The sequence below is a fragment of the Zootoca vivipara genome, chromosome 1 (genome assembly GCF_965207765.1).
Source record: "Zootoca vivipara chromosome 1, rZooViv2.hap1.1, whole genome shotgun sequence".
NCBI lineage: Eukaryota > Metazoa > Chordata > Lepidosauria > Squamata > Lacertidae > Zootoca > Zootoca vivipara.
The window spans coordinates 60180494-60283010 of NC_142582.1; the positions used below are offsets into that span (position 1 = coordinate 60180494).

General features: G+C 43.0%; 1 protein-coding gene across 1 annotated transcript; it reads left to right on the forward strand.

Moving 5' to 3' along the window:
• Positions 1 to 282: 282 nt before the first annotated feature.
• On the forward strand, positions 283 to 72174 carry MUC5AC (mucin 5AC, oligomeric mucus/gel-forming). Its single transcript, XM_060276363.2, has 49 exons — positions 283 to 441; positions 4283 to 4402; positions 7597 to 7665; positions 8290 to 8551; positions 8998 to 9112; positions 10746 to 10836; positions 11973 to 12082; positions 12303 to 12519; positions 13080 to 13205; positions 14842 to 14959; positions 15951 to 16089; positions 27956 to 28066; positions 28929 to 28998; positions 29329 to 29466; positions 30383 to 30547; positions 31543 to 31637; positions 32099 to 32225; positions 33749 to 34001; positions 34926 to 34978; positions 35368 to 35468; positions 36084 to 36235; positions 36351 to 36489; positions 36598 to 36711; positions 37271 to 37453; positions 38970 to 39209; positions 41033 to 41189; positions 42464 to 42592; positions 43903 to 44053; positions 45113 to 45159; positions 45680 to 45904; positions 47289 to 54467; positions 54687 to 54907; positions 56146 to 56317; positions 56465 to 56715; positions 57777 to 57960; positions 58414 to 58609; positions 59545 to 59723; positions 60291 to 60360; positions 60565 to 60662; positions 61850 to 61881; positions 62335 to 62512; positions 63487 to 63591; positions 64715 to 64755; positions 66008 to 66130; positions 66250 to 66345; positions 67728 to 67847; positions 69040 to 69091; positions 69962 to 70073; positions 70879 to 72174. Exons 1-49 carry the CDS (start codon positions 369 to 371, stop codon positions 71129 to 71131), a joined length of 13752 nt encoding a protein of 4583 aa, XP_060132346.2. The 5' UTR covers positions 283 to 368; the 3' UTR covers positions 71132 to 72174.
• The last annotated feature ends 30343 nt before the right edge of the window (positions 72175 to 102517 follow it).

Consider the following 102517-nt stretch of genomic DNA (forward strand, 5'->3'; position numbering starts at 1 on the left):
AGCATTCCAAAATTACATTTGCTTTACAGGTCTTCCAAAAATGTTTTAACAAAAATTAGCCCCAAGGGAAGGATGTTCTCCACTGCTTGTTCCTCATGAGTTCCTTCACAGGAAAAAAAAAGTCCCTTAAAATTAATACTCCTCCCCAGATGCAAATACACTTGGCCAGCCCCTGACAGAGTAAAAAAAAGCACATCTGTTTACCTATGCACCTGCTAAAAATCTCTGAAGCCCCACCTCTTAGGAAACTTGTGAAACAATCTGGGAACTGAGCCAAAGTCCACACTCCTGCTATATAAGAGTCATCAAAAGACAGGTGCCTCCTCAGAAGCCTGTCGTTCGGTACCTGTTGCCGAATCCCAGCCAAGATGGGGACAGGCAGGGGGGCAAGGATACCACTATGGATACCAATGCTAGTGATCGCCTTAACATGCCAAAAAGGTAGGAAACTTTAATGGAACTTCATTCCCTGGGCAACAGCTAGTGCCTCCTTTCTCCATGGTCCGAAGGACTTTACAGTGATTTTGTTTGCTTTGCCTCATTAAATCTAATCAGGACTTTAAACATATTTGCCCTGTATTTTCCTATCACCATTCTAATGACAATATGCTCAGGTTTTAGGGTAATAAAATTTACTGCCCCAGTGCCCCGAGGCAGTCTTTTGGTAGATCAATAGGCCATGATCAGTAAGTAGATCAGCCTCAATATAAAAGCCATTAAAAGTTGGTTTCATCTTTTATGCTCAGACACTGATTGATTGATTTTTGCTAGTACGAATGAGGTTTGTAAAATGTGATTGTCGAAAGGAGCAAACCTGGCAGGTTAATAAGGCAAAGAGAAAAACCATATGATCGCATAATTACGGTAAGCCTTTTGAAGTCAGTGGCAAAGCTCCAGTTTAAATTCAGTTATGTTTGAGATCAGCCATACAGAAAAGGGGCACCAGAATAGGAACTTTATGCCGGTTGAGCATTTTTCTCTGTCCTTCCATGGAATCAAAGTATTCTGAAATAAGGGACATATCTATTGTGATCCATGGAACTAAAATGCTCTGCGAAAATGAGACAATACTTTTAAGGGAAACACAGGTTTGAAAGCTTCTTTCCTTCTATCAGCATCTTTGATAGAGAACCATTTCAAGAGTCTTTCGAAAACCAGTTCCATTCACATTTTCTTTCTGAGCCTAGAGCAAAAATGGATGCAAACTCTAGGAGGTTCTGAAAATAGCACAATACATAGCTATTTGAAAACTAAACCAGCCAAGCCCAGAGCCAGTTATTTCCTCAGCAGTGCACCCACAGAGAGTGTTCTTGAGTTAATGACTTCTCTCTCTTCCCCTTCAATTGCAAATGTGTATTGAAACAGGATGGTTTCCACTTACAGCTACAATCTTCTATACGGGCATCAGTAAATACAGTGAATACTCCACCACATGACAGCTGGTATAGGCTACATGGAATGAACTACATCACTATCATTACAAATCCGCCTTATTCAAGATACCACCTCCTACCCATTTATACTGAAGAAATAGCATAGAATTCAGGACAGCTGTTTCAGGGAGAATTGCACATGATTTGTATGCAAGTAAGGGAAAGTTTGTTTAGGTTTCTTTTTTTTTTAAAAAAAAAAAGGTGGGTGGTCCAGAAGAGAAAGCTGCCCAAGGCTGATTCAACTGGTTCATGTTTTGGTATGCTTTTGCATACCGACAAGAAGCTACACTGTGGCAAAAAATTGTGCAAATAGGTTTTGGTGTTCAGTCAATTGTCAGTTTCCACACAGTTTTCAAAGGTCTAATAACCAATCCCACTCCCATCAAAGTCATCACCTGGTTTAGGGTGGCAATGGATGCAAAGCTCAGTTAAAATGTCAACTCAGGATGCTGCAGCAGTTGAAGGGCAAAATCCACCTCAGGGTTTTGTTATGAAAGGCATTGGAAATAAAATAGGCAATGCGTCATAATGGGTTTGATCCAGACTAAGTTAATCTGGCATGCTATGGTCCATGGGGTCACGAAGAGTCGGACACGACTAAACAACAACAAGTTAATCATGCCTTATTCTCTTTCAAATCAATGGGGTAAAGTTCCTCCAGACCAATTTAAGCCCCATTCAGTGGGTCTGCTCCACTAAGTCTCTTGATTCACACCAGTGTCTTTATATAAGTCTGTGGTGTACTTGCATTTGGAAGGACTTATCCACACTTATCTTGTCCCACCACTTTCCTCTGGGGAAACTCGCTCCTTACAACTGAATCACAGCAAATGTCAACTGGATTTTCCATGAATTGATGATTGCTCTGTTTCAGTGGGAAAGAGCAGGTTTTCCTAGGGAAAGCAGTCTGGCAAATGGAAAACTCAGGAGACTCATGCTTTCTAGGCATGAGACAAGGAGAAGTGTGGATGAACATGAATTCTGCACAGTTCTGGCAACCTTATCTCATTAACTGTGCAAGGTCAGTTCAAGGGATTAATGGGTTGGTGCAGCTTCCCACTCAGGAAATGTGAGCTCAGAATAGAAGGGGGCTTTTTTCTTCAAAAAAGAAAGGTAACTAAAGGGTAAATTCTAGAGGTTGACAAAAGCATGAATTGTGTTTAGAAAGTGGACACAGAAAGGCATTTTCTCCCTCTCTCATGCCAGAACAGGGAGTTACCCAACAACACTGATTAGCACTTGATTCAGGATAGATAAGGGAAAGTCCTTCATCACTTTACACACATTTATGGAATTTGATGCTGCAAGATGAAGGCATCTCTTAGGTTACTTTAAAAGAGGAGCAGAAAACCAGCCAGGGAGGGCAGGTTGTTAACCATAATAATTAAGTGGAACCTCCATGTTCATGCAGTACAAATCTGAATAGAGTATCAGTTGTGTGGAGTGAGGGAGAGAGTGGGAAAGGTCTGCTGCCTTGATACTCTGCTTCTACTGGAAGGGTCAGAGCTCAGTGGTAAGACACATGCTTTGTCCAGTGGAGCAAACTCTCTAACAACTCAAAGCATCTGAAGCTTTACAAATGGGAAAGCCACAGATAATCATAGAATCATCGACTTGTAGACTTGAAAGGGACTCTGGGGGTCATCTAGTCCAACCCCTTGCAAGGCAGAAATCTCAACTAAAGCATCCCTGCCAGATGGCCATCCGACCTCTGCTTAAAAACCTCCAATGAAGGAGAATCCACAACTTTTTGAGGGAGTCTGTTCCTCTGTTGAACAGCTCTTACCATCAGAAAGTTCTTACTGATGTTTAGCCAGAATCTCCTTTCTTGTAACTTGAAGCCATTGGTTTAGGTCCTACTTTCCAGAGCAGGAGAAAACAAGCTCGATCCATCTTCTATGTGAAAGCTCTTTAGATACTTGAAGAAGGCTATTATCCTTCCTCTTAGTCTGCTCATTCCCAAGCTAAACATACCCAATTCCTCACCAGGCTTGGTTTCTTGGCCCTTGCTAATCTTGGTTGCCCTCCTCTGCATAGCTTTCAGCTTGCCAATATCCTTCTGAAATTGTGGTGCCCAGAACTGGACACAGGACTCCAAGTGTGGTCTGACCAAGGCGGAACAGAGCAGTACTGTAACTTCCCTTGTTCAGGACACTATACTTGTGTTGATGCAGCCTAGAATAGCATTGGTCTTTTTCTTTTCTTTTTTTTACTGCTGCATCACACTGTTGACTCATGTTAAGCTTGTGGTCTACTAAGACCCCTAGATCCTTTTCACATGTACTACTGGCAAGCTAGGTGTCCCCCATCTTAAATTTGTGCAGCTGGTACTTCCTGCCTAAGTGTAGAACCTGACATTTGTCCCTATTGGAATTCATTTTGTTAGCATGAGATCAAATCTGTGGGTCTGCCTACTTGTATGTGAGCCTGCCTGTGTGCTGAGACACCCATGCACAATATGCCTCCATGGTCTGAAGCAAAGGACAGGTCTTTTAAAATATTGATGCTTAGACTTCAGAGTGCCCCTTCTATTCTTGGTTTCAGAAAGCATGCTAAAAACAACTTTGTTTAGCTGGGCTTTTGAAAGAGGAAGGGAATCAATGGCTTTAGGAGACTGGTTGATTATTTGAAAATTGTATTTTGAGCTGATGCCCGTTCCCCCACTAATGATGTTTTGTATGTAGTTTTGGTTGTTAGCTGTTAAGTTGATGGGCCTGGCAAAAATATTTTTTAATAAAGAAATTAATTAAAGTTTGGTCAAATCGTGTGCCTTTGCCATTTGCTGGTTAGCAGAATTGTTGCAGTCCATAATAATTCTCCCTTTCTCACTGTTTTAACTGTTACCACAGTCAACGCCCAGGGTGATCAATCCCAGTATGAAGACCAGCAATCCCAGTATGAAGACCAGCAGTATGATCAGCAGCAGTCAAATTACGACTATCCTTCTGTGCAGCCGACACATGATGACCGTAGGTGTTTCTAACTTCATTTGGACTCCAGGGCTAGCCAGACGTGCTTGCAATGCCAGTTGCCAAGCCATAATTATTTCCGCCTTTCCCATATCCTTGGTCTCTGCCTTAAATTCCTACATAGTTTTGCATCCCAGCCACTTAGTAGGCAGAGATGAGGCAAAACTGAAGCTAAATGTTTTCTGCTTTAGCAAAGTGAATGACTGCACACTCCTCTGAGTTGCACCTGTTCCTTTTCATTCTGAAAATGAAAACTGAGCTCCTCAAGCTATTAATTTGTTATCTTTGGGAACATGTGGAGTCTTAAGGCTTGATTCTTAGATAGTGTACAGTGGATAAAGTTTTCTTTATCTTGAGATTATGCTAATTTCCATCAGTCAAAGAGCAAGCAAACACCCTCATGCTAATCTAGAACTATGTTTGCATAGCATAGGTGTTTGCGCAGCACACAAATATATTGTGTGAGCATGGGTGTACACCCATGTGGTACACCCATGATAGTGGGACATTTAATACATCCCTTTGTGCTTAGAAGTTCTAAACTGCATCACTCCCAACTGGGACAGGTCCAGCATATCCGCGTAGTAATTTTATCATTTTGGAAATGCCTAAGAATGTTAGATTGTGTTTTTGAATAATTAGACAAAGCTGTTTGCATGGCTCACCGGCAAGAATACCTTCCTTTCTACAATAAATTGCACATTGTCCATTTTACGTAATATGCATAAAAACTGGCTCCCTTTTAACTAAAGTAAGAATGAAAGTTTGAACAGAACTGACAGGGAGAAGCCAAAGTTAAAGAGATTCAGAAAGGAACACAGCCCATGACCCAGCCAAAGTCAAACACTGTAAAGCCCCTTTGAATTCAATGGAAGAGTTAAATGTGCTGTTGAACACTGGCTTTCATCACATTGTGCAATTTACAATCAAATTTATCTGTTCTGAGAAATAGGTGATTATCTCTTGCTTTGCCTTAATCTAACATTAATTGGGTTTCACGCTCTACAAACTATGATGGGAAATAGCCAGCGAAGTCAGAGTAGACCCTCTGAAATTTATGGACTTAATTACTTACATCAATTGATTTCGATGAGTCCGCTCTGAGTATGACTAACTTTGAATATTGGCCAGTTAAATAGAATTAAAGAATTCTTAGGTAAATTTCTTTGACACAAGTTATGCAAAGGATAACCAAAGTGGTTTCTTTTTTTAAAAAAACCTATGGTATTCATTTCATAAATCCAATCATGGTAGGAGCTATAAAAGATCAAAACTATTCACATTTTGAATCATCCAAGATTCAAGAGTTAAGTTTTGTATTCCTTTTAAAGGCAGGCTAAGAGCTGCACTAATTAATGTTTTATAACTTTTCTGGATCTCATTATCTTTTATATATTTTTTCAAAAAACAACAACACAGAAAAGAGGGACTTTCTGGAGGAACTGTAGAAAGCTTTATGTTTCAAACTGTAGAAAGCTTTATGTTTCAAACTGTAGAAATTCTTCCATAAAAAAACTGCATATGACTGGCACCTCAGTCCCACCTAAACTACAAGTGTTGGTGAATCTTAGTGGGAAGGGAGGAAACGTGCTATTCCCTCCTCTCTTCTTGTATGTTGCAATAGCCCTTGTGTTGAACAGAATCTATACTTTTACTGCAAAGGGGCAAGCACTGGTGTAGGAATATCTGAAAGCAATTCCTGCATCATGGCTAGCCCATAATGAGATTTCAGAAATGACAAAAGAGGCTAAGGCAAGGAGAACCCACTGGATCTGGTCAATGGCCCATCTAGTCCAGCATCCTCTTCTCACAGTAGCCACCCAGATGCCTATGGGAAACCCTCAAATGCTGATATCCTTTCATCTCACACAAGGTTTAATGAACTGCTACTTCAGTGTAGCAACGCAGAACGGCTATAATTACACATACAGTTAAACCGTGGTTCGTTTAAACCATGGCTAGGTTAACAAACCACAACATATCATCTTATATAGACAAGTAAGCAAGCCACAGTTTATTTTCCCAAAGTATGTTTTGTTTCTACTCTTCTGCCTCTGTTACTTGGCAATTGTCTCAGGCAGGATGGCCAAATGAACCAAGGCAAAGCAGCAAGGCTTCTGGGTTTGGACAAAATGACAAACCTTTGTTAAAATAAGCCATGGCTGAAAAGTCAACAACAAACCATGGTGTGTCATAGTTTGTTACCAGAAACCAAACCATGCTTAATCTGTTTGACTACAGCTTTGAATATTCAAACAAACAACTCTGATTCAACATACGATGGCTTCATGTTACATGTAATCCAGACCAAGACCATGCTATTATAGATGCTGCTGTTTGTTATGCCTAGATACATTCAGTGCAAATCTCTTTGTATGCAAGTTCAGCAACAAGATATTCCATAAAACATAATCACATTTTGTTCCACTACCTCCATTTATATTGAGAGCCAAACACAGTGGAAAAAATTTAATCCCTCTCACGTTGCTCACAGTGTATGTGATGCCCTTTCACAAAGGAAAGGGAAAGCAATTAATTTTCAATGTGACTAGTTTTACCTGGAAGAGGCTAGTATCATATTCAGTTACCGTATGCTCCACATGAGAAGAGCCTCATTACATGAGTAAAGTTGGCACCATTTTGGTTGTTTTGACAAGTTGTATTTGGTGCCAATTCTGACTTAACACTTTTGACATTTTATTTCTGCAGAAAGTGGTAGGTAGTGTGACACCAATATTTCCTCATATCTTAGTTAAGAATTGTTAAGCAGAAATTTCATCCCTACTTATTTGAGAAGAAATCTCAGTAAACTCACTGGCAAATCACTTCCAGGTAAACTATGTACAGGATTGGGCTATCAGTATGACAAATCTCAGGATTTCATCACCAGCCACTTGGCCTCTACCTTAGAATCCTTTAATAGCTCACTAGAATTTGCATTTAAAAGCCACACTATCTAGAATAGGGGAAAAAAGGAGGGGAATTGAGAAGCATAGTTGAACTCTCATTGCCCCAGCCAGCAAGGCCAACAGCAAGAGATCGTGGAAGTTGTAGTTCAGAAGGTCTGGAGAGCGCCAGGCAGGGGGAAACTACATTAGAGCTTTATTCATCATATGGATTTGGAGATATATGACTCTCTATTATTTCATTATGGAAATGCTGGTACAAGCTGTAATCATATTTATTTCCATCAGCTTTTGTCACACCATCTCGTAGTCCTGTGACCATCATCCCATCCATGAGAACAACTCTGGCTGTGAAAGGTAAGTGGACCAAAAACAACATTCTTGTGTTTTAGACAATAATCTTCCACTCACTGGTTGAAATTCAACAAATGAGTCCCATCAGTGGCAGCCCTATGCAAGGACTTCCACTTGTGCAATGGGCCTCTACCCCTCTACTGTTCCCCATCTCCCCTGTGTCCTCTCCTCTACTCCACCTCCCCACCCCCAATCTGGGCACTCTCTCAGCTCGCCAGAGCCAATGGCGGTGGGGAGGTGGAGTAGAGGAGAGGGCAATTATTCCATATGACAAGCTGAAATGCTTTCCCTGATGGAACTATTCCTCCCACTGATTCAAGTTCTGTTCCATTCACTTCAAAGGCTCTTTAGCAGCTGTATTCCAGAAAGGAAGATTGCAAAACTGAACTTTAGTATCATACTGGTTAGAAATGGACTACAGAGAAACAAGGGAAAGGGAAACAACCCATGGGCTTCCCTTCAAGGTCAAACAACAGATCAAGAGCAAATAAAAGAATATAATGTGGCCGTATTTTATAGGAATGTAGATTTTGAAGATAAACTGAGGATGATTCCTGGATGAATGGATAGGTGGGTGGGTGAGCAAAGGATTTGGGTAGAACCTTACAGATTATTTTGAATCCACAGCTGGAAACTCTGCTCACAATGGGAGAGTGTGTAGCACATGGGGCAACTTCCATTTCAAGACCTTTGACGGGGACATCTACCATTTCCCTGGAACCTGCAACTACGTCTTTTCCTCCCACTGCAAATCTGATTATGAAGACTTCAACATCCAAATAAGGCGCTCTGTGGTTGAGAGTGCTGCCGTTATCAGCCATATCATCATAAAAATTGATGGAGCAGCCATTGAACTGACCTCACACTCCATTACTGTCAATGCAGAACAGTAAGTTCAGTTACTTTACTAATGACCTTATTAATGCTGTTGGGGGCAACAACACAGAGTGGCTGTGTGGTGCAGGAGCAAACAGCTATGGATAGTCCAAGGTGGGTTATAAATGCCACAGCTTTTATTGGTTGTAGCTTTAGTTCACAGGCTCCCGTGTGTCAGAGAGCAACGATCCTGTCATCAGGCACCTAAAGTGCTGGAGTAAGGCTGATTTATAAGTGAAAGTGTTAAGAGAAAAGTGTCTTTCCATGAGAATAGCCATGGTTAGACCTGGGCCACATCAGTCTTCAAGTTATATAAGAATGGGGTATTTCATATGCTTGAACCATGTATCTGTTTAAATTGAATGGATGCCATGTATGTTCTTAAAAAGATGAATTAGGTTTTTGTCAATGAGAGGTTTTCTATTTGCCACCTTCAGTTGCAATTTGCTTTATCTCCAGTGTCCAGCTGCCCTACAACCACTTGGGAATCTTGATGGAGACAGTCTCAGGTTACCTGAAAATTGTTTCGAAGCTAGGCCTGGTGATCATGTGGAACCAAGAGGGTGGCCTTCTGGTAAGAATACGAATGCTCAATATGCTGTTTTGTAACAAACAACCATGGCACTATTTATCTTGTGTTTGTTAGCAAGTAAGTGGTGATTTAAAGTATTTGCAGTTTAGATGTGATGCCATCCATTTCGTTTTGAAATTAGGGGAAAACAAACTTGTCTGTTTCTGGCATTGAAGATTACCTAATGCAAGATTACCTTCTTCTTAGTAAAGAGGGGGGAAACAAGAAGAAAGCTGTTGCTAAAAAAAAAATGTATCACTTTTCTCATCTAATCAGCATTCCTGAGTGCATATCTTTTGGAGAAAGGTCTTGAGCTCATAGCTGCCAAGTTATCCCTTTTTTACAGGGATTTTCCCTTATGCTGAATAGGCTTCCTCGCGAGAAAAGCGAAAACTTGGCAGCTATGCTTGAGCTACACAGTTTAGAAGATAAAAGCACAAGGACAATCCAGCACTTGTTGTTGCTGTTTAGTCGTTTAGTCGTGTCCGACTCTTCGTGACCCCATGGACCATAGCACGCCAGGCACTCCAGCACTTAAATTCAGACTATTTTAAAAGTGAAATGTAAAGATAGCTACAACTCTTGCGATTTTTTAAAAATGTTTTTTTTTTAGTTTACTCATGAGTGAGGTGGCACTGTGGTCTAAACCACTGGGCCTTGGGCTTGCCGATCAGAAGATTGGCGGTTCGAATCCCCGCAATGGAGTGAGCTCCCGTTGCTTGGTCCCAGCTTCTGCCAACCTAGCAGTTTGAAAGCACGTCAAAGTGCAAGTAGATAAATAGGTACCGCTCTGATGGGAAGGTAAATGGCGTTCTGTGTGCTGCTCTGGTTCACCAGAAGCAGCTTAGTCAGACTGGCTACATGACTTGGAAGCTGTCTGCAGACAAACACCGGCTCCCTCGGCCTATAGAGCGAGATGAGCACTGCAACCCCAGAGTCGTCCGTGACCAGACCTAACGGTAAGGGGTACCTTTACCTTTACTCATGAGTGACTTCATAAGTCATGCCTGATATTGTGAACCGGAATGATTATTCAACATATCCTTTTGCTCTCTTGAGCTCTTGGATCATTTCCTTGGTGGTCTGGTCATTATGTTTCATCATGTTGCTATCCTAATTCAATGGGTTGGATCAAAACTTGAAGAGGCACAGCTGCACTAACCAGACACTCCTACAGGCAGAAGTGATGGGTGTGCTTCCTTTTTTTCATCTCCCTCTTCTCTCTTCAGCCCCACATGCCCCCACTCAAATCTGTTCCAGGGGGTTGGGGAGCCTGTCAGTGCATAGCTGCCAAGTTTTCCCTTTTCTCGCGAGGAAGCCTATTCAGCATAAGGGAAAATCCCTTTAAAAAAGGGATAACTTGGCAGCTATGCCTGTCAGACCAACATGGAAGATGATGTGGTGCAGAAGGGTTCAAGGAAGAAGGGGGAACTGTTCTAAGAATAGAGAGTAATCAAAATCAGCCATTAGAAATTAGTTAAATCAGGTAGTTATGAGCTTGTAAATATTGGGTTCATCTACATCAGTAGTTCACCACTCTCATGCAAAACCTGCCATCCGCTCTCATTTTTATTCATCATATTCAGCATTCTGTGCTTTCACTATACTTATCTCTTGCTTTCCCCATTTGTTTTAGCTTGAACTGAATGAGAAATATGCTAATCAGACTTGTGGACTTTGTGGAGACTTCAATGGAATCTCAACTTTCAATGAATTTGTTTCTAACAGTAAGTATACAAAAACGCACACTGTTGTTATTGCTTCTGAAAGTTCATTTGTAAGACGGCAATTTTTATTTTGGCAAACACTTGTGAAGGGCTGTGTGGCATTTTGAAAGGACCAAGGCTCGTCTGCTGAAGTGATCTCTTGCAAAAATTGCAGTTTTTGTTTCCCCTGTCTTTTTTGTAGCTAATTGTGTAAATGGTCTATTACATCTTTAAAACATGAGTATTATTATTTTTTTACAATGTGGGAATGGGGCTCCCAACTTCAAATATACGAACATAGGAAACTGCCTTATACCATTGGCCCATCCATCTAGCTTAGCACTGTCTATGCTGGCTGGTGTCAGTTCTCTAAGGTTTCAGACATGGTTCTCTTCTAGTCCTACCAGGAGACACCAGAAATGGAACATGGGGCCTTCTCAATGCAAAACACTTGCTGTACCACTGAGCTATGGCCCTTTCCTGAGTTTGTGTCAAGCAAGGAGAGTAATGATGTAGCACAGAACATCCTCCTCCAACTTTCTGATCTGGCTATATCTTGTCTCCCTGACCTATGCCACTATGTGGTGCTAGTCTGGGATGCACGATCTTTCAAGGCAGACGTGGGTAGTATTCCTTCATGGAAGTTTGAAAGACGGCAGACCTACATTCTGTTTTTGGCCATATGCTCCTACCCATCTGTCCTAAAGGATAACAGCCCACCCAGCAGGGAGTTAATTCACTATGGATCTTGAGCAACTTCTGGTTTGATGTGGCCAGGAAGGCATCTTGGTTGGGATTGCCAACAAGATGAAGCAGACAGATGTGGGTGTTTTTACTTTTCCCTCAGTGACCTTAGTAGGAACTATAGCTGTTAGATTGATCACAACTTGTTAATGCATAGGTATGGGACAAAATCTGGGCTTTCTTGAGGTAGATGGGTAGGGGTGGGGATTTCCAGCAGTTGACCTGGCCATCATCTCATGGGCTCAAGCTCTTGCTTCTGCATCCATCTGCCAAACGTATGTGGCATAAAGCAAATAAAGTTGTGGCCTGTGCCAACTTGGACCGGTAGGGTTGGCTCTACCCTTTCTACTCCTGCTCTAATTACAATTTTAGGATGACCATTTTGAAAATGATGCTATTCATACTTATTGCAGACATCAAACTGAATCCTGTGCAGTTTGGAAACATGCAGAAGATGGACGGACCCACTGAAGAATGCCAAGATCCTTCCCCTTCAGCTGCAAGCAATTGCAGCCAGGAGTTTGTAAGGATTCTTTTTGTTATACCTTCTTTTTAAGGGAGATCTGATATTTTCTTTCCCTTTGCTTTGTCTTCAGGGAATGCAGAAGAAACTGAGACAATGAACTTTTGGAAATAAATGCTAACTTACAAATACCATTGGTTAAAATCAGTAGTAGTTCAAAAGCTAACTGGTACTTTATGAAGCCCATTGTTTACACACACTGTCTATTTCCTACTTCCAGAGTACTGTCTGCCAAACGGTATTGACTGGTGAAGCATTCATGAGCTGCAATGCACTGGTTGAAGTACAAGATTACATTGATGCTTGCATACAAGACCTGTGCAGTTGTGATAAGTCTGCCACTGATTACTGCATTTGCAACACCTTTGCTGAATACTCCCGGCAATGTGCCCATGCTGGTGGACTGCCAATGGAATGGAGGACAGAAGATCTGTGTGGTAAGTATCTGTGAAAGGCACTTCTGCCTCTCTGGGTCAGACTCATCAAATCATAATGTGGGAGGCACTGTTGTAGGCCATCTAGCCTAAATCTTTGCTTGATGCAAAAATCCAGTAATCCCAACAGATGGTTGCCCAGCCTCTGCTTAAAGACCTCTAGTGTGAGAGGGAACTCCCCAACCCCATGCAATGGCTTCCATTCTTGAATAGAACTTTCCATCAAAAAAGATTCTCCTCCTGTTCCACTGAAATCTATCCCCTGTAGCTTAAGCCCATTTGATTTGGTCCTGTCCTCTGGGGCAGCTGAAGACACACATTTTCCCTGTTTGGTGCGACAGTTCTTCATGTATTGGAAGTGTGCTTTCTTGTCCCTGCCCAGTATACATATACCCAGTTTCTTAATTTTCCCCTCAATGGGCTTGTTTTCTATACTCCTGCTTAACCCCCCCCCAAGAACATAAAACACCATTTGTTTAAAGCAATTTCACCTCAAGAAAACAACAAACACAAAAATTACATAGCAGGTCATCTAATGTTTCATAATTTATGTCTCCTTTCAGCCAAGTCATGCCCTTTCAATATGGTGCACCAGGAATGTGGGTCCCCCTGTTCTAATACTTGTACCAATCCCGAAAGATCCCAGCTCTGTGAAGATCATTGTACAGATGGCTGCTTTTGTCCCCCAGGTAAGTCACCAAACACATGCATTAGGCTGACAGCGGGGGCTCTGAGTATTAAGAAATAGCTTTCGATAGAAAACAGCTTCCTTAGTTACAGTTTTAAATGAGATAGTCATGATTGCTATCCTCTGCTATGAAAATTAAGGGTGGTTCTTAATTTCCCCCCACTTTTGGATTTATTTTCCTTCTGTGATCTTACTTTTTCTATATATCTATACAGTATAGAGTGCTTTTGTGGCTAGGCAAATTAAAAATTTGATATATGCACACTTCTTTGCATATTTTATTTTATTTTTTAAATGTTTTCAATTATTTTTAATACTTCTTGCTGGAAGGGTCATACACTCTTACAGAAAGGCAAAATAGAAATACATACAATCAAAAAGATCAGGGGTTTTCCGCCATATTTTTTTTTAAAAAAATGCATGTATTTATTTATTCAATGCTGAAGTGCTGGTGCTATTCTGAGTAACTTTCTGTTTCAGTGGGTGATGCTTAATTCTAGTATTAGCAGAAAGAGGGAAACTTTTCCTGTGAACTTTGCTAAGACTGAATGACTGGCAAGTTTTATGAGGGCAGGGTGTTCAGTTGGATGGCTCAACAAACTGATCCAGCATGGTAGCTTGTATGCTCTTAAAACAAAGCAAACCTGGTCAAGAACACACACTCACACACCATAGCTGTCAAGTTTTCCCTTTTCTCGCGAGGAATCCTATTCAGCATAAGGGAATTTCCCCTAAAATAAGGGAAAACTTGACAGCTATGACACACACACACACACACACACACACACACACAACTCCAGGTGTTTAAAGTGTGGGAATGTTGAGGGTGGCAGGAGAGGATATATTGATTATTAATATCCTTCCCAACTTGCGCTAGCAAGTTTATTCACTTAGCAGAGTGCATTCCCCTTCTTACGCAGCAGAAAACTGGTTGCAAACTCATGTGAGTTTCTTAAGACAATAAACAATTCAATTTGGGTAGCCCAGATTGAGATATGCTCTAATATTCCTGGCAAGACCATTTTTGAATCCCTCCTAAATGAATAAAGACACAACAGTCTTATTCATATGTAACAAAAAGTAGTTTTACTCACGATCAGGCAGAGCACAGCGTGATCCCTGAAGGCAGGCTTTAGGCTTAAAGTTACACACATGTACAGACAGGTTTACCCCGTAGGGGAGATAACATGGGGAACTGCTGTGGCAGCCAGCAGTAGTAGTCCAGGTGATGTAGGATGCAGACAGAACAAACGGGAAGGTTGAAAAGGGGAAGGTAGCAGTGTGGCTTGGCCTTTTACCAGGTCTGAAAAGGTCATGCCCACCTACTAGTCACATGCAAGGAAGGATGCTCCAGGCCAGGAGGAACAGGAAGTTTTGACTGGCTGGACCAAACATTCCCTTGCATGTGCACTCTAGCAAAACAAGGAATGTTGTACTTGACTGCTCCCAGTGCATTACATCCCACATAATGCAGCTCCCACAATGCCACTTTCTCGAGCTACTGGAAAATGGTAACATGGTAGATTGCCATCATGAATCTGGCATGACAATACCAAAGTCAGTGGAATGGTGTAATGTGCCTCACAGATCTTTAAAACAATGAAACTGATACCTAACCTAGCTCCTTATTCTTTTAGGCACTGTGTTTGATGACATAAGCAGCTCTGGTTGCATCGCTGTGAAGGACTGTCACTGTACTTACAATGGAGACACTTATTCTCCTGGAGCTTCTTTTGCATCCCAGTGCACTGCATGGTAAGACACCCACATCTGCTCGTTCCTATTGGCTAAAAAATAAATGTGATGGGAATAATGACTCAAGTGTAGAATGTTGTGGTATTAAAAAAAAAGAATCCCAGTATTGATGTTTACTACTTTAGTGTCAATTGTGTCAAATGCTAAAACACTGCAGCATGGAGCCACATGGATGCTCCCTTGGGTTCCATGACAGAAGAAAGGTAGACTATAAATGAAATGAAATGAATTCATAAAATAAGCTACAAAATACTGAAAAAACATCAGCTGACAGGCATCAGATTAATATGAGTGAATTAATATGGCTGAATGTCAAGTACAGGTATCCATATTCAAAGGATATCCTACTGTTTCTAGGATATATCTCCAGGTATATTTGACATCAAAATTCACAAAGAAGAGGAGATATTTGAGGATATTTTAGGAGCAGGTTAATGTAATTGTGAAGGAGGAGGAGGAGGAGGAGGAGAAATCCCATTTTTTAAAAACAAACAAACCATTGAATGCATTCATATTGTATATGAAGGAGATGCAGGTTTAAATAGGCTTTTGTTCAAATATGTGACATCAATCCATTTCTATTCCAAAATTAACCAAAGGGCCCCATTTCGGCAGTGTGTTTTGAAATATGAAGCCTTCAGGAATACAGGGGTTATGATTTCTTGTTTATTGTTTCAACGTCTTTCAAAAACGGTTATTAACATTGCTATAGCTCATCAAGGAACATTGGATTACCTACAGAAAAGTTGTTCATTAATAAAAGACCACACCCTACAGCAGCACTTAAAGAAATGGAAATAAGTGTATTAAAATAGCCTAGCTTTAATTATTGTACATTTCTTTTTTGCTTCTTCCTTTTTTTAAATAATTATTTTTATTAAGGATTTTCTTGGGTTACAAAGGTAGTGCAATGTCTCATTTTCTTTCTTCCTTCCATGTATCATTCCTTGTGTACATTGTCACCTGATGCACACCACTCTCTTCTTTTCAGTACATGTACCGGAGGCCAGTGGGCCTGTGTCAGCCTTGACTGCCCCGGAATGTGCTCTGTTGAAGGAGGCTCCCACATCTCCACATTTGATGAGAAACGCTATTCGGTCTTTGGGGACTGTAGCTATGTCTTAACTAAGGTAACCAAAAGGCAATATTAAACTTTTGGGGAGGTTTTGCATTGGAGAAATCCCCACATGCAGGGATCGAAATGGCTTGGTTAGAATGTCACAGGGGAAAGGTTTGATTTAATTAAGCAATTGACATCAACAGTAATTTTCTATACACAGGAAATACCAGCAAAGAGTCCAACATAAAATAAATACGTTGATGTCAGCAGGCTTTTGCAAAAGTCCCATAGGAAAGAACTGCAGTTGTCATGCTTCGTGGATTTCATATGCAACTGTTCAATTCAGCCTTCCCCAACCTGGATATTTTGGTCAACAGCCCCCTAATAATAATAAGAATAAGAATAAGAATTTATTATTTATACCCCGCCCATCTGGCTGGGTTTCCCCAGCCACTCTGGGTGGCTTCCAACAAAATATTAAAATACAATGGTCTGTTAAACAGCCTTCAGCACCAGCCAGCATGGCCCTGGTCAGGGATGATGAGATCCAAAAACATCTGGAGGGTACTAGGTTGGGGAAGACTAGTTTAATCCAAAAACATCTGGAGGGTACTAGGTTGGGGAAGACTAGTTTAATTCACTGCTGTTTAAGTATTGCAGTGTATTCCTCAGACTGGGAAACCAAGCACATAGAGTGGCTGGGGAGATGGAATGGGGCCTGGAAAATCCTGAGTCTGAGTCCCTATTGGATTTCATGTGTATGCTATATCTGAATGACACAGCTGCATTGACAAGGCTCATCTCACACAAGGCCAATTGAGTCTAAGCTAGTTGGACCTAGTTCCCATTAAACTAATGGGACTTGAGTTTAGCATGACTTAATTTCAATGGGGCTAAAGTATGACTAATTTAGTTTACATCCAGCCCAGAAGCTTTCACTTCAGATCAGCACCTCTCCTCAGATTACCTCCTGTATGAAGCCCTAAGCCAGGGATGGGGATCTTGTGGCCTCCAGTCAGTCAGAGATGATGGGAGTTGTAGTTCAGCAGCATCTGGAGGTGTTGGTGTTGGTCCAGCAAAACTTTGGGAGCTCTTTTACCCCATGAGCCCTCTTGCCCATTAAGATAATAGAGAGGATGCCCTATTCTTGTGCTAGCTCCTTACAAGGAAACATCAATGGGAGCAAGGGACAGACCCTTTACAGCATTGGCTCCTGTTCTGTGAAACACCCTTCTAAGAGAAATGCCAATTATTTGATCTTCCTTGCCTTTCAAATACAAGGTAAAGTATGTTTGTTTAGGCAAGCTCTTAATCTTCCATAGGAGCTCAGTATGATATTTGACTTGTTAAATTATCACGTTTTAGTCTTATTTATATCATATTTTGTTTTTGTTTTTTTAAAAAATGTTAGGATTATATTGTTTTAATTGTGGGACGTTGCCCCATATTGACAATGAAGGGCAGGCTATCATTATTTTTTTTTTTTTAATTTATTTTTATTTAAGGTTTTCTCAGTTTACAAAGACATGGGCAGTGTCTCTCATAGCATTTTTACAGATCAGTTTCAATTGTTGAGACATTGGGGAGGAAAAGGGGGAGAGCGGTAGATAAGGGGAGGGGGTGGGGGTAGTGTGACAATGTTTCTAGTTTACTTAAAGTGTGTTGGGGGGGTTGTCAGCATCGGTTGTGCAGGTTCTTTGTTGTGCATTTGTTTTCCTTTGATGGTGAGAGTTGTTGGGGTTGGCCTAGGATATAGTTTTCTTTTGTGGTTGGCTGTGGTGGTCTGTTTTATGTGAGTAGGGTGGGCGGGTCAGGTTAGCCATATTGATTTGTATGCTGTTGGTGGATTTCTGTCGTTGTCTTGTTGCGCTGTGTATGTGATAAAGGGGAACCATACTGGGGTGAAGCCGTCTTCTTCTATTTGACCCCGTGTCAATTTCAACTTATTGGTTAATTTTTCTAATAGGGCTGTTTCCCATACCGTCTGGTACCATTGGTCCATGTTTACTCCTGCCAGGTCTTTCCAGTGTCTGGTTATGGTGTTTCTGGTAGCTGAGAGTAAGTGGGTTATGAGTTCTTTGTGATGTAGGTGGGCATTGTTGTCCTGGAAGATGTTTAGCAAGGCCAGTTCTGGGGTAAGTTCTAATGTTTGTTGGGTTATTTTACCTATTTCTCTTACGGTTGTTCTCCAGAATTGTTGGGCTTTGGGGCATTCCCACCACATGTGGAAATATGTGCCTGTTGATGTGCATCCTCTCCAGCATTTTGATGAGGTTCCTGGGCGTATTAGTGCTAGTTTTCGTGGTGTTAGGTGCCACCTGTAGATGGTTTTCAGAGTGAGTTCTTTCCTTTTTGCTGATATGGATTTAAATGGGGGTTTAGACCACATCCTGGTCCATTGAGTGGGGTTGATTTCATAGCCTATATCTTCTTCCCATTGTTTTTTTATTGCGTCTGGGGAGTTTGTGGAATTTTGGAGGAGTATTTTATATATTGCAGATACCATCCCTTTGCCGTGACCCTTTGTCGTTAGAAGGAGGTTTTCAAAAGGTGTCAGGGGTCTTGTTGCTGCTAATTTTATTGCTGGCTTGTTTAAGAGGGCATGTAATTGGTGTTGTGCTAGCCAGGGTATTTGGGTGTCTTCTAGTTTATCCTGTATTTCTCGTGTTGTCAGAGGTATGTTATTTTTATAGAAGTCTGTTAGGCGATATAGGCCTTTGGTTTGCCAAGTTTTAGTTTGGATGTTTTGTGCTGCCTGGTGGAATAATGGATGGTAGACCAGGGGGAGTAGTGGGGATGTGGTTGGGGTTAGTTTGTCCGTTTCTGTTTTCCATGCTTTGAACATGGTTTGTGTGTACCTATTAAGTGTTGTGGGGATCCTTCTTAGTTTGTTTGGGAGGAATGGGTATGCTGTGGTGCTGATATTTTCAATTGTGTCTCTCTCTAAGTGTATCCATTGTTTTGTCTCATCTTCCAGTATATACGGGATTATATGTCGTATTTGATTGGCCCTGTAATATGTTTCTACTAGTGTATTTCAGCCCGTTCAATAACGGGCTCTAGAACATCCTGGGGTTCGGAGAAGCGCTTGCGCAGCGCTTCTCCGAACCCTGGGACCTGTCATTGCTGTCGGCGGCAAGGGGACAGGAACGGAGGAGGAGAAAGCGCTGCTTTCTCCTCCTCCGTTCCTCTCCCGCAGCCGCCGACAGCAAGGACACCTCCCAGGGTTCGCAGAAGCGCTTGCACAGCGCTTCTCCGAACCCTTGGACCTGTCATTGTTGTCGGCGGCAGGGGGACAGGAACGGAGGAGGAGAAAGCGCTGCTTTCTCCTCCTCCGTTCCTCTCCCGCAGCCGCCGACAGGAAGCAGAACTCCCAGGGTTCGGAGAAGCGCTTGCGCAGCGCTTCTTCGAACCCTGGGACCTGTCCTTGCTGTCAGCGGCAGGGGGACAGGAACGAAGGAGGAGAAAGCGCTGCTTTCTCCTCCTCCGTTCCTCTCCTGCAGCCACCGACAGGAAGCAGACATCCCAGAGTTCGGAGAAGCGCTTGCACAGCGCTTCTCTGAACCCTGGGACCTGTCCTTGCTATCGGCGGCAGGGGGACAGGAACGAAGGAGGAGAAAGCGCTGCTTTCTCCTCCTCCGTTCCTCTCCCGCAGCCGCCGACAGGAAGCAGACATCCCATGGTTCGGAGAAGCGCTTGCGCAGCGCTTCTCCGAACCCTGGGACCCGTCCTTGCTGTCGGCGGCAGGGGGACAGGAACGGAGGAGGAGAAAGCGCTGCTTTCTCCTCCTCCGTTCCTCTCCCGCAGCCGCCGACAGGAAGCAGAACTCCCAGGGTTCGGAGAAGCGCTTGCGCAGCGCTTCTTCGAACCCTGGGACCTGTCCTTGCTGTCAGCGGCAGGGGGACAGGAACGAAGGAGGAGAAAGCGCTGCTTTCTCCTCCTCCGTTCCTCTCCTGCAGCCACCGACAGGAAGCAGACATCCCAGAGTTCGGAGAAGCGCTTGCACAGCGCTTCTCTGAACCCTGGGACCTGTCCTTGCTATCGGCGGCAGGGGGACAGGAACGAAGGAGGAGAAAGCGCTGCTTTCTCCTCCTCCGTTCCTCTCCCGCAGCCGCCGACAGGAAGCAGACATCCCATGGTTCGGAGAAGCGCTTGCGCAGCGCTTCTCCGAACCCTGGGACCCGTCCTTGCTGTCGGCGGCAGGGGGACAGGAACGGAGGAGGAGAAAGCGCTGCTTTCTCCTTCTCCGTTCCTCTCCCGCAGCCGCCGACAGGAAGCAGACATCCCAGGGTTCGGAGAAGCGCTTGCGCAGCGCTTCTCCGAACCCTGGGACCCGTCCTTGCTGTCGGCGGCAGGGGGACAGGAACGGAGGAGGAGAAAGCGCTGCTTTCTCCTTCTCCGTTCCTCTCCCGCAGCCGCCGACAGGAAGCAGACATCCCAGGGTTCGGAGAAGCGCTTGCGCAGCGCTTCTCCGAACCCTGGGACCCGTCCTTGCTGTCGGCGGCAGGGGGACAGGAACGGAGGAGGAGAAAGCGGCGCTTTCTCCTCCTTCCTTCCTCTCCCCCAGCCGCCGACAGGAAGGACGCGCGCACTCTCCCCCCCCCGCCTCCTCCAACCGCCGCTCCTCACGGCCAGGGAGGGTTGTGAGGAGGCCTTCGCCGGCCTCCACCCCGGCGGGAGCGGCGGTTGGAGGAGGCAGAGTGGGGGGAGAGTGCGCGCGCGCGCAGTCTCTGCTGTCCAATCCCTGTATCCCTGGGGCACATGCGCAGTGACCCAGGGACACACGGGACATCTGGACGCAGGGACAACATGGACATTATTATATAGGATGTTAGGGATTCCCCATCCTCCTTGTGAGGTGGGGAGGTGCAGGTATTTGGTGCTTATTCTTGGTTTTTTATGTGAGAAGATGAAGGAGTGCAGTTTTCTCTGCCATCTGCGGAGTTGAATTGGGGGGATCCAGACTGGGAGGGTTTGGAATAAGTAGGTTAATTTTGGGAGAGTGATCATTTTGATCATTGCCATTTTATCTGAGAGGGTGAAATTCATGTTGTCCCATCTCTTCAGGTCTTTGTTTATTTGTCGCCACAAGGGTTTATAGTTGTGTAGGTATAATTTGTTGAGATTTTTGGTTATTTGTACCCCTAGGTATCTGAACTTGGTGTGGCAGAGTTTTATTTTGGTGATATTAGTGAGTTCTTTCTGGGTGTGGGGAGGAGTGTTGAAGCACATGGCTTCTGATTTTGCAAAGTTTACTCGCAGGCCTGACACCGTTGCAAATGTGTTGAGTTCTCTGGTTAGGGAGATTGCTGTGTTTAAGGGGTCTGATGTTGTGACCATTAGGTCATCTGCAAAGAGCCCTATTTTATATGTTCTGCCTTTTATTTCAACTCCTTTGATGTCTGTGGTTGCACGGATTCGGATTGCTAGCGGTTCTAGGGCCAGTATAAATAGGAAGGGGGATAGTGGGCATCCTTGTTTTGTGCCCCTTTGGATTTTTATGCTGTTGGAGTCTATGTTGTTGATTCTGCATTTTGCTGAGGCTTGGGAGTATATTTGTTTGAGGACTTGTAGAAAGTTTGGGCCAAATTTCATGCTAGTTAATACTGCTAACAGGTATTTCCATTCTAGGCAATCAAAGGCCTTGAGGATGTCTAGAGACATAATTGTCAGTGGGGTTTTGGTTGCCTTGCTGTGTTCGATTAGGTTCAGCAGTTTCCTGATGGGGTCTGTGATATTGCGACCAGGGACGAAGCCAGTCTGATCTGGGGCTACTAAATTGCATAAGAAGTTTTTTAAGCGGTTGGCCAGGATTGATGTGAATATCTTGTAGTCTTGGTTTATTAATGAGATTGGGCGATATGATTCGACTTTGAGATTGTCCTTCAGGGGTTTTGGGATGGAGACTATTTTGGAGTGGGTCCAGGTTTGGGGGATGGGCCCCCCTTTCATGATGTCGTTAAATAGGCGAGTCATGTGTGGCATTAGGGGTTCTTTGAATTTCTTATAGAATTCTGCTGTGAAGCCGTCTGGGCCTGGGGCTTTGTGTGGTTTCAGGTTTTTTAGGACCATGTCTATTTCCTCTGGGGTGATGGGCCTGTCCATGTATTCCTGTTCTTCATCTGTTAAGGTAGGCATGGTCAGTCCTCCTATAAATTCTTTTATTCCCTTCTCAGGTGGGTTGTGGGATGTGTATAGACTAGAGTAAAATTCTGCAAATTCTGAAGTTATTTCTTTGGGGGAGAATGTTGTGTTGCCGTCTTTTTTGGTGATGCAGTGTATTCTTGTTTTGAGTGTTCTTTTCCTACATCTATTCGCTAATAGTCTGGAGTTCTTCCCCCCATATTCATAGAAGCGTTGTTTAGAATATAGAATGTTGATCATTGTTTTATTAATTTCTAGGGAATCTATTTCTCTTCTCTTTTGTTCTATAAGTTTAAGAAGTTTTTTGGATCCTGTTTGTTTGTAGCGTGATGAGAGGGTTGTAATTTCTTGTTCCAGTTTACTAATCTTTGTGGTGGTTTGTTTTTTAAGGAGTGTTTTCTCTTTTATGCAAGCTCCTCTGGTGACTGCTTTCATTGCGTCCCATAGGAGGGGGGTTGTTATGTTGTCTACATCATTTTCTTTGAAGTAATTTTGGAGGGTTTTTGTGAGACTTTCTCTAATTTGTTTGTTTGTGGTTAGGATGGGGTTAAAGGACCATGATGGGGTATTAAGTGTTCTCTCTCCTATTTTAATAGTAACTTCTACTGGGGCATGATCTGTGATTTTAATGTTGCCTATGTTTGATGATTCTACCCAAGGGATTAGACTCTGTGTGAGCAGAATGCTGTCCAATCTGGACGTTGTGCCATGCCGTCCAGATTGGAATGTGTGGGTAGTGTCTCCCGGGTTTTGTTCACTCCAAATGTCGTAGAGACCCCTGTCTTTTAGCAGTTTTATTAACTTGTAAGAGTCCCTAGTTATTGGGGGTTTTCCACGAAGGAAAGTTGCCCATGGGGTTGTAGATTGGATGTTTTTTAGGGATATGCCTTTCATATTTAGGTTGAGGTCGCCTCCTAGGATTGCTTCCCCTTCCATGAAGGAGAGAAGTTTGTTCAGTGTCTTCTGGAAGAATTCTAGTTGTTTTGAATTTGGGGCATATATAGATCCGATTGTCAGTTTAATTTTGCCATCTAGTGTTCCTTTGATGAAAATGAATCTGCCCTTTTTGTCCTTCAGGACTGTTGTGGCTTTGAAGTTTAGGTCTTTATTGAGTATTACAGCTACTCCGCGGGCCTTTCCTGAGCCTTGTGCCACCCATTGTTGACTGAAGCGGGGGTCGCTCAGAAGTTTGTTCCCTTTGGGGGGGTTGTGTACTTCTTGTAGGAAGGTGATGTGTGGTTTCATGGTGTTTATGTGTGAGGTAATGCGTTTTCTTTTAATGGGGTTTCCCAACCCCCTCACATTTAGTGTAATCGCTTTTAAGCTAGCCATCACGTCTATTTGTTGTGTAAGGCGATTCCTTGCCAACCCGTCCAGGTTGTCCTGTGTCTCTCACTATGTGTTGTTTACTGAACCATTGGGGTTCCGCTGACCTAGGGTGTGGTGGGTAGGGGGCTAGTGGGGTTAGAGTTAGATTTGGGTTAGAGAGTAGGGAGTAAGTTGTATAGAGTTTCCTATGTGTAGTCTTATAGGTGTTCATTTGGGGTATTTTGGGCCGTCTGGCCCTTGGCCGGTTGGCCCTGGGTCTCAGCTGATGTGGAGGGCCGTGTTCAGAGACAGGCCTTCCCCCTTGTCGTTTACAATGGGGGGTGTTCAGCGAGACAATGTAAAGCGTCCTTGCGATATGGATGTCGGGTTTAAGGTTTGGGAACAATGTTGCCAGTATTAATAGCAACATCATTTTTGTGTTGGGGTGTAGGTGTGAGTGTTGGTGCGCTCTCTGGTGCCACCATTGTGCTAATTAGGTAATATCTTTTAGCCTGATCGTAGGTTGGGGTGTGTGGGTTGCATTTGTTATTTTTCCTTAGAGTGGATTCGGGGGGGGGGGTGTTGAGGGTGTGTGTTGTGAGTTGTCGGATTAAGGGGGATGTGGGATGTGGTTGTTTGGACTGGTGTTGGAGTGGCGGTTTCTGTGGGGATGTGGGGCGGGGGGGGGAATGTTGCTGGTGTTAGTTTTGTTCATAGCCTAGGGGGGGAGGGGGGAGGGAGGGGGAGTCACCAGTCCTTCAGCTTGCGATGTTTTCCGGCTGCTTCATTTTGCTGTGGTTGTTGTTGCAGTAAGGTCGTTCCTCTGTGCTGTGTTGGTTTCGTCGGTCTTGGTCAGGCTTCTTGTGTCGTATGGTCGGCCGGAAGGTTTCGTGTGTGAGGGTGTTGTCTGGTTGTATTGGCGTGCTTTGTGTTTCTCTTGATTCTTTGCCTTTTTCTTCTTGTTGTTCTGGACTTTCGTCCAGCCATTTGCTGTTGTTTCGTTGTCTTGGTCTTGGCTGTCGCTTGGTGGGTCATCTTGAAGCCATTCCGGTGGGATGCTGAGTCCGAGGTCCTTCAGTAATTGCTTGGCTTCCGTTTTGTTGGTAGCTGTGTATTGTTTTGCGTTTTTTGTTGCAATGAGGCGGAAGGGGAAGCCCCATCGGTAGTTGATCCCTGTTTCTTGGAGACGTCGGGTGCATGGGCGTAAGATTTTCCTCCGGTTTAGGGTATCTTGGGACAGATCTTGTAAGGCCAGTATGTGGTTGTTTTTGTATTGAAGGTTGGTCGAATTTCTAAGGTAGTTCCAAATTTCTTCTTTCTTTTTGTAGCGTGCGAAGCACACGATGATGTCCCTTGGGGGGTCGTCGGATTTTGGCATGGGTCTTAGAGCTCTGTGTGCCCTCTCCAGGTCATCTATCTCAATTTTCAGGTTTGGCACTGTGTCTTTTAGCCAGTTTACTATTAGGTTCGCTGGGCTTTTCTCTTCCGCTTTTTCCGGAAAGTTGCGAAAGCGGATGTTGCAGCGTCTATTCCGATCTTCAAGGTCCGCTTGTTTGATTTTCAGTTCTTCGTTTTCTGTTTCCAGTTCGTTCAGTTTCTTTTTTATATGTGTGTTTTCCTCCTGGTGTTGCTCTATTGTCCTTTTTTGTGTTTGGTTCTCGTTCTCCAGAGCTACCAGTTTGGATGTTAGTTCATTGATTTGTGCCTGTAGGGGGGCCACTGTGTCCTCCAGTTGTTTTGTGAACTGTTTTGTTAATTCTTTCGTTATTCTCTCTATTAGTCTTGTTTCCATATCCCTCTGATCTTTTTTTGTCATCGGGTGGTCGTCTTCTTGGAGAGGCGTTGCGTTCTCAGCTCTGTTTGCCATTTTCCTGGCTGGTGTTATCCTGGTTTCCCTGGGGTTTTCGGTTTGCGGTCTGCTTGGTGACTTCTTGGAGTAGGGTTTGTTGTGATTGGGAGTCGTGGTGTTAGATTGTTGGATTGATCAGGCGTTGATTGGTGGCTATTCAGAGCGTTTGAATTAGGCGGTCATTTGTGTGTCACCTGGGTTGTGTTTTGCAGGCTTCTCTGGAGTTCTCGCGTTCTCCTCAGTGGTGCACCCTCGTGTGTTCGGGGGGGGGGGGTGTTGGGGTCCAGTTGGGGGTGGAAAGTGGGGTTGTGGAGCCACAACAGGTAATTAAAGGGTTTGAGCTTGGCAGGGTTGTTTTCAGGTAGATTTAGGCAGAACTGTATAGTGTCAGAGGGAGGGAAAGAGGATGGAGAGGGGGTTTAGGAGGAGGGGAAAAGAAGGGGGGAGAGGGGGAGGGATAGGAGATTGGAAAGTAAATGGGGGTTGGAGGGAAGTGGGGGAGTGGGGGGAAGGAAGGAGTGAAAGGACGGTAGAGAGAGGGGGAGAAGGGGAGGAAGGAAGGAAGGAAGGAAGGAAAGTAGTAGCAGTGATGGTATATTGTATTGGTGCTTTTAGGTTCAGTGTGGGGTAAGGGTTTGCTGGGAGATTGTTGGTGAAAGTGGGTGGGGGGTATAGGTATGTAGTTGTTGGGGATCAGTGGGGAGGGAGCGGGGAACAGGCACACTTAGATTGAGGTATAAAGTGGGGGCTGGGGCCGGGGTGGAGAGCAGTGTATTTGAAAGTGTGAGGGATGGGGGTATTAGCAATAAATCAAAGTTGGGATGACTGCAGTAGCAGAGGTCCCCTTCTAAACTGAGAGGTGTTGGGGTTAGGTATGGGGTGGATTTAAGAAATAAAATAAAATGAAGTGGTCAAGCAGGCGTGGGGGGAGCAGGAAGTGGGGTGGGTAGGGTGATGAGGGGGAGATGCGTAAAGGGAGATGCGTAAAAAGGGGGGATTGGGTATTAGTAACTAAGGGGGGTTCTGTATGTAGAGGGTGGGAGTGGGATGTTATAGGTGGTGTAAAGATGCTGGTGTGGGGGGGGAGGAGAGTAAGGTGGGTTTAAAAAGTAAAATGGAGATAAAAATATAAGTGATACACACACACACACACACACACACACACACACACACACAAGACAGATCCAAAAAGGAGGTATAAAAAGCAAAATTATTTGGAGGAGGTGGCTGCAATGGCAGCGCCTCCCTTAAAAAGGGAATGTTCAAAAAAAAAAAAGGGGGGGGAAGGAAGAGAAAAGGAAGGGGGGAAATGGGGGGAGGCCTTTTCTGTTTTTATTTTGTTTCCCAAATTAGAAGGACTGGAGAGTGCTGGGGGGGGGGGCTAATGATAACAATAGAGATTGAGAAATGAGGGTAATATAAAAATTGAAAAGATAAAAAAGGTAGTTGGTGAGAATGGGAGAGGCAATACAAAACAAAAACAAGGACAAACAATGAGCAGAGATCTCCTTAGGAGTCCTATCTCACGCTGCCTCTCTCTGGGTCTCGCCCGTTAAGAGCAGCAATTAATATATGTATATATGTGAAACAGCTACAACAACAAAAATAAGGTTAAAAAAAAAGGAATTTTTTTTTTTTATTTATTTAAAGAAAACTAGGGGGAAATAATAGTAATAATAGTAAAAAAATTGGAAGAAAAATATTTTTAAAAAAAAGAAAGAAAGAAAAGGGAAAAAATGAAAAAATGAAAAAATGAGTAGAAAAAAAAAATTCAAGAAGTTGCAAAAGCGATGTCTTTTCCGACAGGCCTCGTTGGTGGGGTGAGAGCTGGGCTTGGGCCTAGTTTTTGCCTCGTGTCTCCCCCACGGCCTTTGTCCTCCTACCTCGCCTCTTCTCCCTTGTTAGTGGCGGTGGCTCTTTGGCAGGGCTGCTAGTCCAGGTTGCGACGGTGTGAACGGCAGGACCGAGGCACCTCGCCTCAGCGGGTCCTTTCTCCTTCTTCTCCCTTCGTCCCGGTGGGGGAGAGGGCGGCTGCAGCCGCGGCCGCGGCGGTGCACGTGGGGACTCTCCTTCCCCTCCGGTATGTTCTTTCTCTCCCTCCTCCCTGTGTCCCGGGGGGGAGAGAGTGGCGGCGGTAGCGGCAGCGCGCTCAGGGGTTTTCCTTCTTCTCCGGAGCGTCGGCGCTCCGGGATGTAGGCTTCAGCGCGCTTGGGGGCTCTCCTTTTCCGCCGGAGCGTCGGCGCTCCGCGGTGTAGCTTTCTCTAAGCCCCCGAGCCACGGAGCTTTGCTCCGCTAGCGGCCGGGTGCCCTTGGTGCCGATCCGGCGCGGTCGCTGGGGGGGGGGCGTCGGCGGCCCTCCAGACGGTCCACCGGGACCGCCGGGTTCCTGTGCAGCAGCTGCTGCGGTCCTGGTGACCCTTCGCTGTCCGGGGGCTGCACCGGTGGCGCTGGCACGTTGGTCGTCCCTAGGAGCTCCGCGCCAGCGTGCCCGCAGCCATCTTGCCTCGCCGGAAGTCCATCAGGCTATCATTATTTTAAATAAACAACCCAACTACCGGTAGCTCAAAATGCGATAATGGTTATATAAAAAGCCAGGCATTGCATGCTGCCTACACTCTGTATTCTTCACTTCCAGCTCTGCGACAGTAATGCCTTCACTGTTCTGGGAGAAATTCGAAAGTGTGGCCTGACAGACACCGAGACCTGCCTGAAAGGCATCGCCATCAGCATAGATGGAGGACAGACAGTAAGTATGGAAAACAAGGCCCACTATATGCTTAAAAGGGAGATTACACACTGATTTATAGAGGCACGCCCCCAGTGAAACAGCAAATATGTTCATTCTTATGCAGAATATGTAGAACTGCTCAGTTTTATCTCCTAGTCTCAATTACTGCTCCTAACAATAAACCAGCTGATCTGCCCCAATCAGAATGTGAACTTCAGTACCCTTCTGTGGCCCTCATTTCCCCTCTAGGTTACAGTAAGTCCTTTCTTTACCGTCTAGATTTCCTTTCCTTTACAGTCTAGATTTCATAATATTGCAGGCCCACTGCCCCACAACCTCAAGCCCACCACCTTTCCTTTCATGCACATTTTCCTTCCCTTCCCGCTTCTTTGTTTCCAATGCCCCTTTCTTCAAGTGTCCTTCCCCATATCTATCCTTTTCTCTGGTTACTGTTTCTTGGCCTAGTGCCCTCAACTTACTTGCTTCCGGTTTCTCCCTCCCTCCCTTAGCTTCCTTATCTGCTTGTGATTCTTCCCATTCTCTAGACTGCCTCACAAAGCTACTCTGATCCATAGAGAGCTGTGCGAGGATTTAATCCCAGTCAATTGACAGTTGTCCCTTCCCCGATAAAAGCTATTCCAGACATTCTAGCAGCTCTGTTTCCTGAGCAGTTGGAGCATTCGTGAACAGTCCATTTCCAGTACAATCAGCTGGCTTCAGAGACTTCACTGCTACAGATGCAATACAATATGGATTTTGTTGGCAGTTTATGTGCATGAAAAGAGTAGGGAAACAGGGAAACAAGCGCATATTTCCTATGGTAAATATGATATTTTTAACCATACCTGTTCATCATTATCTTCACTTTCTCCTCTGCCAGGTAGTTGTGATCAAGTCCTCTGGGGTCGTGTATTTGAATATGATCCTTTCCCAGCTGCCTATCTCAGCATGTAAGTTCTCCTTTTAGAGATAACATATGACATTCATCATTCTTCACTCTCCTACTCTATTATTGTTCTCAACATGAGGGATACCTTCAGCAAGGCTCTTCTGATGTTCTTAGAATTTTAGACTTTTCTCTTATGCTAGAAGGCCATTTACTACGGAAAATGGTTAATATGCTTAGCATAAGCAGATATTACCTCATTGTTAAGTATGCAAAATGCAAATACCCTCATACCCTTGTAGCAAATGCCATAGCCATATGAATCATCAGTTGACACCCGATGAAATGTTTGATCCCATTAGTAAACTCATTACTGTATATTTCACTTCGACAGCCAATGTCACCATCTTCAGGCCTTCATCCTTCTTCATCGTGGTGGAAACAACATTTGGCCTCCAGTTACAGATCCAGATCGTGCCCATCATGCAATTATTTGTACGCTTGGACCCAGCCCACAAAGAGCAGACATGTGGTAAGTGAGCCGATTAATCATTAGTCTTAAGACATAGAGGAAATGTTCACTGAAATCACTGTGATACTGTATGAATGATTGCAAGGATTTAAAGTTGAATCTTGACAAGAAAGGGGGGGAACAGAGGGTGGGCAGGGGTGGGGGACTCCCTGGTCCTGAATGGAGCAACTGTGCCCCTGAAGGAGCAGGTGTGCAGCCTGGGAGTCATTTTGGACTCACAGCTGTCCATGGAGGCACAGGTCAATTCTGTGTCCAGGGCAGCTGTCTGCAGACTGTCTCGCCAGAGTGGTGCATGCTCTACTTATCTCCCGCTTGGACTACTGCAATGTGCTCTACATGGGACTAACTTTGAAGGTGACCCAGGAACTACAACTAATTCAGAATGTCGCAGCTAGACTGGTGGCTGGGAGTGGCTGCCGAGACTACATAACACCAGTCTTGAAAGACCTACATTGGCTCCCAGTACGTTTCCGAACACAATTCAAAGTGTTGGTGCTGACCTTTAAAGCCCTAAACGGCCTCGGCCCAGTATACCCCCATAGTTCAGCCCAGACACTGAAGTCCAGCTCTGAGGGCCTTCTGGCAATTCCCTCACTGTGAGAAGTGAGGTTGCAGGGAACCAGACAGAGGGCCTTCTCGGTAGTGGCGCCCACCCTCTGGAACGCCCTCCCATTAGATGTCAAGGCAATAAACAACTATCTGGCTTCTAGAAGACATCTGAAGGCAACCCTGTATTGGGAATTTTTTTAATGTCTAATGTTTTACCATTTTTTATGTGCTGTAAGCCACCCAGAGTGGCTGGGGAAACCCACCCAGATGGGTGGGGTATAAATAATAAAAATTATTTATTATTATTATTATTATTATTATTATTATTATTATTTATTTTATTAAAGTCCCTCTGGTTTTGTCCCAGGTCTCTGTGGAAACTTCAACAGTGTCCAAGCAGATGACTTCAAAGCTGCCAGTGGAGTAGTAGAAGGAACTTCAGCTGCTTTTGCCAACACGTGGAAAGCACAGGCCAATTGTCCTGACATCAAAAATATTTTCGAGAACCCATGTACTCTCAGCATAGAAAATGGTATGTGCACTGCAGAAAATATTTTGCAGCTTTTCTCCTAGGATACTCTTTAACCAACAGCCTAATTAGAAAGACCCTTTAGAATTATTATTTTTTTAAGCAGAAACTCACATTAACTCTAAAATATTAACTATTAGTGTATTCTAATATTTCTGTTGGAAGCCACCCAGAGTGGCTGGGGAAACCCAGCCAGATGGGCGGGGTATAAATAATAAATTATTGTTATTATTTATTAGATAGAAAATGCCCTTGTATAGGGCTGGTAAGGACATAAAGGTCATGTTGACTTTTTTAGCCTTTATATTCCACCCTTCCTTCAAGCAGCATCCTAATTCTTCTCCCTCCCATTTTATCCTCACAACAACCCTGTGAGGTGAGCGTGTCTGAGAGAATGTGACTGGTCTTTGGATACCTAGGGATCTTAACAGCTGGGTGGGTGAGCCCAACACACACTCTCTAAGTCATAGTTTGTTGCTCTATGCCACACTGGCTCTCAGATGACAGTGGCTCCCCATAAGAGAAAAAGGCTTTGTACAGCTGGAACAATCATTGCAGATCATTCCACATTATCCTGTTCATGGTGTATTAAGACCGCAGAGAAAAGTTGCATGACAGACAAAAGATGACGGGTTAAAGCAGATTATAGGTGACTTGAGCAAGCAAGCACAACTATACGATGCAGAAGCAAGGCAGAAAGATACAGTTAACAATGAGAGCAAGTTTTAATACAGTATTTTCTCTCATTTACCGACTGGAATAGGTCCTCAAACTCTGATAGCGATTCTTACATGCCTGGGTGGAGGATAGAGAGGGACGCATGAGTTTGAAGAAACTAGACTATTGTACAAAGGTGAAGTTTGTAGCTCTGCCCTGTCCACCACTGGCATAAGGTCCCTGAGAGGTTGCACAGAAGGGAATGTGTTCCTTGGGCTGAAACACATTGCCCACCTCTGCAGTAATATGTATAAAACCCCATTGCCCTCTGTCTTTTACAGAAAAATATGCTTCGCACTGGTGCGGCCTGCTGACGGACAGCAATGGACCCTTTCAGAAGTGCCACTCTACAGTAGAGCCTACTGCTTTCCACACGGTACTTTGTACATTCTCTTTCTTTGAGGTGCCAACGAGAATCTGAACGTAACTCCTCGGGGGGGGGGGGGTTAAACTCGTCAGAGTGGATAAACAATGTCAGGGCTTCAGTATACTCTCTGCCAAACTTTCTGTCATCAATGTATATTATCTGTCCCCATATCATGTAATCCTACACATTCATTTCTCGCTTCACTACTAAATATAAGCATCTTCTCATTCCATTCTGCGTGGTTGGCCACGTAGTTTGCCAACTTCTGAGACAGAGGTTAACATTTAAATAGCTGGTTCCCAGGAAACCCCCAGGTCCTCAGTAGTTTAAAGCAAGCAGTGTGAAACATAAAGACACATAAACCTGTTTTTTTAGATTAAATTCGTAGATGAGTTCTGCATGTGAAAGTTTAAGAGCAAATGTCCCTGGAGGGGGAAGTTAATATTAATGGCTATTCTCTGTGTCCCTAGACCTGTATGTTTGATACCTGCAACTGTGAAAGGAGTGAGGACTGTATGTGTGCTGCCCTTTCCTCCTATGTCAGAGCCTGTGCTGCAAAGGGAGTGCTGCTGAGCGGATGGAGAACCAGCGTCTGTAGTAAGTTATGAGGATTTTGTAAACCAAAAAGCAAGTTACCAGAGATTTTCAAGGTGTTTCGAATACAACTCAAATCCATGATTCACCCCAACATTTGTGGAATTTTTTTCAGAGTCGCTGAATTGTTTTGCAGGTTTTCTTAGTAGTAAGTCTCAATGAAATTAACAGAGCTTACTTTTAAGTATCCAACATGGTGCTGGGTGAATCTCGGTCAGCGCAAGATGGAAAGTTCTTCTCTTTTCTCCCCTCGCCTGGGCACCCCCTAAATGTGTTCTTGGAGTTCCTCCAACCCTCAAGAGCAGGTTTGGGGAGGGTGCAGGGTGCATAATACATAATGTAACAATGCATATTACAACTGATTCTTTTTTTAAAAGAAGAAGAAAGAAATCCAAATGTTTTTAAAGGGTAGTCTTGGCATTTTGGGTTTAAAAATATACTGAGGTTGTTTGCAACACCACTTCATTTTTGTGACTTTATTTTTAATGCATTTGCTTCAGCCACTGCATCTCTCAAATAAAATGAGCTGCTAGAGAGAAACATCTGCTCATCTGTAGATGTGTGTGTTTTTCTATAGAAATTCAACTGCTGCCTACTAGTAAGTGGCAAAGAAGGCAGTTTTTATGTTGGCTGCCATTTTGAATTTCCCCAACTCACATCAGAACAAAGCCGCCTGGTTCAATTTGCTCCCTCCCAAGCGAATTTTAACCACCACCCCCCAACAGCCTGAAGTATTGATGAATCAAAACAACTCATTTCAAGGAGGTGGCTTTTATGTGGACTGATCTTTGCCAGTTAGTAGCAGCTGTAGTTTCAAAATTATCCTGGACAAGAATTTGAAGCATCTATGCTTTGTTTGTGTGACAACCCCAAAGTGGTGCCAGTAGTTTCCTGAAAGTCTTGCTCTGGTGAGCAGGTGCAGATGAGGCTTACGGGAGCTGCAAAAGGTTCAGAAGGAAATAAAGTTATTGCTTGCCCTGGGGAGGCAAATCACAACCAAAAGAGCATTGCAATCTTATGTGAATAATGGAGCATGTGCTAATTTATCTCTCTAGTTACACCAAATAATTCTTGACAGCACTGGATAAGACATGTGGAGTAAAATACATATTTTTCGGAAAAGATAGAAAAACACACAAACTATGAAATGAGTAGTTTTCAAAGCTGTGATTTAAAGATGAATAGCTTGAGTCAAAGGCCAATAAATTACATGGATCAGTCACGTTTTGAACAGGCTCCTTTTCATAAACCCACACAAGAGAGTAACTTCCCTTCTGCGAGTTAAGTTTAATTCAAGGCACCCAAGCAATCGTTCATACAGTTGTTCATACAGTCTTTATGCACAAAGCAGCATACATCACTTTACACCATCACACCTGGATGGTGAGGCAGACATCCCAAGCTTCTCCCGCCTCTGGGACTAGAGCCCAGCATCCAGATATACAGATACACATCTAAGTAATTTATAGCCACAGTAGCCCTTAGATAACCTCTGGAACAACTTCTTTTCTTTTCCCTCTCTCAAGCCAAATACCAAATGTGTCCCAAAACCCTGGTTTACCGTTACAACATTAGTTCCTGCCAACCCACCTGCCGATCTCTGAGCGAGCCCGATGTCACCTGCAACATTAAGTTTACCTCCGTGGATGGATGCACCTGCGAAGAAGGGATGTATATGGATGAGAGTGGCAAATGTGTACCTCCTACCAGCTGCCCCTGCTACTACAAAGGGACTCCTCTACTGTCTGGAGAAGTTATCCATGAAAAAGGTGTCATATGGTAAGTGATGGTTTGAAATAAGCATTGTCATGAGGTGATGGGAATAGCCAACATTTCCTTCCATAGGACCCTGCTTCTAAGCTGCCCTTAATTATGATTTTTAAATTTTTTTGGAAGATTAAGTCAATTTAATTTTGTAATGTCTGGTGCTTAGATATTGGGTGCCTTTGTGACACATATCTAAATGCCCCAAAGTTTCTTATTTGTGTTAGAAAAACATAAGAGCCCAGCTGGATCAGACCAAAGGCCTGCCTAGTCCAACAACTTGTTCTCATAATGGCCAACCAGAAGCCTGTGCAAAGCTCACAAGCAACTTACGAATGCAATAGCAACCCTGCTCATGCTCATTAGCAACAGCTATTCAGAGGCAATAAAGACTTCATGACTAGTAGCTGTGGGTGGCTTTGTCCTCCATGAATTTGTCTAATCTTCTTGTAATGCCTTCCAAGTTGTGAACCATCACCATGTTATCTGGTAATTAATTCCATAGTTTAACTATTCTTTGTGCTTCCCTTTGTATAGGTCTGTCCTATACCTCCCACCATTAAACTATCACATCTGTTAAAAACGGGCTTTCTAGTAATGGGTGGTGGAGGGTGAGGAGAGAACTTGAGACTGGCAACAACACCACAGGTGCCCTGTGGATCTCTGAGGTCTGTCCACTCCTGATAAAAATGCCTCACCCCAGTCCAGATCCACCAAAGAGGAATTCTTAAAGCATTTTAACAGGCTATTTAAAGGGAAACCTTTTCCTTTTGGTCACAAGGTGACAATTCAGCATTCCACACTGTCACAGTGGCACACTGTGTCCCTCACACACACCATGAAGGATTTGTTGTTGCTGTCCTTTAACCAGGCAAGAGGAACTGCTCTTCGTAAAACTGGTTCAATTTTTAAATAATAAACATTCTTCATCTCTTGCAGCACTTGCACACAGGGAAAGCTTCAGTGCGTTGGAGAAGTGAAACCACAACCAGGTAAGCCAAATCACAGAAAAAGATGATAGTAGTTCCAGAGACCTTGTAAAATTGAAATATTCAATTGGATTTTGAGTCCTCTGCAAATTGGTTGAAAATATCCCATAGGTTCCCTCCAATGTACAGATGTGAGGAGTTGTTTTTCAACCTTGAGTGATGCAAGTTCCTATTATCTGCTAAGCACCATAGCCAAGATAGCCACCATCCTCTGTCTTAAAATTGGCAGTGGAAGTATAATGTTGGCATCATACAAAGAGTTTTATGTGTGTTTTTAAGTGAGGTGTTGATAATGATGTGCCCTGAACTAGTTTTCATGACATACACTCACTGTTATGGTGACTAATGTTTCATTTCAAACTGAGATTTCATCTAGCTCTCCTTTCTATCAGAATGTTTTGCTCCCATGGTCTACTTTGACTGCACCAATGCCACAGTAGGAGCCACTGGAGCTGAGTGTCAGAAGAGCTGTCAGACTCTTGACATGGAATGCGTAAGTGTGACTACATTGCAATCATGTCTTATCTAAGTTACCTGTTCAACTTATGCATTACATTGTTCCTATGATGATTGCAGTTATCACTTATTTCCTGAATTTATGAAACTGTCAGCGCCGCTCAGCATTCATCATGGTCTCCCGTTACAAAATAGGAGTCACGCTGATGGGTGATCAGAGTGATCAGAGCTAGCCTACAGAACCCATCAGAAGTTACTTCAGGGGTAGAGACAGGGAGGCGCAGGGCATGGGGTATGGTACGGTAAACCAGTTTAACCACCATGTTATGACTTGTGAATCACTCTTACACTCAACATTTTTTAAAATATCAAAGGTATCAATAATATATACCAAGTCACAATCTAGTGATTTCTAATCACATTCTCCCAAAGAGTTCAAGGAAAGTTCTCCACACCTAAACTCCTCTGAAAGAGTAAACTTGAAGCAGTTTTGCATAGCTTGCTAATTCATTGACTCTCTGTTGGCAACCCACCAGTGGAGACAGATACTGATTTGAATTCGTCTTCACTCTGTCTAGTATCTTAGTCACTTTTGTTTCTCACCTATTGATTTGTCAAGTAACATCTTTTGCTGCCTTATCTTCTGTTACAGTACAGCACACAGTGCATCTCTGGCTGCATGTGTCCCAAGGAGTTGGTGTCGGATGGCCAAGGTGGGTGTGTAGCTGCTGAAGAGTGCCCATGCATTCACAATGAAGCCACATACAAGCCAGGGGACAGCATCAAGGTGAAATGTAATACTTGGTACGTACAGCCTGTTATAAGCTGAACTAAAACTATTGAACTCTTCCATCTAAACAGGGGGGGGATCAAACAACCCCCCCCACTGTGAAATTTAACCATGTTTTTGTCTGTGCAGTACATGTAAGAACAGAAAGTGGGAGTGCTCCACTGAACCCTGCCTGGCAACATGCTCTGTTTATGGAGATGGTCATTACATCACTTTTGATGGCAAACGCTATAGCTTCAGTGGAGACTGTGAATACACACTGGTCCAGGTATAATACTTTTCTCCCCGAGCACTTGCTTTTTTGAAATGCAGAGTCTTTAGTCTTGATATATGACAAGCTGTGTTCATGAACACAATACAACCCTCTTCTCCACAGGATCATTGCGGTAAAAACAATTCAAATGCAGGGACTTTCAGAGTGATCACGGAGAACATCCCCTGTGGCACCACTGGGACAACCTGCTCAAAAGCCATTAAAGTCTTCATGGGGGTAAGTAGCTTCATACAAGATGCACATAAGATATGATTTGTGCACCTGGACAGAACTGGGTTATATTAAATCTACAAATGGGGAAATCATGGAGTGCAAAGTAACTAAATGGAAAGGTAGGTAGCCGTGTTGGTCTGACATAGTCGAAATTAAAAAATAAATAAAAACATTGTCCAGTAGCACCTTAGAGACCAACTAAGTTTGTTCTGGGTATAAGCTTTTGTGTGCATGCACACTTCTTCAGATACACTGAAACAGAAGTCACCAGACCCTTATATATAGTGGGAGGGTAGGGTGGTTTTTTTTAGAAGGGTAGTAGGAGATGGGTGATTGACTCGAGGGGTATGGTAACCCTGTTGATGACTGTTAATGACTGGAATTAGTCCTACAGGAAAAAGCAAGGGATAGTATGCAGATGACCAAAAATAGCTTTAGCATGTGTAATGAGACAAGAATCCAATATCTCTATTCAGACCAGGTCTCCCCATAGTTTTCCGTTGTAATTACTTCAAAGAGAAGTTGCTGAATTTACAACTCATTGTTGCTTTTCATCTTTCAGACCTATGAGCTGATACTTGCTGATGAAAAATTTGAAGTGGTACAGAGGCTTTCTGGTGGAGGTGAAGTGCCATTCAAGGTCCGCTACATGGGAATCTACATGGTGATTGACACCACAGCTGGACTGGTCCTGTTGTGGGACAAGAAAACCAGTATCTTCATCAAACTCAATGACGAATTTAAGGTATGCTGAGGATGCCAGATCAGATTATATAGGGGTGTGTGTGTAATGAAAGAGAAGTGCTACAACATTCTTCCAGGAAATTCTGTAAAGGACAAACATTAAAAGCTAATATTAGCATTTAAATATTCCAGTCAGTTTATTTATCTTGACCTCTTCATAGTCAGTTTAACATAGGTTCTTTGTCTGTATGAAGAACTATTGATAGTAATGAGAAACTGGTCACATTAAAAACAAAGTACAAGACAATGTAGTATCTTCATATTATGATGAAGTATGACTCCAGAAATTACCATTGATTATTATTTATGTGATCTCATGGTGGGCCTCCCACAGGCATCTGGATGGCCCTTGTGAGAAAAGAAGGCTAGACTATAGCAGCCATATCCAGCGTGGCTCTCTTTACATTCTAGCTATCATTTTTATCACAGAACTATTTATTCTTGCATGATCAATGCGCACAAGACTGGTTACAGGACAGTGATAGACAACATGGCGCCTGACATCATCCCTGGCCATTGCCCATGCTGCTTGGGGCTGATGGGAGTTGTAGTTCAACAACATCTTAAGGGCACCATGTTGGTTACCACTGTGATAGTATATAAAGGTGATATAATGTGATATAATGCAGCAAAATATATGCTGTGATTGTCAATATCCAAAATATGGTTAGTGTTGACATTCACATTTATATGTAAATGCTGGCCATCCCAAATTGGACAAGCAGAACATCCTGATAGTGATGGAAACTGCCCTTCCTCTGGTCATCAGATTGATCATTTGATACATAGGAAAGTGAGTGGTAATAATTCCCTTGTGCCTGTGTAGAGAGAACCTGTAGTGGCTGCATCTACTTTTGGTCCCATCCATCACTGCGATGCAGCCTTAGGAGGGTTGACCAAGGGTGAATGAATTAAACCCAAGGAGATTACTACCTCTGCTCTCAAGCACTCCCTAATGATGCAGAAACAAATCACTCAATTTTTTGGTTTTTTTATTTGTAATTATGGCAAGCAGTATCTGATTCCGTTCACTTTTCACAAAAGAACTACATATCATTATTTGTAAAAGAAACTTTTTGATTTTTTTAAAAATGTGATTGAGAGTGGGTGGGGAATCCAGCCATGCCATTTTTTCTGCTTAAATAAAAGCAACTGTTAGAGCAATCTGGTAGAAGCCTAAAATATAACTTTTAATATACTATATACGTTACGAGGCTATGCTCAAACAGGTGTGCTAATTCAGTGTACTGCATGTGTTTGATGTGTACATAGGGTCCCTGAGCACATGAAATTATCAGTTCATGTAATGGGGACAGTCAATCTATCCATGCATGTACACGCTGATCAGCTTCCTCTGCAGAAATTAACAAAAAAAGTCCTCGTGAATGGGAGAACCCACAAAGTATGACAGTCACTATAAATAACCAAAGTATCATTACATTTTGAAAATGCAGGGTCCCTAATCCCAGGAAAATAAATCTTCCACTCCTCATTAACTTGTGCTTGTCTCTCTGCAGGGTCAAGTTTGTGGCCTCTGTGGAAACTATGATGGCAATGACATAAATGACTTCACCACCAGGAGCCAGTCTGTTGTAGGAGACGTACTGGAGTTTGGTAACAGCTGGAAGGTGTCTCCCACTTGCCCAGATGCGCCAGGCAGCAGAGATCCTTGTTCTACAAACCCATATAGGAGCTCCTGGGCCCAGAAGCAATGTAGCATCATTAACAGCAAAGTGTTTGCTTCCTGCCACACTCAGGTATGGGCAAATGCATTTTTAAAATAATGTATAGGACACTTGAACAGCTCCAAGCTTAAGACTTGATGTGCCTGCACTTGGGACAGGCTGTACCAACCACTGCATACCTTACAAAAATATTGCAGGTAGATATTCCAGGGTTTTGAAGTTCTCAAGTCAATGGGTCTTGACTGGACTACAGCCAACTTTGTATCTACAGGTGATGCCTATAACAGCAAAAGATTAAGATACAGATGGTCCCTTTGTCATAGGAATGTGAAATGTTCACTTCACATGCCACCAAGAGTCATTCTAAATACATTGCCTTGCAAGGAGATCCACTACAATGCATGTAGCTAGGATGAATCTTGCTAGCATGTAAAGTGAATGTTCCCATCCATTCAGAAGGTCTTCTTTCTGGCTCCATTCACAGTGCTGAGGACATGGCAGCTATATAAGTTGCGCATGTTCTTCCATCAGTCTTGAGATGGATCAGCACAAGTAGTTTAGGAATCTTAATAACTGGTTACCTTTGCACACTCTGTTCTGTTCTGTGTGCCCCTGGACAGGATCCAGAATATCTCTTCTGCAAATGAAACAGAACTGAACAAACCCTTCTGTTTAAGGATGCATCTGAGATCCTGTGGAGGTTCCCACTGGAGGAAGAGGACATTGTTTTTGCCATTTCTCCTTACGATCCCCCAGGCCACAACCACACTGTTCCAGAATGGCCCCCCAGTCCTTCAACTTTTCAGGGGACATAAGGGCTACAGGGGAAAGTGGCAAAAATCACCTCCTTCCTCCCTTCATTCAGAGAAGTAGTCCATGAGCTCTGTTTATAGGATCTTATAGGACCCCACCCTGGTGGCGCTGTGGTTAAACCACTGAGCCTAGGGCTTGCTGATCAGAAGGTCGGCGGTTCGAATCCCTGTGACGGGGTGAGCTCCCGTTGCTTGGTCCCAGCTCCTGCCAACCTAGCAGTTCGAAAGCACGTCAAAATGCAAGTAGATAAATAGGAACCGCTACAGCGGGAAGGTAAACGGCGTTTCCATGTGCTGCTCTGGTTTGCCAGAAGCGGCTTTGTCATGCTGGCCACATGACCTGGAAGCTATACGCCGGCTCCCTCGGCCAATAATGCGAGATGAGTGCGCAACCCCAGAGTCGGTCACGACTGGACCTAATGGTCAGGGGTCCCTTTACCTTTACCTTTAGGACCCCACCCTATCTTATGACACTTCAATTATGGCTGTGATTTTTTTAATTTAAAAGCTCACTAAAAATAGGATAAATCCCCTTAATATATCTTTCATTACCATTAACTGGAGTTTAATAAGACCTCTCAAGACTAAAAACAATATTGAAGCCAACTACTTGTAGGCTATTAAGAACATTGACTGAAATTTCTCCATTTCTTCTAAATAATCATTGCTCTGGTGATTTTTTATATCATTGCAAGCATTTCAGCTAATAATTTGGATAAGAAAAAATTAAATGTGAGCCCCAGATTGGTTAGGCTCCCCAGCACAGTAAATGCCTGATATTAACACATTTAATAGATAATTAATATTTAGGGGGTTGCCAACCAATTTTACTTTTTCCTCAGTGGATGCATAAAAATACCCTTTGCTTCAATGACAAATTAATTCCTTGTAATTCTGTTGCTATAACAAAATGTGCAACTTGAAAATAAAAACAATGACTGGTGTCACAAATTTTCCATGCTGACTTTGTCGGAGAAACGAGAACTGTAATAGAATATAATCAGAAAATGCATCCTCCCTCTCTGACCATGGCCTGCTAAGACCGAACCACAAATCAAACCATGTGTATTCCTTCTCGAACAGGTTGAACCAACTAAATATTATGAAGCCTGCATCTCTGATGCCTGTGCTTGTGACACTGGGGGAGACTGTGAATGCTTCTGTACTGCTGTAGCTGCCTATGCTCAGGCGTGCAATGAAGCTGGCAGTTGCATTTCTTGGAGAACTCCATCCATCTGCCGTGAGTACTTCCCATTCCCTTTTAAAGTAATAACAAAAAGATAGATTAGTAAGAACAAGGAGTAGGCTAATGTTTCTATATTTGTAGCACCATATATGGTATGTGGTAGGACAGGAGGGGGTAGGTAGGTTGGAGCATTACTGAACGTTTACATATTTTTGTAATCCAATTTCTGCATTCATTTTGGATGTAGTGACACGATCACAACATGATTCCTGCTTGTCACATTCATATCATGAACATTTGTATTTATCTCAACTTTGCAAGAGCTAAATGTCTTCAGAATGTGCTAAATCTCAGCATAAAATAATAATAATCATCTCAGGGTTAAATCTTATATTCAGAGAGTTGTGTGATTGGTGTACCCTCGTGTCTCCATGCTGCTCTGGAACATAGGAAGCTGTCTAATACTGAGTCAGACCACTGGTTTATCTAGCTCAGTATTCTCTATATTTACTGGCAGCAGCTCCCTGGGGTTTGGGGAGAGATTCTTTGCCAGCTCTACCTGGAGATTCCAGGGATGGAACCAAGTAAGTCCCTTATTCCCTGAACCAAGGAAGCCGTGGGTTCCTCTCATCCTTAGGATCCCTGGCAAAACCCAACACTCAAAGTTAAGCTTCCCCTTCCTCTGACTAATGAACTGTAGTTCCCGCATGCAAAACTTGGCCCAGCCATCCAATCCCCTCCTTACTGTCTCCCAATCCATTGCTGCCTGTAACCATGAGGTCAAGGAAAATAGGAAGATTTTCCCTGGAACAAGTACCGCTGCTACTACTAGCTACCTGCCTTGTTATTCATTAAATTTATATACTGCCCTTCGTCCTAAGACCACAGGGTGGTTTACAGTACAAAAACACAGAATACATAACATAATAACAAACAAACAAAACCAGTAACATGTTTAGAAGACCATAGATCTTTTATATTTTGGCAGAGGAAGTGTAGCCATTCACCAGGCCCAGCATTCACCACCCAATCCTACCTGTTATCCACCCAGTCCAACACCTCTGATCCTACCTCCTACCAGGAGAAGATAAAGCAGGAGGGTAACTGGGTCTGTTCCTGACATCCCTGCTCACAAAATTCATTTGATGGTGTTCCTGACTGGTGAAGTGAATAATGACACTGGAAAAACAAACAACTAATATTGCTTAACAGATCACTGAACATAGAAATGAGAAAGGACTGGCATACAGTGCAAGGATAGGTATTGAGTGCTATGAAATTAATGCATTTTGCTTAACATTTAAAAAACACCTTTCCTCCTTTTGCAGCTCTGTTCTGTGATTACTATAATCCAAAAGAGGAATGTGAGTGGCACTACCAGCCTTGTGGCTCTCCTTGTATGAAGACTTGCAGAAACCCAAGTGGAAAATGCCTGCATGAGTTACAAGGCTTAGAAGGTACCCTACAGGAAACTAAAAGCTTCATTTTATATTAATTGTTATAAAAACTGTGGTTGCCCAAAATGAAATACTTGATGCTCTGTGAATATGGGAAGTTTGGTTTAGGGAAAGGGAAGTTACTGTTTTGTCCCAGTCCAGGGGACAGGATCTAGCCCAGTGGAGGCATGTGCTACACAGAAAATTCAAGGTCACATACTGCTGGTCCCTGTCTGGCATCCAGAAGCAAAGCCAGATCAAGCAGAGATTGGGTTTCAGCCGGGCAAGGTCAGATTCTGATGATCAGGGTCAGGCAAAGTAAAACATAGATCAGGTTCCACTGAGGTCATGCCAGCAAAGTAGAGAGTAGGTCCAGATAAACAGAGTCAAGTAAAGCAGAGGTTGGGGTCCAAAAAGGCAGATGAGCAAACAAACATAGTAGTAACACGCTAGTTAGCTCCAAGTGAAGTCTAGGCTGGAAGGTTGTTCCAGCATCCAACTATCCTGGACTGAGCCTTAAGTAGGATTGCTGCTTCGTTTGGGAAGCTAACCTCTTCCCTGATGCATAGAGCCCTTACAGTTAAAGAGGCCCACCCATTAGGAACCATTCACTTTGGAAGCTTGGGGGAGACCAAGGTTCAGTTATTGCCTCTCAGCTGGAGACCTGAGTCCAAGGAAGACAAGGCAACTTCTTCAAGGCGGAGAGGTGCAGGCATCATGTGCTCCTCTGATGCTAGAACACCCAAGGAGGTAGGAATGTCTAAAGCTGGTTCTGAAGTCAATCTTCCTTTTGGTCAAGAGATCCCCTCTGCATCCATGGCCTCTTCTCCTGAGCCCCAGCCTTGGTAAATGACAGTTGTTTGAGTTTTCTTTACCATAAACTTTACTGACAATCTGTGGAAGGATCATGGTATAAATGCAGAAGAATAACCTACCTCTGGACTCACAAAAAATTCCACTCACAGAATCCTCTGCTGGACCAAAGAGCTTCTGCCAGTGGGGATACACAGTTGGATTCAAGTCAGTGTGACTACTAGCCTGAGTTTATGGATCAACATATGGCTTAGAATTGTGAGATCAAGATATGGCAGGGATGGGCAGCCTGTGGCCCTCCAGATGTTGTTGAACTACAGTTCCCATCATTCCTGACCATTGGTCCTGCTGGTTGTGACTGATGGGAGCTTGAGTCCAACAATGTATGGAGGCCAAAGGTTCCTCATCCCTGGTTTATGGTGTGACAGCACCATACACAAAATCAGCTTAAAGGCTAACATTTGTACAGGGTATGGTAAAAGATTGTTTCTTAGAGCAAGTTCTCTTTCTTACCACAGGCTGCTATCCAAAGTGTCCAGCTGATAAGCCCTATTTTGATGAAGATGAGATGCAGTGTGTTGATCTTCCAGCATGCGGCTGCTTTGATGGCAAAGGAAACCACTATAAACCAGGAGAAAAAATGCCTTCACAAAAGAGCTGTGAATCATGGTAATGCTTGTCTTTCAAATGATGAGAATGAGAATGTGAATGTAAAATTGGTTAAAATTGTGGCAGAAGCATAGCATGCTCTGTTTCATACTGCAGAAACAGTATGACGAATAGTAGACGAATTTAATTCATTCTGTGAGTCAATTCGTTTTGCGGAAAATTCATCTAGTGAATCCCATAGGAATGCATTGAATTTTATTTATTTTTTGGCCATAGGAACGCATTAATTGAATTTCAATGCACTCCTATGGGAAACCGCGATTCGCTAGATGAATTTTTCATAAAACAAATTCGTCTTGCGAGGCAAACTCCGCTCGAAAAATCTCTTCGTTAAGCAAAAAATTCATCTTACAGGGCATTTGTCTAGCGAGGCACCACTGTAGTTAGTAAAAGCAGCCATGGAAAGGCAATTTATATGGGAACTGGGTCACTGGCAGAGAAGGACCTAATATTTTACCTCTGCACTGCAGCTTCAGATAAGATCACCCCCTAGAGCCAGGATTAGCCACACAAAACAATGGCTGCAGCATGAGGTGCAATGATTAGCCCCGCCTTCTAAACAACAGCCAATATACCAATTGTTGTGGGGAAGGGGGGTATCTGCTCTTACAAAAAGAAAATTAGAGTTAATCATTGGGTGTTCCCTGTGGAACCAAAAAGATAAATGATTCGATTTTAATTCCATTTACTTTGAAGTGCAGTCCATTTATTTCAATGGAACTTCCTTCCAACAGCAAGTAAGATGCAGTCTTTCGCACACTCACCCGGAAAACGGAAGCTCTACTGGATGTCATAGAATTTAGCTCTGAGAAAATGTGTAAAACCAATTAGAGTCAAAGCCTAAAATTGCTTTCTTAATCCAAAAGTAGTAATTTATTCAGAATTTCGCCTCTATAAACATTTTTTTATACTGGTTGTATATAATTAACCCCTGGAGGCACACTCCATTGTCTCTTGAGGCAGACGGATGCCAACAACTAATATAAGAAGGGCTGTTAGTGTCTTCTTTGCTTACTAAAGAAAATTAACTACCTTCAAATGTGTCTTGTTTCCTTTCAGCTATTGTTCAATGGCTGGCAAACCAGAGTGTCGATATGATGAACTTGGTATGTTGTTGTTGTTGTTGTTGTTGTTGTTGTTGTTGTTGTTGTTGTTGTTAATATCTCGCCCATCTGGCTGGGTTTACCCCACCACTCTGGGTGGCTTCCAACAAATAGCGAAATACATTAAAATATCACAGATTAAAAACTTCCCTAAACAGGGCTGCCTTTAGGTGTTTTCTAAATGTCAGGTAGTTGTTTAACTCCTTGACCTCCGATGGGAGGGCGTTCCACAGGGCAGGCGCCACTACCGAGAAGGCCCTCTGCCTGGTTCCCTGTAGCTTTGCTTCTCGCAGTGAGGGAACCGCCAGAAGGCCCTCGGCGCTGGATCTCAGTGTCCGGGCAAAACGATGGGGGTGGAGACGCTCCTTCAGGTATACAAGACTGAGGCCGTTTAGGGCTTTAAAGGTCAGCACCAGCACTGTGAATGTTCTCAGTGCTAAGTTTTATTATGAATTGTGAGTGATTTGGAACAGCCTTTTACATTTTAAGAAGTTTAATTCTGACAATTTCTTTTGAATGACAGAATGCCACTGCATCTATGAAGGGAAGATTAGCAAGCCGGGGGATGTCATCTACAACACAACAGATGGCATTGGAGGGTGCATCACTGCGACTTGCAGTAAGAACGGGACAATAGAGAGGAATATCTTCCCTTGCACAACAACACCCACCACTACCACTACCACTGCACCAACCACTACCGTCTTTAACTTTTCCAGTACCTCTTCACCAGCAACCACTACTGCAGGTAAAAACTCTGATGATAGTGCAATCGTATGGTTCACTCCCTCCCCACCCTCTTCAGTGAAACCCATCTCCAGCACATTGGAATTAGTAGGTTGTAGTAGAGTAGAAATTTCAAGAGCATTACCATGCAACATTGTCTGTGGATTTCTGTAGTTTCTTAACCACCTTTTGCATAGCTGTATGGTATACATTGCTATGGCGGAGACATAGTACTGCCTCCTGGAATGGTACTGCATGGGCGTTTTTTACCCTTAGCATTTTCTGAGCTGGTGGAAATGAATACCAGCCATTTCAATCAATCTAGGAAGAGATGGGTGTTTTATGGGAAGCCAGGATGAGAGGGCTATCTCTCCAGCTCCAGCAATGCAAAATATGACCTGTGCCTCTGTAGTTTAAATCTTTCAATGAAATGTATAAGTATGTTTTAGAAAACAATAAGCATTTTTTTACTGGTGTGAAGAAATACTCATAAGTAAATGTATATAGGATACTTTTAAGTAAGCCAATAAGCTGTGGTCCCTCCTGTGATGTGTTTCTAATCTCCCAAAGAGCTGAGGAGAAAAAGGAAGGTGCTTTGCTCCAGGTTCTCCATGACTAATTTCTGGGCAACTTGCAATACCCTGTTTATTCATAGTGCTTCCACCCATCTCATATGCACTTCATTCAGTTTTCCTCCCATATCAATCAGCTGCTACCCAGTTTCTTGATTCAGGTCTCTGACGAGCTCCAGTCCCAGCAGCCCATATCACTTTTCCTTCTCATTTCCTCACTCGAACATTTTGATTTTACATTGTGTTCTTACGAAAGGAAATAGTGATATTTAAAAGCCTGTGTTACTCAGCAACCAGTTCCAGAGGGGTCCAATGGATTGGTTCAGTCCAGATGGCTCGGATGAACTAAGTGAACTGATTTAGTTAAACCCTCAAAGGTTGCTTCCAGATCACCATAGCTGCCAAGTTATCCCTTTTTTACAGGGATTTTCCCTTATGCTGAATAGGCTTCCTCGCGAGAAAAGCGAAAACTTGGCAGCTATGCAGATCATTTGTTTCTTGAGCATCCATTCTGATTTGTTTGCCAGGGAGGTTAGATAACACAGATTTGAGCCAATGTTACCCACCCCTTTCCAGGGCATTTCCCAGTCTCATTGCAAGTAACCCAGTTTTAGAAGGGAGTAAGTTTGTTGCTCAAGAGCACCAAATCAGCTTCAGTTGCACCAAATGAATTTTCTGGTATGTGACTGATCCCACCTGGAAATGGTGGCAGTCTAGAAGAGCCCCAAGGAAACTTCCTTCTTACACATAGCTTCTACTATACACGCTTAACATTTAAAAGTCGAAAAATGATTAAAAATACTAATGTGTCATTTTATCTTTTTACCCCCACAGTGCCTGTAACAACATCCGTTTGTGTTCAGGAAGTATGCCACTGGTCACAGTGGTATGATGTGAGCCAGCCTGGCTCTGGAGATGATGATGGAGATTTCGATACTTTTGAAAAACTAAGAGCAGAAGGATATAAAGTCTGCAGAGCTCCAAGTGCCGTTGCCTGCAGAGCTGAGAAATTCCCCAATACTCCATTAAGTGAACTGGGCCAGAAAGTAGAATGCAGTAAAACAGTGGGGCTAATCTGTTACAACAAGGATCAGCATCCGATGAGCTGCCACAATTATCAAATCAAAATCCAATGTTGTAGCTTTGAACCATGTGGCATTACTGCATCGACACCCGGGACTACCCACACCACAACAACACCAACTACTCTTCCTGTAACAACTCCTACTGTAACAACACCTAATCTACCACCTACCACAACTGTAGTAACCAAAACAACTAGCATCCCAACTACAACCCCAGCAACCACAACAGAAAGGCCAACACCTTGTAAACCCACATGTAAATGGACTGAATGGTATGATGTGCACTTTCCCACTTTGGACAACAAAGGGGATTTTGAAACATATGACATCATTAAGGCTGCAGGAAAAGATATATGCCAAAAACCCGAACGTATAGAATGCAGGGCAGAGAAATTTCCACAGAAATCTATTGATGAAATTGGACAAACTGTTCAGTGCAATGTGACATTTGGCTTTGTTTGCAAAAATGAAGAACAGCCAGGAATTTTTCAGATGTGTTATAACTATCAGATCAAAGTATACTGCTGTTATACTGACTGCTTGACCACTACTCCAGAAACTACAACAGCAAGCACAAGTACTGTTCCAGTAACTACCACGGTTACTAGTACAACTCCAGAAACAACATCTACATCAATAGTGACAACTAAGCCAAAAACAACAACAGTTACAACCACACCTTCTACTACTAAATCTACAACCACAACTACTACAGCCCCAATGTCCACTACAATTCCAGAAACTACAACTGAAACAACACCTTCTACAACTAAAATTATAACCACACCCACAACAAAAGAAACAACACCTCCAACTGTGTCAACAACTACATCAACAACCTCACAAATTACAACAAAAGTGTCAACTACTTCTGAAGCAACAACCCTAACCACAACACCTCCAACTACAACACAGTCACCAACAACAGTAACAACTGTTCCAGAGACAACAAAAAGTTTAGAAACGACAACAATTTCAACAACAGCCCCTTCGACACCTGAACAATGCACTAAGGAAGTTTGTGAATGGTCACAGTGGTATGATATAAGTTACCCAGGATCCGCACCAGATGATGGAGATTTTGATACATTTAAGAATATAAGAGCCAAAGGATACAAAGTCTGTAAGGCACCAAAAAATGTTGAATGCAGAGCAGAAAGATATCCTGATACACCACTAAATGAATTAGAGCAAAAAGTTATTTGTAGTAAAACAGTAGGACTCATATGTTTGAACAAAGAACAACTTCCACCAATTTGCTATAATTATGAGATGAGAATTGAATGCTGTGAAAAAATAGTTGTACCATGTCCAACAACAAGACCACTAACAACTACAAAGCCTTTAACTACAACCTCACAAACAACTACCACCAGCAAAACAACCACAACAGCATCAACACCAATAACTACTACCAAAGCAAAGACTATTATTACACAAACTCAGACAACTACACATCCATCAAAAGCACCGCTACTAAATGGAACAACACCATTCACACCTAAACCGCTACAAACAACAAAAGTCACAACAAGGACAACACCATTAATTACTACAAAAACTGAAACACCGAAAACTAAGCCGACAACAGAAGTTACAACTACCAAGCCAGCAACAACTACAAAATTGCAAACCACCACGACACGGACAACGGAAACAACCAGCAGTGTCATCACGACAACAAAAGCAACCACCACACCTGAGGTAGTAAGTACGACTTTGCCTAGAATGACACCAGAAAGGACGACAATGGTGACAACCACCAGTCCTACCACCACCAGATCCATTCCCACCACCACCACTCCCAAACCAACCACTACAGCTCCAGAAACAACAACGACGACCACCACGACTCCGAAACCAACCACTACAGCTCCAGAAACAACAACCACCACCACTCCGAAACCAACCACTACAGCTCCAGAAACAACAACAACCACCACCACCACTCCGAAACCAACCACTACAGCTCCAGAAACAACAACCACCACCACTCCGAAACCAACCACTACAGCTCCAGAAACAACAACAACGACCACCACCACTCCGAAACCAACCACTACAGCTCCAGAAACAACAACGACCACCACCACTCCGAAACCAACCACTACAGCTCCAGAAACAACAACAACGACCACCACCACTCCGAAACCAACCACTACAGCTCCAGAAACAACAACAATGACCGCCACCACTCCGAAACCAACCACTACAGCTCCAGAAACAACAACGACCACCACCACCACTCCGAAACCAACCACTACAGCTCCAGAAACAACAACAATGACCACCACCACTCCGAAACCAACCACTACAGCTCCAGAAACAACAACAACGACCACCACCACTCCGAAAACAACCACTACAGCTCCAGAAACAACAACGACCACCACCACCACTCCGAAACCAACCACTACAGCTCCAGAAACAACAACAACGACCACCACCACTCCGAAACCAACCACTACAGCTCCAGAAACAACAACAACGACAACCACCACACCTCAGCCAGTAAGCACAACCACCTTGCCCACGACCCCTGTGCCAGTCACCACCACAGCTACGGAGATGACTACCACGACTCCAGAAACAACAACCTGTGGACCTATATGTCGGTGGAGCGAATGGTATGATGTTGACTATCCCACTTTCGGACCTAATGGAGGAGACATTGAGACATATAACAACATCCGGGATGCGGGTGGCAAGATCTGTGCCAAGCCATCAAACATCCAGTGCAGGGCTGAAAATCACCCTGACCTCAGCATTCACCAACTTGGTCAGGTAGTAGAGTGTAATGTTGACTATGGATTGGTTTGCAAGAATAATGAACAAATGGGGAAATTCAGGCAATGCTTGAATTATGAGATGCGGGTGTTGTGCTGTGAAGTAAACCCAAGTTGCCTGACTACAACCGTCCCAACCACCACTCCCAAAATAACTACTACAGCTCCAGAAACAACGACCACAACCACCACCACACCAGTAACAACTACAGCCCCCAAAACCACCACAACACAGCCAACAACAACAACAACAACCACTCCGAAACCAACCACTACAGCTCCAGAAATAACCACCACTACACCAGTAACAACTACAGCCCCCCAAACCACCACAACACAGCCAACAACAACAACAACAACCACCACACCTCGGCCAGTAAGCACAACCACCTTGCCCACGACCACTGTGCCAGTCACCACCACCACTACTGAGACAACTACCACCTCTCCAGAAACAACAACCTGTGGACCTATATGTCAGTGGACCGACTGGTTTGATCTTGACTATCCCACTTCCGGACCTAACGGGGGTGACATTGAGACATATAACAAGATCCGGGCTGCAGGAGGGAAGATCTGTGCCAAGCCATCAAACATCCAGTGCAGGGCTGAAAATCACCCAGACCTCAGCCTTGACCAGGTTGGTCAAGTTGTTGAGTGTAACATTGACTTTGGACTGGTGTGTGAGAATAAGCAGCAAATGGGAAAATCCAAGCAGTGCTTGAATTATGAGATGCGGGTGTTGTGCTGTGAAATAAACCCACGTTGCCCACCAACAACTATCCCAACCACCACCACTCCCAAACCAACCACTACAGCTCCAGAAACAACCACCACAACCACCACCACACCAGTAACAACTACAGCACCCAAAACCACCACCACCACCACCACACCTCGGCCAGTAAGCACAACCACCTTGCCCACGACCACTGTGCCAGTCACCACCACCACTACTGAGACAACTACCACCTCTCCAGAAACAACAACCTGTGGACCTATATGTCAGTGGACCGACTGGTTTGATCTTGACTATCCCACCTCCGGACCTAACGGGGGTGACATTGAGACATATAACAAGATCCGGGCTGCAGGAGGGAAGATCTGTGCCAAGCCATCAAACATCCAGTGCAGGGCTGAAAATCACCCAGACCTCAGCCTTGACCAGGTTGGTCAAGTTGTTGAGTGTAACGTTGACTCTGGACTGGTGTGCGAGAATAAGCAGCAAATGGGAAAATCCAAGCAGTGCTTGAATTATGAGATGCGGGTGTTGTGCTGTGAAATAAACCCACGTTGCCCACCAACAACTATCCCAACCACCACCACTCCCAAACCAACCACTACAGCTCCAGAAACAACCACCACAACCACCACCACACCAGTAACAACTACAGCAGCCCAAACCACCACAACACAGCCAACAACAACAACAACAACAACAACCACACCTCGGCCAGTAAGCACAACCACCTTGCCCACGACCACTGTGCCAGTCACCACCACCACTACGGAGACAACTACCACCTCTCCAGAAACAACAACCTGTGGACCTATATGTCAGTGGACCGACTGGTTTGATCTTGACCACCCCACTTCCGGACCTAACGGGGGTGACATTGAGACATATAACAAGATCCGGGCTGCAGGAGGGAAGATCTGTGCCAAGCCATCAAACATCCAGTGCAGGGCTGAAAATCACCCAGACCTCAGCCTTGACCAGGTTGGTCAAGTTGTTGAGTGTAACGTTGACTCTGGACTGGTGTGCGAGAATAAGCAGCAAATGGGAAAATCCAAGCAGTGCTTGAATTATGAGATGCGGGTGTTGTGCTGTGAAATAAACCCACGTTGCCCACCAACAACTCTCCCAACCACCACCACTCCCAAACCAACCACTACAGCTCCAGAAACAACCACCACAACCACCACCACACCAGTAACAACTACAGCAGCCCACACCACCACAACACAGCCAACAACAACAACAACCACCACCACACCTCGGCCAGTAAGCACAACCACCTTGCCCACGACCACTGTGCCAGTCACCACCACCACTACTGAGACAACTACCACCTCTACAGAAACAACAACCTGTGGACCTATATGTCAGTGGACCGACTGGTTTGATCTTGACTATCCCACCTCCGGACCTAACGGGGGTGACATTGAGACATATAACAAGATCCGGGCTGCAGGTGGGAAGATCTGTGCCAAGCCATCAAACATCCAGTGCAGGGCTGAAAATCACCCAGACCTCAGCCTTGACCAGGTTGGTCAAGTTGTTGAGTGTAACGTTGACTCTGGACTGGTGTGCGAGAATAAGCAGCAAATGGGAAAATTCAAGCAGTGCTTGAATTATGAGATGCGGGTGTTGTGCTGTGAAATAAACCCACGTTGCCCACCAACAACTATCCCAACCACCACCACTCCCAAACCAACCACTACAGCTCCAGAAACAACCACCACAACCACCACCACACCAGTAACAACTACAGCAGCCCAAACCACCACAACACAGCCAACAACAACAACAACCACACCTCGGCCAGTAAGCACAACCACCTTGCCCACGACCACTGTGCCAGTCACCACCACCACTACGGAGACAACTACCACCTCTCCAGAAACAACAACCTGTGGACCTATATGTCAGTGGACCGACTGGTTTGATGTTGACTATCCCACTTCCGGACCTAACGGGGGTGACATTGAGACATATAACAAGATCCGGGCTGCAGGAGGGAAGATCTGTGCCAAGCCATCAAACATCCAGTGCAGGGCTGAAAATCACCCAGACCTCAGCCTTGACCAGGTTGGTCAAGTTGTTGAGTGTAACGTTGACTCTGGACTGGTGTGCGAGAATAAGCAGCAAATGGGAAAATCCAAGCAGTGCTTGAATTATGAGATGCGGGTGTTGTGCTGTGAAATAAACCCACGTTGCCCACCAACAACTATCCCAACCACCACCACTCCCAAACCAACCACTACAGCTCCAGAAACAACCACCACAACCACCACCACACCAGTAACAACTACAGCAGCCCACACCACCACAACACAGCCAACAACAACAACAACAACAACCACCACACCTCGGCCAGTAAGCACAACCACCTTGCCCACGACCACTGTGCCAGTCACCACCACCACTACTGAGACAACTACCACCTCTCCAGAAACAACAACCTGTGGACCTATATGTCAGTGGACCGACTGGTTTGATCTTGACTATCCCACCTCCGGACCTAACGGGGGTGACATTGAGACATATAACAAGATCCGGGCTGCAGGAGGGAAGATCTGTGCCAAGCCATCAAACATCCAGTGCAGGGCTGAAAATCACCCAGACCTCAGCCTTGACCAGGTTGGTCAAGTTGTTGAGTGTAACGTTGACTCTGGACTGGTGTGCGAGAATAAGCAGCAAATGGGAAAATCCAAGCAGTGCTTGAATTATGAGATGCGGGTGTTGTGCTGTGAAATAAACCCACGTTGCCCACCAACAACTATCCCAACCACCACCACTCCCAAACCAACCACTACAGCTCCAGAAACAACCACCACAACCACCACCACACCAGTAACAACTACAGCACCCAAAACCACCACAACACAGCCAACCACCACCACCACCACACCTCGGCCAGTAAGCACAACCACCTTGCCCACAACCACTGTGCCAGTCACCACCACAACTACTGAGACGACTACCACCTCTCCAGAAACAACAACCTGTGGACCTATATGTCAGTGGACCAAGTGGTTTGATGTTGACTATCCCACTTCCGGACCTAACGGGGGTGACATTGAGACATATAACAAGATCCGGGCTGCAGGAGGGAAGATCTGTGCCAAGCCATCAAACATCCAGTGCAGGGCTGAAAATCACCCAGACCTCAGCCTTGACCAGGTTGGTCAAGTTGTTGAGTGTAACGTTGACTCTGGACTGGTGTGCGAGAATAAGCAGCAAATGGGAAAATTCAAGCAGTGCTTGAATTATGAGATGCGGGTGTTGTGCTGTGAAATAAACCCACGTTGCCCACCAACAACTATCCCAACCACCACCACTCCCAAACCAACCACTACAGTACCAATAACACCAACTGCCTGTTTCTGCAAGATTAATGAAACCATTTACAGACGTGGTAAGTAATCAATGTAGATTTCTATAGACATCGTTTTTTACTTAAAAAAATATAAAAATAATATTGCTCATGGATTCATTTGCATATTTTTGCCATATTTTTTGCTAAACCTTACTTTGCTTTAATGCAGCCCATTGTTCATTACTCTTTCATTATTTTGTGCTACTACGTTGTATGTAAGAAATATTTACAGTTTAACTCTTTGATTCCCTTTTGTAGGTGATACGATTTACAATAAAACAGACAGTGATGGTTGCCTTTTCACTGCCGTTTGTAGTAAAACATGTTCTGTTGAGAGATCCAAAGGGCCATGCAAACTAACAACACCAAAACCCACTCCGACAGTTGTTGTCACAACCCCCACCCCCACCACTACCATTGCCACTACCACTACCACAACTGAGCAACCTGGATGCCCAGATGCTAAACCACCCTTACAGGTACCAATCTCTTTTCATCTTGAGTTGAAATAATGTTTTTTTTCCCCCTTTGGAAGTCGATGCACAGTAAGCTTTAGCCTGAATGCCATGTAGGGGTGTAACTCCAGTTATCCACAAAGTTTTACCAGACCTGAGTGCTCCATCCTTGGGGGACGGGGGACGGGGACGGACGGATGTTTTCAAACTTTGTATCAAGTGAGCTCTCTTATCTTTGCAGTACAGGTGTGGGAATGGTGGTGGATTTTCTCCATTTATTGTATTGGAAGAATTTGCTTCTAGATCAGTTCTGCATGATTCCCCCACGTGTCATGACTTTGGGGGCTTTTAATATAATATTTGCTAAGGTGTTCCCACCCCCCATGATGAGGGTTTAGCACAGGGGTCCCCAAACGTACCTCACAGAGGGCCGGTCCCGCCAGCACCGATTGCGCTGCGGGCCGGAGCGCGCACCCATACGCGTGCACACACATGATTTCTGGTGCACTTCTGGGTCGCCTGAACACCAGAAATAGCTTGTGCGCATGGTCCTCCTTCAGCCCAGAAGTGCGCCGGAAATTATGCTTGCACATGCGCACAAGCTATTTCTGACGCTCCGGCAACCTGGAAGAGGGCAGCCCGCTGTGCCACGCCATGCCGGTGAGAGCGGGTGGCAGCAGTGGGCGGGAGGAGTTGCCGGGGGCCAAATAAATGACCCTCGCGGGCCGCATCTGGCCCACGGGCCTTAGTTTGGGGAACCCTGGTTTAGCATGTGTATTCAAAAGGTCCAAGCCAGAGGTGCTCTTGGGAAAAGTAGTACAGGGTGGTAATGGGTTGTCTAGGTTGCCCAGTGACTATCCAGGTATCTGTTACAGGTAGGTAGCCGTGTTGGTCTGACGCAGTCAAAACAAAATAAAAAAATTCTTCCAGTAGCACCTTAGAGACCAACTAAGTTTGTCATAGGTATGAGCTTCTACGCACTTCCAGACATGCGTAGAAGCAACTTCTGGCGCTGCGGCCATTTTGGAAAGCTTCTATGGTTAACCTCTAGTTGGTTGGTGAGCTGAAGAAAACTAGATACCGGGAGATTTCTGATTTCTTAAGTAGGTAGCAATCACTTGTACAATCCATGTACAGTATAAATGGTATAAATAAGCAGGAACCAAAGAAGAAATGCCTATCAGTTATATATAAAATGATACATAAACCTTAGCTGTGCCTAACTGTAAGTGTCAGCGGCAACAATGTCTTTCTCTTCACAGACTGGCGACAAATGGGTATCGAATTGCACCGTATCAACTTGTGAGGGAAACAATAAAATTTCTGTAAAGCAAGTGCAGTGTCCACCAGTGAGGAATATTGTTTGTGAAAATGGGTACCCACCAAACAAAGTCTTCAGTGAAGATGGCTGCTGTTATCACTATGAATGCGAATGTGAGTGAAAATAAATCTCTAAAGAAGCACTCATGACTCCGTTTTCATGGTGCAAACATTACCTCAAACATATTCTTGTTTAAGTCATTGTTTATGTGTTTCTTAAAGTCTAACTTAAGTCCTAATGCTCCCCCTCTAATTTACCAGGTGTTTGTAGTGGCTGGGGTGATCCTCACTATATCACATTTGATGGAATGTACTACACCTTCCTGGACAACTGCACATATGTGTTGGTGCAGCAGATTACACCTAAATACGACAACTTCAAGATTCTAATTGATAATTACTTCTGTGATGCTGAAGATGGACTTTCATGCCCTCAGTCTATCATTGTTTACTACAAAACTTCAGTGGTAGTGCTAACCCGCAAACTCTTTGATGGGGTGGAAGCTAACAAGGTAAATAAAAAAAAGTACACTACTTGAATTGCTTCTTTTAATGTATTATTTTATAGAAAATGCAACAGGACTGAAGGAGCTAGGTATATTTACTTTAGTGCAGGCATGGCCAAACTTGGCCCTCCAGATGTTTAGGGACTACAGCTTCCATCATCCCTAGTTAACAGGACCAGTGGTCAGGGATGATGGGAATTGTAGTCCCAAAACATCTCCCAAAAGTTTGGCCATGCTTGCTTTAATGAGTAAAGGGAAACCCAAGACAAAGCCCACTCAAGAGAACATGATTAGCTACGTCCAATAATTTTCAGTAGGAGTACTGTATAGCAGCCTTCACTCATCTGGTCCTGACTGAGGTTGATGGGGGTTATAGTCCCTGGGTTACATGATCACTGAGTCTTCAGATGATGAGCATGCATGGGTAAGCCTGTCCTATATTTCTACCCCCATCTGAGAAATCAGAAATTTACTGCAAGATCAGAAATGTAGATTTCTGAAGTTAAAACATTGCTGTCTCATTCTTATTAGAAAATACTATTGATCTTCAACAGAGTGAAATCTTGCCTAGATTAGCTATGGTCAACTGTAAAAAGGCTATGTGCAAGTCAACTCACTCACATTTGATTAGCTTAGGGACACAAGGAGACAGATAAAATGTGAACAACACATTTTGTGAACAAATCTGAACCGAGTGTCAGCTGTGAAAGGCAGCATTGTACATATTAAATAGCACAGCAAGACTGGGATCCAAAGTGATTTTCAGTCTCACAGTTCCTAACACAATCACACGGCTCATTTCCTTCTCAGACATTTAGGGGACCCTGTGCAGTGGTATTCCATGAGGCACAGGAGGCTATCACAAGAAGGGGAAATTGGCACACATCTTATGTGGATGCAGAAGTACTATTTGTGTAGATTCAATTCATGTACTTTAAGTTTACTTTTGTAGAGCAAGTGGAATATAAATTCTATAATAAATACTCTAATAACATATCTACAAAAGTAGATAAATTACTTTTTAAAAAAACCATAGCAAAGCAAAGAGATGTTAATCTCATTTACAGATCTACTTCGATGGTAAGATTGTCAACCCAGGCTTCCAGAAAGACGGCATTTATGTCTCCATGGTTGGTGTCAACATGGTAGTTGAGATTCCTGAACTTGAGGCTTACATCACCTTCAGCGGTTTGATCTTCTCAATAAAACTTCCATATAGCAAATTTGGCAACAACACCGAAGGACAGTGTGGTAAGGGAAAAAATGCTTTACTCCCATGAAAATCCGTGTTGTTCCATCAACCATTGGTTCACTCTTTGGAACCAATTAGCAATTTAAAGTAAAGTCAGAACCATGTTTTTCAATTCAGTTTCACTTTTGTTATTTTCAAAAAGCACCTTGGTTTCTCTATTTGACTGCTCCTCCTCCTCAAAATCTCGTTTATTTCCCCCCAAATCCTGGATGCCAGAAATCCTGGATACTGCTGAAAATTTTGAGAAGGAGAAAACTCAGAATGGAATAGCAAGACATTTGCTTCAAAAGAAAGGAGAATGTTTCTTCAACCAATAGCATGATTTAAATGTTATGTATTTCAGTGATTCTAGCATTGCACTGAATTCAAAGCACTGAATAGTTTGTTGCAAATATATAAAGCTCTCTACCTTCCATTCCATTCTGTTCTGATTCTGTTTTGTTTCCCCCCAGGTACCTGTACAAATGACAGAAAAGATGAATGTCGCTTACCAACTGGTGAGATAACCAGTTGTCCCTACATGGCTCCCCATTGGAAAGTCAATGATGAAAATAAGAGCTACTGCAATAACAAAACAGTACTTCCTATCACACCAACACCAGCAGTACCTTGCACACCTTCCTCTGTTTGCGATATAATTTTGAGCGAGTAAGTTGGAAGGTTGTTCTAATGTATGCCTTCCTGCTTAGATAATATAATAAAAGTATCCTATGGAAGGGGAAGGGGAAATAATGTTAAAGTCTGATGCACAACTTCCTCAGGGTCAGCTCTACTGAAGAGAGAGGGATGTAGTTCTGAGCCAACATGCTTGGGATTTCTCTGTACAAGAGCGCAGCTATACAAAAGGCCCTTTAGCTCAAGTTCTAGACAGCCCTACCTCTTACTATAAAGGTCTGTGGGGCGGAGTGTGTCTTAACACATCTAGCTTCACATTTCTCCATGCCTGCATATCAAACTTACAAATTCACTGAAAAAATCCATTTACAGTTATAATAGGGTTGCCATATTTCAAAAAGTAGAAATTTGGAAATAAATGTTGTTGACCCAATCCCGGCTATATCCGGGAAATTCCGGACGTATGGCAACCCTAAGTTATAATATTCTTGTTGCTGTTATTGGAAAGTTGGCTTGTGAAACTTTGTTATAAATGTGAAAGTTGGCTTGCGACAGCCCTTTTTTTTTAGGCTCTTGGGGGACCTTTGATTCAATCAACTAATTTGCTGTGCATTTAACGCAGACTTGTTTTGCACCATACCACATCTTTCTTCCAGAAAGCTACATTTCTGTTGTGAATATGGGTTATATTTTATTCTGGTGGAAATACAATTCTTACTATTCCCTTTTGTGTCATATTTTTCGGCTGTAATTGAAATTAGTGAAAGCTGAATTTCATGTGCGTGAAATTCTATACCATGATGAACATTCAGTCCTGAGAAACCTTTTTTAAAAATCCTGTTTTCCAGCTCTTCAAATCCCAGAAGTGAAAATAGTCATATTCAGAAATGTATGTTCATGTCAAGTGTTTATGATATCTTTTACAGGGTCTTCCCTGATTATCATATCTTTTTGATATTTTTTTACAGAGTCTTCTCTGATTGCCATCAAATTATACCTCCAAAGCCCTTCCACCAGGGTTGCGCCTTTGATTCTTGCCACATAGACAATACCACCATGCAGTGTTCAGGCTTAGAGATATATGCTTCACTCTGTGCCACTAAAGGTGTTTGCATTGACTGGAGAGCGAAGACTAATGGTTCATGCCGTAAGTACTGGAGTGTTAATCAATGCCACAGCTTCTTCACAAATTATACAGCCATGGGAGTCTTGTTCATTAAATAATTTGCAAAAGTCAATTTTATTTTTGTAAATAGATCCATCTTAGTAGATTGTAGTTTAATCACTAAAATACAGATGAGAGGACATTCTCAGCCTTTGAGAACCTCTTCATTTACTGAGGCTTTAGAAGGGGACATGTCCAAATGAGATCTAGACTCTGGGCCCTTCTGGTTCATTTAAGTATAGTGTTCTATCTTTATGATCACAGGAATTTGCCATCATGTTCACAGGAAGCATATTTAATAAAAACAATTATATGAATATAAGCAGAATATATGGCAACTAAACATGTTGAAATGTGGCTAGAAATTTTAGGGTGTTGGTTTCTGTTTGCTTCTTTTTAACAAAGAGGCTGCCCCATACAATTAACTACCAGTAAAAGGAGAGGAAAAGTGTGGGGAAGGTCATACTGAAGCTGCAGTAGCTGTAAATGTAAAGCGTATCAAAGTATGTCTTTATGTTCACCTTGGTTTATTTTTCTCACCATGTTTAGCATACAGCTGTCCTGAAGGCAAAGTATATGACCCATGTGGACCTATCAACCCACCCACATGTGATAATAGGTAAGGAAAGAACAGAATCTCTGTTTAGGTCTGTTTTACTCCAGTTGTTGGAGCCAGTGTTATGTAGTCAATAGCATGCTGGATTTGAACTCAGTTCAGAGCCAACACCCTCTTAACAGTGCTGATGATTCAAGGCACAGGCTGAATGTTTACATTGCAAAAGGTTGCTGTATGACCGTAACCCATGCTTTCTTTCTGCGGCAGGGTTAGTCATAATGGCACTGGCATAGTTGAAGGTTGCTTCTGTGCTCCTGGAACCAAGCTCTTCAACTCCTACAATGATATCTGTGTAGAAAAATGTGGTAAGTGTTTTTTATTTCAAGGACAGAAGAGGGTACCACACTGCAGCAACACTATATGGAGTGGAGGGTTCCTCAGCTGCAGTTCAGGCGAGCTTAATCTAGGTTGCCTCAGCAGGGAGACAGAAGCACCCTTAGAAACCCAAAAGAAAGTGATTTCCAGAAACACCAGGAGTAACTCAACAAGCAGTAATAATCACTCAAGAGAATGCTATGTGATCAGTGGTCACCTTGCACAAGTTTCAGAAGGAAATGGAGTTTAGATACAATGAGGAACTTTCATGTATCCTTCAAACATGACATCCACGGTAATAAGTTGCAATTCAGCAACTTCTCTTTCCAGTCTATTTCTGAATTGCAACTTATTACCAAACTTAAAACCATGGAGAGACCTGGTCTGAATAGAGACATTGGATTCTTATCTCAATATACATGATAAAGCTATTTTTAGCCATCTCACCCCTTGCTTTTTCTGTAAGACCAATTGCAGTCATTAACAGTCGTCAACAGGTTCACCACACCTATTAGCGAATCACCCCTTCCCACCACCCTTCTGAGTAATACCCCTCCCCACCCTCTCACTATATATAAGGGTCTGGTGACTTCTGTTTCAGTGTATCTGAAGAAGTGTGCATGCACACAAAAGCTCATACCAATGACAAACTTAGTTGGTCTCTAAGGTGCTACTGGAAGGATTCTTTTAATTTTGTTCCAACTTCCAGAGGGATAGTCATGTTAGTCTGTTGCAACAAAAATAGCCGAAGAATCTTGTAGCAGCTTAAATAATTATAAATAACGGGCAGGATTCAATGAACGAGCCATGCTAGCAGAAGCCTAGCACAAGGTCTTCCACCAACGCAGCAGGGCATTCCCTGTTTCTCCTCCCTCCATGCAACCCTGCACCTGGCTCTGAAGGAGTCAAGAAATGCTTGTGCTGACTTAACTAGCACTATGATGAATTCCTCCCACAGAGTTGTTTAGTCTTTAAGGCACCACAAGAACTTTTGTCGTTCTTTCTGGTACAGTTCTGTCTCGACAGCACCTCACAGTCCCAGCACCTTTTCACTGTCCTTTGACCCAGATAACAATGCCAGATTGCCCCGTGGCCTGTTTGCTCAGGTAGCTAAATTTGCTCCAGGACTCTTTAGGAACAGCAGTGCAAAAAATCTCTGTTATTACATTTCTTTCAGGTTGTACTGGACCAGACGGGATGCCCAAAGAGGTAACTAAAATATACATACTTCATAAAATGTGGATGGGTCACCTCAGAAGGTGTTGGGAGAAGAGGCCGATTCAGGGCAGCACAACTGGTTCGCCTGTGCTGGGTGCCAAGCCTAGGGGCGCTGCAACTCTGATGTAGTGAATTGAGCAGAACAGAAGGCGAGAGGTCTCACCCAGTAGAGAGTGCCTCTTTTAAGATGCATCTGCCGTCGTCATCCCCCCCCCAAGTGATTGTACAGTAATTATTGTGGCTTTAATCAGCTGATTTATTGGAGGCACCCTTTTTGTCAAAAATAATTGAGTAAGTAATTAAACTGATTACTCAGCTAAGTATTTACAGCCTTAATATATGTTGATGGCACTCTTTCTGACATGATCTCTGACAAGGCAAATTTAGGGATGATGAGTCTTATTTTCTTTTCAATACCTTTTATTTATTTTTAATTTTTTGCAGCCTGGAGCAAGATGGACCAGCAACTGCCAGGAGTGTACTTGTGAAAAATATACTCTTAAAGTGCAGTGTACACCAAAGATATGTGCAACACCTGTCCCAGAGCCCTGTGAATTTGAAGGCTTTGTGCCTGTCATTGTCACAACACCTGAAGATAAATGCTGTCCTCAAATGAAATGTGGTAAGTACAATCACTTGTCTGTTTGAAACAAAATATATCATGCTTCAATCCAGTGCTGCAGGAGCAGAAGACAGCTCACACAACCGATCTTCCCCTTCCCTTCCTCTCTACCTCCTGCATTCTCCTAAAAAGCCTTTTTCCGGGGCTGATGGTGGGGGATTGCTAAATACTATGGGCAATGTTATCTGGGGCTGAAGTGAGAGGGTGGAAATACCCAGAACCAGTAAGAGAAATCTTGTACCAATGTTAGTTTTCTCTGCCCATTTTTGGGTGATTCTTTCCTCCTACTGAAACTGCAAATGACACAATCTTATTTATACATACATACATACATACATACATACATACATACATACATACATACACCTGTCCTTTCCCCCGGTGAGTTTCAAGGTGACTATCCCACATATCCCATGCTGTCTAGTAGAAGAGGCTATCACTTCTCAGCCTCTTGGCTTAAGAGGCTTGTGTGGGTACGGGGGACTGAAGAGGGGGGAGGCAAAGGGAAAGGTCCATTATGCTTAATTTACTTCTGCTTCAGCAAAGTTGCTTCGGCAATGTTGGATGTAATCCATTGTGGATAGCTCAAAGCAACCACTTCCAAATGGGTACCTTTTTCACTTAGGGAAATTCCCATTAATTACACCACAGGAGGTCCTACAATTGGGCTGAAGCTCTGTGCTGCAAATCATGTGGCATAGTGGTTAATCTATCCATACTACAGGAGTGCTGGTGGGCAGAGTAGGGCAACCTGTGGCCCTCCAGCTGTTACTAGACTGCATCTCCATTGGTCACAGGGTCTGGCAGTTGGAGCCCGAAAACATCCTGTAGAGATTCACACCTCTTATTCAGACACCGAAGCAGATATTTTTCTGGACATAACTGGAGTGTTGAAAAATGCCCTGTATGTTCTTGTTATAATGAAAATATCCTGACTTTCTTTTATGGCTTTTAATTTTTTTTGTCTTATATAGTATGCAACACTAGTTACTGTCCTGAATCCATTGAGACCTGTCCAGTAGGATATGAATTAAAACAACAAAAGCTGCCAGGAGATTGCTGCATTAAAGCCACTTGTGGTAAGAACTGAAACATGACATTTCTCAGGAGTATTTGAAACTTATCTCCCTTCCCCCTTCCCTCTCTCTTCCTCTCTCTCTACAACTCCCCACCCTCCAGATGAGTCATATTCCATCCCTACCTCCCATACTACGAGCTGGCATTTCAGTGGTCATTTTGCCTCTTTGTTTTTATTTCCTGTTGCAAGAATCCTGGAATTGTTCTGAAGAAGCAGATGCTTAATTTGTTATAGATCTGGTCAATTAAGCTGCTGCTGGCAAGTCCCGGTTTTGTTGGGGCTTCTTTTGCAATGGGGCTATTTTATAAGATTTTCTTTTGGGAGAGGATATTTTGTGACATATACACATACATTTCTGCAAACCTGCATAAGGTAGGGTTTGCAGAACTTCAAGTTGAATCCTTACTGCTTGTGTACTTGATCCTGACATGGTTACTAGGAGAAGACATTAGGGTGGATCCATCCACTTCCTGTCCACATGTGTGTACCCATAAACCCATTCCATCCCATTTCCATGCTGATCTGCATTTTTCAGATGAAATCCCCATGAATGTTCAAATTTAAATGTCTGTTTACATTTACTAAACAAATTTTCTTCCAAACCATATATTATTTAGGATATATATATTTCTCTCAAAATATGTATTTAAATGTATATTTTGAAACATTCAAATTACTGAGAACTGCATTGTGGCTTTTAGTGAAGTTTGAAATCTGGTGGATAGTTAAGTTCTGATCTGTGCATTAGTCTGTGTGGTCCACATCAGGTTAGCTTGTATTGGACTTCCCAAAAGACTGAATTCCTCAAACAACTCTAAGGGAAGAACCCACTGCACTCTCATCAAGAAACCATTTGAATCACAGCTACATTGGTACTTCCTTGTTTGCCTTCAAAGGTTCTGGACACACTATGCATCCTGGTAACAGTAGTTTACCTCTCACAGAGCTACAATTCCCAGAATCCTTGACAAATTACCATTTCCAGGATTATTTGAGTCTGTGGCTGAGAATGTGTTTTACATGCATTTAAAATGCATACTCTGTAGCGTACACAGCAATATTCCATTCTTATCAATGAAAAGAAAAATTGGTGATTTATGCCATTGCACATTTCTGTTTTACAGTGAAAATACCGGGCTGTATTGACAACGACGTATTCTACAAAGTAAGTACATTTTATAATAATGAATGCTAGAAGCAATAATTTGTTTGTTTATTTGGTAAATGTATAAATCACTTGCTCACAAAAACAGTCCACATCTGAATCTATATAAAGCAAAACTAGATTACACAAACCAATAACAAAAGAAATATACATAAAGCATTATTTTAAAAATAAAATAAAATAATTTATTAAGAAAATGATCTGCACAGAAATGATTGATGCCATAGCACTGTGGGCCCCCTCAGTGTTTTGTTGTTATTGAGGGGGCCGGGCCCCCATATTGGTGGAGTTGGGCATGGAACAATGTCAGGATGTTGTGTGATGTTGTGCTCGCAATGTCGGGACATTGCATCTTTGCCCTCAACATGCTTCAGAAGATGGTGCCTCTGATTGAGGCGGATTAATAGTGAGTGTGTTTAGCCCTCCATGAAAAGCTTTTAGAAGTTGTCATGTTACTGGAAAAACCCTGCATATCTTCCTTTGATTCAAACTATGGATTATAAAATATCACAGTAGAAATACTTTAGCATCCAAGAGAATTCTCAGTGTATCCTGTAGTAAGGTGCAGTACTCTTTCCCTTTAAATAAGTTGCCTATCAGTTCAGATCAAAGGAAGGGAATAGAAACCCTACATGTCTTTTTCATCCCAGATTAACAATTCCAAATCCCTTCCACAACCCATAGATAAATATACCCCTTTCATGGAAACATTTATGCATCCTGGTGGAAAGAAAAAAAAACCTTGGTTCATAAGTTGAAAAGGGGCCTGCTGGTTGCTGGGGTTCTTTCAAAGCTAGATGAAGCAAGACAATCCACACATTTCCAAGCATTTTTAGGATTAAATGAGTTTGTATACTCAAGATTAAATGAAGAGGCTGCATCCAATTGGTGATCCTTCACTGACAGAAAGCTCTATGATCTAGTGGATGCTTCTGTCAGCAGAACAGAAAGAAAAGCAAATTACAGTGTTTACCCCTCCTACTTTGCCACGTTGCCCCCTCCCCCCCAGCCCCAAATCTGCTTCAGAGGGTTGGGGAACCCCACAGAACAACATGGCAAGTGGTGCAGGAAGTTATAGCGGGAGAGAGAATCACTGAATCACCTCCCCGCTCATGACACTGATGGAAGCCTATACTGGGTCAATGGGCTTTCAGTCACTGGAGGAAGGCCAGTTGCATACAGTTGTGATATTTCTGAATTATGAAAACAGTTTAGAATTATTCAGCACCATTTCTCCTCTGCCCTTCTTTAGCCTGGAGCAGTTGTTCCAAGAGGCGTCTGTGAAACATGCAGATGTTCTGTTGAGCAAGATCCAGAAAGCCAAATAAACACGGTGGAATGTGTGTCACAAGTATGTGACAAAAACTGCCCAGTGGTAAGTTAGTGTTACAAACTGTTTTTCTAAATTCCCAGCTTTTCAGGAATCTATCTGCAAACCTAGCTATTTCACCTCCTTGATCTTATGAATCTCTTTCCATATTTTCTCAAATACAGGCCCATGAATACAAGGAAATCCCTGGACAATGCTGTGGTAAATGCTCAGTGGTAGCATGTGTTGTGAAAGAGGGACCCAGTGTTCAGGTTATCAAGGTAGTTGATGTTTTATGAATACCCATACATGCAATCTCATGTTCTATCATACTTGTGTTTCTCATGCTTGGAATGGAAATTTACTAGAGGCCATGAATGATATTAACTGAAGCAATAATTAATAGTTCTGCATTTAAATGCCCATAGTTATATTTTCTTACCATTGCCTTTTTTCTGCTCCATTGAATATTTTGAGTATAAATCTTTAGTGTAAATCTTTTTTGCTTGTGAAACGAATTGTGCAGTATAAAAATAGAAAAAAGGGAGAAAAAAGAAGCATCAGATGGTTGGCCCATATAGCCTGGCAGGCCAATGTTGCGCTGACTCCCCGCATTTTGTTAAGGAGATACCGATGCCTTATTTTAATTTGTAGTGTAGTTTTTATAGTAGCTTTATTAATGAATATAGCCTAGTGTTGCCTAGTCTGATTAGCAAGGACTCTCCTGAGTCTTAGGCTTGCAACCTGGAGCCTTCTACTGCCTTCTACTGAGTGTGACCATTGGTCTGTCTAGCTCAGAATTGTCTAAATTCACTGGCTCTCCAGAATTTCTCTTCCTTTTTCGGTACCACTCAGCCTATGTTCTCTCCCAACCTTCTTAGGGGAAAAAAACGCAAAATTTCAGGCAGGGCTCTCCCTCAGCCCTGCTTGGAGATGCATGGGATTCAGTCTGTGGCCTTCTGTGTGCACAGCTGATGTTCTGCCATTGACCTACCGCCCTTCCCCATAAAGTATGGGAAACGTGGTCATCCACCACTTGAACCAATCCCACTCCAGAGAGAATGCTTGAAAGTAAGATGCCACATGTGACCAAGCTATGCCTTCAGACATTTGATCGCACAGTCTGTTTCTCTGGAGTCAGAATGCAGTCATGAGTATTTGGGGGCAGAATTCCGACTCCACGTGCCTGAGCTAAAGGTTTCATATATGGCCAAATCCTTGTGTCAGGGAGGCCAATTAAGTCGCATGTAGCAAAGTGATGCTGAACTGTTTCACAGTGCAGATTGTCATGAAGATAGGCATGGAGAGAGAAAAAATGTGTGTGTGCTTTATGTATATATGTGCATTTGAGACAACCAAAGACATCTGTGTAATGATGAATACACAATGATGAATACAAATGGCAAAAGCAGAGGGCATGTTTTGTTATAGTTTGATAAAGGTAGCTCAGTAGAGCTGAGTTCACCTAGCTGGGAATATGAAGGTTATATTCTTTCCCACATAGTTTTAATAAGGACCTTTCCTTATAGTAAATTTATAATGAATTTCCTTTGCTTTTTTACCCTATCTATATTGCCTTGGTGATACAATCAAAGCCCTTTGGAGGACATAAAAATCATGTGTCAGCTTCTAATAATATAATTATAACTCTGACTTTTTTCAGCCTGGGGAGATTTGGCATCATCCAGGAAACAACTGCACCACTTATGAATGTGAATTGGTTGAGGACCAGTATATTCTTGTCCCTACCAAAAGACCCTGCGCTCCACTTAACTGCCCACCTGTAAGTTTACCAATATAATCAAAAGTCTTTGTGTCTGTTAGATTAGCTACTCCATGAGATCAGGGTTTATCTAAGAAAAGCTGGATGAGGGTATGTTTTTTTTTAATGCATAAATCATATGGGTTTGTTTAGGTAGTTTGGAATTATTATGATAGACAAGGGTCCTAAACCAAGCCTAAATTAACAGAGTCAGACTTTGGCCCTTATCAAGTTCCTGGTCATATATCTCTTCGGTTCCCTACTTTATTTAATGCAATATGAGAAGTGTGATTCACTAGATACTGTAATGGCTTGATGAAATACTCATGTAGTTATATAATTGTTGTTTAGGGCTAATTTTGGTCCATGTCAGTTTCACATGTATTCTTTAATAAGTGTTTCATCCTGATTCTGCATCAAGTGGATTATTATTGGGGGGAGGGAATTTTTAAAAAAGTAGATTATTATGATTGTTGTTGTTGTCGTCATCATCATCATAATCATCATTATTAAACACATGCAAATATGCATTTTCCCCACAAAGGTATACAATATTTTATATACATTTTACTTTTATATGCATTTCATAAAAAATATTAAATTTCAATGATACAACAATACAACAAATATCACATAAAATCAAAACAAAAGGAACTTAGATGGTCTGAGGAGAGTAAATAAGATGAAGCAAAATATCAAGCAAGAGAGAATAGGAGCATTACTACACAGAATTGTATAATAGTTGGCAATGCTGTGTACAGTAAGAGATCTAAGATATAACTTCTAATAAACAGGTTATGAATTATTCATTGAGGGATTAATTTACCCCAAATGTGCACATAAACATTTTTGTACATATTCTAACCTGAAATATACATTTACATTGTTTTTTAAGTGCAGAAATGCATCACAATTCAGAAAACTGCAAAAAATGAATGCTATCTATGTTCTAATCTTTGCATTAGTGCTTAAAAATGCAGCCCAATAAAAATCTTCAAGCATCACAATTAGAGTGGTTAAAAGTAATAGATGGCATTAACTGTATTGTGGGAGACAATGTGCTTTGGAGTCTATGGGCCCAAATATTGTTTACCTGCCTTTGTTCAGTCCTGATGGTGTGGGTCTCTCGTGGCCACAAAGGAACTGTATTTGTTCAGAGAATAATAATTGTTTAGGTATCTTTAAATTCATCTAATCTATTTTGGTTTTTCAGGAGAATGTGAGACTGAGTGAAGATGGCTGCTGCAAGGTGTGCGGACCTCCACGTAAGTTCCGACAAAATTGTTAAAATAAGCCTGCACAGCAAAAAAAATCCCACAATGTACTAGAGCAGGGGGTGGGCAATCTGTGGCATTATCTGCGCACATCCTTATTTCATGTGGTCCATAACTTAATTTCACTCGACTCTGGCCCAATACCACCAATATGTGGTTCCAGCGGATTATGCCTGAGGGGAAAAGGCCCTCTACAGAAAAAACAAACAAAAGTTCCACACCCCTCCAGTAGACTGTGTTTTTGCCTATATTTGCTACAATTGGGCGGGAAGTGAGCCAATAAATTAGCTGTGCAAAGAGAAACTGCTAAGATTTCCCTCTGCACCTTTGCAGCATAGGTGCAAGCATGGAGACTAGTACTGTGGAACAATAAGTCTTTGTGGTCAAATGTATAGCACAGGCTTCTTTGTCAAAACATACTAGTGGCATTAGACTAGATCAGTACAGGAGTTTATCATGTCCTTTCCTCCCTTACTGACATTCCAGTGTGTCAAGAATTGGGTTCTGATTATGATGAACGTACCCATGGGGTCACGAAGAGTCGGACATGACTAAACAACTAAACAACAACAACCCAGGGCTATTTTTCTAGAAAAAGAGGTGCCAGAACTCAGCAGGAATGCCTCCCTTGTTCTCTTATAATGGCAATGGTGCTCACCTGAGAGGGGCTGGAACTGAGTTCCAGTGCGTTCCGGCTGGAAAAAAAGCCCTGGACCTAGAATTCCCTTTTCATTGCCATTTTTGACAGTTTGCACGTGCGCACACACACACCACCTTACCCTACTCAGTCTTCTGTTAGGCAGTATTTGTGAGCACACAGTCATGATGGTTTTTGTTTTTGGTTGTTCTCCCTTCTCACAGCGGGAGATTGTAATCCAAAGAACATCACAAGTCTCATCAGACATAATGGATGTGAAGCTACTGAACCTGTCGAATTACGGTACTGCGAAGGCCACTGCGGCAGTTCTTCAATGTAAGTAGAAAAGTGGGCATTGCTGCCTCCCCCGGGGAACAACTTTCACTCTCAAACTCTAACACTCAATAAATAGTCCAGGGGTCATTCAGTTGAAGTCCAGGTTAGCAAGACATGGAAAATTGTGCTGGGAAGCAGAACACTTCATTTTTGAGCTCAATTATGTACTCATTTGACAGCTAACATCAGGCAATTCACTTTCTTGTAAAAAAAAAAACCTACTGTAAATGCTATATGGACAGACCTAGAGAATTATATAGAATCCCTGGAATCCCTATATCCTACTGCAGTGTTTATCATTGCAGGGGATTTTAACGCACGTATGGGAGTAAACGATGTAAATTTGTATACCCATTACAATCAGATTCTGGAACCAGGTATTTTCTTAGCCAGGGGAACCTCCCGTCTATCTAAAGATCATAGATGTAATTATTCAGGGCTTTGTTTAGCCCAAGTTGTAAGGCAGAAGGACTTGCTAATATTAAATGGTATGATAGAGGGAGGTTGGCCCAGGGACTATACCCACTTTTCAAAGCATGGAGGCAGTGTGATAGATTATATTGTGATCTCGCAATTTGCATATAAGTTTTGTCAGGGCGGTTGCTGGCTACCCTAGAGCAACGACACTCCAAACCATCTTATCTTTAATGCTTTTATTGTGAAAGCTATTTACAATCTATTCTAAATGTACCATGTCAGACTGATTGCTTCCGATACAAACAAAAGCGGAATGATGACACTGCGTGTTGGTGTGAGTGGTGGACTTGATTCTGCAGCAGCTAAAGTCTTCTTCGTTTTCTCTTAGATACTCTTCTGAGGCTAACACAATGGATCACACATGCACATGCTGTAAGGAAAGCAAAACCAGCGAGAGGCAAGTGACACTGATATGCCCTGATCGCTCCACCATTGAATATTCATACATCCATGTTGACGCATGTGATTGTGTGAGCAATCAATGCGATGTGAAGCCCAGCCCAACACCAGGAGAGCAAGAACAGCAGCAGCAGCAGCAGCAGCAGCAGCAGCAAGAAGAACAGCAGCTTGGCCAGAAATAAAAACAGGAGCCAGGACTGACCTAGACATTTTTTAAATGACCAACACCAATAATTAACAGAAGATAAATTAAAATGAATCTTGCTGTTTTGAAATAAAAAGTATCCAATGCAGCAACATGAACATACAGATGAATTTTTCTTCTTCTAAATCTACTCTTGGCAGAAAAGTATTTTCTTTTCTTTGGGGTGCCAAACAATTAGAAATTCTAGGTGACACTTTTCTTGGGGCAAGGCCTTTGTGAGACTACACTGTGCAGTTACAAATAACTTGGAGAGGAAAGTATTTGGCATGATAAAAGGTTAGGGTGGACTTTAGCTTGAACTCTTGTGACGTTATGATGCCAATATTAACAAAGCATTAACACTGGCATTTCTAATACATCCAGAAGAATTTCCACCACCAAGTAGCACAAGCCAGCCATAACTCTGGAGCAGAAAGAGCTACTCATAGTGTCCAGTTCCATTTCAGTTCCATTGGTCAACATGGCCTGTTCTCCATCACCTTTGCAAAAGTTAGATCTCACTTTCATAACTTGGTCAGCCTTTTTTGTGTTTTTTCCCCAAGTTCCTCCTTCTACAAACTTCAACCTCTCAAAGGCTGTGGGGCTATAATACTCAGATATTATTTGTAGATCTATTTTTGTGCAAAAAAACTCCCCATGAAGTATGGCTGCTGCAGAAGAAGACTGTTTACATGATATCATCAGCATATTAATTATATGAAGATCTGGATTTTTAAAAAATATAAATGTTTACAAAATGAACATAAGATATATAGATATATTTGCTGACTGGTCATATGAAGAACTTTTTAAACCAAAGTAGTAAATATCAATAATATAAATTTTGCTCTAGGACAATGAATTATTTTTTAACGTTGTACCATTACTATTTATTTGTTTCTGGAAAATAGACTATTTTCTTCTCTATTAGCACCATCTGTCAAATGATGCCTGGTTGAGGGATATCTTTACCTTTTGCTGTTTTTATTTGTTTCTTAAAGAGAAGAGTTTCAATGATTAATAAAATTTTAGCATTTTGCACCTTTTGTGTCATTTAATTTATTTATTTTACTACTCTGATCTGCCTTTGTGACGTACACCAATTCAATGTGTCATTCAGGTTGACCAGCAGCCACTGTTTTCCCTCAGAAATATAATGACCACAATACTGGCATAGCAGTACACGTGATCACAATTCTGCCATAGCTGTTATGCCAGACACCCATAGCTCAGATGTCAACTGGACCAGTTCGCATATTGGTCACTGCTCACCCAAATATAGCAATTTAAAAGCCACTGCATTTAAAAAAAGAAAAAGAAGACACCAAAACAACTAAAGATCTTTGTGAACTGATGAAGCTTGCATCTTGTGCTGAAAGTTAAGTTTATTCGGAGTACATACTGTCTGCTGCTGAGTTCTTACTGGTTTCCAAACAGTCTGTTTATTGAGCATTCTTCCTGATTTTCTTGCACAAAGTTCTCATGGAGTTTATGCAGCATTAGCATTCATTCTCATTTGTTTCTGTAGAGGTTATGCAGCATCCCAGCAAGCCATGATTATTGCACGGTTTCCAACGCATTTTCCTTTCACTTTCCTTATTGCAAAAGACCAACATTTTGGGGAAGCAGAATTGATGTGAAATAGTGCCAAATCCAGTATGTGATTGAATTCTACCTGTAAAACAGTGACAGCCTTGATGTGTCCTTAGTCACAAGCAAAGAGTCTCTGGTTTAGGCAACACAGACCAGATGTCAATCCAGATACAGTTGTAGGAAGAAATGCATTAAATGTTTTACATGTACAATTTGTTTTTAACAAACAGCTCTTGAGCTGTTCTGATGAAAGAAGTTAGCAATACCGTTAGTGCATTGTACATACCAAGCATTTTTTTTTCAAAAGATGTTTCCATCACATGCTGATGGAAGGGCACTAGAGGGCAGTGCATACACAATTTACCACAGTGTCACATTTCAAAAAGAATTGTCTGAGAGCGGACCACTTTATGATTCAATTATATTTTAAACTTAATAAACCAAAATCTGATAGAAAAGGCCTATTCTAGACAGCACATGTATATTCTCAGTGTAATCCTTGGTATTGAACAGCAATTTGAGGGAGATCAGCAAAAAAAAAAAAACACAAAAAAAAAAGCAGGACCAAGATTTCAAAACCAATGGTTTACTGGGCAAAATACTTATATTCTAAATAGACATAATCTCATTACACTAGCAGATATCCAGAACAACTTGATTATCTCCAAAGAAATTGATTCAACAGTAGTTCTAAATTGTGTTCCACACTGTAGCTGGTGTTGTGCAATGGTTGCAGTGTTGGATTAGGAGCTGGGAGACCCGGGTTCAAATTCCCACTCAGTCATGAAGCTGGGTGACCTTGGACCAGCCACTATCTCTCAACTCAACCCAACCCAACTCACAAGGTTATGACGATAAAATGGGGACAGGGAAAGATGTAGAGGCTACTTTGACCATTCTTGTGAATGTAGTGGGATAAAAGCTTTGTTTTTAAGCCACATTGGTCTTGTTGACTGAGCACAATTGAATCTCATGCTAAAGGCTTTCGCATAAAGATTCTGCAGCTACCCATGATTTCTCAAAAGCTGTGTATTCATTTTTACAGATAGGTATCTGAAACAGGCAGCAGCTCTCTGAATATTATCTGATTCCTCTTTGGGGGGGGGAGAACCAACTTAATCATGCAAGTTTTAGTTCAATTAGCACAATGGTATATGCAACAACTATGATTTACCTGTCAGCTTACTATTAACTGATTGTACTTACGCAGAGCAAACACTAGAAGGCAAAATATTACATATTATGGGCATGTACTGTAGATACCTATTTCCTGACACACTATGTGGATTGGAGCGAATTCATTTTTTAAAAAGAAGAAAAGTTTGTGCTCTGGTTACACTTGTACATTGGGGAGATGCAGGTGAACAGGCAGGCAGTGAACCAATGGATTCAAGAGATAAGAAAGGAGGTTCCAACTTAACATCAGGAAGAACTTTCTGCTCAACACAGGAACAGACTCGCTCAGGAGGCTGTGAACTCTCCCTCCTTGGAGGTGTTTAAGCAGAGGTTGGCTGGCCACCTGTCATGGATGCCTTAGTTGAAATTCCTGCACTGCAGGGGGTTGGGCTAGATGACCCTTGGGCCCATTCCAACTCTACAATTCTATGATTCTATGTGTGAGGCAACTAGTGGTAGTTTACTGCCTGCCTGTGCAGAAACCGCTCCCCTTCCACACACACACACACACACACACACACACACCAGCAGCACTCCTCTCCACCAGCATAGGACAACAGAGAGGTAATTGTACATCATCTTACCCCACTCCAGCCATCGACATTTGGGTGGAATAAGGTCCTGTAACATTCCTTATACGTAGTCTTACTCTTTTTACTCTAGATTTTCTATGAAAATCTTTTACTCTAGATTTTTCTCTTTTACTCTAGATTTTCTATAAAATGGAGAAGCCATCTAAAAATGGGGGACGGGGGGACATGCTCTCTGCAAAATAAGGAAAGTGTGGGTTGATAGTACTCTGTTCTCAGGAAATTAAGACAGTTAAAATCACATGTCGTGTTGCTTTTCTTTGGAAAAGAAACAAACAGTGTGGAGCATAATCCTATGCACGTTTACTCAGAAGTAAGCCCCACTGGGAGGGAGCTTACTCTCAAGGAAGTGTTTGCAGCCCCAATTTATTTTATTGCGATCACTTCAATAACAAGTAACACAACTCTTAAGGTATTATTAAGGCTAGGGAAAGGAAGCAAAAAAAAAAATAACAATGGGAAAAAACTCATTTTCTTTGGTTTCTGGAATGAGAAATATAATAATAAGGTTGATTTATAGTCCTTGCCGCTTTAAAATCCCACTGGGAGAACAGGATGCTAGACTAGAAGGGCCACTGGCTTTCTTATATGAGTGAACTCTCCTTCCGAAAGTGCAGCACTGACAAAACTAGACAGTTGTTGATCACTGCTGGCAACATTAAGATGAACATTGCCATCAAATGCACAGTCACCTGACAAGTTAACATCAGGAGATGGACACAGAGCATTTCTAAGACTTGGAATGTATGAGTATGCTTAATCTCCCCGAGGCGGCAATAATAATAATAATAATAATAATAATAATAATAATAATAATAATAAAATTTATACCCCGCCCATCTGGCTGGGTTTCCCCAGCCACTCTGGGCGGCTTCCAACAGAAGTATTAAAATACAATAATCTATTAACATTAAAAGCTTCCCTAAACAAGGCTGCCTTCAGATGTCCTCTAAAAGTCTGGTAGTTGTTTTTCTCTTTGACATCTGGTGGGAGGGCGTTCCACAGGGTGGGTGCCACTAGTACAAACTGCGGCCCTCCAGATGTTTTGGCCTACAACTCTCATGATCCCCAGCTAACAGGACCAGTGGTCAGGGAAAATGGGAATTGTAGTCCAAAACATCTAGAGGGCCGAAGCTTGGGGATGCCTGCACTAGTAGAAGGCCCTCTGCCTGGTTCCCTGCAACTTGGCTTCTCATAGCAAGGGAACCGCCAGAAGGCCCTCGGCGCTGGACCTCAGTGTCCGGGCAGAATGATGGGGGTGGAGACGCTCCTTCAGGTATACTGGACCGAAGCCATTTAGGGCTTTAAAGGTCAACACCAACACTTTGAATTGTGCTCGGAAAGCATGAGCACGGGTACTGCCATGCTTTAACTTACTATTCCAGTATTGCACAATAAAACCACCTGTTTCCTTTTCATGGTGTTGCAATTTGTTTGCTTTAGCAATCAGTTTAAAAGCTACTGCTTACCCAAACAATTATTTCTCAGATTTCATTTCCATGACATTGGAAGACTGTGTGTGACCAGCTCCTGTATCAGTATTTACATGAGTATGAAGTTTCTTATGGCATTTAATATATCTGTCAGAAAACTCATAAAAGATATTTGTTCTAGCAGCCCAAGAAACTGAAACCATTAGGACAGAAATACCCAATTTAGTGCCCTCCAGAAGTTTGGACTACAACTCCCATCAGCCCCAGCCAGCATGGACAATGGTTAGGGATGATGATGATGATTTATTATTATTTATAACCCCGCCCATCTGGCTGGGTTTCCCCCACCACTCTGGGCAGCTTCCAACAAATAGCAAAATACATTAAAATGTCACAGATTAAAAACTTCCCTAAACGGGGCTGCCTTTAGGTGTTTTCTAAACATCAGGTAGTTGTTTATCTCCTTGACCTCTGATGGGAGGGCATTCCACAGGGCGGGCGTCACTACCAAAAAGGCCCTCTGCCTGGTTCCCTGTAGCTTTGCTTCTCGCAACGAGGGAACCGCCAGAAGGCCCTCGGCGCTGGATCTCAGTGTCCGGGCTAAACGATGGGGGTGGAGACGCTCCTTCAGGTATACAGGACCAAGGCTGTTTAGGGTTTAAAGGTCAGCACCAACACTTTGAATTGTGCTCTGAAACGTACTGGGAGCCAATGTAGGTCTCTTAGGACTGGTGTTATGTGGTCTCAGCGGCCACTCCCAGTCACCAGTCTAGCTGCCGCATTCTGGATTAATTGCAGTTTTCGGGTCACCTTCAAAGGTAGCCCCACGTAGAGCGCATTGCAGTAGTCCAAGCGAGAGATAACTAGAGCATGCACCACTCTGGTGAGACAGTCTGCGGGCAGGTAGGGTCTCAGCCTGCATACCAGATGGAGCTGATAGACAGCCGCCATGGACACAGAATTGACCTGTGGCTCCATGGACAGCTGTGAGTCCAAAATGACTCCCAGGGGCACAGTGACCCCATTCAGGACCAGGGAGTCCCCCACACCCGCCCGCCCCCTGTCCCCCAAAAACAGTACTTCTATCTTGTCAGGATTCAACCTCAATCTGTTAGCCGCCATCCATCCTCCAACCGCCTCCAGGCACTCACACAAGACCTTCACTGCCTTCACTAGTTCTGATTTAAAAGAGAGATAGAGTTGGGTGTCATCCGCATACTGATGAACACCCAGCCCAAACCCCCTGATGATCTCTCCCAGCGGCTTCATATAGATGTTAAAAAGCATGGGGGAGAGGACAGAACCCTGAGGCACCCCACAAGTGAGAGCCCAGGGGTCTGAACACTCATCCCTCCCCACCACTTTCTGAACACGTCCCAGGAGGAAGGAGCGGAACCACTGTATAACAGTCCCCCCAGCTCCCAACCCCTCTAGACGGTCCAGAAGGATGCTATGGTTGATTGTATCAAAGGCCGCTGAGAGATGCAGCAGAACTAGGAAACAGCTCTCACCTTTGTCCCTAGCCCGCCGGAGATCATCAACCAGCGCGACCAAGGCAGTTTCAGTCCAATGATGAGGCCTGAATCCCGATTGGAAAGGATCCAAATGGTCCGCATGATGGGAGTTGTAGTCCACAACATCTGGAGGGTACAATTCCCAGCACCCTTAACAAACTACAGGTTTCAGGATTCTTTGGGGGAAATCCATGGCTGTTAAAGTTGTTTAACGGTGCTTTAAATGTATGGTGGAAAAGTGATCCTGGATTAGGTGAAATGAAGGTGTCTACTTCAGGTAATGACCACCTAAAAGATCATCTCCCTTTCAGACACCCAAGTGAAAGCTGCGCCCTGCAGATGAGAGCTTCCTGCAGATACCACCTTATTGAGAAGTCTGTTCCGTGTGATAGAGAAAATTGTCCTTTTGTGTGGTGGCACCTACCCTTTAGAATTCCCTCCTGTCAGATATTCGGCAACAACTTAGAACCACCTGTAAGTAAGAGATACAACTAATATGAGGGCAAAATATCTGTAAATATAATGAGATTTGACACCAGTTGTATTATTGTAGAAAATTAGGCTGTGATTTTTTTTAAAGAAAAAGTTGATTAATAACCTGCCTTTTAATAAACTGGTCAATTCATTAATAGATTAAATTTGTACATTACCAAGACTTTAAGAGAGGTGTTTTTTTGAGGTATTGTTGGTAAAGGTAAAGGTAAAGGGACCCCTGACCGACTCTGGGGTTGTGCGCTCATCTCACATTATTGGCCGAGGGTCATGTGGCCAGCATGACAAAGGCGCTTCTGGCAAACCAGAGCAGCACACGGAAACGCTGTTTACCTTCCCGCTGTAGCGGTTCCTATTTATCTACTCGCATTTTGATGTGCTTTCGAACTGCTAGGTTGGCAGGAGCTGGGACCATGTTCCTAATCTTTGTCAGAAGAAAGGGCCCATTGACAATCTTTAATTTTTATTAGGTATAACAGTTAATGGTCAGGACTACTATAGCTGGAACAATAGATGTGTGCTCTGAATGTTCACCCCCACCCATTAAAATTTGACTTTGCCAGTTAATTGCCTCCCATTTTTAATTAAACTTTATTATTTAATTAAACTTTATTATTTCATGCTATTGGTACATCAAAAAAATCAACAACATCAATATTTAAAGAAATGACCAATTAGAGCAATTAAAAATTGAAACCCTAGTTAAAATAACCCTGAATTACCTTCCCCAAGGATATCACATTGCTTACAATTATAGGACAACAATGCCATGTAGCCATCCAAAACCTATTCCCTGGCCTCCAGTCCACAATCTATTGCTAGGTACTGCGTATTACTTAACAAAAGACGCCATTCATGTAATACAAAGTGCCCAGTTCCAACTTTGTTTTTCTACCTGTTGCTCTTTTTTACTGGGAGAGCTGAGAAAAGGACCTTCACTAGCTGCAAAGTGTTACCAGGATCCCTCTGGAGACTGCCACCCCCCATATTTTAGGGAGTTTGCTACTTTATTGTCATTGACTCAGTACAGCTCTCCTTTCTCCAGAAGTCTGTCACTAGGAGCTGGTTTACATTGAATATGGTTCCTGTGGTACCAGCAGAGGCCGCCATTGTGGCATTGCCCACCTAGCTTCCTAATATTGTGCAGGGCTGCCTGCTACTTCACCCCTCTTCCTCTTCGTAACTGGCAGTGACTCATAGTGAGAAAGGATGGCCTGCCCACACTGCCCCATCAGCCAGTACTATGCATACCCCACAAGTGTCCCGGAAAAACCGAGGCACCCTCTCTCTCTCCCCCCCCTCCCCGCTAGAGAACAACGGTCATTTTGGGCAACGTGATCTCCATACCTTCCAACATTTCTCCAATGAAAACAGGGATGTCTTAAGGAAAAGTGGGGCATTCCAGAATCAAATAAAAAACCAGGACGGCTTCTTTATAACCAGGACTGTCCCTGGAAAATAGTGACACTTGGAGAATCTGGATCTCTCATGATTCTGTGCTGAGGTCTTGCCCAGGAAAAAAACCAACACACTTTTTTCAGGGCCACATTCGCACATGGTGCACCAAAATACAAGTTTTGGGACATTGTGAGAGCACAGCGCTAAAAAAAAAAGTGTATCTTCTGTGCTCTGTCACCTCACACAGGTGAGCACAATTCAAAGTGTTGGTGCTGACCTTTAAAGCCCTAAATGGCCTCAGTCCAGTATACCTGAAGGAGCGTCTCTACCCCCATTGTTCTGCCCGGACACTGAAGTCCAGTGCCGAGGGGCTTCTGGTGGTTCCCTCGCTGCGAGAAGCCATGTTACAGGGAACCAGGCAGAGGGCCTTCTCGGTAGTGGCACCCACCCTGTGGAACGCCCTCCCACCAGAGGTCAAAGAGAAAAAAAACATCTGCCAGACTTTTAGAAGACATCTAAAGGCAGCCCTGTTTAGAGAAGCTTTTAATGTTTAACAGACCATTGTATTTTAATATTTTATTGGAAGCCGCCAAGAGTGGCTGGGGAAACCCAGCCAGATGGGCGGGGTATAAATAATAAATTATTATAATATTATTATTATACAACTCACACAGGAGCCTGGACAGGAAGATGTGCATCCCTGTTTGGGGACTTCAGCATGTTGGAGGGTATGACTGTGTGATACCATTCTACTCCCCAGAGAGCCACTATTGAAAGTGAATTTGTATGATCATTTCCCCCCATGGTATTCTGGCAGAGTTCCACCTGGATTAAGGTCATATGAATAGCTCAACATGCCACGCAGTTCACTTGTGGCCAAATTGAGAAATTATGTCTGTTCACCATGAAGAAAAGGCAGTATAAATCCACCCTTAGTCTTACGAACATAGGAAACTGGCTTATATTGAGTCAGATCATTAGTCCATCTAGGTCAGTACTGTCTACTCTAACCAACAGTATCTCTCCAGGGTTTCAGACAGGGGTTTCTCCCAGGCTCCCAGTGCCAGCTGGAGATGACAGGGATTGAACCTGAGACCTTTTGCATGCAAAACAGATGCTCGGCCACTGAGCTATGGCCCTTGTTTTGAAAAAAACAAACAAACCCAAAACAAATACTGAGCAAGTGTAGTCTTGAAGGAAAAAGGAAGCATACAAATTCTATGGGAGTTGAGTCTCTAGTTGCTATGAAATCCTTTGCAAATCTCAGCAACGTGTCAGAATGTGGGTGGAAACCTATTCAGTAATGGAGCAATGGACCAGTGGACCACAATTACCAGTAATGGAGACTGGTCAGTTAGAGCAAATGGGGCATTGCTCCACCAACCTCAGTCTGCTCTAACTAGTTCCTCTTGCCTGCCTTCTTACTTACAACCAGGCTGTCAGCTTCCTCCTCCTTAGTCTCAGTTTTGCCCATGTAGAACTCAGCAGGGAGGAGGATGCAGACAAAACCAGAATTAGCTGGCTCTGCCTGTAATTAGCCCTGGCTCCACCCACTGTTGATCTCCCTGCCTTTCACCCTACCAGTCCCAGTGGGTACCAGGCACCCCCGGATGACAGCTTTATCCTTCCTTTCATGATCTAGAAGCCAAGAGAAACATCAGCTTCTCTTTACGTTGAAATTCTTTAATCAACTTCAGCTTGACTAGGTAGCAGCAAACTGGGCAAACAGAAATCACACAAAAGAAGCAGACAGACCTTGCTATTATGGGATAAGATGGAGCAGCCTCCCACCTCATACCTACCAGCCTATTTGAGGTGTGGCGCTGGCTGCATCAGTGTGACGTGCTTGTACACTGTGCCATGTAACCAAGGCTGAGTGCGTCAGCCAGGATCCACGTGAAATCCTTCTCAAAATACGACTGTCAGGTGAAAAGATGATGAGATGAGCTATGGGGATGAGCTATATGTGGCAGCCATGGGCAGAAGGAGGGGGAGCAATAAATCAGGCGCTGAACTTTATTCCTCACACTTTGGTAGCAGTCAGAGTCCCAGGATGCAAGCGATGTCCCACTGAATGGCAAGATTTATATTAGTTCTTATGGTCCTGTATTTTACCCACATTTTTTTTTAAAAAAATTGAGACCATGGGCATGAAATGAAACCTGAAATGCTCACTAACAGAGATTGTGTGATAATGAATTCATTCTTCATGTCATCTTATCCCCCTGCCTTTGCAATAACAGTGTTCCTTTATACAGCATTAATAATTAGTAAAGATTCCTTCTCGATTGCTGCCTCATAAGGTCAGATAAGAAAACTCTTGCACTTTACAGTGTCTCTGAAGTAGGACCCTCTTTGGTTCTAACCTGTAACTGTGACATAGATGCGGTCACAGTGTTTCACTGGAGACTAGGCTCAGTGGCAGAAGCTGCCTCTATTATAACTAAGGTGTGTGTCATCACGGTCAGGTCTGACATCTCCAGGAACAGGAGTACAGTGGTTGGTGCACTGGCAGCGAGCCTCAACTGTTCAAAAGTGCCCCTGGCCACTGCTGAAACCTAGGCATTTGGGTTCAGGTCTGAATCCAAGGGGTACCCTCAAGTTGCAAATCCGAGTCCTCAAATGGAGTGACTCCCTCTGAAATGGGTTGAAGCCCTATTTCCCAATCTGATGTTACTTGTAACCACAAGTCTTTTGGTTTTACTCGTGACTTTTTTGCTTGCTCCAACATTACTGTTTGGTTTATATCAACTAATTCTTTATTTATTGCATGCTGCCCACAAAAGTCTTCAAGTGACTCACACTTTTTAACAGCATACAGCACATATAAAAATAATACATTACAATAAAAATGTAAAACAGTTCCTTAAAAAAAATCCAGATGATGCCAAATACAAAGGTTTTCTCTGCTTTGATTCCCACACCCCATTTTGGCTTGAATGTATTTTTAATTTTTGTTTGCTTGCTTGTTTGTTATGGTTCACTTAGGAGCTGCCTAGAGTGCCTCTAATTGAGGCAGAAAGGCAAGATAGATTTTTTAAATAAAAAACAAAAACAAATAAGCACTGTGGAAGGTGAAGGCATGAGGATGGCCTGGGAAAATTCCTATGGAAATGGCCAGCCCTGCTGCTGCACATTCAAGGCTTCTCTTCCCCTCCCATCACATTATGTACAAAAAAAGTCATGCAGGAGGTGGCCTTGAGTGGGCATTTCCCATCAAACTTCTGTATTGTTCCTGGCTGAAGGGCTCCCCAAGCAACTTGCCATTGATCCCTTGCCTGTCACAATTTCTAGGAAAGATACCTTTCTTCAGGCTTGGTGGGGATCAAGAGAGAAGAATTCCAACTGTAAATGAAATCATTATTTTAGCCACCAGCAATGATCAAGAAATGTCACTTCAAAAGTGTCTCTGAGATACAAGGATGTCAGCACACCGCCTCCAAGATAAATAAAATCTGCCTGGGTGACATTTTATTTTTCACAGCCTTTCCGGCACAGTGATACAGAACAAATTCTTCAAAGAAGGGGAGGATATAAGAAGACTTAGTTTCACATGACTCCACATGAAACAAGGTGCTCTGCAGAAATGATTGCACTGGGCATTCTTTATGGCAATTATCTTATTATCCACATGCTATATTTTACAGCAAAGTTGGGTTTATGGAAATGTTTTGTCATAGCTTGCCAGGAGTAAAATTACACACTGCCCAATACTAGCAGTTTGCCCCTTGAGGATGTCAACATGTAGGCTTCTTCACTGCAGACAACATGTTCACAGAATCATAGAATGGTAGAGCTGAAATGGACCCTCGGGGTCTTGCAGTCCAACTTCCTGAAAGGTATGTTCACCTGTGGACATCTACCGATTAGGATCAGTCATTGTGCCCAATGATAGGGGTGGGGCCAGGAATGAGGCCTCACCCCCTGGCAACCAGATGATGCCCCCTTCATGAAAGTAACATGTGCAGGAGGCTTGGGCATGGTAGCCCAGGCATTGGTAATCTCCAAATTGGATTACTGCTATCAGCTGTATGTGAGCTTTCCCTTTAAGGTTGGTCTGGAAGATGCTAATACAGAATGCCACAGCAAGGCTATTAAAGGGTTTTTTCCTATTGACCATGCATAACACCTGCACTGAAAGAAGTTCATTGGCTGCCGATATGCTACTGGGCCGAGTTAAAGATCATACTATTGTCATGTGATGTCCTGAAAAACTTGGGACCAGATTACTACCAGGAACACGTTATCTTGTATTCCTCTGTCAGGTCTCTTCAACCCTTGAGGGAGTAGAACCATTAAAATCAATGGACTTAAGTAACTTACTTCTTGCCAACAAAGGCAGCCTAATATTTCACTACAAAACTTTTTTTCATACAGTTCTAATCAACAGCAAGCATAATTTTATTTATTCTTTAATGCAAAGCAAACTATCCATTAATCGATTATTTAATATCAACGAAGTTAATTCGACTACAGTTACCCAAAATATGGAAAAGTTTTGTAACTATTGCTCTATATCCGGGTAGCTAATCCTTTCTTGTGCAAGGAGGAAGTTGGCACATCGATATCTGCTCCCTGTCTTCAGGACACCAGTCTTCCAAGATCCTCTGACAAAAAGCATTAAAAAAAATATCTGCAATACCAAGCTAACATGCAAAATTGGCACACCTTGGCTGTCATCTGGAATTAATAAGAGTCTACCTGTATGTAGGGGGCTTGAAACTGATCTTCCCAGGTAACAATTTGCAAGTAAACCCTCTGAGTGAATGAGTTGCATCTTCTTATCTTGGCATGGATTCCAGGTTACTCTGGATTATAGCTGGCAGAAAAACATTCTGCTCATGCTATGAACTAAAGCCACAAAATGGATCCTACTGCAGTGAAGTTCTACTGTATGTAATCCTTGATTTGTGCACACATGTAGGGCAGAGATGACCAATCTGTGACTCTCCAGGTACTGCTGGAATATAATTCTCATCTTTGATAACCATGCTGTCTCAGGCTGATGGAAGTTGGAGTCCAACAACATCTGGAGGGGCACAGGTTCCCCACCCCTGAGCTAGAGAATCTAGGCATTATTAGCAATGTTACCCTGGAACATTTATCTACACTATTGAATAGCCACCTAATCCTACAAGGCAGAGCAAACAAAGCAACATACATACATGCACACCCATTCCATTCTTTCTCCCTTAATGTGCAAATATTAGCTAAAATGATGCTAACTGAATGGTTACACCCCAAAGAATGTTTCACCAGGTGATAAGGTTCTTCTAAATGCTATATTCTACCCCCAACACCCAAAAATTATAAATTGCATGTGCATGCATTCCATTAAGACATGATTTTAAGAGGCCATAATTCCAATCTGGAATGATGTTCAGGATACTGTAAACCCAGCTGCAGAATAATGGACATGGGTGGACAAAAGAATAAGAGTTGGATAAAACATATATTAGTAGTTTCCTCTCCTGCTGTCTCCCCTTCTTTCTGCCTCATGTATTTCAGTAGACATTGGGGATTGGGGGAAGGCAAAGTTAGGGAGGACTTTGTTAACCCTTGCAGCATCAAGTTGGAGATACTGTACTGGTTTTATACAGAATTCTCTCAGCATATTGAACTGTTGGTTGCTTTAATGGAGTTTCACTAACAGATCTGAGAACTGAATTTGTGTCACTATTCATACTGCAAAATCTTTCATAGCATAGGAACAAGAGGAACCTTCCCTTTTAATTTAGCCCAAATCACAAGCAGATATATTAAATCAAAAATACCTGAGGGAAGATTTTTTTTTTTCCTCAACAGATGTTGGGGGTGAGGAAATACCTTCAGGTGAGTCCAAGTCTTCAGGTGACAGTATAAGAACATATTTGTGTACTCTGAGAACCTCTGCTTAACATCTTTGAGAAATCCAGGAGTACAGCTGAGGGGCAACAAAGCTGGAGACAGGCAAATGATGGCCTCTGTCCAGTATACCTGAAGGAGCGTCTCCACCCCCATCGTTCTGCCCGGACACTGAGGTCCAGTACCGAGGGCCTTCTGGCGGTTCCCTCGTTGTGAGAAACCAAGTTGCAGGGAACCAGGCAGAGGGCCTTCTCGGTGGTGGCGCCCGCCCTGTGGAACGCCCTCCCATCAGATGTCCAAGAGAAAAACAGCTACCAGATTTTTAGAAGACATCTGAAGGCAGCCCTGTTTAGAGAGGCTTTTAATGTTTAATAGATTATTTTATTTCATTTTTCTGTTGGAAGCTGCGGGGTATAAATAATAAATTATTATTATTATTATTATTATTATTATTATTATTATTATTATTATTATTCTATGTCATGGGTAGGCAAACTAAGGCCCATTGGCGGGATCCAGCCCAATCGCCTTCTAAATCTGGCCCGCAGATGGTCCGGGAATCAGTGTGTTTTTACATGAGTAGAATGTGTCCTTTTATTTATAATGCATCTCTGGGTTATTTGTGGGGCATAGGAATTCGTTCTTTCCCCCCCAAAAATATAGTCTGGCCCCCCACAAGGTCTGAGGGACAGTGGACCGGCCCTGTGCTGAAAAAGTTGGCTGACCCCTGTTCTATGTGGACAAATACGAATCAAAGTGAAAAAGCAATCCCCCAACAGCTAGGATTGTTTGTTCCTGTGGTTTGTAATACAATCACTTCTGGTTATACTAATACAGCAGCATTTATATGCATACACATAAAGAAAGGTTATGGTGAGCAAATATTAGATAGATTAAAGGGTAGTTTATAGTTCCACCCAAAAGCAAAACTTGGTCGCGTGAGATCCTGTTGACATTCTAATAGACTTTGAAAGAAAACAAAAGCATGTTAATACACTGAAAGCTATGGTTGCTCTGTACCTTCTTTCCACTGGAATAATAATGGCATTTCCATTCAAAATACCACTCGAGAGTTAGTGATGGTTTTATAAGTGTATGCATGTATAACACAGGTCTTTGGGGGCTGTAGTGCTCCAACAATAATATGAGGTCTCTAAAGCTCTATCATTGTGCTACCCCTATGTAGTAAGGTAAAAGGGTAAAGAAGGATTGGGACCACACCACTGGCACCACTCTGACACTATGTGGCCATCTTAGCTCCAATTCTAATTTTTGAGTGTTGAGCATGCACATTTGTAAAGGAACCCCTTCAGACGAGCAGCTGTTCACAAATCGGGGATTCCCTGTGATTAGGACCCAGAAGTTCCTCTTCAAATGTCCACATACAACATACTGTCCTGGCTCCCACCCAGACCATGACAGCAGGTGCATTACATATAAGTACACAAGAGTCAGTGGCATGGAAAGAGCCAGATACAATATAGGGACTCCTACAAGATATAGGGTTGTAAGTCTTGGGGGTCACATCTCCTCTTTCCTCTTCTCCCTGGGAGAACGCCGGGTGTGTCTCCACCTCCGAATCCTCCCACTGTGGCACATCAGACCACACCCTGGAGTCATCCCTGCCCCCTGGTGGGGAAGCATCTGCCACAGTCTCTGGCAGATGCCTCTCCATAGGCATGGAAGAGGAAGCATCTGGGATTCCGGCTTCAACAGTAAAGCTTGGCACCTCCAGAGGTTGGTGGGAGGGAGGCTCTATCAACTGGACTCTACTCTGTTCTCGCATTCCCTCTGCCTCCCATTCCTCAAGTGCTTGCTGCTCCTGGTCTGAATCAGAATACTCCATGGGAATACTCCATGGGAATCAGAATACTCCATCTGTCACATACAGATGCAGATGGGCATAAGAACATAAGAAGAGCCCGCTGGATCAGGCCAAGTGGCCCATCTAGTCCAGCATCCTGTTCTCACAGTGGCAAGCAGATTCCTGTGGGAAACCAGGAAGCAGGATTTAAGTAGAAGAGCACTCTCCCCTCCTCTGGTTTCTAGCAACTGGTATTCAGAAACATTGCTGCTGCCAACTGAAGTGGCAGATTCAGTCCATCGGTGTAGAGACAGCAAACTGGCCCTGCTGCTTCTGTGTGTGAATGCCCTACATAGAAGTAACTGATGAGCAGGGCCATAGAATTATCCTGTTTTAAAGTCAGCTGTCTAAAGCACCAGCCTTAATAGAATAGAACCTCCATGCTCAGAAGCAGTAAACTTCTACATACCAGATGCTGGGGACAAAGAATGAAGATGACCCTTCCTTTCAGGTGCTGACCGTGTGTTTTCTATAGACCCTTTGTTGTCCACACTGTTATAAATAGTGTACTGGTCTAGAGATGGACAGATCTTCATCCTGTAACCCTTTTTGACTCCATCAAGTCTGAAAACAATATGTTTATACTATTTATATACATAATTATTAATATTCATAATTAACATAGCATTTTAACTTACTGGGTAGCATTTATTGTCCCCAAAACAACCTTGTTAGGGCACTACCATTCCATTTATTGATAAAATATAGAAAATGAGAGAAAGTGACAGGTCCAAGATTAGTTAGTTTGTATCACACTCAGATATGTCCACCTGTCTGTCTATCTCCACTCAAAATGAACTATGATCTATGAATATTTCCGGATATCAGACTCATTGCCACAGGACTTCCAAACCCTAAAGCCCAAATCCATGTTTCAGCATGTGTTGTTCCCTGATTGTCCATGTGGCTGACAGATGCCACAGTATATGTAGGACCAGTGCTGACCTTAGAACATTTTGTGCCTGGAAATAAATATCAGATCACACCTGTTCTTGCTGAATTGCTGAAACTGTGCCTAGAGGAGGGCATTAGGGTTAAGAAAAGGGCAGATACTGATGCTCAGATTGACTATTATATACCACTGCATAGATATGGATGACTCCCAGTGCACTCAGGGGAAAAGGCCTCATCCATGGATGCATCTTGTGTGCCCACTCAATTTGGCAGCCCTAAACTGTCAAATTCCCCCCTTACAGAGGTGCGTCTGGCACCTTCATTGTATAGCTTTCATCACACACTTCTTCACTCTGGCCTTTGAAACCCAAGATATATACTTTTAAGGGCCATCCTATTAATTTAACTGATCCTGTTTTAACTGATTTTAATTATGTATTTCTATATTGCTGTAAGCCTCTGTAGGGCCTGAGTAATAATAACAATAATAATTAATGTAGAGCATTGTGTAATGTATTTGCCACTGTGTTTATGCTATGTTTAAGTGGCCCAGCTGAATCATAATGTCATATTTTAATATTTGTTTTATAATTTTGTTTCCTATTCTCAGACTGGGGTGGGTTGTAAAAAAACAAATCAAATAAATGTGCCGACACAGCAGCCAGACAAACTGTGCAAATCTGCAAACTGCTGCAATGAATATGTCAGCGATATTTTAACAGGCTCCTACCTGGTGCCGGAACTCAACATGAACACCTCCTTCATTCTCTCAGAATGCCAATGGCGCCCACCAGCTGAAAAAAAGCCCTGCTCCTACCACATATGAATACCAAATGTTGTCACTGAAGTAAGTAATAGTGGCCTGACCATGTCCTGAATGCTTCAGGTGCTGTGTAACAGCTTTGTGCAATGTTGCTATCAGGGCAGTCTCGAGTAGGTCGGGCCCTGGCGCTGAGGGGCGGAGATCGCTCCGGTGCCAGCATGGTTTCCGCACGACTTCGCCGTGCAGCGCCCCGCCTACCAGCCCGGCGCCCTGGCACACCGCGCCACCGGGACTCTACCTAGAGCCAGCCCTGGTTGCTATGGTGCTAGCTTAGCCAACAATAATTCAGAGACTGGCTGAGGCCCCATGACCATGGGCTATAGCAGGCATAGGCAACCTCGGCCCTTCAGATGTTTTGGGACTACAATTCCCATCATTCCTGACCACTGGTCCTGTTAGCTAGGGATCATGGGAGTTGTAGTCCCAAAACATCTGGAGGGCCGTGGTTGCCTATGTCTGGGCTATAGGATTGCTGAAAGAGGCTATCAAATGGGAGTGCTCCCGAGAGACTGGTATCTATCCTGTGATTATCTAACATGCAGGCCGGTCTTGAAGGTTTTCCTAATCCATAGATGTGCATGAGGACCAAGAGGTCCCACTGCAGGTGTATGGGTTGGGAGAAGGCAAGATTGGGAATGTATGGGAATGTAAGCAACAGCAGTCAAGAACAACAGCGGGAAGCTAGGCAACAAGGGTGTGCCGGATGCTCCCTTAATACTGAATTAACATTAAGAAAATCTTCAGTTTGTCACATGCATTCCCCTGGCAGGAGAAGATAATAAAACATTTACTTTCTGTCCCTCAACTAGGCATACCAGCCAACAGCTAAACTTGTAAGCAGAGTTGCAGAGAAAGACAAAGGCATCATCGGGAGAAAGGCGCTTCTCTATATTGTTCTTGGTCACTCTTACATAATTACCAACAATTCTCTATGTCAGTCACCCAACATTTTGTCACACTTCAGGGTGACCAAGCAACACAACCCACAATTTGACTATGTGGGTAGGGGCAAGTTTGATTTTGAACTGCTGGGATCTCCAATTCCAATGAATGGTTGCTTTTTCTTCCTATGGGGGAATGCTGCACTTCAGAATGTTACAGTGGGAGCAAAACATGCCCCACCCACTGACAGTGGGTGGCTTAGTATCTTTGGGGCTATGGCGATGGAAGAGCAATGTCCTTCCTTTCTTTCATATAGGCAGGCTCTTAGTTGTGAGGAAGGAAGCACCATGTTTCAGGCCCTGTCCCCTAAATAACTAAAATCCATACATTAATAGAAAGCATTTTTGGACCCCGTGGATAAACTTCCCCCTTCCCAAAATGTCCCCTCATACTGTTTAAGTGCAAATTTTGTAGTTTTGAAAAATGTTCTTCTTTGGTGAATTATTAAGGCCACTCCCCCTTTTAAAGAAATAATATTGTGAAGATAATTGACTTCTACTGAAATGAGGATCAAGTCATATTGACCTCAAGGTAAAGACATTCCCAGGGAGTGTTAAGGTCAAGCTGTTCCTTGTACCATAAATCTTGTAAGTCAGGTCATCCACAATATAATACACACACAGTAAGAAGTCTGAACAATTCACCGATCAACAGATCTGTGCTTTATTTTTCTGCAGCCTGGGCAGAAGAAAACCGACAAGGTCTACACACTATCCTTTCTTTTGTTCATTCTACCTCTGTTCCTCTCACACCCTCTCTCATTCTGTTATTTGTTTGTGGGGGAAAGTCTGACATTCTGTTTTGTACCTGGCATCTAGCTATGAGTTTTGCAAGAGCTGGGTCCAACTTTGAAGTCTGGCTCATCTCTTCCTGACCTGGAAGGGCAAGAACCAGACAACCTCCAGCTGGCGGTGTTGATAGAGATTATTGCACGTGTGCTTTGGGCTGCCTTCTTGCAATGCTGCTTTGGTTTAGTTGTTTAGTTGTGTCCGACTCTTCGTGACTCCATGGACCAGAGCACACCAGGCACTCCTGTCTTCCACTGTCTCCTGCAGTTTGGTCAAACTCATGTTTGTAGCTTCGAGAACACTGTCCAACCATCTCGTCCTCTGTCATCCCCTTCTCCTAGTGCCCTCAGTGTTTCCCAACATCAGGGTATTTTCCAGGGAGTCTTCTCTTCTCATGAGGTGGCCAAAGTATTGGAGCCTCAGCATCACGATCTGTCCTTCCAGTGAGCACTCAGAGCTGATTTCTTTCAGAATGGATAGGTTTGATCTTCTTGCAGTCCATGGGACTCTCAAGTGTCTCTACCAGCACCATAATTCAAAAGCATCAATTCTTTGGCGATCAGCCTTTTTTAATATTCGGTTGGAAGCCGCCCAGAGTGGCTGGGGAAACCCAGCCAGATGGGCGGGGTAAAAATAATAAATTATTATTATTATTATTATTATGGTCCAGCTCTCACTTCCATACATCACTACTAGGAAAACCATAGCTTTAACTATATGGACCTTTGTCAGCAAGGTGATGTCTCTGCTTTTTAAGATGTTGTCTAGGTTTGTCATTGCTTTTCTCCCAAGAAGCAGGCATCTTTTAATTTCGTGACTGCTGTTACCATCTGCAGTGATCATGGAACCCAAGGAAGTAAAATCTCTCACTGCCTCCATTTCTTTCCCTTCTATTTGCCAGGAATGATGGGACCAGTGGCCATGATCTTAGTATTTTTGATGTTGAGCTTCTGACCATATTTTGCGCTCTCCTCCATATTTTGGACTTTCCTTTCACTTCCAGGCAATCTGCAACTAAGCAATCTTTTGGCTTTAGCCCAGCCACTTCATCAGCTCTGAATCTACTTGTACTTGTCCTCTGCTCTTCCTCAGTAGCATGTTGGGCACCTTCCAACCTGAGGGGCTCATCTTCCAGCGTCATAACTTTTATATGCCTGTTGTCTTTCTCCATTGAGTTTTCTTGGCAGGGATACTGGAGTGGCTTGTCAGTTCCTGCTCCAGGTGGATCACGTTTAGTCAAAACTCTCCACTATGACCTGTCCATCTTGGGTGGCCCTGCATGGCATAGCTCATAGCTTCTCTGAGTTATTCAAGCCCCTTCGCCACAACAAGGCAGTGATCCATGAAGGAGGCAATGCTGCTACTCCGATTCAAATTTAATTGGTATAAAAACGACAACATTTCTATATCCATGTGTTTTCTGTGATTGATATCTTAGCAATTTGGATTCAAATTGGTTTGTTGGCCAAAAGTGGGTATTTTTTATTGTGGAAGAAATGTTTTTCATCTATGGATATTTTCCATCTGTTGACAGAAATGTTAGTCGTAATGTTTGTTAGCTTGTTAACATGGATTTTGATATTATAAAATGAATAAACATATATGTGTGTGTGTGTGTGTGTGAATTTTGTTGTTGTACCCATATATTGAAATGTGCTCAATTGCTGGAATAAGGTAGGTGAGCAGGAGACAATGAGGAGTACAGGCAGGGTCAGAGGTCTTTAGGGTTGACAGTAGGCTCCTTGCTAGAGTGTGGGCCTCAGCAGGTGCCCATCAATATGAGCCTCTGATGCTGGTTCTGCTTCTGTGTTCATAAGGCACTAATGCTCAATATCTTATATTTTCCAGTTCTCATCTATTTTCCTGTGAGTGATATGCTCTGAAATATGTGTCATATGCTGCTTCCCTATTGTCCTAGGAACTGATCTAGAGATGTACAGTACACAGAGTTGCATGCTACCCATTGCTTTATTCCTCAAGAAAAGCTTGGTGATGCAGCTCCCTAGCCAACCAATGTTTACAAAAAATTATATCTTTGTGTGAGAGTGTGTGAGAGAAATTCATACTTAAATGCTGGCAAATCTTTGTGAGGGTTTTCCCCTCCCCCCAAAAAATCATATACTGCTGCAGAAATGTGGACAACTGAATTTAAGATGGGGAAAATGAGAAATTGAGAGATCAAAAAAGTTACAGGTCTTTCCTATAACATGAGAGCCAAGCATAGCAGTAGCTATAGAATATTGTCCACATTCCACAAGGTAGGAATGTGCCTCCTGGAATTGGCTCTCATGAGCACTGAGCACTATGCAGTACAATCCAATGCATGTTTGACTTTGTTTCAAGTTATCTCAGTTGAAAACATTAAATCTAAGATGACAACCAGCTTAAACAGGACAATCTGGTTTCATCCCATCTCTGAGAAGGGATGAGCTTGAACTTTGCTAATATTTACATAGCAATATTTGGGAACTCCTTCCAGTGTGCAAATAACCCAATATGTTGAGGGACAATCAGATTGCCCTGGCAAGTGAACATCCTGGGAGTCCCTGCATGCAGAGGAAGATGCTCTATCACTAAGCTATGGGGCCCCTTCTGTACTTGGCTATAGTATGACTTCAGTTGTTACTGGCTATCTACTTTGTCATCCTGTCATTTACTAAAATACTTAGCTAAACAAGCATATCAAATATATTGTTAAGAGTTTGTGGGTATCAGATTCCCAAAAAATCACTGGGTCCAGAATTGTTAAAATATAAGCCAGCCCTGTTTCCTGATCAGGTAATCGCCAGGGGGGATGGGCAATTAAGAGAACAAAAGGAAGGTGATGAGCCCTTAAGAAAGAGCCATTAAAAAGGCAAAAGCTCTGTGCCAGATCGCAAGTGGGTGGGGTTCCTCCTCCAGCTCTGAGTTAGAAGAGCATGCCAAAACATGCCAGAGTTTTGAGGCAGAGTTTGAGAATTGGTTGGGATGTGACCTAGAAGGAAAAGGTTGCAGTCTGGTAAAGGCGGCAAGCTGGAAAAAGGACCCGAGCCTGGTTGAAACTATGGAACCAAACAATAAAATTCACAGCATGTACTGCTTTGAAAGAGAATGTTTGGAAGATGATGTATAGATGGCATTTAACCCCGGTGAAATTAGCAAAAATGTATAGAATGAGTAATAGAATGTGCTGGAAATGCAATGAAAAGGAAAGGGACTTTTATCATATGTGGTGGAAATGTGAAAAGGTTAAAGGCTATTGGGAAATGATATATAATGAACTGAAAAAGATTTTTAAGTATACCTTTCCCAAGAGACCGGAAGCCTTTTTGTTAGGAATGATAGGTCAAGAGGTAACCAAGGAGGATAATACCTTATTTTTGTATGTGACAACCGCGGCAAGGACATTATTGGCCCAAAAATGGAAGACCCAGGACTTACCGACAATCGGAGACTGGCAGACAAAGATGATTGAATATGCAGAATTAGCGAGACTGACTAGCAGGATTCGAAACCAGAGGGAGACAAGGTTTCTAAGGGATTGGAGTAAATTTGTGGATTATATGGAAAAGAATTGTAGAGGTTTAAAGACACTTGCAGGCTTGAAATAAATCCTACGAATTGACTTTAAAGACTAGATATAAAGGAACTGCGAGATAAGAGCGGATTAGAAAACCTATTGAGGGGAGGGAGGGAAGTCAAACTCGGCGGAGTATTTTGTAATGAGTAATGAGAATTGTTAAAAGAGTGATGTATGTATTTTGAATGTTTGTTTGTTTGTTTGTTTTGTATATTGTTTTAAATGTGTTTAATCGGAAAATTTAATAAATAGTTATAAAAAAAAGGAAAAAGGACCCGAGCCATGGCTGATGTTTGCTTGAATACACAGTTGCAGCTATGGGAGAAGCAAGACTATCTTGGAGTGCTGTGAACACCTCCATTGTAGGGTCGGGTTGTATATATGTGTAAATAAACCATATATCATAAAGACACAACAGTCTCCACTGTGCCTAATTTCCAAAAGGAAACATGAACCTTGGGTAAAGTGTCTGGAACCTCTAGAATCTTCCACCGCTCAAAGATTGGAGTGACGTGCAATGATATTTATTTAAAACATTTTTGCTCAATTCAGGAGTCTGGATACTGAGGTGCCACGTGTGCTTTTCATGTACAGAGGTATTTGCATTCCATTTAAGTTGCTGGTACACATGCACACAGTTTCTTGTCAGGAAGCCCTGTTCTTTTTCTGTTCTCCATTCTGTTTTCCAAGTTTTATGAACCATGAAGGTGTAAACTTGGGGTGTGCAAACAGCTAACCACTGATTCGGACAAAGCAGCTTCATCAAACATCCTGGACTGCATGAAAAGGATCACATAACATTGTGTAATAAGAAGGCAAATGTATTGACCTACTGATTAAGCATCTCAGATTTAGCTATACATTTAGACCAGCAAGAATGTTGCTTCTAAACTCAGTGCAGCTCAAGAGCAACCAGTCAGAGAATAAGGAACAGATTTATTCAAAGGTCAACAACACCCACTGCATTTCAGGTCAAAGATAAGAAATGTATTAACCTTCAGACGTGTAATATAATTTATAAATTTTCTTAACATCATAACTGAAAAACATTTGCATCTCATTAAAGCAGCAGCAATAAAATGAAAAGGACCCCAGCCCCTTGGCCTATGTATGAATATGGCTGATAGAGTGAATCAGGGAATTTGAATACTTAATTACATTCCCTTGGTATAATAAGGTTCATGCTTTGTAGTCCTGTCTTATTTAACCATTATGTCTATGCTGTAGATAGTTCCATGCATTAACATACATGTGCTTTATTTATTTCGGTTTTATTTTATGCCTATTTGACAGTGATCTATAATTGTATTTGGACCATGGGTGTTGCTTGAGGGGGGGGACAAGGGAGCAGCTCCCCCCTAATCAAGTAAGTCAATAAAAATACTTAACTAACTGAGGTTCTGCCCTCCCCAACATAAAGCCTGCCCTCCTAACACAAATCCTGGCTATGCTCATGATATGGACTAATGTATATAGTCATCAGATCTTGTTTGATAGCACTATGTTTTGCAGAATTTTGGATAAACTTTTTCAAATCTAATAAACATTATTAAAAAATAAAATATAAATATAAACAAATATTTACATTTTAATGAGCCTGCAAAGCAAGATAAAGCACAAAACATTACAGATGCTCGTGCAGACAAGTGATAATACCCTTGATATCCTTAAGTAATTCCTTAATTGTAATTTATGCTTTTAGAGAAGGAGCTTTACAGAAGCAAGAATGGAGTGATCTGATATAAAACGAATCTAACTGTCTGTATTTTGTAAGTAATAGTGAACTAATTCTTTGAATTTGAAAACAAACAAAACAGTCCATCTGTGCATAAGTGGGAGACTAGGAGAAAAGTACCAAGGGTCACAAAAAATACAAAAACAAAAAATAGGGAGGGAAATGTAAGTAATGGGGATGACAGACCAGCAAGGACTAAGCATGCTTAGTAGGCACTTAGGGTGATAAAAGATCCAACCAAATCAATAGACTAAGTCTATTAATTTTAGTGGGTCTATTCTGACTATGACCTTATATGCTGACTGTTGGTATAAAGGGGTGGAGAAGGGAAATGACCAACCTGGAAAAAGGCATGTCTGGTTGTGGGGAACCCTGAACAGGACTAATCTATACGAGAGCTGGGCCAAAATTTGCCTTCCATTTTGCAATACCCTGCATCTCCTTGTTAATTGTAGGGTGACTGTCTGCAGTTTTTTATGATACAGTGAGAATTGCAGGGTGGGAGAGAAAAATTGGGGGTGGGAGAGAAAAATTGGGGGTGGGGGCTGCATTTGCCTTATTTTACTGATGAAGGTGGCTCAGGGATTTTTATTCTTCTTTAAACACTGTGAAAGTAAAAGTCCTGTGTGTGTGCTCACAGCAGTACAAAGCTGTCTCCATGCTGGCTTCCAGCCCAGCAGCACTTCCTGGAATAACTATGTCACTACTACGCAACAACATTTAGTCACACAAGCACCCCAGGAGGTGTTGCTGGGCTGGGAGTTAGCAAAGAGAGAGATGTGGGCTGTTGTGGATGTGTGCGAACAAGATTTTACTTGCTTTTTATGTACACAATGTGTACATACAGTACACATACATTTTACATACAGTAAAATAGGGTAAGCACATCCCCCTGCTCCTGAGAAACAACAAAAACATTCTCCCAATTTAATTTGCACTCCACGATTTTCAGGGGCATGTTCAGTTTGGGTCCTATTTCTTGTGTTATCATGGGGGCATTGGGAGAGAAGCATTAAACCGTGGAGGATCTTGGGGTCTCAAATTTCAGTGGCGCCCTGTGCAATGCCAAAATTTAGAGCCCTTCTGCCTCTTGCGTTTCTTTCTAAATCAAAGATGCAACGTCCCCACTGGCACTCCTGGGGCTCTGCGCCCAGTGCAACCAAACCGGTTGTGCTCCCCTAAATCTGCTTTTGCATTAGACCCCCTCTGCTCATTCACCACAGTCCTGATCTTGGTTTGGCATCTGAGCAGCTGCTACTAATAGTTTATGAAACCATGTATTTAGCATCTGTTGTGCTTTGGCCCTAAATGTGCAAAAAGACTGTATTGAAAATAAACCCCTCAAGAAAATGGGCAGTAATCTATTGTTTTTCAGTGTGCACTTGGAGACTGAAAATCAAGTAGAACAGATGACATGACTAGCAAGATAAATATCATAAATGGGGAGGGAAGTGGAAAAGCTAGGACGATGGCACACAGCATGTCTTAAGAAAACCTTAAGAAAACATGCAGAAGAGTAAAAATCAACAACTTACCAGCATGTTATGCCTCACATCGAATCTGAAAGGCTCAGATTCAGGTGAGGATTCAGCTGCCAGCCAGAATTTGACTTTTAAAAGTGGCACCTGAAGCAAAATGGAGAATATTATTTGGATCCTATTGATTTGAAAGCAGTAACAAAATTCAGTACCAAATTCGGCACCATCAATTACAAGGTTACAAGTAATGTTGTAAGCGGGGGAAAGGTAATAATGGTCTTTAATGGAGTGTAAAATGGAGACAAGATGCATTATTATAGCTTATGTCAGAAGGGGTGTTATGCAACAGAAAACATTATGATCTGAGGGAGAGTGTCTCAATTTATCATCGCAGGCTAGGGTTTTCAGAGGAATCTAATTGAAATCTGATGATGTAATTGGATCATTGCTTCAAGGCCCATTCACTTCAGTGAGACTCCAAGACAGTTTAGACTTTTAGCAGAAAGTAATGGAAAAGTTTTTCCTGGGCTGTACCATTTTGTGCTGAGGGGGCATACTTCGTGTTTGAATGGCTCCCTGATCCCTTCAAAAGCAGCAGCAGCAGCAGCAACCACCTTAGTGCACACAGAAAAAGAGCATGGGGAGACAGATAGATTGAACTCTTGTCTCTGACATGCTCAAGGACTACTCTGATTGTTGCACACCTGCTCCTTCAAGGGAATATGATGAATCTTTATAGAGGCATGGTATAAATGTTGTGGTCCTAGGTGGTTTATGAGAAGCTGACCACTGAAGTGAAATTTTTTAGGGGGAAAATATATAAAGACCAAATTTTACACAATTTGTCTGATTTTCTCAATTATACAGCAAAATTGGAAGATCTGAACAGAATACCAGCATGGTATGCACTTATACAGAACCAATAATTGCATCTTCTCTTCAGACTCTGGATACATTTGATGGTCACAATGAGTTATGATTTATTATATGTTTCTGTGAAGGACTAGACATATAATCTCTCTTTTACTAATAGTTGTCGTTATGATTAATGAATGTAATATAATAAGTGGTCCTGGGAATTAGTTTCTTCTAGTGTTTGGAATTACATATATTTTGTTTCATTCCATAAAGTTTCTTTTGCAAATTGTTTTATTTATTTATTTATTTAAAAAACTCATCCAGAACACCAACCTGTGAACCACCAAACCAAGTGCCTCCATCTTGTTAGGATTCAGCTTCAGTTCATGTGCCTTTCTTTAACCTTCCAACCAACCGTGTTGCTTTCCACACAGGCCTATAGCACAATCATCAATGGAAAATTCCATGAAACAGCAGTACATGCAGGTAGTAATTAGAGTGACAAACATGCATACTGTGTCAATATTCTTTTCAGCAAGTGATAAGTATCTATGTTGCCACAGCAAGAACTTTACAAGAACAGTTCCCTGCTGGCGTACATGTTCAGAAGATATAAATACTATAGATGATAAGAATTACATTCATATTGTGCCTCTGGAAAGTAAATAGTAGGCCTACAGCAGGCATCCCCAAACTGTGGCCCTCCAGATGTCTTGGCTTACAACTCCCATGATCCCTAGCTAACAAGACCAGTGGTCGGGGAATATGGGAATTGTAGTACAAAACATCTGGAGGGCCGAAGTTTGGGGATGCCTGGCCTACAGCATGGGTGTAATCATTGGCTTCTTGCATATTGAGATTACTTGTGGTCCAGAACTCAATGGGATACAGGATTTACTAGGATTTTTTGTTCCATCCGTCCAAAAGCATAGAAGGAGTGTTTTGTGCCTTCTTGAATTTCCTTTCCTTTCCCCCAGTTTTGCTTCATCTCACAAAATAAATATGATCTTTTAAAAACTGTGAATATAGCCCAAATGCTCCTATATTGACTAAATATACTGTATAGAGAGGGGAGAAGCAAAAAGCTGAGATATCTGAGGAGAACAAGGATTCTTAAAAATCAAAGTTTGGGACTTACCAATTTATTAATAAATAAGCTAATAAGAAAATAACTTTTGATATACAGTATTTCTATTTCACCTTAAAATATTTCTTTTTGTTTAATGACACATATAACATGGCATAAAGCAGAGCTTTCCAAACTTTTCATGTTGGTGACACACTTTTTAGACATGCATCATTTTGCGACACAGTAATTCAGTTTTACTAGCAAACCAGTGGTTACAATGCGACATAGCTACACACTGCAGCCGACACAGTAACATGTCACCACACACAGTTTGGAAAACTCTGACATAAGGTCTGTTACTGGGTCCTAAAGGGCTACACATGCTGTTCTGCATTTGCTGCTCCCCCTCTTCCTCTGTCTATTTGTATGTCACGTTTTGACAAAATGGTGCCCAAATGGTGCCAAATTGGCACACAACACATCAGATGAACAATAAGTTTTTTAAAAATCTGTTTTCCCACTCCCTTCCCACATAGCCTCTTTAGGATTTAGTCCCCCTGCCCCACTGCACAACTGCCCAGCCCAAATCAAGTCCCTGTGACTGTTTGGGGGGCGGGGGGAGATCATATGAGACAATGCAGTCATAGTTCTCCCTGGTGACTCCCATGTAGTTTGACCCTTAGTACCAGATGTAGGAGCAAACTTTTCTTGGCCTGTTTGTTAGCAAATAAGCGCCTCTTTGTCCTCTTTTTTGGCAATACAGAAGTGGCCTTCCTATTCTTTAGAAATGTTCAAAGCCTTTAGGGCAGGCATGGGGAATGTGTGGCCCTTCAGATGTTGAACTTTAATTCCCTGCATCCCTGGCTATTGGCCGTGCTTGTTGTTGTTAGGGCATATATGGTAAACCCTTGTAGCTGCAATTTAGATAGATAGTTAGGTAGGCAGGCAGATAGTTCATTGCCCATTGTTTAGGACAAGAGGAGTAAGACCTGAGGTAGGTTAGTCATGATTAAATAGCTGTTGGGGGGTGGAGACCCTGCTGGTGCCTTAAGGAGAACAAGAAACCATTTTAATTTACTTAAGGAGGCTTCTTTGTAAGGCACAGCAATCCTTTTGATCTCATCTATATATATAAAAATGTAAAAATCTTGAAAGTGTGTGTTCCACCTTTCTCCGTAACCGCTTGACCGATCGTCCTGAAATTTTGACACAACGATCCAGGCCACTCCCCGAGCGTTGCTGGGGACAAAAAATCCCATAAATCACACACCCCGGCAGGTATAGACCTGGTTTCCCACCAAGTCAAACAGCACCCTCAAGTGGCGTTATACCCTCCTCTATCTCCTCCCTTCCTGTGAAATCTAAGCCACACCCACAAACCAAATGACATCATCAACCAAGCAACTGAAACCACCAAGGCGGCCATTATCAGACCCCTAGGCCCTGCCAGGCTCCTAGGCCCCCCACTAGGCCCGGGGGGGGGGATAACCTACAGCAACACACTTGGGGGCACAGCAAGGGTTTTCTACTTTACAATTTAGCACCACTACCCCCCCCCCAAAAAAATCCCCCACCAAATAACCAACATTGCCAAGTGGAGGTAGGGGCCTGCCTGGGGGTGGGGGGTCTGAATAGGGAGCAGGGATACGTAATGGGTCAGAACAGGGTGGGGGGAGACACAGGGATGAAACCTGCCCTCTCCACAGTATCTTGCCTTGACTCAGGGGGACTCTGAGGCTCAGGGGGATCTGAAGGGGGGCTATTACCCTCCATTTCACAGACTAACGCACAGCAACGTGTGCAGGGCCAGCTAGTTAATCCATAAAGCAGCATTGCTTGTGAGTTCTGAAAAGATATTCGAAGGAAAAAAGGGGAAAGTGTCTAAAAGGTGTGTGGGAGAGAAATAACTCTCTGAAAAGACAGCAATTGATTCTCAAACAACAATGAATTTCACAGCTGAATTGAAAATAACCAATTTCTAGAACAGTCAATAGATAATACCAGGCTCCCAAAAGTATTTGAGCAAATAGGTCTGTTTGCTCAAATGCCTTTATTCTCAAACACCTCATTTTCACATAGTATTATTTGGTTTTTCTACTTGGCTATGAAGTTTGGAGAGAATTTGAGAAATAGCTGCTGTGCAGATGTGATAGAAGCCCTCATCCTCTTCACATCTTATGATAGTGCGTTCTGATATTTGCTTTCACATTGAGTAAAGAAAATAATTTCTTAGAACTGTCAGTCCTGCAAGGACACAAAGCAGACAAGTATCTGTATATTACAGGACATAGGAAGCTGCCGTAGACCACTGGCCTATTCTAGCTCAATATTGTGTACACTGACTGGCAGCTGTCATCCAGAGTTTCAGCCAGGATTCACGCAAAACGTGGGCTCTATAAACAAACTGTGACCCTTCTCCATTTTAGTGTAACAAACAAGTCCTTCTGAAAGGTCTGGGCTGCAACAGACGCTCGTGGGGCCACGGCGGGAGAGCGAGCGGAGGATGAGGGGCACAGCGCTGTTTTTAATAAACAACAACCTGGACTTGTTGTTTCTGATGCGCAAAAGGCTTTAACAATTTGGTTGGTTCTGAATATCTCAAGGGAAGAACTGGAGGTGAATTGTGGATGGGGCCAGCCTCTCCCCATGTGCTAACTTAAAGCTGTTTTATTGGAGCCTGAAAGCAGCCTGTTCCCAAGTAGACAGGGGGAATCTGTCAGATGTGATGGCATTTGAGGACGTCCTGTTCTGTACGAGATGGTCTCTGTGCATTTTGGCCTTTGTGTTCCTGCTGATCCTTGCATATAAACAGACAAAACTTAATTCTTTGGAAAGGAAATTAAGAAGCAGAGAAGAATTAATTCAGGTTAAGTAAGAATGCAGTGTGCAGGGAGGGGGGAGGCCACCGCTGGGGCACCCCTGGGGTGTTTGAAATATGATTGGCTGGGGGGTGGTGCCAGAAGGTGATCTCGCCTAGGGCGCAAAAACCCTAGCACCGGCCCTGATGGGGAGCTGAGTGTGGTACATGCACAATGACAGAGCCAATTCAATGCTGCAGCCACAATGGCCACACTGCACTGATCTTGGTCATTCTCCTCTGCATACGTTCCAGCTTGTCAGTATCCTTCTTAAACTGTGGTGCCCAGAACTGGCCACAGGATTGCAGGTGGGGTCTGACCAAGGAAGAATAGAACAGTACTATTATTTCCCTTGATCTGGACACTATACCTCTGTTGATGCAGTGTAAAATAGCATTAACTTTTCTTGCTGCTGCATTGCACTGCTGACTCATGCTAAGCTTATGGTCTACTAAGACCATCTTTTTCACATGTAT

Coding starts and splice junctions, on each gene's coding strand:
- MUC5AC (XM_060276363.2), top strand. CDS start 369: ATGGGGACAGGCAGGGGGGCAAGGATACCACTATGGATACCAATGCTA. Junction 42,593..43,902: donor TGAGTTACAAGGCTTAGAAG/GTACCCTACAGG, acceptor TTCTTACCACAG/GCTGCTATCCAAAGTGTCCA. Junction 45,905..47,288: donor ACCAGCAACCACTACTGCAG/GTAAAAACTCTG, acceptor TTACCCCCACAG/TGCCTGTAACAACATCCGTT.